General features: G+C 41.7%; 2 protein-coding genes across 6 annotated transcripts; both read right to left on the bottom strand.

Moving 5' to 3' along the window:
• Window positions 1–43270: 43270 nt before the first annotated feature.
• Window positions 43271–128510, bottom strand: NOD1 (nucleotide binding oligomerization domain containing 1). Of its 4 annotated transcripts, none has more exons than XM_061165434.1 (13): window positions 128269–128510; window positions 83309–83406; window positions 80801–81106; window positions 79366–79540; window positions 74746–76573; window positions 68870–68953; window positions 67531–67614; window positions 66132–66215; window positions 60250–60333; window positions 59070–59153; window positions 56370–56453; window positions 51452–51535; window positions 43271–44399 (listed from the first exon to the last, which is right to left on the bottom strand). In XM_061165434.1, the coding sequence occupies exons 3-13, from the start codon at window positions 80999–81001 to the stop codon at window positions 44327–44329; spliced, it is 2865 nt and encodes a 954-aa protein (XP_061021417.1). In that variant the 5' UTR covers window positions 81002–81106; window positions 83309–83406; window positions 128269–128510; the 3' UTR covers window positions 43271–44326. The 4 variants fall into 4 exon arrangements, with proteins under 4 accessions (XP_061021417.1, XP_061021416.1, XP_061021418.1 ...); XM_061165433.1 differs by lacking the exon at window positions 128269–128510 and adding an exon at window positions 127893–128109; XM_061165435.1 differs by lacking the exons at window positions 83309–83406; window positions 128269–128510 and adding an exon at window positions 127893–128109.
• Window positions 128511–133940: 5430 nt separating this feature from the next.
• Window positions 133941–143771, bottom strand: GGCT (gamma-glutamylcyclotransferase). 2 transcript variants are annotated; one of them, XM_061165431.1, is made up of 4 exons: window positions 143489–143767; window positions 137251–137396; window positions 136224–136359; window positions 133941–135154 (listed from the first exon to the last, which is right to left on the bottom strand). In XM_061165431.1, the coding sequence occupies exons 1-4, from the start codon at window positions 143627–143629 to the stop codon at window positions 135011–135013; spliced, it is 567 nt and encodes a 188-aa protein (XP_061021414.1). In that variant the 5' UTR covers window positions 143630–143767; the 3' UTR covers window positions 133941–135010. The 2 variants fall into 2 exon arrangements, with proteins under 2 accessions (XP_061021414.1, XP_061021415.1); XM_061165432.1 differs by lacking the exon at window positions 136224–136359 and having other exon boundaries at window positions 135097–135154; window positions 143489–143771.
• Window positions 143772–144179: the final 408 nt, after the last annotated feature.

The following is a 144179-nucleotide window of genomic DNA, read 5'->3' as shown; positions in this document are numbered from 1 at the left end:
TTCCATTGTATATATGTACTGCAGCTTCTTTATCCATTTATCTGTCGATGGACATCTAGGTTGCTTCCATGTTCTAGCTATTGTAAATAGTGCTGCAGTGAATATTGGGGTACATGTATCTTTTTCAGTTTTGGTTTTCTTGAGATATATGCCTAGTAGTGGGATGGCTGGGTCATATGATGGTTTTATTCATAGTTTTCTAAGGAATCTCCATACCATCTTCCATGGTGTCACTGACTTTTGTTGTGATTAGTGTTTTGGTGAGTACACACAGGCTCTGAATAACTGGTCCAATTGATAGTTTGGCTGGTGTTTTAGCCAAATGACCAATAGGAATTGTGAGCAGCGCTGATGAATAGCATTTGTCTGAGTTTTCCCCTCTGTCGAGCTCTGTGGGGACAGTTTTGTGTTTCAGGCCTTCTTAGTCGGTGGTTGACTTTTTACCACATCCATGCTTAAACTTCTAAGCTTGTTCACCTGATTCTCATTCACAAAACTGAGTCTTCAAAACCCAGCTTGAGAGTCACCAATAGTTAATTCTAAACTCTCTTCGATAAGATATTCTCCAGTTGGTGTGGGGAGTCTGTGCTCTTAGTGAGCTGATGTGCTTCCTCGGTGGCTCAGCAGTAAAGAATCTGCCTGCAGTACAGGAGACATGGGTTCGATCCCTGGGTCAGGAAGATCCCCTGGAGAAAGGGCATGGCAACCCACTCCAGAATTCTTGCCTGGAAAATCCCATGAACAGAGGAGCCTGGCTGGCTACAGCCCGTAGGGTCACAAAGAGTCGTTCAGGACTGAAGTGACTTAGCACACATAGGACAGCATAGTGAGCTGTTGAAAGCAGTCAGAGGGTGGGATTGTGAGGGAGCTTGTCTACAAGGATGGACCACATCCAGGGAAGACAGGTATTACGCTCTTCTGCTTCAAGATCCCCATAAGCCAGTGATTCTCAACACTTGACTAAACATGAGATCAACTCAGAAGGTAGGAAGGGAAGGCAGAGGCAGCTCTTTAAATATTCCACTGCAAAGATTCTTGAGTTGACTGTTCTGGTGTGATACTGTTGTGTAGCCAGTGTACACCCCTTATCTAGGGTTTCCTCACACCCCCCAAATAAGGGGTCAGCCCTTGAGGAGGAGAATGCCTAGCATATTGCAGACCTCTGCAGCTAAGCTGTAGCTTCATCCCCTCCAATTCTCTTTCCTGCTTGATTGAACTCTTGACTCTTTAAACTAGAAAGCTACTCCTTTGTCATGCATTCTTCCCAACTCTGTGGTTCATAGAATAAGCTACCTTTTTCAATGAGGCTCACATCCTTGATTTGCACAGCAGTTTCTGGATTCTTGAAAGCCCTTTCTGCCTCCAGGACATGGCTGTGACAGATCAAAACAGGCTCTTGCCCTTTCTTTTGGCTCTTAAGAAGTCGACTTTGACATTGGAAATTGAGCAACAATGTCTTTGTCTTAATCCTTATTGTCTCTCCCTACTGAAGCAGCAGCTGCCAGTGAGTCACTGAGTTGCCATAAGCAACCAGGAATGCAAGGAATGAAAAATGTAGCAGTTAATAATTCTGAAAAAGCATTTTATTACACTCACGTCAATCACTGGAAAGCCACTGTGGTAACTGTGTGGGCATGTGAGTAGCTATAGTCTTGTATAGTCTTCGTTCTTAATGTTGGTAATCTTCCGTCTTTTCACCATGAAGAAGAATGTGTGGGAGTAAATTGAATGCAGGGTAAATTGAAGTGGTTCATTCATTTAGCACATAATTAGTGAATATTTGATAGATACAAGATACTATGCATATATTGAAATAGTTCCTGCCCTTAGGCAGCTATATGGTACTGTATTCCTGTTAGAAGTTGGTAATCAGCCATAACATGGATGCTTAAAACCTAGTTCTTTTTCTTTCTAGTTTTATGAAGCACCTGTAAGTTTAAGGTGTATGGCATGATAATTTGACTTATATGTATCACAAAATGACTACCACAGTAAGCTCATTAAGTATTTATCATCTCATACAGATACAAAATAAAAAGGAAAAAAAAAAACTGTGATGAGAACTCTTAGGATTTACTCTTAACTTTCCTATATAATACATGAATACTAATTATATTTTTCATGTTGTATATAACACCTATTAACACCTATTAATCTTACGACTGGAAGTTTCTAACCTGGTTCTTGAATAAGCATTTTTGTTAGATCTTTCAAAGCATAAGATTATTAAAGTTATGAGAAAACATTTGTGCATCTGGCTGCAGTTTTGTACCTTGTGCCTGACCCGGGTGTGTGCTAGTGCTGCTGAAACAAGTGAAAACAAATGAAAGTGCTATAAACTCTATGTTTGCAGTAAAGACAGCCAGATAGATTTGTTAACTTATTTCCGTGTTTAGAGATCTGTTTCCTCAATGAGGACAGTGTTATATTTCTAATCCATTTTTTTTCTTCTCACCTTATTAAAGCAACTAATGTAATGTTACATAGTAAGATGTTTTGTACAATCTGATGAGTTTGGATACACATACACCCGTGAAACCATCACTACAACCAACATGAGTATATTTCCATCCCCCTCAAGAGTCTCCCTCCTCAAGCCCCTTTACAGTCAGTTTCCCCCATCCACACTTGGGCCTGGACAGCCGTTAATCTACTTTATGCTGCTATAGATAAGACAGAAACGTCCAGCATGTGCTTTATTTGTGTCAGGCTTGCTTGGCTTAGCATATTTGTGAGAGGCATCAGTGTTTTACTTGAATCAGTTCTTTCTTATTGCTGAGTAGTATTCTATTATAGGAATATGACTGTCTTAGTGGTGTGTGATCCATTCTCCTATTGGTGAGAGCTATTTCTAGTTTGGGGCTATTATGAATAAAGTGGCTATGAACATTTATATGTAAATCTTTATGTGGACATGTGATTTAATTTCTCTTTAATAAATACCTAGGAGTGGATTTACTGAGTTGTATGGTAAATATTTATCTTCATAAGATACCACCAAACCATTTCCAGAGTCGGCTGTACCATTTTACATTTCCTCCAGTAACACGTGAGGGTTTGTCATGTCATTGTCAGCACATGTATTCGTCAGTCTTTTAAATTTAGACCATTCTAGTGGATATGTTATGGTATCTTGTAGTTTAGTTTGAACTGACCCAACCACTAGTAATGTTAAGCATCTTTTTATGTGCTCATTTGCCCTTCTTATATATTTTTGGTGAAAGATCTGTTCAAATATTTATCCTGTTTGAATAGTTTTGTTGAAGTATAATTTACAGAACCATAAAAATCTTAACCATTTGAAGAGTATGAGTCCATGGCTTTTTAGTATATTTACAAAGTTGTACAATCCTCATCGTATCTAATTCTGTAATATTTTCATCACCCTAAAGAAAACTTTATACCGATTAGCAATCACTCCTCATTTCTCCCTCCTCCAGCAGTTAAGCAACCACTAATATATTCTGTCTCCATCATTTCCCTTTTCTAGATATTTCATATAAAAGGGGAATCATACAGAATACAGTCTTTTGCACCTAGCTTCTTTCACCTAACATGTTTCTGGGATTCACTCACGTTTAGAAGGTGTGAGTAACTCTGCCTAATTTTACTGAATAGTATTCTATTGTATGTATATACCACAATTGTTCATTTACTAATTTATAAAATTTAGATTGCTCCCACTCCTTTGGCTGTTATGAATAATGCTGTTAGAAACATCCGCCTTCAGGTCTTGTGTGAACATACACTTTTCATTTATTTTAGGTAAGTACTTAGAAGTAAAATTGCTGGATTAGATGCATGCATGCAGCCTTCTATCCCATGCCAGCCTGAGATATGTTGGAGGCTTACTATTATCTCATCCCCATACCACCATGTTAAGTTTCTGCTGTTGTGTTCACCTGTTGCTTGCCACAGCCAGCATCTCATCATCAGGCTAGCTGTAATGGTGGCCTTCTCTGGTTGCCCCCAAGATGATACTGTTTCAGCAGTTCTCCTGAGCATGAGTTTGCTCAGCATGACCTTGCCCCAGATCAGTTCAGTGCCCTCCAGCAGATTCAGCCTGCTCCACCCTGGTAGAACCGCAGTGCCACCGACGTGGGAGATTTCTGGGGGCAGGTGGTGCTCCTGCAGGCCGAAGTGTTGGGCTCCAGCTGATTTTGCCAAGATTCAATAGGTTTTCTTAAGTAAATGTCGCTGTTTGTTGCATACCTTGGGTCAGTTCCCAATTTTGAAATGACTCTCTTGATAGTTTTGTCAAATTTTATTTTATGGAGAGAAAGTGTGCCATACTCTTTACCCACTTATTCCTGAGGTCTTACAGGGCTGCTTATTTTTATATTGTGAAAGTGTTGCTCTGTCGTGTCTGACTCTGCGATCCCCTGGACTATAACCCCCCGGCTCCTCTGTCCATGGGATTTTCCAGGCAAGAATTCTGTAGTGGGTTGCCATTCCCTTCTCCAGGGGATCTTCCCAACCCAGGGTTCGAACCTGGGTCTCCTGCATTGCCGGCAGATTCTTTATCATCTGAGCCACGAAGAGATTATTTTTAAATTGGGTCATGCATAATCTTATTGAGTTGTCAAAGTTCTTTATGTATTCTGCATACAAGACTTTAATCAGATATATGATTTGCAAATACTTTCAGTCTGTGACTTGTCTTATTATTGTCTTTTTTTTTCTTTTTTTTAATTAGTTGGAGGCTAATTACTTCACAACATTTCAGTGGGTTTTGTCATACATTGATATGAATCAGCCATAGATTTACACGTATTCCCCATCCCGATCCCCCATCCCACCTCCCACCTCCCTCTCTACCCGATTCCTCTGGGTCTTCCCAGTGCACCAGGCCGGAGCACTTGTCTCATGCATCCCACCTGGGCTGGTGATCTGTTTCACCATAGATAGTATACATGCTGTTCTTTTGAAATATCCCACCCTCACATTCTCCCACAGAGTTCAAAAGTCTGTTCTGTATTTCTGTGTCTCTTTTTCTGTTTTACATATAGGGTTATCGTTACCATCTTTCTAAATTCCATATATATGTGTTAGTATGCTGTAATGTTCTTTATCTTTCTGGCTTACTTCACTCTGTATAAGGGGCTCCAGTTTCATCCATCTCATTAGGACTGGTTCAAATGAATTCTTTTTAATGGCTGAGTAATATTCCATGGTGTATATGTACCACAGCTTCCTTATCCATTCATCTGCTGATGGGCATCTAGGTTGCTTCCATGTCCTGGCTATTATAAACAGTGCTGCGATGAACATTGGGGTGCACGTGTCTCTTTCAGATCTGGTTTCCTCAGTGTGTATGCCCAGAAGTGGGATTGTTGGGTCATATGGCAGTTCTATTTCCAGTTTTTTAAGAAATCTCCACACTGTTCTCCATAGCGGCTGTACTAGTTTGCATTCCCACCAACAGTGTAAGAGGGTTCCCTTTTCTCCACACCCTCTCCAGCATTTATTGCTTGTAGACTTTTGGATAGCAGCCATCCTGACTGGCGTGTAATGGTACCTCATTGTGGTTTTGATTTGCATTTCTCTCTAATAATGAGTGATGTTGAGCATCTTTTCGTGTGTTTGTTAGCCATCTGTATGTCTTCTTTGGAGAAATGTCTGTTTAGTTCTTTGGCCCATTTTTTGATTGGGTCATTTATTTTTCTGGAATTGAGCTGCAGGAGTTGCTTGTATATTTTTGAGATTAATCCTTTGTCTGTTTCTTCATTTGCTGTTATTTTCTCCCAATCTGAGGGCTGTCTTTTCACCTTACTTATAGTTTCCTTTGTAGTGCAAAAGCTTTTAAGTTTCATTAGGTCCCATTTGTTTAGTTTTGCTTTTATATCCAATATTCTGGGAGGTGGGTCATAGAGGATCTTGCTGTGATTTATGTCAGAGAGTGTTTTGCCTATGTTCTCCTCTAGGAGTTTTATAGTTTCTGGTCTTACATTTAGATCTTTAATCCATTTTAAGTTTATTTTTGTGTATGGTGTTAGAAAGTGTTCTAGTTTCATTCTTTTACAAGTGGTTGACCAGTTTTCCCAGCACCACTTGTTAAAGAGGTTGTCTTTTTTCCATTGTATATCCTTGCCTCCTTTGTCAAAGATAAGGTGTCCATAGGTTCGTGGATTTATCTCTGGGCTTTCTATTCTGTTCCATTGATCTATATTTCTGTCTTTGTGCCAGTACCATACTGTCTTGATGACTGTGGCTTTGTAGTAGAGTCTGAAGTCAGGCAGGTTGATTCCTCCAGTTCCATTCTTCTTTCTCAAGATTACTTTGGCTATTCGAGGTTTTTTGTATTTCCATACAAATTGTGAAATTCTTTGGTCTAGTTCTGTGAAAAATACCGTTGGTAGCTTGATAGGGATTGCATTGAATCTATAGATTGCTTTGGGTAGAATAGCCATTTTGACAATATTAATTCTTCCAATCCATGAACACGGTATGTTTCTCCATCTGTTTGTGTCCTCTTTGATTTCTTTCATCAGTGTTTTATAGTTTTCTATGTATAGGTCCTTTGTTTCTTTAGGTAGATATACTCCTAAGTATTTTATTCTTTTTGTTGCAATGGTGAATGGTATTGTTTCCTTAATTTCTCTTTCTGTTTTTTCATTGTTAGTATATAGGAATGCAAGGGATTTCTGTGTGTTAATTTTATATCCTGCAACTTTACTATATTCATTGATTAGCTCTAGTAATTTTCTGGTAGAGTCTTTAGGGTTTTCTATGTAGAGGATCATGTCATCTGCAAACAGTGAGAGTTTTACTTCTTCTTTTCCTATCTGGATTCCTTTTACTTCTTTTTCTGCTCTGATTGCTGTGGCCAAAACTTCCAACACTATGTTGAATAGTAGTGGTGAGAGTGGGCACCCTTGTCTTGTTCCTGATTTCAGGGGAAATGCTTTCAATTTTTCACCATTGAGGGTGATGCTTGCTGTGGGTTTGTCATATATAGCTTTTATTATGTTGAGGTATGTTCCTTCTATTCCTGCTTTTTGGAGAGTTTTAATCATAAATGAGTGTTGAATTTTGTCAAAGGCTTTCTCTGCATCTATTGAGATAATCATATGGTTTTTATCTTTCAATTTGTTAATGTGGTGTATTACATTGATTGATTTGAGGATATTAAAGAATCCTTGCATTCCTGGGATAAAGCCCACTTGGTCATGGTGTATGATTTTTTTAATATGTTGTTGGATTCTGTTTGCTAGAATTTTGTTAAGGATTTTTGCATCTATGTTCATCAGTGATATTGGCCTGTAGTTTTCTTTTTTTGTGGCATCTTTGTCTGGTTTTGAAATTAGGGTGATGGTGGCCTCATAGAATGAGTTTGGAAGCTTACCTTCATCTGCAATTTTCTGGAAGAGTTTGAGTAAGATAGGTGTTAGCTCTTCTCTAAATTTTTGGTAGAATTCAACTGTGAAGCCATCTGGTCCTGGGCTTTTGTTTGCTGGAAGATTTTTGATGACAGTTTCAATTTCCTTGCTTGTGATGGGTCTGTTAAGATCTTCTATTTCTTCCTGGTTCAGTTTTGGAAAGTTATACTTTTCTAAGAATTTGTCCATTTCATCCAAGTTGTCCATTTTATTGGCATAGAGCTGCTGGTAGTAGTCTCTTATGATCCTTTGTATTTGAGTGTTGTCTGTTGTGATCTCTCCATTTTCATTTCTAATTTTGTTAATTTGGTTCTTCTCTCTTTGTTTCTTAGTGAGTCTTGCTAATGGTTTGTCAATTTTGTTTATTTTTTCAAAAAAACCAGCTTTTAGCTTTGTTGATTTTTGCTATGGTCTCTTTAGTTTCTTTTGCATTTATTTCTGCCCTGATTTTTAAGATTTCTTTCCTTCTGCTAACCCTGGGGTTCTTCATTTCTTCCTTCTCTAATTGCGTTAGGTGTAGAGTTAGGTTATTTATTTGGTTTTTTTCTTGTTTCTTGATGTAAGCCTGTAATGCTATGAACCTTCCCCTTAGCACTGCTTTTACAGTGTCCCGTAGGTTTTGGGTTGTTGTGTTTTCATTTTCATTCATTTCTATACATAGTTTGATTTCTTTTTTGATTTCATCTATGATTTGTTGGTTATTCAGAAGCGTATTATTTAGCCTCCATATGTTTGAATTTTTAACAATTTTTTTCCTGTAATTGAGATCTAATCTTACTGCACTGTGGTCAGAAAAGATGACTGGAATGATTTCAATTTTTTTGAATTTTCCAAGACCAGATTTATGGCCCAGGATGTGATCTATTCTGGAGAAGGTTCCGTGTGCACTTGAGAAAAAGGTGAAGTTGGTTGTTTTGGGGTGAAATGTCCTATAGATATCAATTAGGTCTAGCTGGTCCATTGTGTCATTTAAGGTTTGTATTGTCTTAACAGTATCTTTGAAAGAGCAAGTTTTCAATTTTAATTGAAGTTCAATTTATTTTCCTGTTCATGCTTTTTGTGTCCTAAGAAATCCTTGCTTAATACAAAGCCACAGAAGTTTTCCGTTTTGATCTATGATACAGTTTGAAATGCTTTTTGTATATGTTGTGAAGGTAAGTATTGAGGTTTATATTTACCCAGATGACTCTCCAGCTTATTTTTGTTGATTCTGTTTTCCCTGTGAAATTAACTTGCCATTTTGTTGAAAATCAAATGGTATGTGTGGATCTATTTCTGGAGTCTGTTCTGTTGCACTGAACTATGTGTCTTTACTTATGCCATTATTGCACTGTCTTGATTATTGTAGATTTATATTAAGTCTTATATCACTGCCTTCAGCTTTGAAAAAAAATTTGCTGGTCATAGAATTATACATTGTCCCTTTTTGTTTTGTTTTGTTTTCCTTCAGTACTTGAAGATACTGCTTCATTACCTTCTGTCTTAACATAGCTCAGGCAAGAAGTTTGCATATTCTTTTTAAAAAAATATTTTAATTGAGACATAATTTGTGTTCCATAAAATTCACCATTTTGAAGTATACTATTGCATGTTTTTGGTATATTCACAAGGCTGTGCTACCACACGACTATCTAATTTCAGAACATTTGCATGACTCCAAAAGGAAAGCCCATGCACATTAGTAGTCATGCCTTGTTGTTCCCTTACCCCTGGCCCCTGATAACTGCTAAACTACTTTTTCTCTCTGTGGATCTGCCTGTTCTGGACATTTCATTAAATGGAATCACAGAATGTGTGTTCCTTGGTATTTGGTGTTTTTCACTTAGCATGGTGTTCATTCTGCTGTAACACATGGTAGTACTTCCTTTCTTTTTATGGTGGAATACTATTCTCTTGTATGAATATACCACATTTTTTTGGTGGACATTGGATTGTTTCCATTTTTCACTATCTTGAATAGTGTCACTGTAAGCATTCATGTACTAGTCTTTTTGTAAAAGTCTGTTTTTAATTATCTTTGGTATGTACCTTGTAGAATTGCTGGGTTGTGTGTCAACATATGGCAACTCTGTGATTAACTTTCTGTCAACTACCAAACTTTTTCCAAAATGGCTGTGTCGTTTTACATTTCCACCAAAAATGTATAAAGTTCCCAATTTCTCCACATCCTCACCAACACCTGTTATTGCTCACCTGTATTAATATAGCCATCCTAATGACTTTGTGAAGTGGTATTTCACTGTGGCTTTGATTTGCATTTCCGTATCTGTGTTCATCATCTTTCCATGTGCTTATTGGCCGTTTGTATTAATATATCTTCTCTGGAGAAATGTCTCCAGGTCCTTTCCCCGTCTTTAAATTATTTGTCTTTTTATTGTTGAGTTTCAAGAATTCTTTTTAATATGTTCTGGATTTCTAGACCCTCATCAGATATATGATTTGTAAAGTTTTAAATATTTTCTCCTGTTATTTGAGTTGTCTTTTCACTTTTTTGGTAGTGACTTTTGTAGCACAAAAATTTTTAATTTTGATGAAGTTCAGTTTTATCTTTTTCTTTGGCTTCTTGTGCGTAGGTGTCATCTGTGAAACTATTACCTAATCTAAAGTTAGAAAGATTTACACCTCTGTTTTCTTCTAAGAATTTTACAATTTTAGCCCCTATATTTAGGTCTTTGATCCATTTGGAGTTAACTTTTATGTATACTAGGAGGTGTCAGGGTCCATGTTCATTCTTCTGTGTGTATGTATCCAGTTGTTCCAGCACTATTTGTTGAAAAGACTGTGCTTTCCTCTGTCTTTCTTTTTTTGAAAAATCAGTTGACTGTCAATATATGGATTAATTTCTGTTTTATTCCACTGATCTATGTCTATCCTTGCACCAGTATCACACAGTCCTGATAACTATATGTTTATAATATGTTTTGAAACTGGGAATTGTTCTTGGTTAAGAAATGTTGGAAGTTTTCCCTGGCACTTGACCTAAAGATAAGGTGATACCAGTTTGTAAGTATTCGCATAGCTTTACATTTTTGCACACAGTAAATGATGCTGTAATCTGAATGATAGGAAGATCTTTAATTTTCTGGGCATTCTTCCACTAGTAAAATTGACAAATCTTCACTTGATAGTATTTTCATAAATATTGTACTGTACCTTGTCTAGCAAGGTGAGACCTCAAACCATGTTGAGAATTGCTAGTGTTTGAATTGTTAGCTGACAGTCAAGTCAGAACAGCTTCTAAAAAATCTTCCTTTGGAGCTTTCCTGGGAGTTCCACATTTGTAGAGTCTGTAGCCACTGTAGAAGTGGAGTTTCCCTGAATGTAGCCGCCTTCCTCTCTCCTGGGTTCCATCTCTTGTGGGTCATAGAGGCCCTGGAGGAGTCAAAGGGCCTCAAGGGTCCAGGCCCACTCGAGAGGAAGGTGAGGCCAGGCTGGAGGGCCTTTGAAGAGAAGACTAACCCAGCTCCCTGCTCCTCCCAGGCCCTAAAGTAACCCAACATGACCTCCACATGAGGGAACATGGAGCATTGGCTTGGGACACTTCCTGGAGTCCCCAGGGTGTTGTCTCCTAACTTACTGACCCAGGGGTGCTTGCTGCCATTCTGGGAAACCAGCTTGCCGACATTGCTCCCTCCCAGATCCTTTGTGTGGAGGAGTATTTCTCAGACATCCACGACTTTCATTATAAAAGTCTGGGGAGTAGGCACTTCTTTAAAGTTGCTGGGGTGAAATACCAAGAAGGCCTTGTGGTTGTGAAGGTCTTTGTAGTTCAGGATCCCATGTTGCCTCTAACCAACTCTTAACAAGAGCTTGAGGGACTGAAAATCTGGCTTCATTCTGCACAGAACTGTCTGTCTTTCTAGAAAACAGCAGAAAAAGCATCTGAGAAGGCAGCCATGTTCTTCAAGCAGTATGTGCAAGACAACCTCTATGATCGCATCAACACTCGTCTGTTCTTAAATAACATTGAGAACAGGCGGGTGCTGATGCCATCACAGAGGTTGTCTCGATCCTCACAGCTGTGGACGAAGCACACAAATCTGGAGTCGGTCATGGGGACATTCAAGACTGAGAACGTGATGGGTCCTTCTCACTGGTTTTGCCAGTTTAAAAATCCACTTATCTTTCAGAGGACAACCCAGCAGATGTCAACAATTGTTTTGATACTTTACAGAGGAGAACTTGTTACATTGCTTAACCGGCTACATTGCTTAACTGGCTGTGATGCTACTATTGTTAGACTCGCCTGTGCTAGCTCAAGCCTGTGTGTGTGCTCAGTAGCTTTAGTTGTGTCCCGCTCTTGGCAATCCTATGGACTGTAACCCACCAGACTCCTCTGTCCATGGAATTCTCCAGGCAAGAATACTAGAGTGGGTTGCCATGCCCTCCTCCAGAGGATCTTCCCGACCCAGGAATTGAACCCATGTCTCTTGCATTGCAGGCAGATTCTTTACCCACCTTATTGTCCATGTGATAACAGTGCATATTTTTGATGAGTGACTATAATATCCCTTATTTCTCTGATATCTTCGAGAATCTCAACGGCGAACTTTATTCCTTGAACTATTTGTGTACATTTTAATAATATTTATAGCTGGAACTCAAGCTTTGTGGGTATCCTTATTCTTGAAGTGATCAGAAGTAAAGGGAAAGTATGTAATACAGAATCTGTGGTTTTACTGAGTGTTTAATTTGGAGTAAGACATGTTTACAAGTATGTATTTCTGTTTCTCTGAACAAATAACTACATTTCTGTGAATATCAGTGTATAAGTCTATTGCTGTTGACAAAAATAATATTGCTGGTAGTTTGATGTTGAAAGAAACTAGACTCTTACATTACTGAATTTTAGGTTCCTTTCCACTACTATGATGCTTAGGATATGTGGCTTCTTTGTGATGAGGTAGGTGTGTTATATGACACACCCACCTGTTTTATTTGTAATTCTCACTCAAAATCAGTTGATACAGATTCATATTTTTAGCTTCCCAAATTAATTTGAATGCTTAATTCTGCATGGAAAGTTTTATTGAAATATTTATATTATTTCTAAAATGTAATTTGTTGGGAATCACAGATTCTGAAGTCTGTAAATAGTGCATATATGTGGTGATGATATTGTCAGCTTTTTTGAAAGATACTGGCTTATTCATTATTGTATGATTTACTTGTCATTTTAATGGAGTATGAAGAATGCTCTTTGAACTGTGTCTTTGTGGCTAGGCACATCCACAGAGTGATTGATGGTTGACTTTCTTAAAAATACATATTTTTTAATATTTAAAAAAACTTTCTTTGAAGATATCCCATGCTCTTGGATTGGAAACATTATATTGTTAAAATGGCCATACTGCCCAAAGCAATCTCAGATATAATGTAATCTCTATCAAATCACCCATGTCATTTTTCACAGAAGTGGGACAAGTAATCCTTATATGGAACCAAAGACCCAGAATTACCAAAGAAATCCTGAGGAAAAAGAACAAAGCTGAGGGCATATCCTTCTCAGACTTAAGAAAATACTACACAGTTACAGTAATCAAAATAGCATGGTGTAAAAACAGACATATGGATTAATAGAGTAGAATAGAGAACCCAGAAATAAACCCACACACCCATGGTCAATTAATTTATGACAAAGGCAAGAATATACAGTGGTGAAAAGACAGTCTCATCAGCAAGTGGTGCTGGGAAAGCTGGAGAGCCACATGTAAATCAATGAAGCTAGAAGACTCCCTCACACCCTCAAAAATAATCTCAAAATGACTTAAAGATTAAATGTAATTCACAGCATTATAAAGCTCCTAGAAGAGAACATAAGCAAAACATTCTCTGGAATAAATAGTAGCAATGTTTTCTTTGGTCAGTCTCGGAAGACAATAGAAATAAAAGCAAGCAAGAAAAAGAAGTGGGGAGGGGCTAATCAAACCTACCGTCTTCTCTGCATAGCAAAAGAAATCATAAAACGAAAGGACAACCTATAGACTGAGACAATTGCCAAAGTAAATATGTAAAACCACTGTTAATATCTGGTGAATACATCACTTACTGTCCACTATTGTTCTGTATCCTCTTCTCTGTTTAATTTTCTTTGTTAAGATGTTGTGTGAAAGTCGTTGACTTATCCACCAGTATCTATTGAGATTATAAATTGAAAAGAAGGTAACTGAAGAATATAATTTAGTATATAGTGTAACTGTGGCGTCATCTCATGCCAGGGCATAGGTTAGCCACACATGATGATGGTAAAAATAAGACTGTTAATTAAGCTATTGACATCAGCCTTTTGATAGTTCTTTTATCAGGCTTTTGTGTAATGAGCTTATGCTAATAAAAGCCATATCTTGTATTATATTTTATAGCACTCACTGCCCCCCATCATGCTAAGTACAGATATCTCATTTAATCTGTACAACAGCCTTTCAGAAAGGAATTTTCAACCTCATCTTCACTGACAGGAAACTTGCGGAAGCTAAGTGATTTGACCAAGGGAAAACCACTGGTAGTTGACTGAACCAAAATTGTGAGTATGAATATCAGGGTTCCTGGCTCCAGAAATTTGATAGTGTACCATCAGAAGTTTATAGAGAGGATGTAAAAGCAGAGCTTGGTAAGATGATAGTCTAGGATTTCCTAGTATCAGAAATAGCAAACCCTTTTTGTCTCATGCAGCTGATCACTGAAGCTATCTTATGGTAAGTAGGTTGCTTGGTTAGTCATGGAATGCCTCAGTAGAGGTTAAAACAGAGAGGTCAGATGTGTAAAGACCTTGGGGATCCTCTGTCTGTAAAGGCAGATTGAATGGAAACCTCAAAGTCCAGATAAGGGGGAGTAGGACTTAAGTTGTAGGGCTAAATGTTGACACATTTATTTAGACTCTTAATTTGTAGTTGAGCATAAGCCCCCCTCTTAAACCTCACCTGAGTGTGCCTGGGAGCTTTTAACACCTCATACTTGAAACACAGTGCTTTAACTCTGTAACCAAATTCTACCTTTTCAACCACATATACTGTTTTTTGCCATGTACCTTAGTTCAGTTCAGTTGCTCAGTCATGTCCGACTCTTTGCTACCCCATGAACCGCAGCACCCCAGACCTCCCTGTCCATCACCAACTCCCGGAGTCCACCCAAACTCATGACCATTGAGTCAGTGATGCCATCCAACCATTTTATCCTCTGTCATCCCCTTCTCCTCCTGCCCTCAAGCTTTCCCAGCATCAGGGTCTTTTCAAATGAGTCAGCTCTTCACATCAGGTGGCCAAAGTATTGGAGTTTCAGCTTCAACATCAGTCCTTCCAATGAACACCCAGGACTGATCTCCTTTAGGATGGACTGGTTGGATCTCCTTGCAGTCCAAGGGACTTTCAAGAGTCTTCTCCAACACCACAGTTCAAAGGCATCAATTCTTCGGTGTTCAGCTTTCTTTATAGTCCAACTCTCACATCCATACATGACCACTGGAAAAACCATAGCCTTTTGATTAGATGGACCTTTGTTGGCAAAGTAATGTCTCTGCTTTTTAATATGCTGTCTAGGTTGGTCATAACTTTCCTTCCAAGGAGTAAGTGTCTTTTAATTTCATGGCTGCAGTCACCATCTGCAGTGATTTTGGAGCCCCCCAAAATAAAGTCAGCCACTGTTTCCACTGTTTCCCCATCTATTTGCCATGAAATGATGGGATCAGATGCCATGATCTTAAGTTTTCTGAATGTTGAGCTTTAAGCCAACTTTTCCACTCTCCTCTTTCACTTTCATCAAGAGGCTCTTTAGTTCCCCTTCACTTTCTGCCAAAAGGGTGGTGTCATCTGCATATCTGAGGTTATTGATATTTCTCCTGGTGATCTTAATTCCAGCTTGTGCTTCTTCCAGCCCAGTGTTTCTCATGATGTACTCTGCATATAAGTTAAATAAGCAGGGTGACAATATACAGCCTTGACATACTCCTTTTCCTATTTGGAACCAGTCTTGTTCCATGTCCAGTTCTACCTGTTGCTTCCTGACCTGCATACAGATTTCTCAAGAGGCAGGTCAGGTTGTCTGGTATTCCCATCTCTATGAGAATTTTCCACAGTTTATTGTGATCCACAGTCAAAGGCTTTGGCATAGCCAATAACGCAGAAATAGATGTTTTTCTGGAACTCTTGCTTTTTTGATGATCCAGGGGATGTTGGCAATTTGATCTCTGGTTCCTTTGCCTTTTCTAAAACCAACTTGAACATCGGGAAGTCCATGGTTCACATATTCCTTAAGCCCCAGTTAAAATCATTTGCTGCATCTTCACTAGACCTCTGTGGCAATCCAAAGGAATGGATGTCTAGGTTATTTTTTCTTACATCCTTGCTTATAAATATTCTACCATTCTATAAGACCTTTCAAAATGCCCTTTCTTAGAGAAAGCTGCCTCTGATTGTGCTAACCTATTACAAACCACATCTTGTAATTTGTAAATACTTCATCACACTTAGCCTAATGCCTTTTATCGGTTATTTATTTTCTTATCTGATTCCATCTAGTATACTTTAGGCCAAAGGGTAGACTTAGTTTTAAACCATGTCCACAGATTTTTTTGGTGTTTCCCCAATCAAGAGGTAAAAATCAACTTCATTTGTCTTGAGTGTGGGCTGGCCCTACTAATTCTAACTAAAACAGCAGGAGTGATGTTGAATGCCTTCTGAGTCTTGGTTAGAAAAGGGAATACCACTTCTCTCTGGGACTCTCAGGAAGTTTCCATGCTCTGAGGAAGCCCAGGTCACATCAGTTGCCAGATATGTGAGGAAGCCTTTGAGTTGACCCCAGCCCTAGTTACTATCAGACTACAACTACAGGAGAGACCCTGGGTGAGAACAACCTAGCTGAGTTCTTTCAACACTCAGAATTGTAAGAGGTGATAATACACGACAGTTTTGTTTTATGCCACTAAATTTGGGACAGATTTTTACACAGCAGTCACTAACTAGAACAGGAACCTAGGAACTAGAGAGTCAAGGACCATCCCGATAGGTGGGATGGCGACTTCTCTCAAGCCATGCCATGGCATGTGTTTGCTCTAAGTCTTCTGCTGACCAGGGCTTCTTACCAAAGCTTTTCTTGGTCTCAGCATCCTGATGCTTTGGAAATCCTTGCAGTTATGAGAAATGTACAGACAGCTTTCCAAAAATTGGCAAGTGAAGTTAATAAAGTCACTACTAAATTTAAGCAAGATGGAAAGTAGTCTGAGTTAAGAGAGTTGTTCAAGACCGTTAACTGTATTCTCTTTAAGCCCTTCCTGAATGCAGCTGACATTTGTTAGCCATATACATGCTGGTTAGTTAATGTTTGTTTTTGCTTATCATCATAGTTGAAATGGACTGTGTATGTTTATTTTGAGCTTAACGTAAAGCAAAGAAAAAGGTCACTTTAGTTGATGGTTCTAATAATTCCTCCTTTAGATGTTTTAAAATAAAAAATTTCAAGAAAATAATGGATATTTGTTGTAGAAATTTTCAAAAATCCAAGTGTAACACACAGGAGAAAAACATCATGTTTTTCATTTTCCCAGGAATTTTGACCCCCTTAATTTGTTGGTATATGTCATTCCAGACTCTTATTCTATATTTGTGTATTCATAAGATGCCATAGTATATCAGATCATATTATTCCTCTGTTTAAAATCCTCCATGGATTCCATCTTACTCAGACACAGCTGGAGTCTTTACCATGACCTCAGAGACCCTACAACATCTGGGGTGTGTGTGTGCATGCACACACAGGTGTGTACATTCCAGTGTCTCTTTCTAAGTCATTCTCCCCCCCGTTCCTCGTGTTCCCTTGTAGCCACATTGGTCGTTTGATATTCCTGAAATACAGAAGGCAAGCCCCTGCACCAGGGCCTTTGCACTTGATCTTCCCTCTGCCTGTGACCTTTCAGGTCTCAAGTATTTTCTTTCACTCTTTTGTTGCTTTGGCTCAGCTGTTGTCTTGCCTATCAGAGATACCTTCCTTAACCATGCAGTACAAAATGGGGATACCTTATGAGCCCACTAATCTCCCCTCACCCTCACATATTCTGTTTTCCTTACCCCAACTTGTTCTTTTCTGTATCACATATTTGGCAAACTTGGCCCATGAACCTCAGATTGCTGAGTCATGTTCTAGAAGATTTAGTGTTATGTTTATTCTGTGATCCTTTTCCAATTTTTTTTTTTCCTACTATGGTTCAAAGTACGGATTGAGGCTGTTTGTGTGTTTTGTTTTGTTTTGCATATGAATGTCCAGTTATTCTAGCACCACTTGTTAAAAAGACTGTTTTTACTTTGATTATATTGTGTCAAAATCAACTATCTCATCATGTGTGGGTTTGTTTCTGGATTCTGTATTCTGCCTTTATTTCTACCCTTCCCCAGTACTACACTATCTTGATTGCTGTAGCTTTGTGCTTTGTAGTAAGTCTTAAAATGAGGTAGTGTGAGTCCTCCAACTTCTTTTTTTCCCCGCAAGTATTTTAGTTTTTATATTTTCTTCCCCTCTTCCTCCCTCCCTCCAGCCTCTTATTACACAGGCTCAGATCTCGGTGTGATGTGAATAGGAGTGCTAAAAACTGAGAACCTTGCTTGTTCTTGAACATAAAGGGAAAGCCTTCAATCTCATATTACTAAGTTTATGTTAGCTCTAGTGTTTAGTAGATGACCTTTATAAAATTGAGGAAATTGCACTTTGTTATTGTGTCCTAAGATAGTTTATCATGAATGGATATTGAACTTTGTAAAAAGCTTTTTTCTCCTTTTCTTTTGAGATGATTATAAGGTTTTTCTTCTTTGATCTGCTAAGATGAGTTTCACTGATTTTTGAATGTTGAGCCAACCTTTTATATATTTCTGGATTCCACTTGCTAATATTAGTTAAGTTTTTTTTAACACCTATGTCTGTGAGAGATGTTGGTATATAGTTTTCTTATATTGACAGTATCTTTGGTTTTGGTATCAGGGTAATGGAGGGCTCATTAAAAGAGGTGGGAAGTGTTCCTTCGTCTCTTGTTTTCTGAGTTTGTATAGAATGTTGTAAATTTCCCTTTTTGTTCTACTTTAGCTGTATCCCATGAAACTGTGATGTATTGGTTGAAAACAAGGATGGGGGGTGGTAGACTGTATTGGGAGCTGACTCACATTAGACTTGAGTCAACTTTTGTCCCTTGAGGCAGGCAGATTTCCTGAGTTAAAGAATTCTTTCAAATCAGGCTGAAGAGTCTCTGAGGAGAATAGATAGGGACATTTGTTTCCACTCCTAATGAGCTTGTAATGTTGGTACAATAATGATTTCAGCAGAAGTATTCTGTTGACTTGAGGTTAGGTTCCAGTTTTTATAAGACTGAAGGGTTGGGGTTAATAAATGTGAGGGAGATTCAAATATCATAAAAGACCTATTGTCTGAAGTATATAAAATAACAGTTGTCACTTTAAACTTTTGTCAGTGAGGTCAGGTTGTGGGTGAAAATAATATAGCAGTCAATTATATTTAGAGCAGTAACTGGATTGAGAAGAACACACAAGAGGTTTCGCCTTTTCTTGTATCACAGAGAAGGTGGAAGAATGAAAGACGAAGGTGGGAGAATGAAAGTCAAAGGTGGGAATTGTGAAAGTGTTTCATTAAGCCATTAGGTGATGGCTGGAGGGCACCAGAGTGTGGTAACAAATAGGGTTAGCAGTAAAGAAGAAACCCTGAGACATCAGGAAATTCATCTGATTCCACTGTATTGGGTAGAAGCTGTCTGCTTTGTTATCATCTGTTCGATCCGAGGGTCTTTAGTCTTCATCTGAAGATCATCTTCTCTGAGATCATTGAGACTCCAGGGCGTAAGGTCTCCTGGAAAGGTCTATTTCATCCGGACTCAAAGGTAATTTTTCTCTGATATTAAAACACTTTTTAAAATTTCTCTTATGATTTGTCAGTTTTTGTTCTCCTAGCCCAAGTTTTGAAAATGAAAATAATCTCTCAAAATAGATTTTAGTTAAAATGCAAATCACCAGACAAATTCAGTTTTTTCTGTTTTTCTTCCCTTTGTATGGTGAAGAAGAATCACAAATTACCTAGTGGCTGCTGCTGCTGCTGCTAAGTCGCGTCAGTCGTGTCCTACTCTTTGTGACCCCATGGACTGCAGCCCACCAGGCTCCTCTGTTCATGGGATTTTCCAGTTAAGAGTACTGGAGTAGGGTGCCATTGCCTTCTCCGACCTAGTAGGCATTGCACAATACCCCAAAAACATTGCATTGTAAAAGACACATTGGAAGTTTTAGCATTCTCAAATTGGGAGAGGCAAAAATAAAGAAGAGTTGACAAGGAGACAAGACAGAAACATAGAAGTATCTAACTGCAAAACATTTTTCCATTTACATTCACATTTTTAATGTAAAAATAGTAGCAGTTGCTATTCAAGTCACTCAGTTGTGTCCGACTCTTTGTGACCCCATAGACTGCAGCATGCCAGGCTTCCCTGTCCTTCACTAACTCCCGGCGGTTGCTCAAACTCATGTCCATTGAGTTGGTGATGCCATCCAACCATCTTGTTCTCTATCATCCCCTTCTCTTGCCTTCAGTCTTTCCCAGCATGACAATCTTTTCCAATGAGTTAGCTCTAAGTGACAATTATACGAAATTTAATTTTTGCAAAAAAGGGAAACTTCGTTAAAATAATTTGAGTGTGCCAAAGATATATAGATTTCACAATATTTTTATTTTTTAGGAAGAAACTACTGTCTGAGCACAGAGTAAATTGGATCATTTTATGGCAAGAAAACCCTAATTTTAATTTGACTTTATTGTACATCACCCAAATGGTGATTGACAGTGACAGCTCTGTGTGCCTTTCATTAACACAACTTTCTAAAGCCTTCCTAAATATTTGTTAAGACATACGTAAACATGTAATTTTAAATTTTAATCCTAAAAAAAGTTTTAATCCTGCTTTAAAATAGGATTATCTATTACACTGAATTTCCCTTCTTAGTAAAATCATTTCCTTGATAAATAGTTAAACCCTATGCTATGCTGAGTCACTCAGTCCATCAAGGGTCACTGCTTTGCACTCGGACCACTTTATTAAATAAATGCTCCTCGGTGTGTGTGGTCTGTGCTTAATCTCTCAGTCATGTCCGACTCTTTGCGACCCCATGGACTGTAGCCTGCCAGGCTTCTCTGTTCATGGGGATTCTCCAGGCAAGAATACTGGAGTGGGTTGCCATGCCCTCCTTCAGGGGATCTTCCCAACACAAGGATCAAACCCAGGTCTCCCACATTGCAGGTGGACCCTATTCATTATCTAATTATATGTGAGATATTATTTTGTAACTATATTATAGTTGCAACCATTTTATTAGTTACAACCTTAACCAAGATAACCCATTTTATTTCCTCCAAACAGAACTAGAATACATGAAACCAAAAACTTAAATTTTTTTTCTCCATGGGTTGGCTGTATATTTTGTATCTTTTATTGACCTAAAGATTATAAAAATAAATATTTTCCAAGGTGTTTACCTTTAATTTTTAGTCATTCTGTAATTTTAAAAATAGGAAACAAAGATAAATTAAAACTAGGTAAGTGACTGGCATTTTGTATCTTTTCTGTCAAAGTGTCCAAAGATAGTTTAACTCAATTTAATATTAAGCTCTTAACAAAGTTAACAATGGATTGTGAAACTGCAGTTTGTTTACACATGAAGTCCCTATAGTTCGTAGCATAATAAGTATTACATATGACTAAATGAACTTGCCCTAAAATGCAAGAGATGTAGAAAAGTTCAAATCGTAAAAACAGTAAATCCAAGTCTGTATAAGCTAGTACTTTGCACTAGTATTATTTTTATGTGATGGTAAATCTGTGAGAAGATTGAAGGCTGGTTTCATCTCCGTCCATAAGCCAAAAATGTATGTTATGTCAAAAGTTTTTTTTTAATTTGATAAGCTAATATGCAAGGCCATTATTTAATCTGACAGTTAACTTTTTCTCCTATATTAGTTTTAGCAAGCAGAATTTGAAGAGGCAATGTGTGTAAAGCTTGAGACTTAAAAAAAATTATTTGCATTTTATCTGGACTGGAAGAATATGTGAATAACAACAGATAACTTTTTGATTAATTTTTACTCTTTAAAATTAACTTCTAGTTTAACTAAGAGGAAGGGAATGGGGGGCAGGAAGCCAGGTCTAGGCAGGTGAGATCAGGAAAGTTAACCTACCATCCGGTAATTGTATAATTCTGTAAAGTAAAATTTAATATTTATAGAGAGAGTTGTAGGATGTATAGTACAACCCATGTCAGTCTGAAAGTTTTGTTTCTGTCCTTCCATCAGAGAGAATCATCTTGGGCTAAGGGAGATCATTGGTATTTGGCCACTACAGTTTCCTTTCGATCTCCTTTATGATCTTCTAGAGGCTTCAAGTTCTTCCTGTTTTCCGCTAGAATGAGAAATTATTCCAGTGACCTTTTGGTTTACAGTGTCAAGTTTTTGCATCTCCTGGACCCATCTAAGGAAAGAACTGCTTGAATGCTTGGATGAGGTCAAGAATGTTTGGGCCAGCACAGAATTGGGAAGTCCTTAACAATGGCACAAAGATCTGAATGTAAACAGGATTACAAGTTGACATATTAGGGGCATCTTCATATAGAGATTGCAATTTTAAGCTACTTGGAGTCACCACGGATCATTCCAAAGATAGAAAAGGAGAGAAGAGAAAGGAAAGACAAGAAGAAAGTGTGGAACAGGGTTAAGATGAATCTACAAGTGAGGCAGACTTTAAATTTTGTATATTTTTTGTTCTAGGGAGTCTTTTAGGGAAGTTTTGGAGTCTGGACTATGTTTAAAAGGGTCTCCTAATTTTTAACTGTATTTTAAAATAACTTTACACTCACAAGGAATTGCAAAAAAATAGGACTGAGAACTAATACTTCCACCCAGAATTCCCCAGATGCCCTGGTGATAAGACCTTATATAACCAGAGTTCACTATCAAAAATAAGAAGTTGACAGTGGTACAATAATTTTAACTAAACTACAGATCTTTTTCAAATTTTACCAAGTTTTACATGTGTCCATTTTTTAAATGTGTAGTTCTATGACATTTTATCACATATATAAATTCCTACAACTACCACAACAATCAGGATACAAAACTTTCCCATGCTAACCTTTTTATAATCATACCTTCTCCATAGTTGTAACCACTGGCCACCACTGATCTGTTCTCTATCATCGTAACTTTGTCATTTCAAGATGGAAATGTATATGTAATTTTTATAAGTGGGATCATACAGTATATAACCTTTTGAAATTGGCTTTTTTTACTTAGGTTAATAGCCTTGAGATCCTTTCAACCTATTGCATGTATCAGTAGTCCTTTTATTGATGAGTAGTAGTCCATTGTATGGACATTCCACAGTTTATCCAGTCACTTTTTATAGGACATTTTGATTGTTTCCAGATTTCATCTATTAAAAGTAAATCTGTAAACATTCATGTACATTCATGTACAGATTTCTATGTGGACATGTGTTTTCATTTCTCTAGGATAAATACCCAGGAGTATGATTGCTAATTCCTATGGTAAGTTTATGTTTAACTTAAACTGCCAAAAATTTTTCTGGAGTAGATGTATCATTTTATATTCCCACCAGCAAAGTATGAGAGACCCATTCGCTCTATATCCTCACCAGCAGTTGGTATTGTGAACTTTTTCTTGCCATTCTTAAAGGTTTCTAATTGAATTTTTTGCTTTCTCATTCTTGCATTTAGAGAATATATATTCTGAAAATAGGACTTGTGAGAATTGTGGATTGCAAATGTATCTCCTAGTTCATATATTTTCACCCTTTTAACAGGGTCATTCTCATAGCAAAAAGACTTAGTATTGATAAAATTCAATTTGTTGTTATTTTTCTTTTATGATCATGATTTTGGTGTCATAACTAAGAACTGTGCCTAACCGGTAAGATTCTCTCTTATGTTGTCTTGTAAAAGATTCATGATTTCACTTTTCACATAGATATTTATGATCCATCTTGAGTTAATTTTGTGTCAGGTGTGATGATGTTTATGTTAAAGCCCATTTTTATAAAAGTCTAAAAAGGTACAGTTGTTATAATACTGTTTATTGAAAAGCCATTGTTTCTCCTTTGACTTGTTTTGCCCTTTTGTCAAAATCTGTACTTGGTGTGTTATTTCTGGCACTATTTTCTTCTGTGCTGTCCCTCCCACCAATACTACATTGTTGAAATTACCATATCCATGTGTAGTAGCTATTAGAAAATTGGGTAGTGTGATTCTACCAACTTCTCTTTCTTCCTGAAATTTTTGTTTTTATATTTCCATATAAATTTAGAAAGCTGCTTTATGTCTACCAACAAAAAAAGCCTTCTAAGATTTCAAAAAAAATTGCATTAAGCCTGTAGATCAGTTGGATGATAATTGTCACCTTTAGTATGTTGAATCATTTTTAATCCATAAATACAGTAGGTTTCTCTATTTATTTAAGTCTTTAAAAGTATTTTCATCAGTCTTATACTTTTCTTCATACCAATCCTGTACATATTTTGTTGAATTTAGACTGTAGCATTTCCCTCTCTCTCTCTCTTGTGTGTGTGTGTGTGTGTGTGAAGCAGTTGCAAGTGTGTGTGTAATTTTTATGTGGATCATTTTTTAAAGTGTTCATTGGCTTTCTTGCAGTATTGTTTCTGTTTTATTTATCTTTGACAGCAAGACATGTGGAATCTTAGTTCCCTGAGCAGGCATCAAACTCACACACCCATGCAGGGTGTGAAGGTGAAGTCTTAACCACTGGGCTACCAGGGAAGTCCCATGGTTTTGTGTTTTTAATTTCATTTTTTATGTATTTATTGCGAGTATGTAGACGTCCAGTTGATTTTTGTGTGTGGATCTTTTATCTTGCAACCCTGCAAAACGCAATTGCAAGTGGTGCTCTCTGTTCTATTTCCTGGAAGAAATGGTATAAAATTGCTGTTATTTTTTCAGTGTTTGATACTATTAAGCAATGAAACCATCTGACCTAGAGATTTCTTTATCAAAAAGTTTTAAACTGTGGATTCAATTTCTTTAGTATTTACACAACTTCAGGTTGCCTATTTTATTTGGGCAAATTTTGACAGTTTGAAGCTCTAGAGGAATTGGTTGATTTTATCTAAGTTGTCGAATTTATGGACATACAGTTGTTTATTCTTAGTATCTTTTTAATGTTTGCTGAGTCTACAGTACTTTTCCTTCTTTCATTCATGATGTTGGTAATTTCTTGTAGACAGGAAAATGCATCTTTATTGTGTCAAAGTCTTTTAAATCATGTATAGACTATTTACATGTAAGGTAATTTTGGTCAGTCAGTCAGTTCAGTCACTCAGTCATGTCCGACTCTTTGCGACCCCATGAACCGCAGCACGCCAGGCCTCCCTGTCCATTACCAACTCCTGGAGTCCACCCAAACCCATGTCCATCGAGTCAGTGATGCCATCCAGCCATCTCATCCTGTCATCCCCTTCTCCTCCTGCCCTCAATCTTTCACAGTATCAGGGTCTTTTCAAATGAGTCAACTCTTCGCATCTGGTGGCCAAAGTATTGGGAGTTTCAGCTTCAACATCAGCCCTTCCAATGAACATCCTGGACTGATCTCCCTTAAGATGGACTGGTTGGATCTCCTTGCAGTCCAAGGGACTCTCAAGAGTCTTCTCCAACACCATAGTTTAAAAGCATCAATTCTTCAGTGCTCAGCTTTCTTTATAGTCCAGTTCTCGCATCCATACATGATTACTGGAAAAAACCATAGCCCTGACTAGACAGACCTTTATTGACAAAGTAATGTCTCTGCTTTTGAATATACTGTCTAGGTTGGTCCTAACTTTCCTCCCAAGGAATAAGTGTCTTTTAATTTCATGGCTGCAGTCACCATCTGCAGTGATTTTGAAGCCCCCAAAAATAAAGTCAGCCACTGTTTCCACTGTTTCCCCATCTATTTGACATGAAGTGATGGAACTGGATGCCATGATCTTAGTTTTCTGAATGTTGAGCTTTAAGCCAAGCTTTTCACTCTCCTCTTTCACTTTCATCAAGAGGCTCTTTAGTTCCCCTTCACTTTCTGCCATAAGGGTGGTGTCATCTGCATATCTGAGGTTATTGATATTTCTCCCAGCAATCTTGATTCCAGCTTGTGTTTCATCCAGGCCAGTGTTTCTCATAATGTACTCTGCATATAAGTTAAATAAGCAGGGTGACAATATACAGCCTTGACGTACTCCTTTTCCTATTTGGAACCAGTCTGTTGTTCCATGTCCAGGTCTAACTGTTGCTTCCTGACCTGCATACAGATTTCTCAAGAGGCAGGTCAGGTGGTCTGGTATTCCCATCTCTTTCAGAATTCTCCACAGTTTATTGTGATCCACACAGTCAAAGGCTTTGGCATAGTCAATAAAGCAGAAATAGATGTTTTTCTGGAACTCTCTTGCTTTTTCTATGATCCAGCGGATGTTGACAGTAATGTGTTAAGATTTAAGTCTACTATTTTATTTTCTCTTTGTCCCTTCTGTTTTTTCATTGATCTTTCCTATCTTGTGAGTTACTTGAACTTTTTTTTTAGTATTCCATTTAAATTTATTTACAGCATTGATAAGTTTATCTCTTTGTACAATTTTAAGTGGTTATCCTGCATTTGCATATATAATATACATAACAGTTTACCAGCATCAGCATTATGTCACTTCAAATGGAATGTACAAACTGATCGTTGGTTAGTTGGAATTTTGTTCCCTTTTTGTGCTAAAGTGCCTGTCAGATGAACAGCATTGCTCATGTCAGATTTCTCCAAAGTGACTACTGCAGTACCTAATTGTCTTTGATAAAATTATGCACCTTGAAGAGATGTGTGCATGATTTAGCAATATAACAGGTATCATGAAGAAAAGGTATTTGGCCTTATGAGGGAGTACAAACTTAGACTAAAAAATTCTCATGAGGATTATTGCATTGATAATATGTTTTTGTAACTGTGTCTCCAGTTTGGTCAAAGACCAGATTGCAGATGAGGACTCTTTGAAAAAAGAAAAAGCAGCTCTAAGAAAACACAACTATAGAAAGTATGTCTTTAAATACCTTGAAAGGTGACTGTTGTGGGTTGAAGTCTGAACTCCAGGTACCTGTGAATGTGAGATTATTTGGAAATAGGGTGAAGTTACAATGAGGTCATACTGAATTAGGGTGGGCCCTGAATCCAGTGACTGGTGTTATAAGGAGAGGGAGGTCTAGAGATACACGAAGAGGGAAGTAGGCCATGTAATAACAGAGGCAGAGACCGGAGAGCTGAAACTATAAGGTAAGGAAAACCAAAGATTGCAACAACTACCAGAAACTAGAAAGGACTCAAGTAGTACAGTGACCCAAGGCAGAGTTTATTCCAAGGATTCAGGGCTGATGAGATGAGACTTTCTGAACTTAGAGGCTATCAGAACCAGCCTCATTGGCAATCCATCTGGTCTGTCTCTCTCACTATAGGCTTTCCTTTTATAAAGGAGTGATTGTCAAGAAAGTGGACAACTGGGCAGATAATAGGAATGCTGAGTTAAATGCTTAGCAGCCAAATTTTACCAAAGAGCAGTATAAGATCAGAATTCAGAAGTCCTAGGAACCGAGTATAAACCTAATGTTGAAGGGCTCAGCAAATTATTTGGAGCTCACATTTCAACAGCAGTCCTCTTGTAAAAGACAACCTGGAGACTATGGAGATACAAGGAGCTTGAGATTCGTTCCTGATTTACAAGTCCAGCATGGTTTGTGACAGAAAAGGGTCTAAGCTGGATTCAGGAAGCTCCATTCTTGTCATAACTGACCAATCACAGACTACTGTGACCACAACTGAGATCAAAGTGAGGTTTCTTTAGCTAGGTGAGGACCTGAGGGGCATCCTTGTAAGAGCGTTGGAACAAACTTAATAGGTTTGGACTTGTGCCGGGTGATTCAGAGAAGGGTTAACAAAATGGAGGCTGGTAGTGATTTGGGTGCTGTCAGGAGCTTGGGGCTACTCAGTAATTGTATACCTTGGTAATTTTATCTAGGAGGCGATACATTTTAAAGCAGAGCTAGAGTTGTTGACAAAAAGAAAAGTCATGTCAGTCAGAAACAGGAGGTGCATAATTACTTGATGCAGAATGGAGTTGCAGGATGTCTTGTCTCTTGTTTGAGACATGCTTGCTGGGAGGTTATGCCCTGTCTGGGTCCACTGTCTTCACCGAGCTGCCTTGTCTGATCCTTGATATACTATTGTTGGTCTATTGTGGCCATTGTTTATGTTTAGATGGGGCTGTCGCAGCCTTTCTACTACTTGCCAAGACTTTTTCCTTTTCTAGGAGTCTGGTCTGGAGACCGCATTTATCACTTCTGCCTACGTTCCATTGGTTAGGACACAGTCAGGTGGCTACAGCTAAGAGGATGGGAAGTAGGTTTTAGCTGTGTGCCCAAAGGAAATGTGAAATAAGTTTAGTAATTATGTGACACTCTCTTTTCATTGTTGTTGTTCTTTTTTTTCTTTATCCCCATTTCCACTCCCATAAGACATACACCATAGTATTTAATATATGTCCTTCTGGGGTACCTTCTATATATTTAATTAATTTACATGAATCTTTGAAAGATACATAGGATTGCTTTGAGTGCATTCTTAAAGTGTAAGTAAATGTTCATTGTATATCCTTGTGATAATTTTTACTGTATTTTTGAGATCCACTTATGCTGCTACATATAGATCAAATTCATACCTCCTGATTGCTTCAAAATATTATGTTTTATTTATATTCATTTGACATTTTACTTACCATTTCACCACGTACAAAAAGTCAAAAACCTTACTAATTTGTCATATTTATTCTTCCAGTTATTTTTGCTGAGTGGAGTACCCCTTAGTGGCTTACGATAATGATTTTATTTTATTCACATGTCTGTGGTTGGACTGGGATTGGCAGAGACAGCTCATCTGTGCTCCATGCAGTATTAGCTAGTGCTGGCAAGTTCTCAGCTGACTGGGGCTGGAGTCAACTGAATGCTCTGTCACCTCTGGTGGATGATGTTGGCTGTTGGTTGGGGCCTCAACTGGGGTTATTTGCCAGAGCACCTACACACAACGTGTCCATGTAGCTGCCCGGCTTCCTCACAGTGTGGTGGCTTGGTTAATCTAATCCTGTAAGAGGTTTCAGTCTAGCAGATCTGTCTTTCTATTCTTCTAAACAAACCCTTCTTTTTGTGATAAGACTGCTTAGGGAAAAAAAAAAAAAAAGACTGCTTAGTTAGACTTTCATGACTTACTCTTGGAACTGTCGCTGACAATCCTACTGCTATCTGAATAGCTTGATGTTACTCTCTATTTCTTTCCATGCTCTCTGATTTCTCACACCACTCAGTTTAGTTATAATAATAATGCCATCAGCTCACCTTTATTGAATGCCTATCATGCACCAGACACTCTACCCTGTACTTGGCATTTAAGCCTCGCAACAACCCACTGAAGATGATAATTTCGCTATTTTTTGGAGGAAGAAATGACAATTTACATGGATTAGGTCATTTGCTCAGGTTATACATAATTGATAAGTATGGAACCCAAACGCTACTCAGATCTTTCTAATTTTCAGTCTGTTTTCAGTCTGCCATGCTGGACCTGACAGGTATGATTTTTATTTCCTAAAAAGCCAACACAGTTCTGTAGCATCGAGCTGTGAGTTGTTCATCAAACCACTTCCTCCTGTTGCTAGGCACACGACTAGACTCCTTCATTGCAGCCACACGGTTGGGTTCTACCTGCAACATGTGAACAGAAGAGAGAGACCCTATTTCATGGCCAGGCCCAATAAAATGTCCCATTTCCTGTCCTTTATGCTCTGCTTCTGCCATCTATTAATAGTTTATGGTGCCTAAGATGACCTTGGAAACCACATATTGATGATGGCAAAAACTGACAGCCCGGGTCCCTGACAGAGGTCCCTGCCACTAATCTCAAACCTCTTTAAACTGTTTATATGAGAAGGAGATAAATTTCTACTTATTTAAGCCATTATGTATTTAGGGGTCTGCTTATTACAGCAGTTAGCCTTTCTTATGCTTATTATAGCAGTTAGCCTTTCTTAATTTTTATGGACTGTTTCAATTATGCTTTTCTGGGTAACAAACCACTTCAAAATTTTAGTGGCTTAAAACCACAGTCTTCACTCATGATTCTGTGAATTAGAAACTTAGGCTCTTGCCTATACTTGTTCACGCAGCCACAGCCAGCAGGTGGGTGGGTCAGCTGGGGGCTGACTGGTCTAGCATGGCCTGACTCATGTGTCCTGAGATAAGAGCTAGAGCTGGCTGCTAGCTGGACCACGTGTCTCCAGCAGGTTCACCTGGGGTAATTCGCATGGCAGTGGAAGCATTCTCAGCAGCAAGAGGGGGCAAGCCCCAATCTGCAAGTGCTTTTAAGGCTTCTGCTTGCATGTGTTTGCCCATTTACCAGTATCCAATGCAAGTCACATAGGTAGAGGGAAATGGGATTTTATGGGGGAGTGCTCAGTGCAAGCACTCTCCAGACATGCTACAATACTCATGTACAAAGTAGGCAAATCATTCACATGTGTACAACAGCTCAGCTGCACGTTGGATAAGAGATTCCAGCTTTAAGCTGTATTCATAACCTCTGAGTCAAGTTGTAATAGCAGGGTTGATTTTAATAAAAATTATAATGATTTTGTTTTAAAATTACATTTCAGATCTATATGAGAAAATGAAATATTTGCCAATACGTGATACATTCAGGTTACTAGCACTGGCACTATAACAATGATGTAGTTTATGGCCTAAATTTACCTGATGTTTTATGAATTCAGTTTATCAAGAGCCTATGGATTTGAAACCAAATCCATACTGTGAATCTTTAATTGCTAGATTTTTAATCTAGATCTTTAACTCTTTAATCTCTAGATTCACCCTTATTTAGGGTCATTTGTAAATAAATAAGTTATAAGTTCAGTACTTCCTCACTTTCTTTTTTTTTGTTTTGTTTTTTTTTTTTTTTTTTTTTTTTATTTTTTTTTTTTTTTCCAGTGGGTTTTGTCATACATTGATATGAATCAGCCATGGATTTACACGTATTCCCCATCCCGATCCCCCCTCCCACCTCCCTCTCCACCCGATTCCTCTGGGTCTTCCCAGTGCACCAGGCCGGAGCACTTGTCTCGTGCATCCCACCTGGGCTGGTGATCTGTTTCACCATAGATAGTATACATGCTGTTCTTTTGAAATATCCCACCCTCACATTCTCCCACAGAGTTCAAAAGTCTGTTCTGTATTTCTGTGTCTCTTTTTCTGTTCTGCATATAGGGTTATCGTTATCACCTTTCTAAATTCCATATACATGTGTCAGTATGCTGTAATGTTCTTTATCTTTCTGGCTTACTTCACTCTGTATAAGGGGCTCCAGTTTCATCCATCTCATTAGGACTGGTTCAAATGAATTCTTTTTAATGGCTGAGTAATATTCCATGGTGTATATGTACCACAGCTTCCTTATCCATTCATCTGCTGATGGGCATCTAGGTTGCTTCCATGTCCTGGCTATTATAAACAGTGCTGCGATGAACATTGGGGTGCACGTGTCTCTTTCAGATCTGGTTTCCTCAGTGTGTATGCCCAGAAGTGGGATTGCTGGGTCATATGGCAGTTCTATTTCCAGTTTTTTAAGAAATCTCCACACTGTTCTCCATAGCGGCTGTACTAGTTTGCATTCCCACCAACAGTGTAAGAGGGTTCCCTTTTCTCCACACCCTCTCCAGCATTTATTGCTTGTAGACTTTTGGATAGCAGCCATCCTGACTGGCGTGTAATGGTACCTCATTGTGGTTTTGATTTGCATTTCTCTCTAATAATGAGTGATGTTGAGCATCTTTTCGTGTGTTTGTTAGCCATCTGTATGTCTTCTTTGGAGAAATGTCTGTTTAGTTCTTTGGCCCATTTTTTGATTGGGTCATTTATTTTTCTGGAATTGAGCTGCAGGAGTTGCTTGTATATTTTTGAGATTAATCCTTTGTCTGTTTCTTCATTTGCTATTATTTTCTCCCAATCTGAGGGCTGTCTTTTCACCTTACTTATAGTTTCCTTTGTAGTGCAAAAGCTTTTAAGTTTCATTAGGTCCCATTGTTTAGTTTTGCTTTTATTTCCAATATTCTGGGAGGTGGGTCATAGAGGATCTTGCTTTGATTTATGTCGGAGAGTGTTTTGCCTATGTTCTCCTCTAGGAGTTTTATAGTTTCTGGTCTTACATTTAGATCTTTAATCCATTTTGAGTTTATTTTTGTGTATGGTGTTAGAAAGTGTTCTAGTTTCATTCTTTTACAAGTGGTTGACCAGTTTTCCCAGCACCACTTGTTAAAGAGGTTGTCTTTTTTCCATTGTATATCCTTGCCTCCTTTGTCAAAGATAAGGTGTCCATAGGTTCGTGGATTTATCTCTGGGCTTTCTATTCTGTTCCACTGATCTATATTTCTGTCTTTGTGCCAGTACCATACTGTCTTGATGACTGTGGCTTTGTAGTAGAGTCTGAAGTCAGGCAGGTTGATTCCTCCAGTTCCATTCTTCTTTCTCAAGATTACTTTGGCTATTCGAGGTTTTTTGTATTTCCATACAAATTGTGAAATTCTTTGGTCTAGTTCTAACAAAGAGAGAAAAACCAAATTAACAAAATTAGAAATGAAAATGGAGAGATCACAACAGACAACACTGAAATACAAAGGATCATAAGAGACTACTACCAGCAGCTCTATGCCAATAAAATGGACAACTTGGATGAAATGGACAAATTCTTAGAAAAGTATAACTTTCCAAAACTGAACCAGGAAGAAATAGAAGATCTTAACAGACCCATCACAAGCAAGGAAATCGAAACTGTCATCAAAAATCTTCCAGCAAACAAAAGCCCAGGACCAGATGGCTTCACAGCTGAATTCTACCAAAAATTTAGAGAAGAGCTAACACCTATCTTACTCAAACTCTTCCAGAAAATTGCAGAAGAAGGTAAGCTTCCAAACTCATTCTATGAGGCCACCATCACCCTAATTCCAAAACCAGACAAAGATGCCACAAAAAAAGAAAACTACAGGCCAATATCACTGATGAACATAGATGCAAAAATCCTTAACAAAATTCTAGCAAACAGAATCCAACAACATATTAAAAAAATCATACACCATGACCAAGTGGGCTTTATCCCAGGAATGCAAGGATTCTTTAATATCCTCAAATCAATCAATGTAATACACCACATTAACAAATTGAAAGATAAAAACCATATGATTATCTCAATAGATGCAGAGAAAGCCTTTGACAAAATTCAACACTCATTTATGATTAAAACTCTCCAAAAAGCAGGAATAGAAGGAACATACCTCAACATAATAAAAGCTATATATGACAAACCCACAGCAAGCATCACCCTCAATGGTGAAAAATTGAAAGCATTTCCCCTGAAATCAGGAACAAGACAAGGGTGCCCACTCTCACCACTACTATTCAACATAGTGTTGGAAGTTTTGGCCACAGCAATCAGAGCAGAAAAAGAAGTAAAAGGAATCCAGATAGGAAAAGAAGAAGTAAAACTCTCACTGTTTGCAGATGACATGATCCTCTACATAGAAAACCCTAAAGACTCTACCAGAAAATTACTAGAGCTAATCAATGAATATAGTAAAGTTGCAGGATATAAAATTAACACACAGAAATCCCTTGCATTCCTATATACTAACAATGAAAAAACAGAAAGAGAAATTAAGGAAACAATACCATTCACCATTGCAACAAAAAGAATAAAATACTTAGGAGTATATCTACCTAAAGAAACAAAGGACCTATACATAGAAAACTATAAAACACTGATGAAAGAAATCAAAGAGGACACAAACAGATGGAGAAACATACCGTGTTCATGGATTGGAAGAATTAATATTGTCAAAATGGCTATTCTACCTAAAGCAGTCTATAGATTCAATGCAATCCCTATCAAGCTACCAACGGTATTTTTCACAGAACTCACTTTCTTTTAACTTGTGCTTTATTAGGCCGCACTGAGCCACCTGCAAGAACAGAATGTTTTCCTCTCTGCTCAGGGTAAAGTACTCTGCGTGCTTTACCTCCGTGATGATATCAATACAGTGGTTAAGGCCCTCAGTTCTGGAGCCAGAATGTCCAGGGTCATATCCTATCATTTCAGCTGGTTGTGTGACCCTGGGCAATTTAACTACACAGTGCCTCAGTTTTTGCACCTTTAAAATGGGGATAATTACCATAAAGTAACTCATAGGATTGTTATGAGATTAAATGAGATAAAGTATAAAAAAAACCAAAACCCTTAGTTTGGTGCCTAGCCAGTTAGAAGAAGTCATAATGATTTTTTTTTAATTTTAGGTTTCTTGAGTATAATTGATAATTTAATATTTTTAATTACTCTTCAGACCTATATATGAGAATGAAATATTTACCAATACATCAGAAACTCAGGTTTGTAGGAGACTGCCAATTAGGAGATGCTTGCTGAAGCCTCAACATATAAGTTTCATGATGTATATAAGTTACTTTCAAATGCTATAGCAAATAGAAAAATTATATTGAAAATATATTAAGGTAAAACCAATATGATAAAATGTTGATACTTGTAAATATATGTAGGATAAGAATGCTCATTTATTATTTCAAGTTTTCTATAGGTTTGAGACCTTTCCTGATAAAATATGGATGGAGGATGGAAATTCTCTCCCCAGTTCTCTCAACATCCCTTTTTTGTTTTCATTTCTCCTTCCTTTCTCTCATCTTCCCCAGATTCTCTCCCAGTCTCTCCCATGAGGGCCTCTTGTCTCTGCTCATCTACAGGCCATCTCCTTGTTATGTACTTACTCCTAGCAGCAGTATATTACTGGTATGAGGAATTAAACACACAGCTCTGGAGCCAGACTGTCTGTGTTGGAATATCTGCCATCTCTTACTGTGTGATCTTGGGCAAATTACTTTTAAACTCTCTATGGTTCCTCCAAATGGTTGTGAGGAGTGAAGAAACAATGAGTATCTATAAATAATTAGAAGAGGGTCTAGTGTCTTGAGAGCTTTTATCCTCATGGTGTCCCTCACTTCTTTTCTGTTCAGCAATAATGGGCCCTGCAGTGTTCCTCCTGAGGACATGTATTTGAGGGAAGATTGCAAATGCTTCTTACTTAATACCTTTTTTTTTTTTCCCAACACAAAAGGAATTGCAATGGGCAAAAATCCTCCTGAAAGATGTTTCCACATTTAGAAGAAATATATTCTACTCCGTTTTTGCTTTCTTATTACCCTCTGAAGAGGTAATTGTTTAACAGTAAAATCTTGCATTAACCTGGATGTGGACAGTGGCGTCAACACCTTACCCCTAACCTCACAAGCCCAGCTTGTCTGCACTGTCTTCTTAACTTACTCTTGAAATGGCACAGCCCTTCTTCCCATGTGAGGTTAGTCTGTCACCTATGCTGGAGATCCCAGCCTCCTTGCCTTCTCAGGAGCCATGCATTCTCATTTATTCCTTCTCTCTCTAGTACTCACCTCTCCCTCCCAGTCCGTCTTTTCCATGAACATTTAGCGCCTTCTCTTCTTAAGTTGGGCTTCCCTGGTGACTCAGATGGTAAAGAATCTGCCTGCAATATGGGAAACACGGGTTTGATCCCTGGATCAGGAAGATCCCCTGGAGAAGGAAATAGCAACATACTCCAGTATCCTTGCCCGGAGAATTCTATGGACAGGAGCCTGGCAGGCTACAGTCCATGGGGTCACAAAGAGTTAGACATGACTGAGTGACTAACACTTTCATCTGAAGTCAAGACAAGGGAACCCTCCCTAGACTCCACATCCCCTTTGAGCCACTCTTCTGTCTTTCTGCTTCACATGATATTTCTTGAAAGATATTTTCCTCTTCCAATTATTTCTCAGCCCACTCCAGTGGCTTCCCTGCTGCGAGTTTAACAAAACGGCTATTACTGAGGTGACCCATAACCTCTGTGTCACTAAATCCATGGGCATTTACTTTGATTTACAAAAACATTCAGCAGTGTAATCTCCTTATTGAGACCTCTTTATTCATCATTGACTGTATGTTGTTCTGTCAATAATAAAGTACTGTATCTTTGACCCAGGAGTCTCGGGCCTTATGCTAGCATCCATGATACAGCGTCTAACTTATAACTTGTGAGTAGGCTAAAATCCAGGCCCAGACAGGACACTGACCATTATATTCCTAGCAGTTCCATAGTGCTTGGCATGAAGTAGGTATTCAATATTTGTGAGATGGATGGATGGACAGACAGACGGACGGACTTTCTCAGTTCTGTCAAGATACTGCAGGGATCAGACCCGAAGAGCCACCTGTGTTCTGGATTCATTCTGGGATCATGGGGGAGACAGCTGAGAGAACATGAAGGTTAATTTGATCTGAAGTTTCTCTGGGCTTAAGTGTCTCATTGGAGAGTATTTTGAACACCCAGCTTCTCTTCTGAAATGTAAACCGTCTGACAGAGGTAATCCTATTAGTTCCATTTTATTCTGAATTACTTGAATCTGTGTAATGTTCTAACATTTAGCTGAGTTTAGCAGTAGTGTGTGGGGAGGGTTGATGTGGGAGGTCTGCAGCCTGGGATGGGCAGAGGCCTGGGTTCTCTTTCAAAGGGGGAATTTTGGATATTCCTGGGTTTCTTGGAGAGGATATGAGGGTGGGGGAACCAGGAAGTGAGAATGAGAAGTGGGTAACAGCAAAGGCACATTAGGTCGGCCTCAAGATCTACCCAGAGCCTGCCAGCAGTCACTGGGGACACACCATAGAAGTTCATCTCTGAAGCTGCTGGTGCCAGAAAGCTTGAGACCGTAATTGTCCCTGTTGGGATGGATTGTTACCCTTTTACACAGTAAGCATAGTTTTTGCACATAGAATAAAATTATTTTCAGGACAGATAAAAGAGTGAAAAGAATGAATGAGAAAATTAAATTTATACCTATTAAGATTTCTTGAATTAGACACTGAATAATGTGTAGAAAGGCCCAACAGCCTTTAGGTTGACAGAGGGGTTCTTGGAGTAGACAAAGGTGACAAGAATTATCTAGCGTTTGACTATCAACAGGAGGGATATCACCCCTAAAGGGGGTAAAAATTGGTTCTTGGGGGGAAAAAAGAGTTTAGCTCTTCAATGGCCTGCAGGGTTGGGGTACCTAAACAGAAATACAGTATATTTGTGGTATTAAGAGTTTTATGGTGGAAGAGGGGATTAGGTTAAAATGTCTTAAAATTCTCTTTACAGGGGTGATAATGAAAAAAAGTTGAGAAAACTGGACTAGAAGATTCAGATGGAAGCATAATGTTGACCACCAATAGTCCCTCCTCATGGGAATATCTGTTGACTCAGCAGAAGGAAAAAGATCTCACACATTGTCTGGTGAGTACCCACTGGGAGATCTAAAAGCAGCGGTAGGCAGCTGAGCTGTTCCCTGGAGCTGCTCAGAAGGTGATGAGCTGCTGGCTCCGTACAAATGCAGTGCCCAAGATGCCAGGCTGATGGGTCCTGACACATGTGGCCAGCTCCTGGACAAGACACAGCAATAGGAGGGTATGAATCAGGATGGGAGTCAGGATTCCAGTAGCTAACCCACCCACCTTCCACCCTCCTTCTATTCTGTTCTGACCTCCCTCCGTCACTACTTTTGTCTCCTGCTGGCTCTCAAGACTGCCATTATTCATTTCTGCTGGAGGCTGGGGGATCAGTAGCAATGTCAACCAAGTGGATGAAAAGAATGCTAGAAACACAGAACCACATGCTGACATCAAAGACAGAAATGACCTTCAGCCACATGATTTTAGTGTAGAATGCCAGATAATTCACTCTAACATCTGTGACATCAAATTAAAATGCAAACAGACTTTTAGCTTTCTTAATCCCTGCTTCTAAATAGGACCTGAACAGGCAGCTCCTTAACAAGATGGAGACAGTGTCAGGTATGTCAAGAATGCTTAGTTCTTGCGTGCATGCTAAGTCACTTCAGTCATGTCCAACTCTGTGTGATCCTATGGACCAGAGCCCACCAGGCTCCTCTGTCCATGGGGTTCTCCAGACAAGAAGAGTGGGTTGCTGTGCCCTCCTCCAGGGGATCTTCCTAACCCAGGGGTCAGACTGGCATCTCTTAGGTCTGCCTGCATTGGCAGGAGGGTTCTTTATCGCTCGTGCCACCTGGGAAGCTTAGTCCTTATCCCATAGGTATTTGGCCTTCGGCTTCTGGTTTCTGAGCTGCTTACAAGTCTAGGCTCTGCTGTCAGTTCGAAAATGGCAGTGTTGTTTCAGAGGGGCTCTCAAGGTGCAGAAGGAAGGCTTAGCACTGCCGCCTCTTTTGCCCTGTCTCTGATGCTCATTAAAGTCGTGCTAGAGGGGAAAGGTCTGATTAGTTAGATAACAAATGTTGCTACTTCTAGAGCCCTACTACATGTCAGGCACTGTTTTAAGTGCTTTATAAAAATATTTATTAATTTACTCCTCGTTACCAAACAGCCCTGCAAAGGGAGCAGTACTATTACAGATGGAATGCTCAAGTGCAGAAAAGCTAAGTCATTGCCCAAGGTCACCCAAGTTCTGGGAGCACTGGAATTTGAACCCAGACCCTCAGTACCCACAGAACTGGCTGTAACTCTGCTGTTTCTCTCCCTAAGTTACCAGTGTCTTTGAAGTCATGGATGAATGCACTGACAATGAAATTGCTCTTAACACCATGTACTTTGGATTTTTATGTAAGGAGAACATTGGATCAGTATCAGCACCCCCTACACAGTTGAGTCCTCAGGCCACTTATATAATGGACTAATCGCTGGATACGTGCTGCCCTCTTGTGATGGAAATAATCCCAGCATGACCTTCTCCAGCTCTCTGGAATACATCTACTTCCTTTGGTCCAGTCCCATGGTTGTGGCTGGCAGAGGATGTGTGGGCTTTGAAGAGTCAGACTCGGGTCACCCGACATTCTCCAGGGTGTTCCTCGCCTTGAGACTGTCAGTCAATGAGACTTGAAAGCAGGACTCCCGAGTCTTGGAGCTTTTTGCATCATTAGTATATGAAAATAAGACCAGGCTTCCCAGAGGGACACTAAAGACACCCCACCTAAGTCCTTGGGGAGCAGAGTTCATTTTGTTTAACTTGCCGTAGTGGATTGGGATCAGGTTTAATAGGCTTGGCAAAAAAAAAAAAAGGGAAAAACAGAGGGAAAATAAAGTCAGCCAGAAGGCCTGTGTTCTAGTTCTTGCTCTACAGATAATGTGTGTGACCTTGGGCAACTCACTTTTGCTCTCTGAGGCCAGTGTCCTCACTGGCATGGTAAGAAGGCTGAACTAAGTGAGCTCAAAATCTTAGCTATTACCAAGTCCAACCTTCTATATTTGCCAAAATCCCTTTCCTGAAGGGAAATTCCTCCCCAGCCCCCCGTTTTTATACACATTCTCATTAGTAAGATAAGATACATATTCACACTCACTAGTTCTCATTTTCTTCACTCAGGAAGTAATCCCTACTCCATAGGGTTGTTGGGAAGAATTAGTTACCACTTGACCCAGTGCTAATGGAATCCGTCGGACTGGGTTTGTTTAGATAAAGCAGAGACACATGCACACATACACATATTTAAAATCAAAGAAAACTGATTTTGAAGATACACTGACTCAGTTATAAGTGACTGTCTTAGTGCCACTTGAGAACAGATGCCAATGTAAAGACCACTCATTAGTCCCTGCAGGTGCAGTTATTACCAGGGCCTGTCTGTGGCGGTAACATTACTGTGTGTACGGGCAGGGCCTGGATGCCATGTAGGGGACAGGTCCAGGGCAGGGAGTCTCATTCCTATTCAAAGGAGAGAGTACATTGTTCTCTAACTTCCACCCACTTCCAAACCATTTATTAGACTCCTAAACCTGATGGATTCATGTAGATTGAAAAAAATAATAAAAATTCACAGCAAGAAACTTTGATGTGCCTATCCCACTCCGAAGAAATAATCCTAAAGAAACTTCTTTACTTCCGTAGAAATGTCTATAATAATCATCCCTACAGCTAGTCTGGACACCTGAATGTCTAACACTTGGGACATAATTAAGCAAATTAACATACCAATAGAATACAAATGGTAATTATAAAGATTAATAACTGTGGGAAAATTAAATTATAAATGTTCACTGTGATTATAACTATATAAAAAGATGTCAAAATACTCAACCCTAAAAAAGGAAATTCTGACATGGATGAACTTTGAGGACATCATGCTAAGTGAAATAAAGAGTCACAGAAAGACACTGTATGGCTTCACTTATGTGAGGGAACTAGAGTCGTCAAAATCATAGAGAAAGAAAGTAGTAGGTGGTTGCTAGAAGTGGGGGCAAGGGGAATTATTGTTTCATGAGCATAGAGTTTCAGTTTTACAAGAGGAGTAATTCTGGAGATGGGCACTGGTGATGATTAACAACATACGAATGTGTTTATACCACTGAAATGTATAAAAATGATTAAGATGATAAATTGTATATTACATGTATTTTGCCATAATAAAAGTCTCCTTGTAGGCAAAATATGGAAAAATGACATGCAAAAATTAAGTTGCTATTAGCACTATTCTAAGCATTATTTAAAAAATGTTAATATTGTGATACTGCTTTTGTAATATGAATGTGACAGAGAGGAAACTGTCAAGGGAAAAAAAATCAAGTTATTTTGATATTTGTTATTTGCCCCAAAAAGCACCTATGTAGGCATAGGGAAAATCAGAAACTTGCTTAGCATCCTTGAACTTATTTTATAATTTACTGTGGTTTAGAATCTTTTTTTTTTAATTCATTCATTCATTTCGTTACAGATCACTGGGGGCCTACAATCTTTTTAGTGCTTAGTGCTTCCGGGAGAGTTTTAAGCTGGTCTGGGTGCAGTTAATTCAGCTGTAAGTCTGTGAGAATCCCGCTGGGATGGCCCCTGGGCCCTGTAGCTCTGCGGCCAGCCCATCTGTGCGGCAACATGAGCTTTGGCCTCCTTACCAGCTAATTCCACTTTTCATTAGAATTCCTCTCTATGGACCTGAGATGATGGTCATGCTTTTGCCTTTCAGCTCCAGAGCACGGATTTTTATTCCTGTAAGTGAGCAATTAGTTACTGGAAATAGACGTGTGTCACCCCTGGAAGTGGACCAAAACACCAACGAGCCAAATGTGCCTTCCCAGTTGGGGAGCTGAAAGGGACGCCTGGCAAAGGCTGGCGGGCCTGGCTTCATGCGGTGGTGCCAGCTTCACTCTGCTCTTACTGTGCAGTGAAGACACGGATGCGCCTCCCTCTGTTCAGTGAGTGACACGTAAATGCTAAGAATGATGACAACTCATGGCTGTGCTTTGCACTGAAGGAGTTCAGGATACTGCAGGAAGCTCAATGTTGAATGCTTCTAGCCTTGAATTTGAGAACTTCTAGTCCTATATTTGACCTTGTTGGGAAGTTTCCTAAGCCTAAGAGTGTCAAGGGGATACCGGGGGAATGCCACTGTGAGCAGAAATGAGAAACATTAGCTTTGTAATTGTTGTTGTTTAGTTGCTAAGTCATGTCCGATACTTTGGGACCCCATGGACTATAGCCCTCCAGGATCCTCTGTCCATGCGATTTCCCAGGCAAGAATACTGGAGTGGGTTACCATTCCTTCTCTAGGGGATCTTCCCGATCTAGGGATTGAACCCGAGTTATCATACTGTTGCATACTGAAGCACCGGGGGCTTCCCTGATAGCTCAGTTGGTAAAGAATCCACCTTTAGTGCAGCAGACCCCAGTTCGATTCCTGGGTCAGGAAGATCCACTGGAGAAGGGATAGGCTACCCACTCCAATATTCTTGCGCTTCCCTTGTGGCTCAGCTGGTAGACAATCCATCTGCAATGCGGGAGACCTGGGTTTGATCCCTGGGTTGGGAAGATGCCCTGGAGAAGGGAAAAGGCTACCCGTTCCAGTATTCTGGCGTGGAGTCCAAAGAGTTGGACGCGACTTTCACTTTCATTGAGCATTGACCCTGCACCAGCATTGTACTGATCTCCATGCGGCAGCTCATTTAATCCTCACAACAACTTTGTAAGTCAGTACTCTGGGATTTCCGTTCTCAAGGTAGAAATTGAAATTTTGACAGTCTTAAGATGTGGCCCAAAGCCCCACAGTGATTTGACATGGCTTATTTTATAAGTTCTAAGTCAACATGGATATGTAGGTCTGAAACATGGAAGCTGTGGTTTCTTCCCTGAAATCAACTAACATGTCCTGTGGAAATAGTCATATCCTAAGTTTGTGGAATTCCCTTTCCCCCCCAATTTCCTATTATCTTTTTCTTGATTAGGACAAGTCTCCATTTCTCTGCAGAGAAGTTCACAAACGGGTAATGGAGAACCCTTCCAACAAATTAGGAGTCTAATTTCACTTTTGTAAGAAAATCCATCATTCGCCATCTGGAAAACCAAAGTATTTCCAGGTTAGAATTTAACTCAATATCACACAAATTCAGTTTCCCTTAGAGGCAACAGTTTTAATTTTCATAGTCTCTAAAAGTAGTAATATTTGGTAGTTTCTGGGTTCATTTTAGACTCTCAAAGTTTAGTTTTAGCAGTTTATAATAAAATATGCATCTGTCAGCTGGGAAGTGTGGTTCTCTGACTCGGCAAGTCTGAAGTCTGTTCTAAGCACCCTTGGCCTTCAGCTCACCAACCGCTCATTCCTTTATGTGATCTGGGCATATCTGCTGCTCAGATATTCTGAAGGACTCTCAAAGTTTAGTTTTAGCAGTTTATAATAAAATATGCATCTGTCAGCTGGGAAGTGTGGTTCTCTGACTCGGCAAGTCTGAAGTCTGTTCTAAGCACCCTTGGCCTTCAGCTCACCAACCGCTCATTCCTTTATGTGATCTGGGCATATCTGCTGCTCAGATATTCTGAAGAGAGGTCCTCCCTTGGGTGGGGGTGGTGACTGTTAGGCAGATACCCAAATCTGGGGTGGCCAGGACCTTAGAGGAATAGCTCCAATGTGACTGTACAGGATTTTCCCCCTACCTTTCAGGGCTAACTTGTTGAATTATACCCTTCTTAACCGGGGCTGCAGTATAAAGCCAGCCTGGACTTCTGACAACTCCAAGGTACTGTTGAACGGCCCCCGATTTACCCGTCAGCTCAGTGCCTCTTGCCACAGTCGGTACAAGCCCACCCTGGTCCTCCACTTGGCAGTGAACAGCTGGGGAGGGTAGGGGACGGCCCATCAGGAAACAGTGGTGAGGGCCATGAAACCTAGCCATACCGGCATACCCTGGCCCCAGCTACCAGGGACTCAAGGTATTCCCTCTGAGAAGCCGCAGATGCTTTCTACACCTTTCCCTGCCTTGGTAGGTGGAGGGACTTGTGAAGGATCACACTGAGGATGCCTCCGAGTGGCCCTCGTAAGTTCTCCTCACAGCACGTCGCCCCAGGGCCCCACCCAATGCAGTAAGTGCCTCTGAAGGGGTCACAGCGTGCTTGCCAGGCCGACTTCCTTTTTAAAACCCCTGACTCAGACAGCTGGAAGGACTGATGTTGAAGCTGAAACTCCAATACTTTAGCCACCTGATACAAAGAGCTGACTCATTTGAAAAGATTGCTGGGAAAGATTGAGGGCAGGAGGAGGAGGAGACGACAGGAGATGGTTGGATGGCATCACCGACTCAATGGACATGAGTTTGGGTAAATTCCGGGAGTTGGTGATGGACAGGGAGGCCTGGCGGTTCATGGGGTTGCAAAGAGTCAGACACGACTGAGCGACTGAACTGAACTGAACTCAATTAGAAATAATGAGTGTTTCAGTATTTTACTAACAAATGAATTGGCAAACGAATGAGTTATCTGGGAAAACCTCCTCCTTCCCCCCATTTAGCATCCACCGCATGCCTGCCATGGTGGCAGGGATCTATCATGCTCTCCCAGCCGAGTTCTCAGTGACTCTGAGCCTTGCCTCCAACACAGCCATCCTCACAACTGCTCAGGGGCAGGAGGAGACTTCCCTTTCTCCACAGGGCAAGAGAGAAGCTCCAGTTTGGATGCCTCGGCCACAAGGGCACACCAGGCCTTTATTCCTTTTGGAGAATGGTACTGATTCGTCTTCCTGGGGCAGAGCCCATAGCATCAGCCTTCTGGAGGTCGGTTCCATCCCACAAAAGCCCTGAGTGGAGCCTCAGTATTGTGAAGACGTTGTCCTGTCCCTCAGACTGGTGAAGAGGGCATCCTGCCATCTTTGTCAGCAGACAGTGAAACTCCAGGACTAAGACAAAAGTCCATGGTGGGGCCTTCCTTTGGCACCAACTCCCTACAGAGCCTTGGAGGAGTCAAACCCCCACACTGCACCCCCTCAGTGGCTACAGTTTGAGGTGGGAATAGTCTCAACACTTGGGGAGGTACTGAGGAGGAAGACAGTATTTCAGGTAAAACACTTTCCTTTGTTGAGCACCTTTGCCCCCCAAGAAACATGGTGCCAACTTTGCACCATGTCTCCACTCTTCAGTGAACATGGAAGTGACTGACTTGCTCCCCCTGGCCTCTGGGCAGGCATTTGTATGAGCTCCAAGTCTCCTTCCTCTAGTTGCAGATTTAAATAATCATGGCTATGCATTAACATCTCTTCATAGAATGTTTACAGCCACTAAAATGGCTCATGCTTTTCCTGCAGAATTGTCACAGCTACTCAGGGACTCTGCCAGTCAGAGGGCCCACCTGATCTGCACCATGAAGGCAGGATTTTTAGCAGTCCCACCTCAGCAGACCCTGGATGCTGCCATCCAAGCTAGGCAACTGCAGAGTCGCCCCCAGGGCCAAAACCCACCCACAGGAAAACATCCCCTCAGAAACAGACAATCCGCTTCTCATCTTCAAAGACCTTGGCCTCCTCTGGTTTTATCAAGTTTCCATTTAAGCTGTTGGAGAAAAAGAACACAAGTAAGTGAGGGGCTACTGTATACACCTTCCCAACATGTGTTGCTAACACCCTCTCATACTTCACACAACCCTGAAATTAAAGAACATGATCTGTCAAACACTTTTTTCTTTTTTAAAACTGAAGTATAGTTGATTTACAGTATTGTGTTAATTTTAGGTGTACACCATGGTGATTCAGTATTTCTGCACATTATTTTTCATTACAGGTTATTACAAGATAATGGGTATAACTTCCTGTGCTACACAGTATATTCTTATTATAATACAGTAATTTGTATATATGTTACTCTCATACCCCTGATTTGTTCCTCACCCTTTTGGTAACCACAAGGTCATTTTCTATATCTGTGAGTCTGTTTTTGTTTTGCATATATACAGGCATGTATATTGTTTTTTAGATTCCATATCTGCCTGATATAATAGTCTTTCTTTCTGTGACTTATTTCTTTTAGCATAATATTCTCTAGGTCCATCCACTTTGTAAATAGCAGTATTTCATTCTTTTTTATGGCCGAGTAATATTCCATTGTGCATATGTGTGTGTACATATACGTGTGTGTTTATCACATATTAATCCAGTCATCTGTTGATGAGCACTTGGGTTGCTTCCATGTCCTGGCTATTGTAAATAGTGCTGCTGTGAACACTGGGGTACATATTTCTTTTCAAATTAGTGTTTTATCTTTTTCTGGATCATATGGTAGTTCTACTGTTAGTTTAAGAATCCTCCACATTGTTTTCCATAGTGGCTGCACCAACAGTGTAGGAGGGTTCCCATTTCTCTATATCCTCTCTATTATTTGTAGACTTTGATGGTGGCCATTCTGACAGGTGTGAAGTGATACCTCATTGGGTTTAGATTTGCATTTCCTAATAATTAGTAATGTTGAGCACCTTTTCATGTGCCTGTTGGGAATCTGTAAATTGTCTTTGGAAAAACATCTCTTCAGGTCTTCTACCCATTTTTTAATTGAGCTGTTCGTATATTTTGGACATTAACCCCTTGTCAATTTCATCATTTGTAAATATTTTATCCCATTCTGCAGGCTGTCTTTTCATTTTTCATTTTTAATCCATGTACTGGTTTAAGCGATCTTCAATCCTCAATATGTATTTGCCTTTCCTATTGGTATTTTCCCTTTCCTATAGATTCTTTTCCATTTAGAGAAGATTCTTCAACATTTCTCTTAGGGTAGGTTTTGTAATGGTGAATTCTTTGCTTTTTGCTTCTCTGAGAAATTCTTATATTATATATATATATATATATATATATATATATATATATATATATTCTATATATATGATAATCTTCCTGGGATTAAGTATCCTAGGTTGATATTTTCCCTTTCAGGACTGTGAATATATCATGCTATTAATACTTTTTCTGGCATGCAAGGTTTCTGCAGAGAAATCAGCTGATAGCCTGATGGGGATTTCCTTGTAAAGGACTATTTTTTATGGTATGTCTTGGTGTGGTTCTGCTTGGGTTCATCTTATTTGGGACCTTCTGTGCTTCCTGTTCCTGGATATTTGTTCCCTTCTTTAGGTTTGGGAAGTTTTCAGCCATACTTTCTTCAAATATATGTTTTATTGTCTTCTCTTTTCTCCTTCTGGAATCCTTACAAAGCAGATATTGGCACATTTTATATTATTCCATAGATCTCTTATGTTGCTTTCATTTTTTTCACGTTCTTTCTGTCTGCTATATTGATTAATTTCCATTATTTTATCTTTCATATCATTTGCATTTGTGTCATTTAGTCTGCTATTGCTTTTAGAGTGAGTTTTATCTCAGACATTGAATTACCTATTTTTGATTAGATCTTTTTATAGTTTTTGTTAAAATGATCTGTGCTTAGATCAGTTTTCTTTTTTCATTCAGTTAGCATTTTTATTACCAGCTTTTCTGTTTCATTACTTTTTCCAGGGGGTTTCTCTTGCTCTTTCAATTGGGAGTAGTTCCTCTGCTTTTTCCTTTTACTTAACTGTTTCACCTAAATTCACTGAAAAAGAGAAAAGCAATCTATTGTGGTCATGAAGAGGTGTTTTTATGTGAGTGTCCCTCTGGTGTCTTTGGTGTGAGGACTGGATTTGATTGTGGATGCCAGCCCTGTCTTCTTCAGGGTGTGCTGGCCACCATCACCTTGATGGGGTATGGCTAGAACCTGCAGAGGCTGTGATGTGGGATCTCCTCTCTGCTCAGTGACCATCACACAGGGCAGGTGCTGCTCCAGAGTTGCTGGGGCAAATGCCCTGAGCGTTGGGCTTTTGAGTTGGCTCTGTTCCCTGGAGGTGTATGTCTTCCCTTCTCCCTGCACTGGGGCTTGTGCATTTACAGAGGTCTGATGCAGCCCAAGGTCATGCTTCTTCCCACTGTGGTCATGCCACGTCTGGCACAAGGTTGTGGCATTGAAGAGACTGGAGCATGTGCTTGGCTAGCAGTGGGGGGTCATGGCATTACGGCCGAAGCGGCTGTGTTGCCATCAGACATTGGGGCTGTTTTGTTAGCGCTGTTGTAGCAACCACCCAGCAGGCGCCTGGGGGCCACGTCTGTGTCCCTCGATCAGGTCTTCTGCCAGGACTTGGCTTCCCTAGATCTAGTGCCAGTCTGTGGTGTGAAGTGGGCGGGCCTGGGGTGTTTGCTCAGCTTGGCTTCAGGGGCACAGTGAGGTGGCAGCCAAGGGGGCTTGTCTCTTCTGCACAGGAGCCCAGGACTGGGACACCCAGTCTGATTCAACCCGCTCACTTCCCAGGGCAAGTATCCACGTGATGGTCTTCCTTTTCCTCTTAGTCCCTGCCCAGGGGTGCCATCCTCACCTGATTCTTTTTCCCATCCTACCTGATTACATGGGAATCTTTCTTGTAGCCTTGGTTGTATAGGACTTCTCTTGCCAGTTTCCAGTTTTCCATGAGACTTGTTCTACACTTGGATGTAATTTTGATGTGTTTGTGGGAGAAGATGACCTCCATATCCTTTTACTTTGCCATCTTGATGACTTGTTAATCATTTCCAGATGGCAAAAAAACACATGAAAAGATGCTCAACATCACTCATTATTAAAGAAATGCAAACCAAAACTTCAATGAGGTATCACCTCACACCAGTCAGAATGGCCATCATCAAAACAAATCTACAAATAATAAATGCTGGAGAGGATGAGGAGAAAAGGGAACCCTCCTGCACTACTGGTGGGAATGTAAATTAATACAACTACTATGGAGAACAGTATTGAGGTTCCTTAAAAAACTAAAAACTATCATAGGACCCAGTAATCCTACACCTAGGCATATACTCTGAGAAAACAATAATTCAGAAAGATACATGTGCTCCAGTATTCACTGCAACACTACTTAAAATAGCCTAAATGGACAGACAAATGGATAAAGAAGATGTGGTATATATATACAATGAAATATTACTCAAACACAAAAAGGAACAAAATTGGGTCATTTCTAACAACGTGGATGAACCTAGAGTCTGTCATACAGAGTAAAGTCAAGTCAGAAAAATATATTAATGTATATATATACACACACACAGAATCTAGAAAAATTTAGTACTGGTGAACCTATTTGCAGGGCAGGAATAGAGATGCAGACATAGAGAACTGACTTGTGGACACAGTGAGGGAAGGAGAGGGTGGGACAAATTGAGAGAGTAGCATTGAGATATATGCACTACCATGTAAAACAGACAGCTATGGGAAGCTGCTATATAGCACAGGGAGCTCATCTCAATGCTGTGTGAGGACCTAGAGGGATGCTCAAGAGGGAGGAGATACATGTATACACATAGCTGAGTCAGGCTGTGGTACAGCAGAAACTCTCAACGCTGTAAAGCAATTATAATCCAGTTTTTAAAAAATCCCTTCATGGAGATACCATCACTCCATGGAATGGATCTGAGGTCACCAATAGCCTCAATAAAACTGAATTTAAATGACATTTTTCAGGCCTTATCTTTCTTGCCCTTCATAGGCATGTCTTCCTCTTCTTTGAAACACTACCATCCATTTCTTGGCTTGATATTTACACTCTCTGGTTTCTTTCCTACATCTGACCACTCCATCTCCTTTATTTCTATAGTCTCCTCCACATGACCTCTAAATAATGGATTTCCTCCAGGCTTGGGGCCTGGCCCTTTTCCCCAGAAGAACCTCATCTATCCCTGGCCTCATCTGTATGTCAGTGACCTGGGCGAGACCTCTCTACTCCGGCGCCTCTTACCTGCTTGACATCTTCATCTGGATGCCTCCCAGGTACCTCAAAGTGGGCACCTCTCCCCAGGGTTCCTGAGCTCCGTATATGGCACACCACCCTTCCTCCAGTTGTGCAAGTTAGTAACCTGGAGGTTAACCTTGACACCTTCCCCACCTTCATATTCTGTCACAAAGTTTTGTTTCCTAAGTATCCCTAGCATGGCTCCCTGGAACCTCCCCATATGTTCCCCACCACCGTCCTGATCTGCCTTTCTATCACCTCTTCTCTGGCCTTTCCCAGTCCACTTTCCCACAGGAGCCAGGGTGGTGTTTTTTGTTTGTTTGTTTGTTTTACAGTGCGGCTCTGAGCACATCCATCTTTGCTTGAAACCCTTCAATGACTTTCTACTGCTTTTAGGATAAACACCAAAAATATGCAAAAGGACCCATAGATCTTTCATGGTCTAGTCTCTGCCCATCACCTCCACCTCCTGTGGCCCTTCTCCTACCCTGTTCTTCAAGGGTACCACGTTCCCTCCTGCCTCAGAACTTTTGCACATGATGTCCTCTTTCCTAGAACACTTTCTTCCCACTTCAGCTGATGATCTATTTATCCTTCATGGCTTAGTTTAAATGCCACTTCCTTCAGGAGGCCTTCCCTGAAACCTTCTTTGTATTAGGTTCCCTTCTCAGCTTTCCCCTCTCTAGCACTCATCATGACTGTCATTAAATAATTACTTGAATAATTTTTTCCTTTACTATATCTTCCTCACCACTGGATTCTCGGAATCGGCACAGCACCTGGCACTCAAGCACTCATTTGTTATTCAACAAATTAAGATGCAGTGCTTTCCCTGGGGACTCTGCAGTGACCTTGACAGAGGCCCTACCCTCAAGGAGTCTGGAGGAGAGAGCCTCACAGAAAGCTCTTACAATGGAGTGTGGGTAAGTGCTATAATTTATTACACCGGGTCATTGAACTCTGCTAATTTCTGTCTTTGAAGGCATAACTCACCGAGGGACTTCAGATCTCAAGTTCTTTTTGAACGGGGATGAGGCAGACATAAATGGCATTACAGATAAAGAGTCCAAGGAGATGGCCAAAGGTAATCTCTGCCAGTGGTGACCCTGGGCAGAGCCTGACCCCAGCCCTGGCAGCCCATGATGTGAGACTTCTCGGATGAACCAGGGGCTGGAGTGAAGATAACGCCTGGGCCAGCGCCCAAGGCTTCCTCCTTGTCCTCTTTTCTAATCCTTCCTGACACCAATGCCTTGTTCAGGTTCTACACAGCATGCCTTAAAGACTGATACTTGGTCCTATACAAATATTTCTTTGTGTAGGAACAATGGTCTTTGGTAGGCCATTTCAAGCCAGTCAAAATTAAAGCAGCTGCATGTGCTTAAACCATCCTAACCAGTCACTGAGCAGAGTGGAAGCCAGCTGTGGTCCACAGACTGTCCAGCCTAGTCTCCTGTCCTCTCCCCACCTCTGTCTGCCATCTTCAAACAACAGAGTCAGCAGCAAATGGGGTACTTCTAGGAAAGGATTCCTGACTGAGGAGCAGGCTTGGCTTTGAAGACGACTTGCCACAGCGCCTCGATCAATCTGTTTGGAGCCTGGGCTCTCTTCTCAAGCATAATGTTTTCAAATGATTTTTTGGCTTTGCCTCCAAATAAGAACATTTTACATTGTGAACCAGCGTCTATGCTGGTACACATATATACATACACACCCACATCTGAAATTAGATTATGAAATATCTCATAGTGTGCACACAGCATTCTGGTGTTCTACTCCATTTCATTCTTTAAATAATGCTAGTTATAACCTACCAAACCAATTTATGATCCTCTAAGGAGTTCTAAAGTAAAAAACACTGTTCTAGCAGCTAAGATCAGGGAGCAAGCTGTACCTTGACTTATATTTTTCAGGCTATGAAATTCTTCTCCCCAGTATGAAAAAAGTACTATAGTTAATGAGTAACTACCCCCTGAACTGAGGGTTTGGGTCATGGCAAGGCTGCTCCATGGATCTCAGGACCCTAGATGGAGCATGAACTCCTGTGGTCTCTGGCCCCTGCCAGGCTTTCCATGTAGGTCTGAGCCTCACACTCTGCTGGGCTGTCTCAGGCCAGGCCTGGGGCAGAGAGCAAATTCCAGGGCTCTTGGGGGGTCTGGGTTCAAGGACACAGGGCCCCTCTGTTCTCAACTTGGTTATATCAGTACTGAGGCAGTCAGGGCCCTTTCTGTTACTAGTGGGACACACACATTCCCTCACCCTGCTGAATATACTCCAGGCCCAGTCCTACCTGTGAGGGAAGTGGGGGGGGTGCATGTGTCCCGTGGGAGGCACGAGAAATGGAATGGGGCGCAACATTGCAATAAGGCAGGCCATGGGCTTTCCTTCTGCTGGCATAAGCAAGTCCTCAGAAGAGAAACAGGAAGTTGGAAAAGAGTACAGTCAGCTCAAATACAGCCTGGAAGCCCAGACAGGAAAAGAACATGCTTCAGACTCCAGGCCATCTCTCAGTGGGAATCATTTCTCAGTCTGTCTGCCCCTGTACAATCCAGGACAGGGGGACTGCAGAAGAGTGTCCTGACTATGAAGTCACAGCCTTCGCTGAATTTCAGCTTCTCCTCTTAGGTGTGACCTGGGTCTGGGCCTCAGTTTCTACATCTATGAAATGGAAACAGTACTACCTACTTTACAGATTGTTGGAAAGATGAGAAATAAATGCACATTGCCTTACATTGTGCATAGCACATAGTCAATGGTGCTAAGTAAATAATCACTGTTGTTATTACTATAAAAAGGAGTAGATCAGTCTTACCAAATCTCCATTATGCCAGTGTTCTTCTGTAATGCCTCTGCCAACTGGGCAATCCCCTTGGCTGTAATCTGGTTCTGGATAAGCCTGAAAGAAAAACATGCCTTTTGTATCAAGGCATACTGGATGAACTCTGTCCATGTCATTAGGGGGTTGGAAGGGTATGATGGAATGAGAGACAGGATCAGGAAGAACTGAGTCCATTTAACTTTCAGTCTAGCAAAGATTGTCTAGATCAGACTCATGAGAATAAATGACGTGTTTTAAAATGTTTGTTTTCTGATGGGCAGAAGACCTAAGTAGGCATTTCTCCAAAGAAGACATACATGAAAAGATGCTGTGTCACTAATTATTGGAGAGGTGAAAATCAAAACCACAATAAGGTACCACTTCATACCAGTCAGAATGGCCATGTTTAAAAAGTCTAAAAATAATAAATACTGGAGGGGATTTGAAGAAAAGGGAATCCTCCTACACTGTTGGTGGGAATGTAAATTGGTGCAGCCACTATTGAAAATGGTATGGAGGTTCCTTAAAAGAAACTAAAAAATAGAGTTGCCATAAGATCCAACAATCCTACTCCTGGGCATATATCCAGATAAAACTAATTTAAAAAGATACACAATAGCCCACACATGGAAACAACCTAAATAGCCATCAGATGAATGGATACAGAAGATGTGTGTGGGGGGGGGGGTTGTGTGTGTGTGTATATATATACACACACACTATGAACTGTTACTCAGCCATTAAGAATATCATACTAAGCAGAGAAGGACAAATACCGTATGATAGCACTTATATGTGGAATCTAAAATATTACACAAATGAACCTATCTACAAAATAAAAATAGACTGCAAAACAAATATAGAAAACAGACTTTGTGGCTGGCAATAAGGAGGAAGGGTTGGGAATTTGGGATTCATAGATGCAATTTATTATATACAGGATGGATAAACAACAAGATCCTACTATATAACACAGGAAACTATAGTCAAAGTCCTGTGATAAACCATAATGGAAAAGAAAATGAAAAACAATACACAGGGGACTTCCCTGGCAGTCCACTGATTTAAGACTTTGTCTTCCAGTGAAGGGGATGCAGATTCGATCCCTGGTTGGGGAGCTAAAAATGCCTTATGGCCAAAAAACCAGAACAAGAGAATCAATATCATAACGAATTCAGTAAAGACTTAAAAAATATTTTTAAATATATAACTGAGTTACTGTGCGGTACAGCAGAAATTAAACATTGTATTAAGTTTTACAACAATAAATTTTTTTAATGTTTAACTTTTCTGTATATTTTTAGCATGAGCATAATCTGTATATTCACATGTAGGTACTTTATTACATGAACATATACATGCATGTGTGCTTGACACTTTTGTTTGGAGACTACCAATCTGAACAACAAATTCTAAAGAATGTACCTGGGAACACGCAGTCTGATATCTCCCTTCCAGGTGGCTGGAAAAAGGCAAGGCAGCTTTTAAAGTTAAGTATGTTTAAAGAGCTAGGCATTCTCTTCTTTGCCAGGGAGGGGGAAGAGGCTTCCAAAATGGTGCCATGTCCTATCCACCATCTGAGAGGCAGGGAGGGGGAACTATTCCTGAGTCCCAGTGGAAAAGCATCCATACTGGGGCCTCTAGGACTATACCCCATTATGTTGGGTAACAGTGACTCAATGAAAGGAAGGTTTCAGATAGACCTGAGAAGCCTGAACAAGTCCTGAATTGCTCCCCTGGGAGGCTGTGCTTCTAGCCCACCCAGGAAAAAAGTGCAGCACAAGTCAGTGATATGTCTACTTTTTTTTTTTTCTCTCTTTTTTATCACAGGTTCACTCCTCTCCTCTGGCTTTTTGAAGATAAAGGCTGCAAATGCACTTGACCTATCCAAGAAGGCAGCTGTATGAGGAAGATGAAGGCCTGAATTACCATGACTGATGAGATTTCAGAAATTAAGCCAGTCCCTTAGAAGGAAGCAGTATAGCATGGTTAAAAGCTCTCCTCACATACAATTACACCTACTCCCCACCTTCCAGCTATAGATCCTTGAAGAAGCTCTCTGTTCTTCGGTTGCCTGACCTATAACATGAGAATAATAACTGTAAGAGAGCCCACAAGCCTGAGTGTGTGAGTTTCAATAGGAGGATGGGTATGAAGTAGTTCTCAGTCTCTACCACGGTGCCAAGTACAAGTTCTTGTCACCATTCCTGCCCAAGCACACAGGACTAGGCAACCATGCTGTAGCCAGGAGCCAGTGATCGCTGCCATATCTCCCACAGACTGGGGCCCCTGGTCTTGATGCAGAGGTGGTACGCATGACCACAGTGTGACTTCGACTTTTTTTGCAAAAGGAGCAAAAATAGAACCTGGAAGCGGGCACAGAGTTCTGCATTCAGTTAAATTCTGCTATTTCCTAATGACCCCTTCCATGGTTGCGACCAGTGGCACCACCTACGCCTTGCTGGAGGTAGGCTGAGCTGCCTGCAGCCTAGACCTGGCAAGAGGCTGGGTAGGAGGAGAGGTTAAAAGGCTGGCAGTGCTCAGGCCCACTGGCTACCTTCACCCTGGCCAGTGTGGTCTGTGCTCACACAAAGAGCAAAGACTCACTCTCTAGCCCTCTTCTTGCTGTGTTCTCCCTGGAGAGGCTGGCCTGACACCTAGGGAAAGGCATAAAAGTAAGAAAGGGTCAGAAAGAAAAGGGAAAAAAACAGATGTAAAAGTAACACACTGGGTTTATATATATATATATATATATATATAGAAACTGACATGGTGATCTAAAATTCACGTGGAAAGGCAAGGGACCCAGAATAGTCAAAACAATATTAAGAAAGAAGAACAAAGTTGGAAACACACACTTCCTGGTGTCAAAAACTTATTACAGAGTTACAATAAGCAGGACAGTATGGTCCTGGCATAAGGATAAACATATGGCTCAACCAGAATAGAAAATTCAGAAATAAACTCACACATTTATGGTCAACTGATTTGACAAAAGTGTCAGGGCCATTCAAAAGAGAAGAGTCTTTTCAACATGTGGTGCTGGGACAACTGATTATCTAGATGCAATAAAATAAAGTTGGACCCCAAACCTCATACCATACACAGAAATGAACTCCAAATGGATCAAAGACCTAAATGTAAGAGCAAAACTGTAACACTTAGGAAATCTTTGTGACCTTGGATCAGGCAATGATTTCTTAGACAACCTAAAGCACAAGCAACTAAAGAAAAAATAAATTGGACTTCATCAAAACTAAAAACTGGTGCTTCAAAGGGCACTGTGAAGAAACTGAAAAGAAATAATTTGCAAATCATCTATCTAGTAAATGTCTAGCACCTAGAATATTTAAAGAATCCTAACAACTCAGCAATTAAAAGGCACATAACCCAATTTAGGGCTTCCCAGGCGTTACCAGTGGTAAAGAACCCACCTGGCAATGCAGGACAAGAGTTTGATCCCTGGGTGAGGAAGATCCCCTGGAGGAGGGCTCAGCAACCCATTCCAGTATTCTTGCCTGGAGAATCCCCATGGACAGAGGAGCCTGGTGGGCTACAGTTCAAAGGGTTGCAGAGAGTCGGACACAACTAAAGTGACTTACCAGAGCCAAACCCAATTTACAAATGAACAAAAAATGTGGAGCCAGTTCTCCAAAGAAGATATACAAATGGCCAATATGCACATGAAAAGACACCCAACATTGTTAGTGTCAGGGAAATGCAAATCAAAACCATGATGAGACAGCACTTCATATCCCATAGGATGGTATGACCCCAAAAGACCAATAACCTGTGTTGGTGAGGACGTGGAGAAATGGTGACCCTCATACCTGACTGGTGAGAATGTAAATAGCATAATCACCTTGGAAAACAGTTTAGCAGTTAACAAAATAACCATATAACCCTGAAATTCTATTCCTAAGTATATACCCAAAAGAAATGAAAACATATGGTTACACAAACATGCACGAATGTTCACAGTAGCATTATTCATAACAGTCATAAAGTAGAAACAATCCAAATGTCCATCAACTGATGAATGGACAAACAAAACGTGGACTATCCATACAATGGAATATTCAGCCATAAAAAGCAATGGAGTACTGATACATGCTACAGTGTAGGTGAAGTTTGAAAACTTATGCTACTGAAATAACATGGAAACCAAAGGTCCCATATCGTATGACTGCATCTCTATGAAAGGCCCAGAAAAGGCAAATCCAGAGAGACAGAAAATAAGATTCAGTGCAGTCAGTCAGTTCAGTCATTCAGTCATGTCCAACTCTTTGCGACCCCATGAATTGCAGCACACCAGGCCTCCCTGTCCATCACCAACTTCCGGAGTTTACTCAAACTCATGTCCATCGAGTTGGTGATGCCATCCAGCCATCTCATCCTCTGTCGTCCTCTTCTCCTCCTGCCCCCAATCCCTCCCAGCATCAGGGTCTTTTCCAATGAGTCAACTCTTCGCATGAGGTGGCCAAAGTACTGGAGTTTCAGCTTCAGCATCAGTCCTTCCAATGAACACCCAGGATTGATCTCCTCTAGGATGGACTGCTTGGATCTCCTTGCAGTCCAAGGGACTCTCAATGCTAAATCCCAGGGACAAAGGAGCCTGTTGGGCTACGACGGTCCTTAGAGTCACAAAGTCGGATACAAGGTGACTTAGCACACATGCAGGAACCAAGGGGGAAGAAGGATGGGGAGTGATTGCTTAATGCATACAGGTTTTTGGGGAGTAGGGCAGGTGGTTAGGTAAAATGCTCTAGAGTTAAGAGAGTAGTGTTGACTGTACAACCTATAAATATGCTAAAAATCACTGAACTGTACACTTCAAAAGAGTGACTTTTATGGTATGTCAATTTTATGTTAAAGTTTTTTTTAAAAAGCACAGTGTTGAAATCTGAATTACCATAAATGTTTCAATGTCTGGTTGACTTTCAACATCTCTGCAAAGCTCTCTGCCACTTCATCATCAAGTTCATTTTTGGTAAGCCTGTAAGAAAAAGGAAGAATGGATTCAGAAAGTCAGTCCTGCCTGGTACCCTTTCTTCATTGAGTTCCTGGCCCAGGCGTCTCCAGCTTATGCTGCTAATCACTTGCTGAGAACTCAGCAAACAGCCAGGCTCCAAACCCAGCCTCTTAGCCCCAATGACAATAAATGGAGCTTCATTTCTAGTGCAAATCCTTCACCCAAGCTCCTACTTCTTAGCCCTGCTGTTGTTGGGGAGCCCACACTCCCCTTCCATCCTTGCTGAGCTCTTGGATTTCACAGAAGACAGGGGCCCACAGAAAGCAAGGGACCAATGCTTGCTTCTCTGATCTCCTGCAGCCTTTAAGATCCCTTGAACACCAAAGACAGTCTGTTACTAAATTCAGTCTGATGAAGACCTCGAAAAGCCTGCCAAATGCACATTAATATGTGATCATCACTTTGCCAGTTATGAAGGACCCAAGTTCTGTGACTGAAAGTTCCAGGAGTGTCTCAGTTGTTCTTAAAAGCAGAAAGTGACCTGGGTAAAGCAGAGAGGGTGAGAAGCTCCTGGTTGTAAAGAGGATTAAACCCTGTTGTGCCAGTGGATGAAAGAATAAATAAAGGAAGGAGAATAGAAAAAAATTAAAAAATCATTCCTTGAAGGGCAATTTCGTAGTGTCTATCTAAATTTTAAATGTGTTTCACTTTGGACCAATGATTAGACTTCTAGAAATTGACCTTATGGTGTGCAAAGACATTACACACAGGTTTCTATACATGCAGTACTGATTGCAGTCTTTTTTGGTCATAATGTAAGATGTGAACAAATTTCAGTATCAATAGAGGCAATTGGAAAAATAAAGTTGTGAGTGTGCAGCCTTTAGAGAGACTGAGGTAGGATCAAGAAAGAGGCTAAAGAGCATTTAAGACGCTCTGAGTCAGATAGACCAGCTGGGAATCGCTTCCTAGCAGGGTGACCGCAGCAGGTGGTTGAACTCTGGGCCTGAGTTTTCCCATCAGTAAATGTTAACAGTAATGGTACAACCCTCCTTGCATGGTTGTGAGAATGAGTTCCTGTACAAAAAAGACTGAGAACAATGCATGATGTATGTATGGTCAGTACTCAAGAGATTCTGGGGATTGACATTATTATCCACCTAGAGCTGTGAGTCTCAACCGGGGTTAGTTTCCATCCAGAGACACTTGCCAATGTCTGGAGACAATTTTGATTGTCACAATTAGGGGTCACTACAGAGTATCTAATGGGCAAAGACCAGGGGTTCTGCTGAATATCTTATAATGCACAGGACAGCCTCTCAACAAAAAAGAAATATTTGGACCAAAATGTCAAAACAGTGCTGAGGCTGAGAGACCCTGACATAAAAGGACATATAAAATATGTACAATATATGTCTGAGATGTTTTTTAAGCCCCTTGCTAAATTCTATTTTGTAAGAAAAGGGATATTTATTTGAATATACATTCAAATGCTAGAAATAGAAGATTATATTTAGGAAATATGAAAGGAGAGGCACTTTCACTTCCTACTTTCCAGACTTCAGTATATTTTTTTTTTTTCAAAAAGTATGTTTCTCACTTTTCAAAATTTTTTGAGAGATTTTTTGAAGAGAAAAGGGAAGTGAACTTACTCGGCAGCAGGTGTAGTGTCAGAATTCTCACAATGATGATATTTACATTAACTAATTTAGCCAATATCTCATGAGGAGGATATGGAGACATGTAATATAACTTCCTCACGTGGAAGCAATTTATGATACAGGCAAGTAAGTAAAATACTTACTTGCAAGTAAGTTAAGTAAGGCAAGTAAGTAAAATTAAAATATGGTAAATGACCAAAAAAAAGAACCCCCAAAAAAGGAGCACTTTCAGAAGGTAACATCCACTTAATGAGTGGCCCTGGAATGCAGAGAGGAGTGAGGACTGTGGACTTCCCGTGACAGGTGAGCAGGAGCATGAAGGTCAACTCCTGATGTGACTACCTGGGGAAGGAGGAGGCTGCATGGAAGAAAGGCCGTGTAAGAGGAAGAAGGGAGAACATTCAAACAAGTATGCGAAAGTTGGACCCTTCAAGGCATATCTGGGGGTGTTCCAGAGATATCCTGACAGGAAGAATAGCTAGCTTCTGATTTACCTGAGGCCTGCAGTGGCCAAGAAGGCTACGGTTTCAAACTCAGGCTCCTAGGGCCCATTCCACTCATTCTGTACTTGGCTGTGCTTCTGGGAATGACTATCATCTTCTCCAGGAGGAAATTAAATGATAAACCTTCCTTTGAGGAAAGGCCTAGAGCCTTTTCAATTTTCAGGCTTCCCTGGTGACTCAGATGGTAAAGAATCTGCCTGCCATGCGGGAGACGTGGGTTTGATCCTGGGTTGGGAAGATGCCCTGGGGGAGGGCACGGCAACCCACTCCAGTATTCTTGTCTGGAGAATCCCATAGACAGAGGAGCCTGGTGGACTACAGCCCATGGGGTCACAAAGAGTTGGACATGACTGAGCGACTAAGCACAGCACAGAGCCTTCTCAATTCAGAGGCAGCCTTTCAGTTAAGAATCTAGGCTGTGCACAGCCTTTGGAAAAATCCCCAAGCCCCAACCTTTCAAAATGACTCGTTATTACCAGAATATTCTCAGAGATGCATTCTGCTGCAGGGCCCATGCGAGGCTCTTTCCTCCTTCTGTAGAGATGCCATTGAATGCAAGACTAGGAAGGAAAAACATTTGGAGAAGGTTATTAAAAACACACTACATTTGCCTTTGGCCTGGTAGCTCAGATGGTAAAGAATTTGCCTGAAATGTGGGAGACCCACGTTCGATACCTGGGTGGGGAATATTCCCCCAGAGGAAGGCATGGCAACCCACTCCAATTTTCTTGCCTGGAGAATTCCATGGACAGAGGAGCCTGGCAGGCTACAGTCCATGGGGTCACAAAGAGCCGGACACAACTGAGAGACTAACACACTCAGCAACTAAAGCAGCTGGAAAGACTCGCCAGGAGGTGGCCCCTGCCCGGGTTGACTCAAAGCAAGAAGCAGAAGGGCTCAGCTGTGCCAGCAGCCGCTCGAGCTTTGTTGCTCCAGAGCCCATGTTCAGACCATGAGGACAGGCCAGAAGGGAAATGAAACAGGGGCCAGATCTGGTCACAGTGCCCACAGCAGGCTGAAGAGGCTTGGCAAGCTTTGCTTTGCATGCTGACACCTTACAGGCACACATCAGTGAGGCCTAGAGAAATCTCTGTTCTCATAAGGAAGGAATTCTGCTACTGCTCCTACCATAGAAGGAGGCTCTCTGTAAGTAACAGCAAGAACGCAGGCAATCAAGAGACACCCAGGTCTCAGGGATTCAGCCGGAGGTCTAAAGGAGGGCCGGGAAGGACCCAGTCTGTTTACAGAGAGGAAAGGTCCCCTCTTGTCCCAGCACCATCCTGAGAATGAAGATGGGGCAGAAATAAGCTGCCCAGTGTCCTTTCCAGTTTTATTTGGACTGAAGAATTCCTTCCCAACCCCCACTGGGCACATGCAGACTGCCAAGGAGCTGGCAGTGTCCCATGTCTGATATGATGGGTGTGTGCACATGTCACATTCCAGAGCTGAAAACTTAACCATGATGTACTTTACTGTATGCCTATCTTCTGTGTCAATAAAAATGTTCTGAAAAAGTAAAACCACACACACAAATACCTTCGCTGTTAGGAATGTCGGCCACCCTCTTCCCCTTGGTTCCTCCCCTGGTAAAACACGAGGTGCACCGAGTGACCAGGTTGGCCCTGAAGACAGTGGGTCTCAGAAAGCAGCAGTTACCTCAGGTTGGTCAAGCTGGGGTGGTTCCTCAGAGCCTCTGCGAAGGCCTTTGCTCCTTCATCACCGATTTGATTGCCCCACATCCTGTGGGCAGAGGCAAGACAGTAGAAGTTACCTCAAGCTCATCCCCTTATTTTCTGCTCGTGGCCACAGGAGATGCCATGAAATCTCAACAGGCAGATGTCTCTGCTCCATCTCTGGAGCTGTGGCCTGGAGATGAATCCCTCCACCAGCCCCTTAGTGAGCTGCTCTGGAGGAACAAAACCAGTAAAAGCCTTGTGAACATAAAGTCAGATACAATTAGAAACCAAGTCTGACCCCTGAGTTTTTGGAGAGCTGTCAGAACCTAAGCTCACTACCATCCCTGAAATGTCACCCTCAGGATATACAGGTTGACAAGAGCTTGAAAGGAAGCTTGACCAATATCCATTAGATCCTGAGCAGGGGTGACACATGTTCCTGAAAGCAAAGTCAGTCGTGCATAAAGCAAATATCAATAAACACACTGAGAAACTTAATCAGCAATTTTCCTGGTGTGTAAAGAGGACATGACCAAACCATGCTGTTCAGGTGTTGTAGTCTGGGTGGGGAGTTGCAATGACAAACCGTATTCCCTTCCCCACAGCAGAAAACCTTAAGAGGATCTGGCTAAATCAAGGGTCTGTATGGTAAGACACTGGGTTCCCAACCTGAACCTGTCCCCTACCACCTATGCGCGCTTGGATGGGGTGTAGTCTCTTAGGTCTTAGACTCCTCGTCTGAAAGCAGGAATAAGAAGAGCATTTCCTCAGAGTTGTGTGGATGAAGTGAGTTAACATATGCAAAGCACTCACAACAGTGCTGAGCATATAAGAGTCAGCTACTTCTAAAAGGCTGAGGGTCACTGTCTACAGAAAGCAAGTCTGCTGGGCCCACCACAATACAACCAAAGCTGCCTCAGCCACACACTCTCTCCAGGCAAGTGGCCTGCTGATGTCTCTGGCAGTATGGCTTGTAAAACCCCGGTATGAGAGTTTGCAGCATTTTGCATAAAAAGTGTGTGAATATAACTGCAAAGTATCAAACTTTTAATAAAGTGGAAAACTACTCATGACATGAGATTAAGCAAAGAAAAGCAGAGTAAAATTCTGTACAGATGGTTTGATGTCTACAATATTAAAATAAAACAGTTAGGGCACACATTGCATGAGGGAGATCAAGAAAACTTAACTGACATCTAGGGTTGATAACTATTTTTGAGAAGAGGATCTCTATTATACTTTTCTTATTTTCCACAGGTTATAAATAAAATTATCTATGTTTCTTTCAAAATCAGGGGAAAACTAACTATGAAAAGCTTTAGTCTCCTGAATCAAAACCATAATGAGGTATCACCTCACACCCATATGAATGGTTACTATCAAAACACCAGGAAATAACAAGTGTTTGTGAGGATGTGGAGAAATTGGAACCCTTATGCACTGTTAGTAGGAATGTAAAATGCTACAGGTGCTATAGAAAACAATGTGGTGGTTCCTCAAAAAAGTAAAAATAGAATTGCCATGTGATCTAGCAATTCCACTTCTGGGTATATACCCAGAAGAATTGAAATCAGGGCTTCAAAGAGATATATGTACACCCATGTCAACAGCAGCATTATTCACAAGAGCTAAAAGGTAGAAATAACCCAAGTGTTCACAGGTAGATTAATGGATAAACAAAATGTGGTATGAACATAGAATGGACTATTATACAGCCTTATAAAAGAAGTAAAGTCTGATACATGCTACAACATGGATAAACCTTGAGAACCTAACGCTAAGTAAAAGAAGCCAGTCGCAAAAGGACAAATACTATATGACTCAACTTACATGACTACCTACTGTAGTTGATTGCACAGGGGACAGACAGTAGAAAGGTGGTTGCCAAGCGCTGAGGGGAGGGGAGCATGGGGAATTACTGTTTCATGGGTATAGGGTTTCTGTTGTACAAGATAAAGAGAGTTCTGGAAATGGATAATGACAATGGTTGCATGACTGTATGAATATACTTAATTTTTAAGTGTATCAAACTGTACACTTAAAATGGTTAAGATGGTAAATTTTATATTACATGTATTTTCAATAAAAAATTGAATCAAAAAAGCCTCCAGAGAGGGGAGGCAGAGACAAGATGGTGGACTAGAAGGATGTGAACTCACCTCTTCTTATGAAAACACCAAAATCACAATTAAGTGCTGAACAACTATCAGCAAAAAATGGTGGAACCTACCAAAAAAGATATCCTACATCCAAAGAAGCACAACAAGACAGTATGACGGGCATAATAATGATAAAATCAAATTCCAAACCTCCCAAGTGAGTGACCCACAAACTGGAAAATTTTATCACAGAAGTTCTCCCACAAAAGTGAAAGTTCTGAGCCCCATATCAGGCTCCCCAGCCCGGGAGTCTGGCAATGGGAGGAGGAGGTCCCAGAGAATCTGCCTTTGAAAGCCAGTGGGGTTTGATCACAAGAATTCCACAGAACTGGGGGAAACAGAAACTCCACTCTTGGAGGGCACACAACGTCTTATGTGCACCAACCCAGGGGAAAAGCAGTGACCTCAGAAGAGCCTAGGCCAGACCTACCTGCTCGTATTAGAGAGTCTCCTGCAAAGGCAGGGTGGCTGTGGCTTGCTGTGGGGACAAAGACACTGATGATGGTAGTTCTTGGGAGTACTCAATGTACCTTCCTGGAAGCCACCATTTTTTCACCAAAATCTGGCCCCACACAATAACCTGTAGGCTCTAGTGCTGGGTCACCCTGGGTCCACCAACCAACAAGGTGGGAACACAGCCCCACCCTTAGCAGACAGGCTACCTAAAGTCTTCCTGACCATACAACTGCCCACTCAGCAAACCCCCTGACACAGCTCTGCCTATCACAGGGACAAGACCCAGCTCTACCCACCAGTGCATGGGAACTGGTCTCACCCTCCAGGAAGCCTGCACAAGCCTCTCAGACAGCTTCATCCATGAGGGGACAGACAGCAGAAGCAAAAGGAACTATAACCCTGCAGCCTGTGGAATAGAAACTGCAGTCACAGAAAGTTAGACAAAATGAAGACTGCCACAAAACAGAATAAAGAAAAAAGAATGAAAAGAAATGAGGACAGTCCAAGAGACCTCTGGGATAACATAAAATGCAACAACATTTGCACTGTGGGGGTCCCAGAAGGAGGAGAGACAGAGAAAGGACCTGAGAACATATTTGAAGAGATAATAGCTGAAAATTTCCCTAATACAGGGAAGGAAATAGTCACCCAAGTCCAGGAAGCACAAAGTCCCAGGCTGGATAAATTTAAGGAGGAACACACCGAAACACACAGTAATCAAACTGACAAATATTAAAGACAAAAAAAATGTTAAAAGCAACAAGAGAAAAACAACATACAAGGGAACTCTCATAAGGTTATCAGCCAATTTCTCAGCAGAATCTCTGCAGGCCAGAAGGGATTGGCATGATATATTTAAGGTGATGAGTGGGAAGAACCTACAACCAAGAATACTCTATGCAGCAAAGCTCTCGTTCAGATTTGATGGAGAAATCAAAAGCTTTACAGACAAGCAGAAGCTAAGAGAATTCATCATCACTAAAGCAGCTCTACGAGAAATGCTAAAGGAACTTCTCCAGGTGAAAAGAAAAGGCCACACTAGAAACAAGAAAATCATGAATGGAAATGCTTACCAGTATAATCAAACATACATAAAGGTAGGATATCATCCACACACAAATACGATATCAAAACCAGCAACCATGAGGAGAATATAAATGCAGAATACTGGAAATGCACTTGAAATTAAGAGATCAGAAACTTAAAACAATCTTGTTTATATACAGACTGCTGTATCAAAACCTCACGGTAATAACAAACTGAAAATCTACACTTGATCCATACACAAAAAAGAAAGAGGAAGCCAAACACAACACTACACTTAGTCACCAAGTCACAAGAGAACAAAAGAGGAAGTAAAGAAAAAAGACCTACAAAGACAAATTCCAAAAAATTAACAAAATGGCAATAAAAAATATATATTGATAATTACCTTAAATGTGAATGGATTAAATGCCTCCAACCAAAAGACACAGACTGGCTAAGTGGGGTACAAGACATACATACACACCACCCCCCACACACAGTCTACAATGGACCCATTTTAGATCTAGGACACATACAGACTGAAAGTGAGGGGATGGAAAAAGGTATTCCATGCAAATACAAATCAAAGGAAAGCTGGAGTAGCAATACTCCTATCAGACAAAATAGACTTTAAAGACTGTTACAAGAAGCAAAGAAGGACACTGCATAATGATCAAGGGATCAATTCAAGAAAATATAACAACTGTAAATATATATGTACCCAAAATAAAATATAGGAGCACCACAATATATAAGGCAAGTACTAACAGCCAGAAAAGGAGAAATCAACAGTACCACAATAATGGTAGGGGACTTTAATACCCCACTTACATTGATGGACAGGTTATCCAGAAAGAAAATAAGGAAACACAGGCCTTAAATGACATATTAGACCAGATGGACTTAATTTATAGAGCATTCCATCCAAAAGCAGCAGGATACACATTCTTACCAAGTGCACATGGAACATTCTCCAGGATTGATCACATGCTGGGCCATAAAGCAAGCCTCGGTAAATTTAAGAAAACTGAAATCTTGTCAAGCATCTTTTCCAACCACAATGCCATGAGATTAGAAATGACCTAAATAAAATGATTGTTAAAAAAAAAAAAATGTGGAGGCTAAACAATATGCTGGGCTTTGCAGGTGGCTCAGTGATAAAGAATCTGCCTGCCAATGCAAGAGACATGGGTTTGATCCCTGGGTTGGGAAGATCCCCTGAAGAAGTAAATGACAACCCACTCCAGTATTCTTGCCTGTGAAATCCTAGACAGAGAAGCCTGGTGGGCTACAGTCCACGGAGAAGCAAAAGAGCTGGACACAACTTAGAGACTAAACAACAACAAACAATATGCTACTAAAAAAACAGTGGATCACTGAAGAAATCAAAGAGGAAATTAAAAAAATACCTAGAGACAAATGAAAACCAAAAGCACAAGAGTCAAAAACCTATGGAATGCAGCAAAAGTCGTTCTAAGAAGGAAGTTTATAGCAATATCATCTTACCTCAGGAAATTAGAAAAATCTCAAATAAACAACCTAAACTTACACCTAAAGCAATCAGAGAAAGAACAAACAAAGCCCAAAGTTAGTAGACAGGAAAAAATCATAAACATCAGAGCAGAAATAAACAAAGACAAAACAATAGCAAAGGTCAATGAAACGAAAAGCTAGTTCTTTGAAAAGATAAACAAAATTGATAAACCTTTAGCCAGAGTCATCAAGAAATAAACGGAGAGGGCCCAAATCAATAAAATTAGAAATGAAAAAGAAGATACAATGAACAGTACAGAAATACTGTACTGGATCATAAGAGACTACTACGAGTAACTATATGCCAATAAAATGGAGAATCTAGAAGAAATGGACAAATTCTTAGAAAGGTACAAGCTCCCAAGACTAAACCAGGAAGAAATAGAAGATATGAACAGGCCAGTTGCAAGCACAGAAACACTCTAAGCAGACCAAAGGCTGGGACCTGATAGCTTCATAGGCAAATTACACCAAACATTCAGAGAACAGTAAACACCTATCCTTCTGAAACTGTTCCAAAATATTGAAGAGGAAGGAAAACTCCCAAACTCACTCTGTGAAGCCACCATCACCTTGATACCATAACCAGACAAAAATACCACAAAAAAGGAAAATTACAGGCCAGTAAGCACTCCCGTACACAGAGCAGGTCGTATACAAACACCCACGTGCATTCGCCTCTACTCACCCAACTTCAAAGATGGATTTGCTGTTCTTCACAGCCAGAGCGAGACACTTTCCTCCTTCGCTTGTTATTTTGTTTTTTCCCAATCTGCAGAGACAGTCATGCACACATCAGCTCCAGCTGTGAGGGATCTCCAGCATCAGCCACCCTCATCCTTGGCACAGAGCCCCCTGGGGCCCTCTTAGGATGGATGGTCTATCTCCTGGGACCCACAGCAGCCTTCCCTGGGCTTCCCCTCAGGAAGGGGCCTGAAGCTCTGAAGAAAGTGAGTCAGCATTCCTCTTCAGAAGACGCAATCTCTGCAGAAGCTAAGGGACCCCAGTTCTCCCTCAGATTCTTTAAATGACCTCCAAGCATCACTCCTTTCCATCAGCAGACCAGATGGTTCCCACTTCAACTGCAAATGGTCAAGGGGTAGGGTCCCGTCACCGGAGCAGCACCAGGGGCTCCTCCAAGCCTGGTGCCCTGACATCTTTAGCAGGACTTTTCCAAATGTTGCCTGCAACTAGATAGCTGTGGCCTGAATGTTTGTCTCCCTCACCCCACCAGAATCTATATGTTGAAATTCTAACCCCTAGATATTAGGATACTAGGAGATAGGGCCTTTGGGAAGCGATAAGGTCATGCATCACAGCCCTCACAAATGGGATGACTTATAAGTGAAGTCCAAGAATGCTCCCTCTCCCCCTTTTCCACCACCATGTGAGGACGCAGCAAGAGGCACTATCTAAGAACCAGGAATCGGGCCCTCACCAGGCATCTAATCTTCTGGCACATTAATCTTAGACTCTCCAGCCCCCAGAACTGTGAGAAAGAAATCCCCGGTGTTTATGCATGTATGCTAAGTTGCCTCAATTGTGTCTGACTCTTTGAGACCCTATGGTCTGTAGCCCACCAGGCTCCCCTGTCCATGAGATTCTCCAGGCAAGAATACTGGAGTGGGTTGCCATGCCCTCTTGCAAGGGATCTTTCCAACCCAGGGATCAAACCTGAGTCTTTTTTGTCTCCTGCATTGGGCAGGCAGGTTCTTTACCACTAGTGCCACTTGGGAATGTTATTTTGTTACAAAAGCTAGATAGACTAAGATAATGAGGAACTTCCTCAGGGGAAAAAGACCTCCAGAAAGGGTGGCATTTGTGGCCTTTCTCCCATCAGGAGTTAATGAAACCAAAATGCCAGGCTCTCCCCCCAACCCACGGTAGGGCTTTTCCCCTCAGGATCCCCCCACACCCTTCCAAACTCTGAGCCTCACCCACAGTTCACCACACAGATGTCCTGATCTGAACTATATGGCCCTGGGGCAAGCAGAAGGCAGCTCTAGGGTGACATTTATTCTTTGCTTGAACAACAACAGGTGACCAAGAGAAGCTGCTGAAGACCCCGTTGCATCCACCCCACTTACTTCAGGTGTGTGAGGCCTTTGCATTCATCCAGGATTCTGGCGATGTACCTGGCTCCGACATCGGTGATTTGGTTGTTGTATAAGCTTCGAGAGAAAGCACGGCCATGAGAATTTATGACTCCATTGTTTTAAAGTGAGTAAGTGCTGCCTGCTGATGTCCAGAGTCTGGGTCAAAAGGAGAAAGGAAGGGCACGTGGAGACCAGAGTTTGGGGCTCAGGGGTCTCACAGGCCGGGGTCAAGGCCAACACTGCCACTTTCCCCAGTTTTATGACCTGGGACAATGCACCCAGCCTCTCTGTGCATTAGTTTCTCCATCTGTAATACAGGAGTAAGATTTACAGCTCCTCACAGGATAGTTATGAGGATCATATGAGATCATTCCAAGCTCTTGCATGTAAGTGCTCAATAAATGGTAGGCAGGGGGGCACTTTGAGATTAAGGGATAATCTTGAGGGATAACATTTTCTGACCAATAGAACCACCTCAGTGTCTACCTTTTAGTCAGTTTACCACTTGATACCAATTCAACAATGAGGTTGAAAGCGGTAAGCAGACAGGTTTCCAGTGTTCCATGGTCACCCAGAACTCCAGAGCCAAAAGGCAACCTGGGATTGAGTGCTTCAGTGTCCTCACGTGATGGCTGAGAAAACTGAGGCCCCAAGAAGCTGACAGGCTGGTTCCAGCTCACAGAGTCCACAGCCACCATGGGGCTGGCCAGGCTAACCCACAACCCCTCATCTCAAACTCCAAGATCCCAAAGGCTCCCCAAACCCAAACTTCTCCATAATTATTTTGGCAACCAATGTGGTGCTATTCATGGTCTTTATCTCAACTGGTTTGACTGTTTCTACATTTTGCTGCAGAAATTAAAGTATCTGAAAATGGGGTATTGCCCTAGAGCCCACTGGTCATGACACTGCTAGGTAGTAGGAACACTGATTTCTGATTCGTGTCATGCTCCAAGGACAACAGATCATGGACCCACAGTAGTGAAATCTACCATATAAACAGTATTCTCATGTTCATAAGACATATCCCCAGGTATGCAGCCATTACATATCTCAACCACCACCTGTAAAACTATATGCCTATATTAGGATCCCAATTACACAAGGGGGATGAGAGGGCTGGGTTCAGTGAGATTTCCTGACTTTCTCAAAGACTGCACTGCTAGCTGAACCAAAACCAGGACCCAGGATTCCTGGCTCCCAGTTCAGTGCTTTTCCTGGTGTCTGGGGTCATCAGTCTCAACCATCCAGTGATCCATAGGAAGGGCAATTTCCTGCCACTCTCTATTCTTACTACATAGCTGTCCCAGTGTTCTTAAGAAATACATACCCTAAAAATGTCAGAATTTTGTATTTGGTCAGCTCTTCATATAGCACCTTCACCCCACTGTCAGTGATCTGGTTCACACTGAGTCTGAAAAAAACAGTAAAGACATTTAAGAATCAGAGCAGCTTCTCACTGTGAAAGAACATTAATTCCACAAGGTTCTGAAGCTTATAGGTCCTGCAGTTTTCCCAGCTATAAATGCCCCCAGAGAGAATGGCCATAGTAGCCAGTCAAATGGCCCCTATAGGACCTGGTCTTCATGGGGGCTAAGAGACCCACCAGAATCAACCCACTGACAAGGCTACAGCACAGCTCTGATGCAACCAAGGGCTACGAGGGACATCCGAAGGACACATGTGGCCAGCCCCCTCTGATATCCTGCAGTTGTCAGGGGCCTCTGTGTCAGTGTGGCTCTCACTGTTCATAAGGGGCTATGGGATTTGGAAGCATGTGGAGCTGCATTTAGTGGTTATGAGGCTGGGGGCAACGATGTTCCATTATCTTGCAAGTGGGGCCAGAGATGTTAGGGGTCCTGAAAAAGGCAAGACAGTCCCCACGTGGACAGTTCCACCCAAAATACCAAGAGCCTTTGCATCTGGAAATGCACGTGCTACACCTGCCTTGCCACCTGAAAAGGCGAGTCAAGGGAGACAGCTCCTGTGGTGTGGTTCTGTGTGGGAAGTTCAATGGCAAGGGAGAAACAGTCAAACAAGGCAGGCCTTGGCAGCCACACTCTCCCATTCCTCTTTAATGCCAGTGCTGCTAGGAGCAGGCCAAGCTTTGAGAGGGGGCAGGAAAAGAGGGCCTTGAGATGATGGATAACTCTTGGACAAGGGCCAGCTGCATACTGAAATTGCTCTTCAAAAGCACTATACTAGCTGGATATTATGATTTGGCCAAAATGCAGAATTTTTTGTTTTACTACCAAGGAATCTCTATAACAAACTGCCCTGATCTTCTCAATCCTCCACCCCTTCATTTAGATGAGTCCAAGAGATGGAATGTAGAAAAGGAGAAAAGGAAAGATAAACCCATTTGAATGCAGAGTTCCGAAGAATAGCAAGGAGAGATAAGAAAGCCCTCCTCAGCGATCAGTGCAAAGAAATAGAGGAAAACAATAGAAAGGGAAAGACTAGAGATCACTTCAAGAAAATCAGAGATACTAAGGGAACATTTCATGCAAAGATGGGCTCAATAAAGGACAGAAATGGTATGGACCTAACAGAAGTAGAAGATATTAAGAAGAGGCGGCAAGAATACACAGAAGAACTGAACGAAAAATATCTTCATGACCCAGATAATCACGATGGTGTGATCACTCACCTAGAGCCAGACATCCTGGAATGTGAAGTCAAGTAGGTCTTAGGAAGCATCACTATGAACAAAGCTAGTGGAGGTGATGGAATTCCAGTTGAGCTATTTCAAATCCTAAAAGATGATTCTGTGAAAGTGCTGCACTCAATATGTCAGCAAATTTGGAAAACTCAGCAGTGGCTGCAGAGCTGGAAAAGGTCAGTTTTCATTCCAGTCCCAAAGAAAGGCAGTGCAGAAGAATGCTCAAACTACCGCACAATTGAACTCATCTCACACGCTAGTAAAGTAATGCTCAAAATTCTCCAGGCCAGGCTTCAATAGCACATGAACTGTGAACTTCCAAATGTTCAAGCTGGTTCTAGAAAAGGCAGAGGAATCGGAGATCAAATTGCCAACATCTGCTGGATCATCGAAAAAGCAAGAGAGTTCCAGAAAAACATCTATTTCTGCTTTATTGACTATGCCAAAGCCTTTGACTGTGTGGATCACAATAAACTGTGGAAAATTCTTCAAGAAATGGGAATACCAGACCACCTGACCTGCGTCTTGAGAAATCTATATGCAACAGGTTAAGCAACAGGTAAGCAACAGTTAGAACTGGACCTGGAACAACAGGCTGGTTCCAAATAGGAAAAGGAGTACATCAAGGCTGTATATTGTCACCCTGTTTATTTACCTTATATGCAGAGTACATCATGAGAAACACTGGGCTGGAAGAAGCACAAGTTGGAATCAAGATTGCTGGGAGATATATCAATAACCTCAAATATGCAGACGATACCACCCTTATGGCAGAAAGTGAAGAAGAACTAAAGAGTCTCATAATGAAAGTGCAAGAGGAGAGTAAAAAAGTTGGCTTAAAGCTCAACATTCAGAAAACTAAGATCATGGCATCCGGCCCCATCAATTCATGGCAAATAGATGGGGAAAGAGTGTCGGACTTTATTTTTTGGGGCTTCAAAATCACTGTAGATGGTGATTGCTACCATGAAATTAAAAGACGCTTACTCCTTGGAAGGAAAGTTATGATCAACCTAGATAGCATATTCAAAAGCAGAGACGTTACTTTGTCAACAAAGGTCCATCTAGTCAAGCTATGGTTTTTCCAGTAGTCATGTATGGATGTGAGAGTTGGACTGTAAAGAAAGCTGAGCGTCAAGGAATTGATCCTTTTGGACTGTGATGTTGGAGAAGACTCTTCAGAGTCTCTTGGACTACAAGGAGATCCAACCAGTCCATCCTAAGGGAGATCAGTCCTGGGTGTTCATTGAAAGAACTGATGCTGAAGCTGAAACTCCAATCCTTTAGCCACCTGATGTGAAGAGCTGACTCATTTGAAAAGATCCCAATGCTGGGAAAGATTGAAGGCAGGAGGAGAAGGGGACAACAGAGGATGAGATGGTTTGATGGCATCACCAACTCAATGGACATGAGTTTGGGTAAACTCCAGGAGTTGGTGAGGGACAGGGAGGCTTGGTGTGCTGTGGTTCATGGGGTTGCAAAGAGTTGGACATGACTGAGCAACTGAACTGAACTGAGGGATGGAATAAAGCTCAGAGATGGAGGAGTGTGAGGGACAAGGTAAGGGTCAAGAGTGGGTGAGATAACAGACCAGAGCTCAGCAATTTTTTTCTATAAAGGGTCAGATAGAAAATTTTAGGCTCTGAGAGCCATCTGATCTCTATTGTAACCACTCAGCTCTGCAGAATGAAGCAGTCAATACATAAATAAATGAGTGTGACTCTGTTCCAGTAAGACTTTATCTAAAACACAAGCCTTGGGCCAAAGCTACAAGCTGTCCTCTGTAATCAACAAGAGGCTAAAGCGGTAAAACTTGATTTTTAGGCCAATCAGAATGATCATGTCAGACACTCTGGATCCTTCCCACTCATGTTACTCACCTTGGTGATGGGGCACAGTGTGTACAAACACTGGACTATCCCAGAGCCCACTAGTCACTCCCAATATTCATGCTTACTTAGAAACAGAATCTCCCATGTTTTAGCTGGCCACACATAATTAACTTCTGCCCAGTGAAATCTAAGCAGAATTCTCATTAGCAGTGGCTGAGAAGTTTTCTTAAAAGAATGGGATGTGTCCTAAACTATAATTAAAGATATGCCCCTATGTTCAGACCAGCACTATTCACAATAGTCAGGACGTGGAAACAACCTAAATGTCCATCAACAGATAAATGAATAAAGAAGATGTGGTACACATATATGATGGACTACTACTCAGCCATAAAAAAGAATGAAATAATGCCATTTGCAGCAACATGATGCAACTAGAGATTATCACACTAAATGAAATGTCAGAAAGAGACAAATACCATATGATATCACTTATGTGTGGGATCTAAAATATGACACAAATGAACTTATCTGTGAAACAGACTCACAGACATAGAGAAGGGACTTATGGTTGCCAAGGGAAAGGGTGGGATGGGGTAGGGATGGATTGGGAATTTGGGATTAGCAGATACCACTATTAATATACATAATGGATAAACAGTAAGGTTCTATTGTATAGCACAGGGAACTATATTCAATATCCTGTGATAAACCATAATGGAAAAAAGAATATGAAAAAATATATATAACTGAATCACTTTGCTATACAGCAGAAATGAATACAACATTGTAAATCAACTATACTGCAATAAAATAAATTTACCAAAAGAAGAATGGGGTTTGTCCTTTGCCTTTTATTCCTTTTGGTGACTAGAATGTCAACTGAATGGCTGGAGCTTAAGCAGCCATTTTGGGCCAGGAGTTGGCAGTCAGATAGGGAAGACAACAGAGCAGTAAGGCAAAAGACAGCCAAGGCTGGTGGTCATGGAGACATCATAGCATCCCTAAACTGCCCGCCTTTAAATTTTGTCATGAGAAACAAACAAGCTTGTAACTTATCTAAGCCATCAGCATTTTGGTGGTGCTTGGTGCTCAGTCATACTCGACTTTCTGCAGGCCCAAGGACTATAGTCTGCCAGACTCCTCTGTCCATGGGACTTTCCAGCCATGAATACTGGAGTGGGTTGCCATTTCCTACTCCAAGGGATCTTCCCAACCCAGGGATGGAAACTGTGTCTCTTGTGTCTCCTGCATTGACAGGAGCATTCTTCACCACTAGCACCACCTGGAAAGTCCACCAGTATTGTGAGTTTTCTCTAACTCTCAGCCAAAACTAATCCTCACTGGTGCCCTCAGGGAGCTCAAAATGCTTCCTTAGGGTGGTCCATTTCTTCCTGTTTTGTCTTTTGCTGTCTGGAGGCAAACTATGGGACCATCATCCTGGTGCAGCATTTCCATCTTATGAAATGGGCACGGGGAGGCACTGAATGTGACATTGCCTGAGGTTGCATACAGAGAGTTGCTGGCTGAGAGCTCAGAGAACAGATTCCAGACTTTCCAATTCCCAGGCCAGCACAGGCTTGGGCTCCCTACATCCACCCATCCCTGCACAATCTACACTCTGGTGCTGGTGTACCTGGTACCTGGAATCAGTTCCAAATCCCTTCTGCTCTTCAGGAATGCATGAGCCAAGTAGTAGAGAACTGAAACCCCCGTGGAGATTTACAAGGTGTATTTAATACAAGATGCTAATAGAAGAAAGAAGACTGACTGGCTTTTCTTTCCTCTAAACCATCAAACAGGAAAGTAAGAGTCAGCATTCTTTACTGAGATCCTTTGCTGCTCAGGGCTGCCAGCTTTTTTGGTAGAAATTAACGCTAATAAGCACAAAGTCTTTTTTTGCCTTTATAAAATTTTTCACGTGTAAAACTTTTCACAGGTTATCTCTGAGCCTCACATAAATCTCAAAAGGCAGGTTTTTTATGATGCTGGCTCCACAATGGCCCCCATGTGTGACCTTGAACAATTTCTCTGTGCCTCTGCTTCCCCATTTGCCAAAATAGAGATCTAGTGTGCTGCAGTCCATGGGGTCACAGAGTTGGACACAACTGAGCAACTCAACAACAACTCTTACAGAGATGTTGAGAGGATTAAGCCAGGTAATACTTGTAAAGCCCTTTACTCATTCTCAATAAATGCTGATTGTTATTACTGTAATTGCTAGCATATAACAAACTCCTTTTTCCGAATGAGGACACTGAAACTTCAAAGAAGTTAAGCAACTTGCTCAAGGACACCCAGTTAGGGCCAATTCACATCCATCTAACTTGGAAGCTTTGCTCATTACCCTCTGCCACTCTGAGAGAGTGGGTTTCCCTTGTGGCTTAGTTGGTAAAGAATCTGCCTGCAATGCGGGAGAACTTGGGTTCAATCCCTGGGTTGGGAAGATCCCCTGGAGAAGGGAAAGGCTACCCACTTCAGTATTCTGGCCTGGAGAATACCATGGACTATACAGTCCATGGCATCCCAAAGAGCTGGACAGGACTGAACGACTTTCACTTTCACCCTGAGACAGAGAAGGTCCGGATGCTCCGAGATCTGTGGTCATGAGTCCCAGGATAATCCAGGAAATCCAGCCCCAGGATCCTAGTCCTGGGGTCTGTCACCTGAGCCCCGGCCCTGCCAACCGCTCCCTGAACCTGGTGGCATCACCTGATGACAGTGAGGCGACTGAAGCATGGCTGCAGTTCCCGCACGCCGAAGTCATTGAGGTTGTTGTTGTCCAGGTCGAGCGCCAGCTGCTTGCGAAAGTGGTGCAGGACGAAGGAGAGGGCACTGCAGTCAGCCGGGCAGGCATTGCAGAAGGTCAGTTTGAGGTAGTTGGCGCAGATGCCCCTGGCCGCCAGCTGCCCTACCTTCTCACTCTGCGTCTCGTAGATGCAGCGCAACATCCAGATGAAGGTAGGCAGGGCCTGCACCTGGTTGAAGCCCCCAGACTGAACCCGGGGCAGGTTCTTCAGGTGGGAGCGCAGGCTGGCGAACAGGTGAGTCCACAGGGCCTTGCGTTTTCGCCGCAGGGCAGCGGCGGGCACCAGATGCCGCAGGAGTTTCTGTTTGCCTTTGGACAACAGCCCGCACAGGAAGAGGTTGGTGAAATGAAAGTGATCCTTGTTCTTGAAGGGGTCTTCCCCATGCAGGCTGTGGCCCCCCAGGCACTGGATGGGGAGAAAAGGAGGATAGCAGGTCGATGTGGCCACAGCCTCCCCGGGAGGAGTCCACTCCTGGAAGAACCTTAGCAGCTCCCGAGTGCCCACCTTGTCGTCCACCACTAGAAAGAGGGCAGCGAAGAAGGCCTGGAGGGTCAGGTGGAAGAACTCATAGGACTCCTGTTCCCCTCCGAGGTCCAGCTCCGGCACGGCCCGAAGGAAGCCCAGTTGCAGGTCCCCCTCCCGCACCGCGGACGCCTGCACCTCGTCCTGGTTGAAGACAAAGAGGCTCTTCTCCATGCCCCTGTGAGCCACCCGGCCGAGCGAGCACAGGGTGTCCCGGCCGGCGCGGAAGGTCTCCGTCTGGCTCCGCGTGTTCTGCTGCACCAGGCTGGTGGGCTGCGTCCTGTTCAGGTGGACCTCGGTGACCAACAGGAAGACGTCCGTCAGCGTTACCGTGAGATCAGGCAGCTGCGGGGAGCTCTCAAAGGCGTCGTGGAAGTGCTGGAAGCACCGGAAGATGATCCAGCAGAAGAGGGGCACCGCGCACAGGCTGCAGAGGTTGGGATTGGCCTCCAGTTGATCCAGCAGGCGCTGGCGCGTGGCGCGCTCGGGGAACATCCTCCCCGTGTAGGCGCGCAGGTGGCTGGGGGAGAAGCCGCGCAGGAGCACCTTCTTCCAGAGGAGATGTCGCGGGACCTCGACGCCCGTGCGCGCCGTGAGCAGCTTGCGCGCCCCTTTGAGCAGCTTCCCACTGAGCAGACTGGCCAGCAGGGCCAGCGGGTGGGCGGGCTCCCAAGGGGAGGAGGTGTCGGGCTCGCTGCTCAGGTCGAAGTCTGAGTGCAGCTCGTCCAGGCCGTCGAAGGTGAAGAGGGCCGCATGGGGGAAGCGCAGCAGGAAGGCGAAAACCTCCCCGGGGTCCTGCTCTGGGTAGCAGTAATGCTTGAAAAGCAGGTCCTGCAGACACAGTGCCGCGCTCTCCTTGAAGCAGCTGAGGGTGCGGCAGCGGAAGTGGAAGAAGAACTTGATCCCTGGGTCCAGCTGGCCCGCTGCCCAGAGGCTCTGCAGCCGCTGCAGCAGCATGGACTTGCCCATGCCTGCATCGCCAAACACGAAGATGGTCTCACCCTCCTCGTTGAGGACGCCCGTGGATGCGTCCAGCAGGCAGGCCAGGCTGTCCAGGCTGCCCAGGCTCTCGTTGTTGAAGTTGACCAGCTCCACCACCGTGTCCGTGTACATCTGCTCCAACAACAGCTCCTCCTTCTGCGCATAGCACAGAATGAACTTGGAGTCCCGGCCCAGTTGCTGCCGCAGCTTCTGAGTATATCTGCTCACTGCAGGGAGAGCGGGTGGGTGAGAGGTGGAAGAGGGTTGAAAGAGAGACACAGGTGGAAAGGGTATCCAATAGGGAGGTCTCTGATGAAGAAGCAAAGGCACAGACAGACAAACCCACAGCCTGGACACTGAGTCCAGGTGCAAGGACTCCTCAAATACAAAGAGCTAGCATTACAGAATCCCCTGGTCCTCTGGCCTCCATCCCTCTGCCTGACCTCAAATTTAGCCAGCCAGCAGGGACAGAATCCAACTGGGATCAGTGTCTGAATCAGGTTCCCTACTCCTCTGCACAAGTTGTCATTGAACACCAGCTAAAAGCTGAAGCCCTTTCAAAATAGAGGGCTAGGCTACAGGGGTCTGCTGCTCCAGCCCACCCCAAGTGTTCCACTCCAACAGCTCAGGCCTGTCTGCACCGAAACTTGTACTGTGAGGAAGAAACTGTCCTGAAACTTCTTGTGCTTATGACACTGCTCTTAAACTGTCTCATAAAACCTAATGCCAAACTTTTTGTGATGATACGTTTGATATTAATATGGACTACAAGGGGGCTGTGCCTCACTGTAACTGAGTAATAATAGGACTCCATAGAGCACAGAAGTCCTGGTTCCAAAGCTGAGGCCTGGGGAATCACTGATGCTTAGGCACATGCCCTAGGGGGAGCCCTGGGATTGCCCATAGGCGGGTAGGTACATGGCTTAACATGCAGACATGGGTGCCACACTCTGCAGAACGAAGCTACGAAATGACCTGACTCCAGGCAGAAAAAGGGTATTCCAGAAATTCCTTTAAAATCCTTTTTGGGTTTTAATGATAACATTAAAACTGGACACGTGCATATTTCCAGATTCATCTACAACCCTCTCCTATCAACTTGGTTCTCTGCTTAACATTTGTGAAGTAAATTCTATTTTTCTAAGTTTTAGTAAGGAAATATGTACAGACTAGAAATTCATCTATTTTACAACAGGTTTACAGTGATTTTTAGTAAATTTTCAGATTTATGCAAACATCACTATAATCCAGGGGTACAATATCCATCATAAGTGCATTTGCCGACTATCTGTGTCTCACCCTGGCCCTGGGAAACTGTTGGTCTGCTTTCTGTCTCCATGAATTTGCCTTTTCTGGACATTTCCTATAAATGGATTCATACAATATGCAGCCTTTCGCATTTGGCTTCTTATAGAGTGAATTATACTTTAAAATCTGTTACGTAGCTAGGTAAAGGGCCCAATGGAGAAGTCCTTTTAGAGAACTCTTCACCAAAGGAATATTTTCCTTTTTTCATAGGGGAAGATAACAAACCTAGACAGCATATTAAAAAGCAGACATCACTTTGCTGAAAAAGGTTTGTATAGTCAAAGCTATGGTTTTTTCAGTAGTCATGTACAGATTCAACTGGATGTGAGAGTTGGACCATACAGAAGGCTGAGCGCCAAAGAATTGACACTTTTGAACTGTGGTATTGGAGAAGACTCTTGAGAGTCCCTTGGAGAGCAAGGAAATCAAACCAGTAAATCTAAAGGAAATCAACCCTGAATATTCATTGAAAGGACTGATGCTGAAGCTTCAATCCTTTGGCCACCTGATGTGAAGATCTGACTCAGTGGAAAAGATCCTGATGCTGGGGAAGATTGAAGGCAGGAGGAGAAGGAGACGACAGAGGATGAGATGATTGGATGCCATCACTGACACAATGGACATGAATGTGAGCAAACTATGGGAGAGAATGGAGGACAGAGGAGCCTGGTGTGCTGCAGTCCATGGGGTCACAGAGTCGGACACGACTTAGCAACTGAACAACAAAAATAATGAAGTGAGGTAAGCAGGAGCAGTGAGAGTGAGAAGCTAGCAATGGCCAGTGAGTTAAGTGTTGGGACCTCAGAAGCAACAGCTTGGCCCTAACACTCTGTCTCTGGGTCTAGTTTCTCCCAAATACACACCTGACAGTCTGGAACATGATCCTTTGTCTCTGTTTTCAAGGTCAAACTGGACTCTTTGAGGCTCAGAGTTTGGAAGCTCCGTGCTGGTATGTTGCCAACAGCTGTCTTAAAGTGGAGCGACCACAGGCATGGAAAGAAGATTCCCTGGTCCTCAGAGCAGACTGTGGCCCCAATTATGTGCTCTCTCAGCATCTCGGACTGCTGTGCTCCTTATCACTATCTGCAACTATACATTTGTGTTACTACCAGTTTCCTGCATTAACCTCTGAGCTTCCTAAAGGCAGGAACCATATCTGGGTCTGTTCCCCATTGTACCCCTGGCATCCAGCACACCCAGCCTTAGCGCATGGTGAACACATCATAAATACCTACTGAACTAATCATTTAACTAAAGGGCAAGTTGGGGGGGGGGCGTGGGTATGATGCTTTGGAAATAAGGACTGCCAGTCAGGAGTGATAGAAGAATTCTTCCCCTAGAATCAAATTTGGAAAGATTTTTAAGAAGGAAAAAAATACAACCTTGAATTTGTACAAGCACTAAAATGTCTAGATGTGTTAGAATAGGAAGCCAGCAAGGGGTTCAAAGAGAAGTCATCCCAATACCTCCATAGGCCCTTACATAAACCAGACCAGCTACATGCAGGCAGTTCAATCACAGTCTCCTGGGCTGCACAAGGGTGACAGGGATCCAGCTCTCTGTTTCTAAAAGGAACACAACAGCAGAGCCTGCTGCCTGGGGTGGAAGGCAGGGCTGGCCAAAATGGACCCCACCTTTATCCCCTGCTGGGCCTGCACAGAGAGCATTTCGAAGCCCTGGGGGCCTTGCCTCCTGGGTGGCTCCCTCGTACCTGGGTCAGTGTTGACAACAGCTTTGCTCTGAATGAGCGGGGAAGGGGAGAAGCCGACCTCTGACAGCCAAGGCCTGAGATCCACATACGCATCTGCGAGCTGCTGGAGCACGTAGAGGAAGAACTCCGACACCTCCTCGCCCTTGCTCTGTACCAGGTCCAGAATTCTGCGGACCTAGTGGGGTGCAAGCAGGAGGGTGAGGGCCAGTGCTAGGGTTGTCCACCCCCAGAGGGGCCCACATGCAGGGCTCTGAGCTCTTCAGCCTCGAGCTTGACTGTCCACCCAGCCACTGTGAGATGCTATAGCCTGAAGGCCCAGGATCTGTGAAATGGACCTCCTGAGCAAGAAACCAACTGCACGGCTCTAGGAAAACAGAGGCTTCCACGAGCCTAAAAATAAAAAGGTCAGACTCACAACTGGGGTCAGGCCCACCCCTGGAATTTCTTTTTCCCACCTCTTCTTTTCCCTCTTAAACTATTACTGCTCTCGGGGAATGAGAGCTAAGGGCAGAAAATCATCCATTAGGCATAATGAGGTGGGTGGTGGGCCACAGAGCAAACCGACAGCAGACTCCTGTGTACCTTAAGAAAGTTTTCTGTCGTATTAAAAATTCAAGGGAAGAAAATCACAACAGTGTTCTTTTGTGCTTTTCTCAGAAACCTTTCTGGTCTTTTCTGAGCCCAGCAGGTGCTGCCGATGGTTTATTCACTAAGCCGTGTTTAACTCTTGCGACCCCATGGACTACAGCCCACCAGGCTCCTCTGTCCTCTGTCCATGGGATTTCCCAGGCAAGAATACTGGAGAGGGTTGCCATTTCCTTCTCCAGGGGATCTTCTTGACCCAGGGATGAAACCAGGATCGCCTGCATTGCAGGAAGATTCTTTACCAACTGAGCCACCAGGGGCTTCATTCACCCAGAATTCATTACAAATGAATTCTGTCACTCCTCTCCCCATGAAGGAGGTTTTGGTCCCTCCATTCTATTTTTCTGAACGTGACACAAAGTTAAAGTGAAACCAAGGGCTGTGAAGACTCCCCACAGTGAAGTGTAAGAAATTCTTTACTGTGGATCTGGGTTACAATGCAGCTATTCTTCAATCAGAACTGAGGGCCATTCTCAGAGCCATACCCAGCAGTGAGCAGCTCTCCAGGGTTTAACAGGCATGGAAGGGGGTAGCATGGCTAGCGTTTCATGCTCACTTTCTTTCCAAAGAATTCACTAATTTAAAGTGAATTGGTGTCTGAGAACCAGTACACACAGCAAGGAGAATGGAGGGGATCAGAGGAGTTTGCTGTGACATGATCACAGAAACGACATATGTAATTTCTGTTCTGTAAATAACCACCCAACGTACTGAACTCAAAGCTCTTCACCCACGTCAATGGGAAGAAGCCCCGTCTGGCCACCAGAGCTGGCATCCCTGTCACCAGCACCTTGTCGGGCTGAGTGGGGCAGGCACACACGATCTCTGCATCCTCGGTGGAGAAGTAGTCATTCTGCAGCAAGTTGTCCAGCAGACACTGAGTGTTTCGGATGTGAGTGACCAGATGCTCCCGGTTGACTTTCAACAACTTGATGAAGGAGTGAGACTCTGATGAGACTATTTCCATCTCACTGCAGCCCTGCTTTTCCATGGTTCAAGAAGCAAGTGGCTGCTTTCCCCAAATTCATCTTTGGCTGCATGTGTCTCTCTGGCAGAAGGGCAATCAGGATCCAGGGCCAGCCTCTCAGTGCAGCCCCTGAAGAGACAAATGAAATCACCAACAAAGCCAAAGCCATGGGAAAGATTTCCCCACCACACCATTCCTCACCTTTCTTTGGTCCTGGAATTTCTCTATTTAGAGCAGGAAGAGAGTATTAAAAAACAGAGACCTTACTTTGTCAACAAAGGTCCGTCTAGTCAAAGCTATGGTTTTTCCAGTAGTCATGTATGGATGTGAGAGTTGGACCATAAAGAAGGTTGAGCACTGAAGAATTGATGCTTTTGAACTGTGGTATTGGAGAAGACTCTTGAGTCCTTTGGACTGCAAGGAGATCAAGCCAGTCAATCCTAAAGGAAATCAGTCCTGAATATTCACTGGAAAGACTGATGCTGAAGCTCCAATACTTTGGCCCACCTGATGCAAAGAGCCGATTCATTGTGAAAGACCCTAATGCTGGGAATTATTGAGGGCCAGAGGAGAAGGGGATGACAGAGATGAGATGGTTGGATGGCATCATTGACTCAATGGATATGAGTTTGAGCAAACTCTGGGAGATAGTGAAAGACAGGGAAGCCCTGTGTGCTGTAGGCCATGGTGTCGCAAAGAGATGGACATGACTGAACAACTGAACAACAAAAGCAGGACGGAGTCATGCTTAAGATATTGATCTGAGATGTATTACAGTAAAAAAAAATCATAATTTAGTTGTGCCCGCTTGTGGGTTACATCACTGGGGTAGATGCCCAGAGATAGACAATGCTTTTGTTTAGCAAAACTTCTTAATTATTATTACTTTTTAAAAAGTATGCCTCCATGGAACTCTATTCAATGTTATATGCCAACCTGGACAGGAGCAGGGTTTGGGGGAGAACGGATACATATGTATATGTATGGCTGAATCCCTTCACTGTTCCACTGAAACTACCACAACATTGTTAATCAGCTATACCCCAATACAAAATAAAAAGTTTAAAGTTTAGGGGGGAAAATGTATGTCTCAACCCTAGATTGGAATAAGGATGCAAATGTATGTTTTCCAAATTAGCTGACAGGGATTAGAAGTTTCTACATGCCCTGTGAGGGGACAGGGCCCAGAATTTGGAGCCGAGGAGTTGTGGGAATTGATGGGAGAGAGCAAAATGCCCTGAGGAGAGAGCGAGCTGGGATGAGGCATTCATGGTAGTCATGAATCTCCTGTGATAGTCAGAGCCCAGGAACCTGGGAACAGCAGCCTGTCCGTCCTCACTGCCCGATCTGGGCTGTGCTGTGGTCCTCTCCACAGCCCCGCCCCAGCTCTCCTTACAACTCCAGCCAAACCGGTTACATATAAGCACCTGAGGGAATGAAGGAGTGGCAATGGCCATGCTGGAGTGAAGTGGGACAGAAGGAGGGCGAGGAGGAGAGGTAATGTGGAATTCCAAGCAGTGGATGACCAGAAGACACCATCTCCCTGGAAATCCTCAAAAACCTCATATAGGTGCTGAACTTCCTGTCTTGGTAGGGCCCAAGCTCTTTTATTTGGGTATTAAGAAAATACTTTGGGTTTATCTGTGCAACCCCAGAATTGTACTGATTGCTTTTCCACCCCCAGAATAAGATCTCACAGCCACTTAATTTTCCAATCATCCTGTGGATATAAAATGGATCACACTCTTGAAAGTGGAAAGGCCTTGAACTAGTCTTTCATCTAAACCCCACATATCCCAGAGAGATAGCTTTAAATATTTTTTGTTGATCTTAAAAAAAAAAAAAATTCATAGGAGTTCCAAACATGTTTGTTTCATAAGCCCACCTATGTTAACATTCAGGTCCCATGGTTCTCACAATTTTTCCCCACAACTAGTCTCCTGCTCTTTGACACATTTTTTCTCCCTGCATTTTTGCATTTTATCATCTTTTACCTTTAAGTTGTGAAATGCAAGCCTTCCAGAGATTCTCAACGGGATCCCACACAATACCCTTCCCTTTTATAACCTGACTGATAATAATTTTTAATACATTCTAACATTCTAAACAAGAAAGGCAAGAGATTCTGATCAAAAGGAATTTGAAGGAATAAAAATGAGTGATTAGCTAGTATTCCACTGAAAGTATGCTGATTGATTAGACTAATTCAGCTTTTTCTACTGTTGTCAATTCCATGACTCACTTAAGAATCCAAAGTTTTAGAAAATTAGTTCCCTTAAGGATACCAGTTGATGATGTTAAATGTATATTTAAACTAGTGGTTAGTAATACCTTTTTAAGTTTCTGGCATGTGTTCTTTGAAGTGAGTGAGAATACTATAAAACAACATTCTATCCTTAAATCTTCAATTTCCAATTTCTTTCTGGAATCTGCAAAGTCAAAAAAAAAAGAGAGAAAGAAAGGTTTCTTGAAAACACTCTTGTGCTGCATGGTGAACAAATGAATAAATGGATAAAACTGGAGAAAGTAATTTTTAATACAGAACTGTAGGATCTCAGAGTACTCTTCGTTACCTTCTTCCTTTGGGACTCTGTTTTCCAAATCTTAGTCATTCAGGCACAACACTCACATTTTTTGGCCATAATTGAGTCTCAAAACCAAAGTTATGTGCTTACCTTTTTCCTTTAAATCGACTTTATTTTACTACTCTAACAGACTAATTTTAAAGGGAATTTTATATTACCATTATAACCAAAACACTCACTTGCAATAAATAAAAAAGTAACACAAAAATAAATTCACTAAAGAATAAAACCGTGCTATTGAATTCCAGCTTATTCCAGCTATTGAATTGCCCATAAAGGCTCTTGGTCTGAGGCCTGTTTTCTCTTAGAAGCATTTGAGAGCTGTTAAAGACAGTAGCACAAGAATGATACTTTCTCTTTGAGCTCATGGTAAATCGGAGAGCTGGAAAGGGAACTAACTGCCTTGTCACTTGGTGAATCGGGGTGTTTTCACACCCTGATGCTGGGAAAGATTGAAGGCAGGAGGAGAAGGGGGCGGCAGAGGATGAGATAGCTGGATGGCATCAACCGACTCAATGGACATGAGTTTGAGTAAACTCCAGGAGCTGGCGATGGACAGGGAGGCCTGGTGTGCTGCAGTCCATGGGGTCACAAAGAGTCGGACACAATTGAGCAACTGAACTGAACTCCATTCTTATCAGGGCTTGGAATGGGTGTTACACAAGGGCCTTCATTCCTCCACTCCCAATCCTCATACATCTTCACTGTGGGTCTCATTTCATTCCTGGCTTCTAACTCTTCCAAGCCTGTGATTCCTATAAAACTACTGACATGCCTTCCCAGCCCTTCCCCAGAGTATCACCCATAGCCATCACTACCTCTTACTGCCTGAGGCAGAAATGTAAGGAAAACCTGATTTATGGCCACCTAAGCAAAGGAACAAATTACACATCAGCCAGCTGGCAAGGAGACTAGTTTGAAATTTAATCAGATTTGCAAAGATCTCTCAACTCAGCAGGAACTTAACAAGGTGTGGATGGTGAAAGAGGAAACAAAGAAAGCTGATCCTGCCCTGTTAAACAGAATCCAAGGGTAGACCAAATCTAAATCATGGAACACTCCAGAGAAATGCAGTTCATGGACATTTGGTTACCAAAAGTACTGATGCCAGAAAAGATTGTGAACTGGCTTTTCAGATTAGAGTTTCTCAGAAAGTCAGTGAGATGGGCGTTAAAGAAGTAAGGTCACTCTAACCCTATAAACTCAGACAAAGTAACTACAGGACCTAGTGGTTTAGAGTGAATTCCTTTCAACAATTAGACTCAATTTTCAAGCTTGAAAAGATCAGAAAATAAGACACAAAAATGGTTTCGATAGTATGGTGAGGCAAGAACTCTCATACCAGGAATGTACATTGATGGAAACCTTCTGGAAACACATTTGAAATACATATCAAGAGCCTGTGATAAGTATCAGTTTAGCAACTTCTCATTCTAGATCTTGGCCTTATGAAAAGGTTCAGAGGTTCTGACAGTTTCGTGGGTTTTTTTTTTTTTTTTTTTTTTAAATAAGGGGCTTCCACTGCCAGTTCTGATAGCATAGCTTGCTGTTCCCACAAAGGTCAACTACAGGTGAGTGGATGAGTAGACTGGGGTGCTACATATAGTATGTATGTAGCACATATAAATGTAGCAAATATGAATGAAATACTAATATGACATGAATAAGTCAAAGATGTTATGCTGAGAGAAACAAAACTCAAAAGAGTATGGAGTGTATGATTCCATTCATATGATTCTAGAAATCTGAACTAGAAATCAGACCAGTGGTTTCCTGGGTAGGGGGAATAGGAGTAAGGGAGAAATTGAATGCAAAGAGGAATAAGAGAAATTCCTGGGGTGATAGAAGTGTCCTTTACCTTGCAGTGCCACAAATACATGTATATCTCACCGACAGGTGTCAATCATTTTGCCTTTTCATACTGTTCATGGGGTTCTCAAGGCAAGAATAATGAAGTGATTTGCTATTCCGTTCTCCAGTGGACCATGTTTTGTTGGGCCCTGACTAGCAGGGACATGCCCTTCAGCTGCTCCACGTAGCTGGAGGGCATGCCTGGTGCCCTGGTTGTCCCACTGCTGGTCCTCGTTGAGGGTGAAAACCATCATTGGCCATGGGGTGTCAGTCAATGTGCCACCTGGGGGCTGAGACAAAGGCCCTGCTAGAGAAGTAAAATGGATGAGAATGGGCGAATTTAACTCAGATGACCACTATATCTACTACTGTGGGCAAGAATCCCTTAGAAGGAATGGAATAGCCCTCATAGTCAACAGAAGAGTCTAAAATGCAGTACTTGGATGCAATCTCAAAAATGACAGAATGATCTCAGTTCATTTCCAAGGCAAACCATTCGGTATCACAGTAATTCAAGTCTATGCCCCAACCACTGATGCCAAGAAGCTAAAGTTGAATGGTTCTATGAAGACCTACAAGACCTTTTAGAATTAACACCAAAGATGATGTCCTTTCATCATAGGAGACTGGAATGCAAAGGCAGGAAGTCAAGAGATACCTGGAGTAATAGGCAAGTTTGGCCTTGGAGTACAAAATGAACAGGGCAAAGGCTAACAGAGTTATGCCAAGAGAACGCACTGGTCACAGCAAACACCCTCTTCTGACAACACAAGAGATGACTCTACACATGGACAACACCAGATGGTCAATACTGAAATCAGATTGATTACATTCTTTGTAGCTGAAGATGAAGAAGCTCTATACAGTCAGCACAAACAAGTCCAGGAGCTGACTGTGGCTCAGATCATCAGGTCCTTATTGCAAAATTCAGGCTCAAATTGAAGAAATTTGGGCAAACCACCAGACCATTCAGGTATGACCTAAATCAAATCCCTTATGATTATAAAGTAGAGGTGGTGAACAGATTCAAGGGACTAGATCTGGTAGACAGAGTGCCTAGAAAACTATGGATGGAGGTTTGTAACACTGTACAGGAGGTGGTGACCAAAACCATACCGAAGAAAAAGAAATGCAAGAAGGCAAAAGTGGTTGTCTGAGGAGCCCGTACAAATAGCTGCGAAAAGAAGAGAAGCAAAAGGCAAAGGAGAAAAGGAAAGATATACCCAAATGAATGCAGAGTTCCAGAAAACAGCAAGGAGAGACAGGAAAGCCTTCTTAAGTGAACGATGCAAAGAAATAGATGAAAACAATAGAATGGGAAAGACTAGAAATCTCTTCAAGACAATCAGAGATACCAAGGGAACATTTCATGCAAAGATGGGCTCCATAAAGGACAGAAACAGCAACAACGTAACAGAAGCAGAAGATGTTAAGAAGAAGTGGCAAGAATACACAGTTCAGTTCAGTCTCTCAGTCGTGTCCGACTCTTTGCTACTCCATGGACCGCAGCACACCAGGCCTCCCTGTCCATCACCAACTCCTGGAGTTTACCCAAACTCATGTCCTTTGAGTCGGTGATGCCCTCCAACCATCTCATCCTCTGTCATCCCCTTCTCCTCCTGCCGTCAATCTTTCCCAGCATCAGGGTCTTTTCAAACGAGTTGGTTCTTTCCAACAGGTGGCCAAAGTACTGGAGTTTCAGCTTCAACATCAGTCCTCCCAATGGACACTCAGGACTGATCTCCTTTAGGATGGACTGGTTGGATCTCCTTGCAGTCCAAGAGACTCTCAAGAGTCTTCTTCAACACCACACTTCAAAACCATCAATTCTTCAGTGCTCAGCTTTCTTTACAGTCTGACTCTCACATCTATACATGACTACTGGAAAAACCATAGCCTTGACTAGATGGACCTTTGTTGACAAAGTAATGTCTCTGCTTTTGAAAATGCTGTCTAGGTTGGTCCTAACTTTCCTTCCAAGGAGTAAGCATCTTTTAATTTCATGGCTACAGTCACCATCCGCAGTGATTTTGTAGCCCCCCAAAATAAACTGAATACTATTTCCACTGTTTCCCCATCTATTTGCCATGAAGTGAATACATTCTATTTGCCAGAATATACAGAAGAACTGAAAAAAAAAAAAAGTCTTAATGACCCAGATAACCATGATGGTGTGGTGAATCACCTACAGCCAGACATCCTGAAATGTGAAGTCAAGCGGGCCTTAGGAAGCATTACTACGAACAAAGCTAGTGGAGGTGATGAAATTCTAGCTAAGCTATTTCAAATCCTGAAAGATGATGTTGTCAAAGTGCTGCACTTACTATCTCATCAAATTTGGAAAACTCAGCAGTGGCCACAGAATTGGAAAAGATCAGTTTTCATTCCAATCCCAAAGAAAAGCAATCCCAAAGAATTGTGCAGAAACTGCAGCACAATTGCATTCATTTCACATGCTAGTAAGATTAGGCTCAAAATCCTTCAAGCTAGGTTTCCGCAGTAAATAAACTGAAAACTCCCAGATGTACAACCTGGATTTATAAAGGCAGGGGAACTAGAGATCAAACTGCCAACATCCACTGGATCATAGAAAAATCAAGGTATGCCCCCTAAAAAATCTACTTCTGCTTCATTGACTACATTAACGCCTTTGACTGTGTAGGTCACAACAAACTGTGGAACATTCTTCGATAGATGGGAATACCAGACCACCTTATCTGCCTCCTGAGAAATATGTATGTAGGTCAAGAAGCAACAATTAGAACCGGACATGAAACAAAAGATTGGTTCAAAATTGGGAAAGGCGTACGTCAAGGGTGTATATTGTCACTCTGCTTATTTAACGCATGTGCAGAGTACACCTAGAGAAGGAAATGGCAACCCACTCCAGTATTCTTGCCTGGAGAATCCCATGGACGGAGGAGCCTGGCGGGCCGTGGTCTATGGGGCCACAGAGAGTCGGACACAAGTGAAGTGACTGAGCACGCATGCACGCAGAGTACATCATGCGAAACACTGGGCTGGATGAGGCTCAAGCTGCAATCAAGATTGCCAGAAGAAATATCAATAACCTCAGATATGCAGATGACACTACCCTAATGGCAGAAAGTGAAGAGGAACGCAAGAGCCTCTTGATGAAGGTAAAAGAGAAGAGTGAAAAAGCTGCCTTAAAACTCAACATTCAAAAAACTAAGATCATGGCATCTAGCCCCATCACTTCATGGCAAATAGATTGGGGGAAAAAATGGAAACAGTGACAGATTTCATTTTCTTGGGCTCCAAAATCACTGTGGACGGTCACTGCAGCCATGAAATTAAAAGACGCTTGCTCCTTGGAAGAAAAGCTATGACAAACCTAGACAGAGTATTAAAAAGCCAAGATGTCACTTTGCCAACAAAGGTTCATATAGTCAAAGCTATGGTGTTTCCAGTAGTCATATACGGATGTGAGAGTTGGATCATAAAGAAGGCTGAGCGCTGAAGAACTGAACTTTGAACTGTGCTTTTGAACTGTGGTGTAAGAGAAGACTCCTGAGAGTCTTTTGGACTGCAAGATCAAACCAGTCAATCCTAAAGGAAATCAGTCCTGAATGTTCATTGGAAGGACTGATACTGAAGCTGAAACTCCAATACTTTGGCCACCTGATGCGAAGAACTGACTCAATGGAAAAGACCCTGATACTGGGAAAGATTGAAGGCAGGAGAAGGGGACAACAGAGGATGAGATGGTTGGATGGCAACACCGACTCAATGGACTTGAGTTTGAGTAAACTCTGGGTGCTAGTGAAGGACAGGAGAGCCTGTGGTGCTGCAGTCCCTGGGGTTGCAAAAAGTCAGACATGACTTAGCAACTGAACAACAGCACATATATATGAATGCATGTATCACTATGCATAGATATGTATTTATATGCATATATCACATATGTGTTGGAGTAGAAAATGGCAACCCACTCCAGTGTGTAGGTTGGAAAATTCCATGGACAGAAGAGCCTGGCAGGCTACAGTCCGTGGGATTGCAAAGAGTCAGACATGACTGAACATGCACACACATCACATGTGTATCCATATGCAACATGTGTATATGTATATTATGCATGCACACATATATACACATGCTGCTGCTAAGTCGCTTCAGTTGTGTCTGACTCTGTGAGACCCCATAGACGGCAGCCCACCAGGCTTTGCCGTCCCTGGGATTCTCCAGGCAAGAACACTGGAGTGGGTGGCCATTTCCTTCTCCAATGCATGAAAGTGAAAAGTGAAAGTGAAGTTACTCAGTCGTGTCCGACTCTTAGCAAGTCCATGGACTGCAGCCTACCAGGCTCCTCCATCCATGGGATTTTCCAGGCTAGAGTCCTGGAGTGGGGTGCCATTGCCTTCTCCGATATATACACACATATATACACATACACCATTAATATCATTAGTGTTAGTTGCTCAGTCATGTCCAACTCTTTGTGACCCCATGGGCTGTAGCCTGTCAGGCCCCTGTGTCCATGGATTTCTCCAGGCAAGAATACTGGAGTGGGTTGCCATTCCCTTCTCCAGGGGATAGTCCCAACCCAGGGATTATATATACACACATGATTTGTCAAAAGTCTACCTATACACTTAAAATCTGTGAATACTACTGTATGAAATAATACTTCACTGAAGTTTATTTCTTTAAAGTCAAAATATATTTCCAGATAAATAAAAACTGAAAGATCTTGTGGCCAATGTAGTTGCACTAAAATAAGTACTGAACAGCTTTTTTAGGTAGAAGAAAAGTGATTTTAAACCCAAACAAAATGAGAACAGAAAATTTTAATACGTGGTTAAATATAAATGTGTATTGACTGAACAAAACAATACTTACCTTGTGGAGTTTAAAATATATGTAGAATTAACATTTAAACAAGGGAAACACTGCAAGATGGCAGAGTGGAAAGACCCTGAGCTTACCTCCTCTTACAGGCACACCAAAATCACAGCTATGTGCAGAACCACCATTGTTGAAAACGACTAAAACCTACCAGAAAATTTCTTCTACAACTAGAGATATAAAGATGGAAGCACAGAGAGGCAGGCAGGAGGTGCAGAGTTGCTATACAGTCAACTCCCACATCCCCCAGTGGGCGATCCACAAACAGGAGAATAATTAGGACTGCATGGTTCTCCCAAAGGGGTGAGAGATCCGAGCTCCATGTCAGGCTCTGCAACCTGGGAGTCCTACACAGGAAGATGAGCCCTCAGAACATCTGGCTTTGAAGGCCAGTGGGGCTTATTTCTGAGAGTCCCACAGGACTGGGAGAAATAGAGACCTCACTTTTAAAGGGCACATACAAAATCTCACATGCTCCAGAACCCAGGGCAGAAGCAGTAACCTGATAGGCACCCGGGTCAAACCTACCTGCTATTCCTGGAGAGTCTCCCGGAGTGGCAGAAGGCAATTGTAGCTCGCCCTGGGAACACAGACACTGGCAACAGCCATTCTGGGGGGCTCTTTTACCCCATGAACACTGGTGCTGGCAAGTGTCATTCTGGAATCCTCCCTTGAGCTTATCTGCCCCAGGCCCCAGCCCCACATGGGGCTACAGGCACTGAGCAGTCTGCAGGGACAGTGCCGGGACAGCTCAGGCCAAGCAACTAACTGGGCATGGACACAGCCCCAGCTAGCAGCAGAGAGGCTGCTCTAACACCCCTAGATCCACAGCTGTCTCTGGACACAGCTCTGCCCAGTACAGGGTCCAGAATCCAGCTCCATGCATCAGTACACAGGCAGTAGAACCAAGACCATCAGGGCCCTCCAGCCAGAGACCCTGGGACCCAGCTCTACCCAGAGCAGTCTGGAACCAGCCCCAGAATCCCCAAGGCACCAGCCCGGCCCACCGGTGAGCCTGCTCTAGCCTCTCAACCAGCTTCACCCACCAGTAGGCAGACATGAGTCATAAGAAAACTACAGTCCTGCCATCTCCAGACCTGGCACACTCACTAGCTGTCCAGATCCTGCCCTGGGCCAGCTGGGCCCAGGACCTGCCCACTAGCAGGCAAACACAAGATTCAAGACACCCTAGACCCTGCAGTCAATCATGCCAGGAAGTGGCCCCACCCACCAGTGATCCGACACCTGCTCTGGGACCCTTCAACCCTGAAACCAGACTCCAGGGCGCAGCTCTGTTCACTAGTGGATGAGCAATGGCCCGTGAGGTCTCCTGGATCCTGTCTCCACCCATCAGGACCCCAGCACAAGTATAGATCCCTGGGGGTTCTGCAGCCAGCTGCCTCATGAACCAGTCCCACCAATGAGTGGCTAGCAGCCTCTGCACAAGGCACGAACTGGCAACCAAAGAAACCAGGGGTTAACCAAGCTCACTAGACTACTCACACAGTCAGCACACCACAACAGAAAGACCCATGCATCCCTCACGGGGGAACCCCTAGAGCACACAACTCTGGTGGTGAAAGGGAAGTATCCCGGGACACATAGGATGCCTATGAAAAGCATCTCCTTCAAGGTTGGGAAATGTAAACAACCCATCAGACACATAAAAAGAAAAAAAGCAACTTAGACAAAATGAGGCAACATTAGAACATGTTTCAAATTAAGAAACAAGATAAAACCCCAGAAAAAGAATTAAGTAGACACAGACAATCTACCTGAGAAAGAGTTCAATGTAGTGATTATAAAGATGATCATAGAACTTGGAAGAATCAATGCACAGAACAAGAATTTAGGAGTTTTTAACAAACAGAAAATATAAAAAATAACCAAAATGGCATGAAGAATGCAATAATTAAAATGAAATATACACTAGAAGAACCAACAATAGACTAAATGATACAGAGGACTGGATCAACGAGCCAGAAGATAGTAGCAGAAATCACTGATGCTTAATATAAAAAAGAAAAAAGTATGAAAAGAATGAAGACCTCTGGGAAAACATCAAGCACACTAATATTTGCATTATTATAGGGGTCCCAGAAGGAGAAGAAAGAGAAAATAAGGCTGAAAACAGAATTGAAGGCATACTGACTGAAAACTTTCCTAACTTGGGAAAGGAAACAGACATCCAGGTCCAGGAAGTGCAAAGAATCCCAAACAGAATCAACCCAAAGGAAACACAACACACCTTATAATTAAAATGGCAAACCCTGATGATAAAGAGAGAATATTAAGAGCAGCAATGGAAAAGCAACACATTATGTATATGGGAATTCACATAAGGCTATCAGCTGACTTTTTAGCAGAAACTCTGCTCCAACAGACTGGTTCCAAATAGGAAAAGGAGTATGTCAAGGCTGTATATTGTCACCCTGGACAATATTTATATGCAGAGTACATCATGAGAAACATGGCGCTGGAAGAAGCACAAGCTGGAATCAAGATTGCCGGGAGAAATATCAATAACTTCAGATATGCAGATGACACCACCCTTATGGCAGAAAGTGAAGAGGAACTAAAAAGCCTCTTGATGAAAGTGAAAGAGGAGAGTGAAAAAGTTGGCTTAAAGCTCAACATTCAGAAAACTAAGATAACGGCATCCGGTCCCATCACTTCATGTCAAATAGATGGGGAAACAGGGGAAACAGTGGCTCACTTTATTTGGCTCCAAAATCACTGCAGATGGTGTTTGCAGCCATGAAATTAAAAGACGCTTACTCCTTGGAAGGAAAGTTAGGACCAACCTAGATAGCATATTAAAAAGCAGAGACATTACTTTGCCAAGAAAGGTCCATCTAGTTAAGGCTATGGTTTTCCCAGTGGTCATGTATGGATGTGAGAGTTGGACTATAAAGAAAGCTGAGCACCGAAAAATTGATGCTTTTGAACTCTGGTGTTGGAGAAGACTGTCGAGAGTCCCTTGGACTGCAAGGAGATCCAACCAGCCCATCCTAAAGGAGATCAGTCCTGGGTGTTCATTGGAAGGACTAATGTTGAAGCTGAAACTCCAATACTTTGGCCATCTCATGCAAGGAGCTGACTCATTGGAAAAGACCCTGATGCTGGGAGGGGTTGGGGGTAGGAAGAGAAGGGGACGACAGAGGATGAGATGGCTGGATGGCATCACTGACTCGATGGACATGAGTTTGAGTAAACTCTGGGAGTTGGTGATGGACAGGGAGACCTGGCATGCTGCGATTCATGGGGTCGCAAAGAGTCAGACACGACTGAGCGACTGAACTGAACTGCAGGTCAGAAGAGAATGGCACAACATATTTAAAATGATGAGAGGGAAAAACCTATAACTAAGAATACTCTATCCAGAAAGTAGTCAGGACAAGCCCTATGCTGCTGGAAGGAAGCTGTGAAAGAGGAAAGTTTCCTGCACCGTGGGAAGACCCCTCCCTGGTGGGGAGATCTACAGGGACAGAAAGGGAGCTTCGGAGCCTTAGAGGAGAGTGCAGCAGCCGGAGGCAGAGGGAGAACTGCACAGGTGGTCAGGGTCTCTGCCCCGTGTTCCCCAGTTTGAGACATGCGTCTGCTGGGGTGGGTGGGAGCTGGCTGCATTCCCCAGTCTGAGACATGTGTCTATCAGGGTGGGTGGGAGCTGGGTGCTGGAACTTGGGCTTTGGAGATCAGAACCAGGGAGAGGATTGGGGTAGGCTCTGTGGAAACAGCCTGGGCTGGGGTTGGAATCCACTGAGCCTATGGCTAGGGGTGTACACAGGGGAAGCCTCGGCCACCTTAAAAGCCAGTTGCCACTGTCTGGGAAGTGTGCAGTGGGAGGGGAGGGACCTGAATTTCAGCATTTATTCCTGTGCATGAGCTCAGAGGCGACAGGGTGGCGCCTGCCCAGGCTCTAGCAGCAGTCATGAGCTATGACCACTACAGGAGTGGTCAGGAACCACTGTTGCCGCCTGCCCGGACACCAGGCATGGTTGCAAGTTACTACCACCCACCTTCACAGATTCCAGGAGTTGTCAAGAATAGCCACTGCTCCCATCACATTCTCTGGGGGCACACCTGAGCCACCACTGCTGCCAAGAACCCCAAAACCAAGCACTAGACACCACATCTGCACACCCTCTATCAAGGGGATAGCAACACATATACACTAAGAAAATAGAGGACAGGCACCCATACTAAAATACAAACTTTGTACCGAATATATTAAATGCACACAAGTCACACAAGGATGTCTCCACATAGAAATAGCCCTCCCAGACCACAGTAGATAATTGTTTCTCCTAAACTCACAGAGTAAGAGAAATATAAGCAAAATGAAGAAGCAAAGGAATCCAGGTAGAAAACCAAGAGCATTCCCCCAAAAGGACAAACAATAAAGTAGACCTCTTCAGTCTAATAGACACTGATTTCAAAAAGGAGATAATGAAAATATGAAGGAATTAAGAAAGGCTATCAACAAAAATACAGAGTACTGTAACAAGGAACTAGTAACTATAAAGAGGAAGCAAGAAAAATTACATAAACCAACTGCAGGGAATCCCCTGGTGGTCCAGTGGTTAGGGTTTGATGGGGCCTGGTTCAGTTCCTGGTTGGGGAACTGAGATCCCACAAGCCACATAGTGTGATCAAAAAAGAAAAAGGAAAACTCATTTGCAGAGATGAGAGCTGCATAAAGGCAATGAAAAGCACAATGACTAATGCAGAAAAATAAGTAAGTGACCTGGAAGATAGAATAATGGAAATCATCCAATCAGGACAGCAGACAGAAAGCCAAATGAAAAAAAACAAAAACAAAAATCTATATAAAAGACTATGGGATAATATAAAGCATGTCAATCTATGCATGATAGGGATTCCAGAAGCGAAAGAGAAAAGGGGGTCCAAAATGTATTTGAAAAATTATGGCTGAAAACTCCCCAGTCCTAAAGAAGGAAACAGATAACCACGTCCAGAAAGCACAAAGGGTCCCCAACAAGATAAACAGGCTTACACCAAGACATCTAAAAAGGGACAAAGTTAAAGAGAGGATTCTAAAGGCAGCAAAAGAAAGACAAAGTTAATTACAAGAGAACCCCCAATAAGGCTAACAGATGATTTTTCTACAGAAGCATTGCAAGCCAGAAAGGAGTGGCAAAATACACTCCAAGTTCTAAAGGGGAAAAATCTGCAACCTAGGATACTCTACCCAGCAAGGTTATCATTTAGAATATAAGGAAAGATAAAGAGCTTCTCAAACAAAAGCAAAAACTAGAAGAGTACAGCAATACTAAACCTATCCTAAAGGAAACATTGAAAGATATTCTCTGAATAGAAAAGAAGAATCTATAATAGAAAAGAAAAAAATCACAAATGGAAACTAAATCACATAAACCAGATTAATACATTTTCTGTGAAAGTGATGATAACCACAATGAACAGCAAAAGGATGAACACGAAGATGTAAAAGAGGACCTCAAAATCATAAAATATGCGGGCAGAAAGTCAGAAAATGTAGATTTCCTCCCCCTCCCAAGAATGTGTTTGAGCCTATATGACTACCAATCTAAGGCAAGTAGATATAGGAAGTGGTATAACACATTTAAAAAACAGGTTAATCACATATCAAAAACACACAATTGATTCACAAAAACCAAAAAGAAGAGAACATAATACAAGAGAAAATCAAATGACAAAAGGATACAAAAGGATAAACAAAAACAGAAAGGGACAAAGAAAAAATATAAAATCAATGGGAAAATAAGGTTTAAAATGGAAATAAATACGTATCTGTCAATAATTACCTTAAATGTCAGTGGACTAAATGTTCCAATCAAAAGACATTTAGAGTGGTAGACTGGAAATAAAAGAAAAACAAGAGTCTACAATGTGTTACCTACAAGAGATCCACTTTAGGGCAAAGGATACACATAGACTGAAACTGAAGGGGTGGGAAAAGATAATCTGTGAAAAAGAAAATGACAACAAAGTAGGGATTGCAATATTAGTCAGACAAAATAGACCTTAAAACAAAGACTATAAAGAAAGATAAGGGATATTATAAAATGATAAAAGATAAATACAAGAATTTTGTACTCATCAACATATATGCACCCAAATACATAAACATAGGAGTATTAAATGAGAAATTGACAGGAATACAGTAATAATAGGAGGCTCACATCGATGGACAGATCTTCCAGACAGATAATCAATAAGGAAACAGAGGTCCTAAATGATACAACAGAACAATTAGACCTAATTGATATTTTAGAAAATAGAATACACATTCTTTTCAAGTGCACACAGAACATTCTCTAGGACTGACCACATACAAGGGCCTGAAACAAACCTCAAAAAATTTAAGAGTACAGAAATTATTTCAAACATCTTTTCTGACCACAATGAAACTAAAAATTAACCACAGAAAAAGAAATGAGAAAAAATTACATGGAGACTAAACAACATGGTACTAAAAAAGATCAATGAGTCAACAATGAAATCAAAGTGGTAACTAAAATATACCTTGAGACAAATGACAATGAAAACACAACCACGCAAAATCTATGGGATGCAGCATACGTAGTTCTTAGAGGGAAGTTCATGGTGATACAGGCCTTTCTCAAAAAAACAAGGAAAATCTCAAATAAACCACCTCAGCCACCACATAAAAGATTTAGGAAAAGAAGAGCAAACAAAACCTAAAGTCAGCAGAAAGAAGGAAATAATAGGATCAGAGAGGAAACAAAAATAGAGATTAAAAAAACCAAGACCTGGTTCTTTGAAAGGATAAGCAAAATTGACAAACTTCTGGCAAAGCTTACCAGGAAGAAAAGAGAGAGAACTGGAATAAACAAATCAAGAAATAAAGAAGACATAATAACTGATACCACAGAAATACAAAAAACCATAAAGGAATACTATGAGCAATTATATGCCAACAAATCCGACAACTTAGAAGAAATGGACAAGTTTCTAGAAACATGCAGCCCACCAAAACTGAATTGAGAAGACATAGATAATTTGAAGAAACCAATTACCAGAAGTGAAATAGAAACTGTAATTTAAAAATTCCCTATGAAGTCCAGGACCAAATGGCTTTACAGATAAATTCTACCAAACAAAAGAAGAACTTGTACCAATCTTTCTCAAATTCTTCCAAAAAACTGAAGAGAAGGGACACTCCTAAGGACACTCAGTGAAGCCACTATCACTCTGATACCAAAACCAGACAAAGAACCCAGAAAAACAGAAAATTACAGGCCAATATCTTTGAAGAATACAGATGCAAAAATTTTCAATAAAATATTGGAAAACAAAATCCAACAACACATAAAAAGGATCATACTCCATGACCAAGTGGGATTCAGTCCAGGTTCACAGAGATGGTTCAATATATGCAAATTAATCAATATGATACACCACATAAACAAAAGCAAAGACAAAAAACACATGCTTATCTCAATAGATGCCAAAAAAGCATTTGATGAAATCTACTATCCATTCATGATAAAAACTCATCAAAGTGGGTATCAGTTCAGTTCAATCGCTCAGTCGTGTCCAACTCTTTGCAACCCCATGGACTGCAGCATGCCAGGCCTCCCTGGACATCACCAACTCCCAGAGCTTGTTCAAACTCATGTCCATTGAGTTGGTGATGCCATCCAACCATCTCATCCTCTGTCGTCCCCAAAGTGGGTATAGAGAGAACCTATCTCAAAAGTTAGTAAAAGTTATTTATGACAAACCCACAGCCAATATAATACTCAATGGTGAAGAGCTGAAAACTTTCCTGCTAAAATCTGGAACGAGACAGTTCACTTCAGTCACTCAGTTGTGTCCAACTCTTCCTGACCCCATGAACCGCAGCACACCAGGCCTCCCTGGCCAACACCAACTCCCAGAGTTTACCAAAACTCATGTCCATTGAGTCGGTGATGCCATCCAACCATTTCATCCTCTGTTATCCCCTTCTCCTCCGGCCCTCAATCTTTCCCAGTATCAGGGTATTTTCAAATGAATCGGTTCTTCACAACAGGTGGCCAAAGTTTCAGCTTCAACATCAGTCCTTCCAATGAACATTCAGGACTGATTTCCCTTAGGATGGACTGGTTGGATCTCCTTGCAGTCCAAGGGACTCTCAAAAGTCTTCTCCAACACCACAATTCAAAAGCATCAATTCTTCGGTGGTCAATTTTCTTTACAGTCCAACTCTCACATCCATACATGACCACTGGGAAAACCATAGCCTTGACTAGACAGACCTTTGTTGACAAAGTAATATCTCGGCTTTTGAATATGCTGTCTAGGTTGGTCATAACTTTCCTTCCAAGGAGTAAGTGTCTTTTAATTTCATGGCTGCAGTCACCATCTGCAGTTATTTTAGAGCCCAAAAACATAAAGTCTGCCACTGTTTCCCCATCTAATTGCCACGAAGTGACGGGACCGGATGCCATGATCTTAGTTTTCTGAATGTTGAGCTTTAAGCCAACTTTTTCACTCTCCTCTTGCACTTTCATCAAGAGGCTCTTTAGTTCTTCTTCACTTTCTGCCATAAGGGTGGTGTCATCTGCATATCTGAGGTTATTGATATTTCTCCTGGCAATCTTGATTCCAGCTTGTGCTTCTTCCAGCCCAGCATTTCTCATGATGTACTCTGCATAAGTTAAATAAGTAGGGTGACAATATACAGCCTTGATGTACTCCTTTTCCTATTTGGAACCAGTCTGTTGTTCTGTGTCCAGTTCTAACTGTTGCTTCCTGATCTGCACACAGGTTTCTCAAGAGGCAGGTCAGGTGGTCTGGTATTCCCATCTCTTTCAGAATTTTCCAGTTTATTGTGATCCACACAGTCAAAGGCTTTGGCGTAGTCAATACAGCAGAAATAGATGTTTTTCTGGAATTCTCTTGCTTTTTTGATGATCCAGCAGATGTTGGCAACTTGATCTCTGGTTCCTCTGCCTTTTCTAGAACCAGCTTGAACATCTGGAAGTTCACAGTTCATGTGCTTTTGAAGCCTGGCTTGGAGAATTTTGAGCATTACTTCACTAGCGTGTGAGATGAGTGCAATTGTGCAGTAGCTTGAGCATTCTTTGGCATTGCCTTTCTTTGGGATTGGAATGAAAACTGACCTTTTCCAGCTCTGTGGCCACTGCTGAGTTTTCCAAATTTGCTGACATATTGAGTGCAGCACTTTCACAGCATCATCTCTCAGGATTTGAAATAGCTCAGCTAGAATCCCATCACTTCCACTAGCTTTGTTCGTAGTGATGCTTCCTAAGGCCCACTTGACTTCACATTCCAGGATGTCTGGCTCTAGGTGAGTGATCACACCATCATGATTATCCAGGTCGTGAAGTTTTTTTTGTTCAGTTCTTCTGTGTATTTTTGCTACCTCTTCGTAATATCTTCTGCTTCTGTTAAGTTCATACCATTTCTGTCCTTTATTGAACCCATCTTTGCATGAAATGTTCCCCTGGTATCTCTAATTTTCTTGAAGAGATCTCTAGTCTTTCCCTTTCTATTGTTTTCCTCTATTTCTTTGCACTGATCGCTGAGGAAGGCTTTCTTATCTCTCCTTGCTATTCTCTGGAACTCTGCATTCAAATGGGTATATCTTTCCTTTTCTCCTTAGCTTTTCACTTCTCTTCTTTTCACAGCTATTTGTAAGGCCTCCTCAGACAGCCATTTTGCTTTTTTGCATTTCTTTTTCTTGGAGATGGTGTTGATCCCTGTCTCCTGTACAATGTCATAAACCTCCATCTATAGTTCATCAGGTACTCTATCAGATCTAGTCCCTTAAATCTATTTCTCACTTCCACTGTATAATCATAAAGGATTTGATTTAGGTCATACCTGAATGGTCTAGTGGTTTTCCCCACTTTCTTCAATTTAAGTCTAAATTTGGCAATAAGTTCATGATCTGACCCACAGTCAGCTCCCGGTCTTGTTTTTGCTGACTATATAGAGCTTCTCCATCTTTGGCTGCAAAGAATACAATCAATCTCATTTCAGTGTTGGCCATCTGGTGATGTCCATAGATGCCTATTATCACTTCTATTCAACATAGTATTGGAAGACCTAGCCACAGCAATCACACAAGAAAAAGAAATAAAAGGTATCCAAACTGGAAGGAAGAGATAAAATCACCATTATCTGTAAATGATATGATACTATATATAGAAAACTCTAGAGACTCCACACAAAAACTACTCCAACTGATAAATTCAGCAAAGTATCAAGATAACAAGATTAGCATGTAGAAATCAGTTGCACTTCTTTACACCAACAATGAAATATCAGAAAGACAATGTAAAAAAAAAAGTATCTTTAAAACTGAAATCCCCAAAATAAAATATTTAGGAACAAACCTAATCAAGAAGGTGGAAGAGTTACATGCTGAGAACCAAAAAACATTAATAAAGGAAATTCAAGAAGATTCAAAGAAAAGACATCCCATGTTCTCGGAAGAATATTGTTAAAATGGCTACACCACCCAAAACAATCTACAGATTTAATGTGATCCATATCAAATTACCCACAACATTTTCCACAGAACTAGAATAATGCTTAAATTTTATATGGAACCATAAAAGACCCAGAATTACAAGAGCGATCATAAAGAAAAAGAAAAAAAGCAGGAAGCATAACCATTCCAGAATTAAGACAATACTACAAAGCTACAGTAATCAAAACAGCATGGTATTAGCACAAAAACAGACATATGGATAAATGGGACAGAATAGAAAGCCAGAAATAAACCTGAACACCAATAGTCAATTAATCTTCAACAACGGAGGCAAGACTATACAATGGGAAAAAGAGAATCTCTTCAGCAAGTGGTGTTGGGAAAGTTAGACAGCTGCATGTAAATTAGTGAAGGTAACAACATACACTCTCACCATACACAAAAAGAAACACAAAATGGCTTAAACACAAGACATGATACCATAAAACTCCTAGCAGAGAACACAGGCAAAACATTCTGATACAGATCATACCAATGTTTTCTTAGATCTGTCTCCCAAGGCAATAAAAATAAAAACAAAAAGAAACAAATGGGACCTAATCAAACTTACAAGCTTTTGCACAGCAAAGGAAACCATAAATGAAAAGACAATGTACAGAATGGGAGAAAATACTTGCAAATGATGGGACAGACAAGGGTTTAGTTTTCAAAATATACAAATAGCTTATGCAACTCAATAGCTAAAGCAAACAACCCAAGTGAAAAATGTGCAGAAGACCTAAATAGACATTTCTCTGAAGAAGAAACACAGATGGTCAACAGACACATGAAAAGATGCTCAACATTGCTAATTATTAGAGAAATGCAAATCAAAGCTACAATGACGTACCACCTCACACCAGTCAGAATGGCCATCATTAAAAAGTCTACAAATAACAAAATAATGGAGAGAGTATGGAGAAAAGGGAACCCTCCTATACTGTTGGTGGGAATGTAAGTTGGTGCAGCCACTGTGGAGAACAATATGGAGGCTCCTCAGAAAACTAAAAATAGAATTACTATATGATCCAGCAATGCCACTCCTAGGCATATAACCAGACAGTACTATAATTCAAAAAGATATATACACCCCCATGTTCATACCAGCACTACTCACAATAGTCAAAACATGGAAGCAACCTAAATGTCCATCAACAGATAGATGGATAAAGAAAATGTGGTACATATACACAATGGAATACTAGTCAGCCATAAAAGAGTAAAATAATGCCGTCTGCAGCAACATGGATGCAACTAGAGATTATCATACAAGGTAAGTCAGACAGACAAATATTATATGGTATTACTTATATGTGGAATCTAAAATATGACACAAATGAATCTATGAAACACAAAAGAATCATGGACATAGAGAACAGACTGGTGGCTGCCAAGGAGGAGAGGGAGTAGGGTAAGGATGGATTGAGAATTTGGAATCAGCAGATGTTAAGCTTTTATATACAGAATGGATAAACAACAACGCCCTACTGTATAGCACAGACAACTATGTTTGATATCCTATGATAAACCATAATGGAAAATATAAAAAATAATGCATATATATGTACAAATAAATCACTTTGCTATATAATAGTGATCAATACAATATTGTGAATCCATTATGTTTCCATTTTTCTTAAAAAAAAGGAAAAATACTGATGTCATTCTTCATAGAAATAGAACACATACTTCTTATATTTGTATGGAAAAACAAAACACCCTGAATAGCCAAAACAATCTTGAAAAAGAACAGAACTGAAGGAATCCCACTCCCTGACTTCAGACAACAAGGCTACAGTAATCAAAAATAATCAAAAGAGCGTGGTACTGGCACATAAATATATAGATCAATGGAACAGAATAGACAGCCTAGAAATAAACCCATACACTTACAATTATTTTATGACAAAGGAGGCAAGAATACACAATGGATAAAAGACAAGTCTCTTCAGTAACTGGTGCTGGGAAAACTGGACAGCTACACACACAAAAATGAAATTTAAAACATTCTGTAACACCGTATGGGACTTTCCAGGTGGCTCTGTGATAAAGAATTCATCTGCCATGTAGGAGGCCACAGGAGATGCAGGTTCCATCCCTGGGTCAGGAAGATCCCTGGAGGAGAAAATGACACTCCAGCATTCTTGCCAGGATAATTGCATGGACAGAGGAGCTTGGCAGGCTACAGTCCATGGGGTTGCAAAGAGTCAGACACAACTGGGTGCCTGAGCACACACACACCATGGCCATATAGAAATACAAATTTTAAATGAAGTAAAGACCTAAATATAAGACCAGAAACCATACAACTCCTAGGAGAAAACATAGATGGAATACTCTTTGACATAAATCACAGCAATATTTTTTTTGGATCTGTCTCCTAAAGCAAAGGAAATAAAAACAGAAATAAACAAATGTGATACACTTAAACTTAAGAGCTTTTGCATAGCAAAGGAAACCATCAACAAAACAAAAAGACAATCTACTGAATTGGGGGGAAAACATTTACAAATAATAATGGGCTGGCCAAAAAGTTCATCTGGGTTCTACAAGATGTTATAGAAAAATCTGAACAGGCTTCTTGGCCAACCCAATCTAACTCATGAGGTGTTAATATACAAAATGTACAAACAGCTCATGAAAGTCTACATCAAAAACCAAACGAGTCAGACTTCCCTGGCAGTACAGTGGCTAAGACCCCATGCTTCCACTGCAGGGGATACAGGTTCTACCCCTGGTTGGGGAACTAGGATCCCAAAAGCTGCATGGCATGGCCAAAATAACAAAGAACACCAAAACAATCCATATTTAAAATGAACAGAATAGTTGAACAGACATTTTTTTCCAAAGAAGACATGGATGGCCCACAGGCATATGAAAAGATGCTCAACATCATTAATCAGAGAAATGTATATTAAAACCACAAAGAGATATCACCTCCTACCTGGCAGAATGGTTACCATCACACAGAACACAAATAACAAATGCTGGCAAGGATGTGGTGAAAGAGAACCCTTGTACAAGCTACACCTTAAAGAAAATGACAGGGTTTAATTCACCCAAGTAAGAAATGATATACTAGATACAAACTAATCAAACAAGATTTGGTAGAGCTATATTAAAATTAAGGTAGAATTTAAGGGAAGAAATGTAGAGGTAAAGGAACATTTCATAATGGTAAAATAATTAATTCTAAAAATGTCACAGAAACTTGATTTTGTGTACACATGGTAGCTTATTTTCAAAATATATAAAGCAAAAATTGACAAACGTAAAGAGGAAGGATACACAAATCCACAATCAATGAGGGTTTTCAAACAGTGAAAGTCACTATGTCTTGTCTGACTCTATGTAGTCCGTGGAATTCTCCAGGCCAGAATACTGGAGTGGGTAGGGTAGCCTTTCCCTTCTCCAGGGGATCTTCCCAACCCAGGGATTGAACCCAGGTCTCCTGCATTGCAGGCAGATTTTTTACCAGCTGAGCCACAAGGGAAGCCCTTTCAAACAGTGAAGGACTTCAACACATTTCTCAGAATAACTGAAAGAATAGACCAAAAATGAAACAGTAAGAATATGGAGAATATGAACAAAACGTTCAACAAATCTGTCTAGACTGATATCTACAGAACACCACAGCCAATAGCAACAGAATGTCCAGCATTTAGAATGCATGTTGAGTGTTCAAAGTTGACCAATATACAGGACCATAAAGCATGTTCTGAACAAATTTTAAAGAACTGAAATCATTCAGAACATGTTCTCTGATCACAGTGGAATAAAGCTAGAAATAAAAAATATTAGAAAATTTCCAAAATCATAAGTCAAGGAAGAAATAAGAGCAGAAATTAGAAAATACTTTGAATTGCACAATAATGAAAATACAACTTATCAAAATTTGTGGGATATGATTTAAAAAGTCATAGAAATGTATAGCCTTATATGCATATATTAGAAAAGAAAAACAAAAAACTGTCATATTATTTATACTGTGCTTTTATTATTCTACCAGGCATATTTACTCTTGTTTATAAATATTCTTTGCAAAGAGTTTTAAAAAATAAGTGAAATTTCATCAGAAGGATGGTATTCTAATTTGTTCAGGCAACTTCTTATATATATGTATGTATACATTACACATATTATAAATAGCCATATACACTGAGAAGAAAACTCAGAAATCTATCAAAACATTATCATTATTTTTGGGTGACAAGATTACAGGTGATTTTTATTACTTAGATTTTGGGAGGCATATTCCAAATTATCTTTGATAGGGAGCATCTCATTTTTAAAATGAGAAAAAAATAAATATTTAGCCTATCCCAAGTACTTAGGTTTACCTCTCAGGAACATTGCTGCAGACTTTTGAAAGGTTTTTGAGCTTGCTGTCGACCAGTACGCCCCACCAGTTCTGTGTCCTAGTAACTTGTCTATTTAGAACAGCAAGCAGGTAAGGACAAGCCCACAGCCAAGGCAGGGGCCTGTGCTCTCTGGCTGCCACCATGTTCTCCTTTGCTGGCCAGTCACCAGGAGAAACTGGAGGGGAAGGGGTCTGAAGGGGTAGAAAGCCACACCTCCCAGGAGAGAGTGATCCCAAGGCAGTCTTAGCACAGAAGGGTCGGCTGTGATGCCTTCCCAGCTGAAGAAGTAGACTGTGAGGGTGAGCAGGCCTCCCAGAGAGGGAGCAGCTCGGGTTCATTCCTTTCTCCATTTTCACTCATCATGTACTTACAGAACATATAGGACACATATGTGAATAAAATCAACTACCCCTGCCCTCAGGGGGCTTACAGAGAAGATAGTATAACTAACACAAACCAACCAGACCACCAAATGCAAAGAAAACAGATTAACAGCTGAAACAGCTGATCAGAGGCTGAAAACAGGGGAAACAAAGAGTTTGGAATGTGGTGGACATGGATCCCCAGAATCAAAGGAGGGCTGTGTCAGCCGAAAATCTGGGAAGCAGGTGAGGCCCAGGGTTTAGAGGGCACCTGGGCTAACGCACCATCAAGTCACCAGGACGCTTCCCAGAAAGAACTCGCTTAAAAAGGAGTCCCACATCTGGAGAACAACCAGGACTCATGGGTAGAGACTGACTTCTATTCCAGTTGGTCCTGGCATCACAGGGAGCCCCCAGAGAAACCACAAACATAGGCATATGCATAATACACACTCACACATATGCACACACATTCAGTTTAGCTTTCCAAAGAGGGATTTATCCTAGGCCTGCTCCTTTCTGCCCCTTCTACTACCCAGGGGATCTAGAAGGAAATGTGCATTCTCTGGTAACTGAGATGCTAAGATAAAAAACATTTCATAAAAATGCTCATCCATCTCTGATGTTTCATTCTATGTTTTAATAATTTTCCCCAAATATAAAAAGCAATGCCTGCTCACTGTGGAAAATTTGGAAATAAAAAAAATTTAGAGAAACAAAGTTGCCCATCACCCACTGTTAACATTTTGTAGTATTTCCCCTTTCTGCTTTCCTCTATATTCACTTATACTGATCTTTCTGCATATTTGGCACCACACTATATGTAGTTGTTGAACCTCTGCCAAGGCCCCTTTTGAGTTGCAGAAGCTCATTTCTGACAGTTGCTTTGCTTTCCCTGGCTTTTATTTTATAAAGAGTAAGAACCACCTGCCACTCTTTGCTGTTTTCAAGCCTTGCACCTGAGAAATTCCATGTGCCAAACTGAGGATCAAAATTGACCACAAATGGGAGCCCCTTCCTAGGCTCAGCCCTGCCTGCCTGAGCTGCCAGGGCAAATCTGGATGCTGTACCTGGCAGCCTCCACCAGCTGCCAGTCACACGATGACAAGCTATCCATTACAGGCCTGCAGAAGGGCTGCAGAGGGCAGGCGGTAGCGGGGGACGGTGGATGCTGGGCAGACTCTGTGATGCTGCATCCTCAGGCATCCTTCTCGGGAAACCCAATGTCAAACCTGTGCTGCTCAGAGGTCCCAGCAGGGCACTGACAGTCATCACTAACACTGCAGAAGCACTTCGCTATGGGCCCAGTATTGATTGAACACTTCCACTCACTGCAGGAAGCTGGATAATGTAAGGATTCAAGTGGTCTCTGGAGCCAGAGGGCTGAGTTCAGATGTGCGTCCACTGCTCATGAGCAAGTCAGCCATCCTCTTGTGTCTCGGATTCCTCCAAGTCTCTGACAGTTCTACCTCCAAGTGTTGCCGTAGGATTGAGTTCATGGTCACTAAGTGCCCAGACCTCATTTAACCCCCTCTGTTCTATAACTCGATCCTCAGAACAGCCAGAGGCAGCAGAAGTCATCATTACCCCTGATTTACAATGAGGACACTGAGGCATGCGGAGGGTAAGCAGCTCCCCTCTTCACAGAGGTTACAACACGGTTGGGCAGATGGACACAGAACAAGGGACTACAGGAATGACTGAGAAATGACCAGAGAGTCAAGTCTGTCTGTAGCTCTCCTGAAGGCTTCCTTGGCCCTACTGGAGCCCTCTATAGTGGAAGGTGATGGAGAGAAGTGGCAAGAGCCTCTGTCTAGTAGGCAGTTTGGATCCAAGACACTAGAGAGATGCCGAGCCCTGAAAACTCACAGCACCCAAGCAGCAGGGGAAGAACTGCCCAGTTGCTGAGGGTCACCCAGGTGTGCCACCCCACTCCATTCATCCTTAGAATAAGGCCCAGAGATCATTTCAGCATTCCCTGGAGATACTGGCAAACGCGTCCACTCAGCAGCAGCTTCGTTCTGTGCACAATCATCTGGCAGAGCCCGAGTGCAGAGGTCACCCTGCCCACAGTGTAGTGTGAATACTGACTCCCAGGAGGAGCAGACACTTTGGCCCCCATCCCAACTGATGAGGGTGTGGGGGCTAGAGTGAGCACAGAAACCGTGAGGAAATCATTTCCCAGTATCCACATGATTTCATTCTTTTCTTACACACCCAAGGGTTGGGAGTCATCATTCACATATATATGTATTTCAAAATAAATGGCACAGCTTTCTGAAAGTTGGTATTTTTTGTAATACCAGCAGATAAGATTCCCAACAGCAGATAAGATCCCTAGGCCTTAAAACATTCTTTAGCAGTGTGGAAGATGCTAACATAGAGTCAGGCCACCCTGCAACTATTTCTGCTGCTGACTTTTTCTACTTTTTCTGCGTTCAGGCTGGAAACAAATACAAACATAAGCAAAATCAAGGCCAGCCTTGCTGGCATCCAGGTGCTGTGGCATTCGGCTCAGGGCCATCCGCTCTGCTCCTGTTCTGACTGCCACCTCCCTAAGCTCTAGTCATTTCTGGAAATGTGAGTCCTCACACAGACTGCTGTTCGCTACGCTCTGGAACCTTGGAGGCCACAGTGAAACGTCGATGATTAACTTTCAGGATATAACTTTATTGACCACAGGACAGTTTCACAAACTCTCCTACCCACTCCTTGACAAAGAATACTGCGAGGGAAGAGTGTTGCTCATCACGGAGTTTGGATTCTCCTCCCAGGTACCAAGTAGGATTACACATTATTGAAGTCAGCAGACTCACAATACATGAGCAGAAGTGGAACGAGTTACTCAGCATGGTTGCAAAATTTGTCAGCATACAACTCTCTTTTTCCTCTGGCACTAGGACCAGCGACATTCCAGCCAGTGGTTGCTCCACCCACCTGGCCCAGAGGTAACCACAGTAAGGAGAGCCTCTGCCAACTTGTGATGGGCATAGAGTGTGAACAAGAAACAAACCTTTGTTTTTTTTGAGCTGCTGAGATTTTGGAATTACCCGTTACTGCAGCACAACCTAGCCAGGCCTGAAGATACCATTATTTTGGGTAAGAAAAGCACTTAGCACATTAAGAATCTGAGGCCCAGAGCGGTGAAGTGAGTTATCAAGGGCCAGACAGCTGGCTGGAGGCAGAACAGAAGGCTTGGAATACTCTCTGCAGCCCTCTGCCTGCCTTCACACCACACCAGTTTCTACAGGACAGAGAGCCAGGACATTAAAGAACCACTCGCAATAAAGATAAAGCCACGGGTTTCCCTGGTGGTCCAGCGGTTAAGGATCTGCCTGCCAATGCCGGGGACACAGGTCTGATCCCTGGCTGGGAAAGATCCCACATGCCGTGGGGTGGCTGGGCCTGTGCTCCACAACTACTGAACCTAAGGGCCACAACTCTGGAAGCCCACTCGCCTGGAGCCCGTGCTCTGCAACAGAGGCCACTGCAATGAGAAGCCTGCACAGCACAACTAGAGAATATCCCCTGCTTGCCTCAACTAGAGAAAGCCTGTGTGCAGCCACAAAGCCCCAGCATAGCCAGAAATAAATATTGTTAAAACAAAAAAAAGAAAGATAAAACCACTACAACTTCTTTCTTCAGATGCCATAAAACCGACTTAGAATTAAATTAAAATTCAGCATTATTTCCCACCTACCTTAGACTTAAAAGTAATCAATACAAGAAAATATTAATTTATTTAAAGTGGGGGGAAGGCATACAGTAAGCCACACATTCTCTTTTGTACTGGACTGGCTGTGTCTGCTTGTTGGGGTCCTGCATCCACCTCACTCCACACAGCTACTTGCCCCACATCAGAAAAACCTCAGCCACTCAACCCGGTTCACCACCACCACTTCTGTCAGAGTCATTGGCTAGGAACCATAAAAGATAAAAAGACATGATTAGTGATTTAAAAAAAAAAAAAAAAAAGAATGTGGTGGAGCTCCATGTATTGAAAGAAAGACCTTCAAGACATACTGTCATCTGAAAAATGCAAGCTGCAGAAAGAGTACAATAACATAATTTGCCCATATCATTTGCCCTATAGACATGCAAAACATTATATATTTTCTACAAGTATACATCTGTGAACATAAATGCAAAGAAAAACACCTGGAAAGAGACGTACTTTATGAGAAGAGACAGTACTTCCTGACAGGCAAGGGCATAAAGGATTGGTATAGTACTTTTATTCATAACATTTTACTTTTTTATAAGAATATATACTTGCATAATTTAAAGTTATTTAAACTTTAAATAAGTCTTTTTAATCATCAGGGCATCTTAGGAAACCTTGAGGCAGGTTAATGAAACACTCCCAGCAATCACCATCTTTTAATGAACTTTTGAGTTTCAGCTCACCCTCTTAGGGAAAAATGCTCAGTCTCCATTAAACTAAATGACAATCCACTCAAATCAAACACACTCAGATGGAAGAGTATGACTCCTTCTGTGCACCTGTCAATAAACAGAATGCTCCTCTTGGTTTGGTGAAATATCATAGTCAGACTTGATGGGTTTGTGGATGGGAACATTTTTGTTATCAATTTAGTAGGAGCCTGTCAATTTACGTTATTACTACTGGACCTGGTTTGAGACAAGGCATGTAAGATGAAAAATCAAGCCCTACAAAAACAAAATGAAGCAAAAGAGTCAACAGAACTGACTTTCAAGTAGATACTTTTAAACCTTAAAACTGTTTAACCTTAAGCAACACACTGGAAAACAATGATCCATAATTACCACAAGTCTCTTCATTTCCTTTGTCTTATTTTTCCTTTCATGTAATCCAAGCCACTGAACACTTTAAAATAACATGGACTCAGATTTCTTCTGTGTAACATTCTGACCCTGAGTGATGTTTTCATCTCATGGATGATGTCAAAGGTACCTTATACTTTCCATCAATATCTCCTCCCCACCTAAATGGCTATCATTACTAACGAAACCTCTTTAGATTTTTCCTTTCTTTCTAAAAAAAAAAAAATCCTATTGCTAGGATCTATCTAGAAAATGCCATCTCTGGCAAAGCCACATTAGCCATGCATGATGTGGACATATAAAACATTCTGTCTACACATTCCTGGACAATAGGAATTGAGCATTGCTGTTTATTTACTGAACTCAGATTTAAGATAATGTAAAATAAAGCCATCCTTCTCTGCTTACCTCAAATAGATACCTGTCTACTTCAGAGATGACATTCCCCAGATTACAAAAAGGCAACAAAAATAGGCTCTGCTGGGGCTTCCCTGGTGGCTCAGTGGTAAAGAATCCAGCAGCCAACACAGGAGATACGGTTCAATCCCTGATCTTGCAAGATCCCACATGCCGCGGAGCAACGAGGCCTGTGAACCACAACTACTGAGCCTGTGCTCTAGAGTCTGGGGGCCACAACTACTGAAGCCCAAGGGCCACAGAGCCTGAGCTCCACAGCAGGAGAAGCCACTGCAACGCGGCAACTAGAGAAGAGCCCACCCACACTCTCCTCAACTAGAGAAAAGCCCGCGCTGCAGCAAAGACCCAGCACAGCCAAAAATAAAATAAAATAATTTTTTAAAAAAGGTTCTACTAGGAGGCCACACCTGAGGCAAAGGATGGGGTCAGTGTTCTCAAGGTTGGCCCAGAGGAGGACTTCTTGTGAGGGGTCTGCCTTGTTCAATCAGTAATGTGACACTGAGTGCCATTGAGTGCAAGCTCCTGAAGAGATCAAGCCCTGAGCCTTTGAAGCAGGAGCACTGACTCCAAGACCCTAGACTACCAGAAAAGTAACCCTAGGGAGTATCAAATAGTGAGAACTCACACAAAAGAAACCACTTGAATACAAGACCCTGCATCACCCAACTACCAGTTGCACCCTGTGCACGATGCCTCATCTGAACAACTAACAAAACAAAAATACAAACCAAATCATCAGCAGACAGGATAACCACCTCACCCAGCCTTGTCCACCAGAGGAAAAACAAACAAACAAAAACTCAGCACAAATCTCACCCTATATGAAGCTCACACAAACCACTGGACCAACCTTAGGAGGGCAGAAACCAAAAGCAAGATAGAATTCAACCTTCTTCAAGGAAAGAAATCAACTTTCCTTGAAGCCTGGGAAAAGGAGACCTCAAACACAATAAGTTAAAAAAAAAATAATGAAAAGGCAGAGACATACTGCACAAATGAAGGAACAAACTAGAAACACAGAAGTCCAAATAAATCAAGAGGAAATAGACAAACCACCTGAAAAAGAATTCAGAATAATGGTAATAAAGATGATAAAAAACCTTGAAAACAAAATGGAGAAAATACAAGAATCAGTTAACAACGACCTAGAAGAATTAAAGAATAAACATATGGACACAAATGACAGAATTACTGAAATTAAGAATACTCGAGAAGGAATCAATAGCAGAATATCTGAAGGAGAACAAATCAGTAAGCTGGAAGATAAAGTGGTGGAAATAAACTTCTCAAGAGCAGAATAAAGTAAAAAGAATGAAAAGAACTGAAAACAGTCTCAGAGACCTCTGGGCCATATCAAACACACCAACATTCAAATTATAGGGGTCCCAGAAGAAGAAGAGAAAAAGAAAGGGTATGAGAAAATTTTTGAAGAGATTATAGTTGAAAATTTCCCCAACATGGAAAAAGAAACAGTCACTCAAGTACAAGAGGCATGAAGAGTCCCATACAGGATAAACCCAAGGAGAAACACACCAAGACACATACGAATCAAACTAAGAAAGACTAAACACAAAGGAAGAATATTAAAAGCAGCAAGGGAGAAGCAACAAGTAACATACAAGGGAAACCCCATACGCTTAACAGTTGATCTTTCAGCAGAAACTCTGCAGGCCAGAAGGGAATGGCAGGATATATTTAAGTACTGAGAGGAAAACATCTACAACCAAGATTACTGTACCCAACAAGGATCTCATTCAAAATTGATGGAGAAACAAATAGCTTTCAGACAAGCAAAAGTTAAAAGAATTCATTACCACCAAACCGACTTTACAACAAATGTTAAAGGGACTTATATAGCTAAGAAATACAAGAGAAGAAAAAGAGCCACAAAATCAACCCCAAACAATTAAGAAAATGGCAATAGGAACATATACATCAATAATTACTTTAAATGTAAACGGATTAAATGCTCCAACCAAAAGACACAGACTGGCAGAATGGATACAAAAACAAGACCCATATATATGTTGTCTATAAGAAACCTGCTTCAGACCTCAAGACACATATAGACTGAAAGTGAGAGGATCGAAAAATATATTCCATGCAAATGGGAAGCAAAAGAAAACTGGAGTAACAATCCTCATATCAGAAAAAACAGACCTTAAAGAAAATTACAAGAGATAAGGAAGGACACTACATAATGATCAAGGGATCAATCCAAGAGGAAGACATAACAATTGTAAATATCTATGCACCCAACGTAGGAGCACCTCAATATATAAGACAAACACTAACAGACATAAAAGAAGAAGTTGACATAACACAATAATAGCAGGAGACTTTAACACCCCACTCACACCAATGGACAGATCATCAAATCAGAAAAATAATAAGGAAACACAAGTCTTAAATGATACATTAGATAGATGGATCTCACTGATATCTTCAGGACATTCCATCCAAATGCAGAAGAATATACCTTCTTCTCAAGTGCACATGGAACATTCTCCAGGATAGCCCACATCTTGGGTCCCAAATCAAGCCTCAGTAAATTTAAGAAAATTGAAATTGTATCAAGCATCTTCTCCAATCACAATGCTATCAAACTAGATATCAATTACAAGAAAAAAACTGTAACAAACACAAACACATGGAGATTAAACAACACAGTTCTAAGTAACCAACAGATTACTGAATAAATTAAAAGGGAAATCAAAAGATTTCTAGAAACAAATGACAATGAAAACATGACAACTATAAACCTATGGGATGCAGCAAAAGCAGTTCTAAGAGGGAAGTTTATAGTAATACAATCCTACCTCAAGAAACAAGAAAAACATTGAATAGACAACCTAACTTTATACCTAAAACAACTGGAAAAAGAAGAACAAAAAACACCCAAAATTAGTAGAAGGAAATAAGTCACAAAGATCTGAGCAGAAATAAATGAAAAAGAAATGAAAGAAACAATAGTAAAGATTAATAAAACTAAAAGCTGGTTCTTTGAGAAGACAAACAAAATTGACAAACCATTAGCCAGACTCATCAAAAAAAAAGAGAAGAATCAAATCAACAAAATTAAAAAGGAGAGGTTACAACAAACAATGCAGAAATACAAAGGATTATAAGAGACTATCATGAACTATTATGAACTATTATTATCCAATAAAATGGATAACCTGGAAGAGATGGACTGATTCCTAGAAAAGTTCAATCTTCCAAGAATGAACCAGAAAGAAATAGAAATTATGAATAACCCAATTACAAGCACTGAAATTGAAGCTGTGGTCAAACATCTCCCAAAAAACAAAAGCCCAGGACTGGATGGCTTCACAGGAGAATTCTATCAAACATTTAGAGAAGAGCTAATGCCTATCCTTCTAAAACACTTTCAAAAAATTGCAGAGGAAGGAACACTTTCAAACCCATTCTACAAGGCCACCATCACTGTGATACCAAAACCAAAGAAAACACACACACCAAAAAACTACTGGCCAATATCTGATAAACATAGATGCAAAAATCCTCAACAAAATTTTAGCAAACAGAATTCAGCAACACCTCAAAAAGCTCATACACCATAATCAAGTTGGGTTTATTCCAGGGATGCAAGGACTCTTCAATATACACAAATCAATCAATGTGATACACCATATTAACAAATTGAAAGATAAAAACCATATGATAATCTCCATAGATGCAGAAGAAGCCTTTTACAAAATTCAACACCCATTTATGATTAAAACTCTTCAAAAAATGGGCATAGAAGGAACCTGTCTCAACATAGTAAAGGCTATATATGATAAGTCTACAGCAAACATTCTCAATGGTGAAAAACTAAAAGCATTCCCCCTAAGGTCAGGAACAAGACAAGGGGTGTCCACTTCCACCACTATTATTCAACATAGTTCTGGAAGTTCTAGCTATAGCAGAGAAGGAAAAGAAATAAAAGGAATCCAGATCAGAAAAGAAGAAATAAAGCTCTCACTGTTTGCAGATGATATGATACTGCACATAGAAAACCCTAAAGATAGTATCAGAAAATTACTAGAGCTAATCAGTGAGTTTGGCAAAGTTTCAGGATACAAAATCAATACACATAAATCACCTGTGTTTCTATATACAAACAATTAAAAATCACAAAGAGAAATTAAGGAATCAATACCACTCACCATTGCAACAAAAAGAATTAAATATCTAGGAATAAACTTTCCTAAGGATAAAAAAGAACTGTACACAAAAAATTTTAAGACACTAGTAAAAGAAATCAAAGATGACATAAACCGATGGAGAGATATTCCATGTTCCTAGGTAGGAAGAATCAATATTGTGAAAATGACTATACTACCAAATGCAATCTACAGATTCAATGCAATCCCTACCAAATTACCAATGGCATTTTTCACAGACCTAGAACAAAAAATTTCACAATTCATATGGAAACACAAAAGAACCCAAATAGCCAAAGCAGTCTTGAGAAAGAAGAATGGAGCTGGAGGAATCAACCTTCCTGACTTCAGATTATACTACAAAGCTACAATCAGCAAGATAGTATGGTACTGGCACAAAAACAGAAATATAGACCAATGGAACAAGATAGAAAGCCCAGAAATAAACCCATGCACCTATGGGTACCTTATTTTTGACAAAGGAGGCAAGAATATACAATGGGGCAAAGACAGCCTCTTTAATAAATGGCACTGGGAAAACAGGACAGCTACATGTAAAAGAATGAAATTAGAACACCTCCTAACACCATACACATAGATAAACTCAAAATGGATTAAAGACCTAAATGTAAGACCAGAAACTATAAAACTCTTAGAGGAAAACAGGCAGAACACTCAAAGACATAAATCAAAGAAAGATCCTCTATGACCCACCTCCTAGAGTAATGGAAATAAAAACAAAAGTAAACAAGTGGGATCTGATTAAACTTAAAAATTTTTGCATATCAAAGGAAACTATAAGCAAGGTGAAAAGACAACCCTCAGAATGGGAGAAAATAATAGCAAATGAAACAACTGACAAAGGATTAATTTCCCAAATATACAAGCAGCCCATACAACAATACCAGAAAAAAACAAACAACCCAATCAAAAAGTGGGGAAAAGACCTAAACAGACATTTCGTCAAAGAAGACATACAGATGGCTAACAAACACATGAAAAGATGCTCAACATCGCTCATTATTAAAGAAATGCAAATCAAAACTACAATGAAATACATCTCACACCAGTCAGAATGAGCCATCATCAAAAAGTCTACAAACAATAAATGCTGGAGAGGATGTGGAGAAAAGGGAATGCTCTTGCACTGTTGGTGGGAATGTAAACTGATACAGCCACTATGGAAGACAGTATGGAGATTCCTTAAAACACAAGAATAAAACCACCATATGACCCAGTAATCTCACTCCTACACATATACCCTGAAGAAACCAAAATTGAAAGAGACACATGTATCCCATTGTTCATTGCAACACTACTTACAATAGCTAGAACATGGAAGCAACCTAGATGTCCATTGACAGATGAATCGATAAAGAAGTTGTGGTACATATACACAATGGAATATTAGCCATAAAAAGGAATGCATTTGAGTCAGTTCTAATGAGGTGGATGAACCTAGAACCTATTATACAGAGTGAAGTGAGTCATAAAGAGAAAGATAAATACTGTATTCTAATGCATATATACAGAATCTAGAAAAATGGTACTGAAGAACTTATTTACAGGGCAACAATGGAGAAACAGACATAGAGAATAGACTTACAGACAAGGGGAGACGGGAGGAGAGTGTGAGATGATGTACAGAAAGAGTAACATGGAAACTTACATTACCATATGTAAAATAGAGAGCCAACGGGAATCTGCTATACGGCTCAGGAAACTCAAACAGGGGCTCTGTATCAATCTAGGAGGGTGGGATGGGGAGGGAGATGGGAGGGAGGTTCAAAAGGGAGAGGATATATGTATACCTATGGCTGATTCATGTTGAGGTTCGACAGAAAACAGCAAAATTCTATAAAGCAATTATCTTTCAATTAAAAAAAAAAAAAGGTTCTGCCAACTTGATCATAAACCCCCGCACAACCTGAAGACACATAACCATAAACACTGAGGATCAAGCTCGATTCTCCTCAAGGAAACAACTTCTCTCTGGAGTGTGGTTCATTTGAACAGGACCCAGGGCCTCCTCAGCCCAGTCTCACAGTGCAGAAGACAATTATACCCTGTGTGCTGACATAGATGCTATGGACAGTAAGGCTCCATCATACTTCAAGCTGCCCAACAGGGAGGTGGGTGGACCAACACCTTCCATCAGCAATTGAACAGCAAGCTAAGACCAAGCACAATTTTATACAGTACTGATACAACTGCACAGAGAACACACAATATGGGTCAAACAGAGTCCTACTTTCTCTGCTGCATAAGCCACAGAAACATCAGCTCAATTATGCTTCCAGAAACTAGATAAACTCAAGCTGCCATTCTTCACTGGGTCTACACGGAACTCTATTTCTCATGAGCATGGGGTTTCCAGGGGGTTATTCATTTTTCTTGTTTTGTTTCCAATTTATTAACCTGGAAAACCAGCCTAGTACTTCATGCCTCTGCCATACCTGAAAACTACTAACAGCCCCCTCCAGAGAAAATTTAGCAGACAGATGAGGCTACAGTCATTATTTGAAGCTTTTAAGTTCCATTAACATTCATTTACTTTAAGTATATGAATGCATGTAATCTCTCAGAACTTCACAGATAGAAAAAGTCAGTCTCACTCAGTCGTTTGTCTCGTTCTCCGTCTCTCCTTCCATCTCTCAGTCTCCCGTTCTCTCTCTCGCTTGTGAAAGCACCACTTAGACTGAACTCTAGGCACAGATACTGCCACCCTGCCACCACAAAGGCAGGAATGCCGACACAGCGCACATGAGCACTTGGGGGTGGATACTCATGGGATACCAACCACCTTTCACAGCTATCTGGGCCTGCAGGGAACTCGAATGTCTGACTCAACATTCCCGAGCCAAGCGTCTCCTTCTGGTCAAGAAACCGTGCTCAGAGTGCAGAGTCAGCCTCTTCCTTCCCTCCTGGAACCGTGGACTTCTGGAGTGGAACAGAACACTGTCCAACACCCCTATTTTAGAGATGAGGAAACTGAAGCTCTAGGCAAGGCCAAGACCAGAACTGGAACCCTGGCACTGAGGTCTCCAGGCACTGAGGCTAATGCTCTTTTATTTATTTCTGGTTAGAGTAACCCCCTCAGCAGCCAAGAGTTTCACCCTACCCCACCCCCAGCAGGGACTGGTGTCCATCAAATGTGGAAAGCACAGGCGCCCCACCTCACCATGTCCTCCCCTAAGCTCCTCTCTCCCCTCACTGGGAATTCCCATGGTATTTTATCCCCACCTGTGTTGCAGGATGGGGTACATCACTTTTTTCTTCTCCTGAATTCTTTCTCCATATCAATTGATGGTGGCAGTGAAGGGGCAAGACTAAAACCAGGCTGAAAGTGAAAGTGGCTTAGTCGTGTCCGACTCTTTGCGACCCCATGAACTATGCAGTCCATGGAATTCTCCAGGCCAGAGTACTGGAGTGGGTAGCCTTTCCCTTCTCCAGGGGATCTTCCCAGCCCAAGGATTGAACCCAGGTCTCCCACATTGCAGGCAGATTCTTTACCAGCTGAGCCACAAGGGAAGCCCAGAACCAGACTACCTGGTTCCAATCACTAACTGTGTGATTTGGACAAATACATAGCATTCTGTGTTTCAATGTTCTAATGTTCTTGTCTACAAAATGCAGACTATAACACCTACTTTCTAGGACTGGTGTGAGGATTCAGTGAGTGAATACTTAGACGGCATTTAGCACAACACTGGTCACATTACAAGCATTTATCATGACCAAGGAGACGGTGGTGTAAGTTGGAGCTTTGGATTGATTCATCTTTGAGGCCCAGCATTTGACTATGAGGGATGGTGTCCATATGGTTAGTCCCTATATCTCCAGCACAGAGAGGATGCTAGGTTAAAAAAAAAGTTGAATGAATGAATCTAGCACAGTATACTGCTTATAACAGATGCTCCATTAACGATCACTGAACAAATATGTAGATTTCCAGAATTCACAGACTCACTTAGGAGTGTCACCGGGAAAGTTAATTAGTAGATAAATTCAGATCTGCAGGCACCAAAATTTTCTATTGCTCTAAGACTTTTCCCTGAGCAGCTGCCTTAAAAAGTGTAACCGAAGTACAGCTCTCAATTTCCAAGCACTCTCTTGGTACACAATCACCCACTGTTTTGTGACAATGTCCTCCATTGTGCCTTATGGGTGTGCTGTGCCAAGTCGCTTCAGTCTTATCTGACTCTCTGTGACCACCATGGACTGGAACCCACCAGGCTCCTCTGTCCATGGGATTCTCCAGGCAAGAATACTGGAGTGGGTTGCCATGCCCTCTTCCAGGGGATCTTGCCAATCAAGGGACTGAACCCATTTCTCTTATGTCTCCTGCATTGGCAGGTGGGTTCTTTACCACTAGCGCCACCTGGGAAGCTCATGCCTTATGGGCTTGATATACAATTGTTAGTGGACATTTTCCTGTTTTTATCTAGGCTTTGAAAAACAAAGTTCCCAAAACCCTCTGCTGGTACGTATCTCTGAGGGCCCACTGAATTAAAATATCTTAATAAAGGAAGCCAACAAAAGATAACAGTCTTGAATCAGAAACCCAGATCTGGAACCCTATAAGTGGGTTTAGGTGCTTATACCAGAGAAAGTTCTACAGAAGGGGTGGGTCTGGAAGCCAGAGAACATTAGGAGATGGCATTGGGGATGACACAGAACGTATCTGGAGCTTCTCAAATAAAAGGCACTTTGTAAGAACAAAATATGTTAGTCACCTTGGAAGCTTGAAGTGAAACCTGGTCTTGAACAAACAAACACTCAGTTGACTGTTGGCCAAAATGCTTAGCTGGAGACTTTTACTGTCTGGGACGCAAATCTACCTGAAGCTTAGCCAGACAGTACCTGGGATGTATGGGAGGGGACCCCAAGGGCCATCGAGAGGCCGAGGAGATGCCGGGTTCTTCTGAGAGGTGGCACGCCCTGGGCCCCTGCCCAGCGAGGGCCTATCTCAGGAAGCAGGTCCTCCTTGCCAGCCCAGATACACCTGACCTGCTGTGACCTCTCACTCCATGACCTCACGACAGCCACACAGGGGTGAGGAGAAAGGGGGTAACGCAGATGCCCCAAAACAAGAAAGTACCTGGAAGCTCCACGGAAAGAATTTGTTTTTCTAAACACTCCAGTTTTTTAAGTATATGCAAATTCTCTGGTAGATGAACAGAGTGAAGAAAGTACCTCTTTCAGGGCTTTGGGGCTAAAGCCAGAGAGAAACAGACTAGCATGAACTACCACTCAAAACTTCTCCCCTGAGCCAGGGGGTTCCCAGAATTTTTACCCACAGACTCTGACACTCTGGCACCCACACTGCCATCCTGCCTCCCCTTTTGGGAACCTTTTGTTCCTGTTCCTAAGGAGCTAGGGGGTACTAGCTAGCTCCACCCATGTGCATCCACAGAGGCTCCTGCTGAAGGGTGCTGGTACCTGGCTGGCTGGCATGCATTTACACACATCTGCTCCTGAAAACCATGGAGCAGGTGCTGTGGGCCAGGCAGACCAGTCTCTGAGTCCTGGTTCTGCCATCTTTTCTCTGTTCTGAGACTCAGTTCCTTCATTAGAAACTGAAAACCATAGTGACTTCCCTGGTGGTCCAGGGGTTAAGAAGCTGCCTTGCAATGAACACGGGTTTGATCCCTGGTCAGGGAACTATTATCCACATGCCAAGGAGCAGCTAAGTCCGCACACCACAACGAGAGAGTCTGGCACTGCAACAAAGAGATCCTGCATGATGCAATGAAGATTCCATGTGCCACAGGTAAGACCCAATGCACCCAAATAAAGATTTAAAAAAAGTAATTGAAAACTGTAATTTGTCTCCATAGTTGTCTCGCACATCAAGACAAGATTTACTTAATTTACTTGTTTAGTTGCCTAGTCGTGTCCGATTCTTTGTGACCCTATGGACTGTAGCCTGCCAGGTTCTCTGTCTGTGGGATTTCCCAGGCAAAAATACTGGAGCGGGTTGCCCTTTCCTTCTCTAGATCACCTTCCTGACCCAGGGGTTGAACTCACGTCTCCTGTATTGGCAGGTGGCTTCTTTACCACTGAGCCACCAGGGAAACCCAAGACAACGTTTATAAAGCTTAACAAGTAAAGGTCATTAATCATCTTTTTCTTATAGATTACTAACATTGAGAAAAGGTGTGGGTGGGAACTCCTCAAAGCCTCCTACTGCCCTCTGCAATAAACTTCCAAATCCTTCCCAGCCCAGGAGGCTCTGCTTGGCCTTCCTCACTGCACTCTCTTCAATACACTCCATTCTTTCCACCTCTGAGCCTTCAAGCATGCTCTTGCTTGCATCTGGTGTGGCCTTACTCTCTTCAACCCCAAGAACTAGCTGAAAAGGCTCACTCTTGGAGGGGCAGATCCCAGACTCCCTTAATCCCAGTACATGTGTCATGACATTCTACTGTTCTCACTTACAGCACTTAGCCCATTTATAACTATGTACTTCTGTTTACCACCCCTTCCTCTCCCAATAAGCTGGCAAATTCCCTTTGGCCAGGTGCTGGGCCCTGGGATTCATTCACTGCTGTATCCCCAAAACTTGGTAGATGCCTGGCACCAGCAAGGTCTTCTCATAATATCTGTTGAATCAATGGGTTGCAGAATTGAAACGTGAAGAGCCAGGAGGAGCCAGGAGCTGTAAGTAGTTCTCTGACAGCCCTCAACACCAGGCTGGGAAGCCAGCAAGTTTCTTTTTTATTCAGAAATCCAGAAAAACAAGTGCCAGCTCATTATCAGAAATGTTAAATCATCCCCAAGTCACTCAATGGAGAACTCCCTTTTCTAGGCTCCGAGTTCCACTGACCCAGGCCTCTTGGAAGGCTGCCAGAGCTCCAAACAATGCAAATGCCAGTAGGGTGTAGAAGGGTGATAAGTAAGGAATTTCTTAAAAGGTAGTGGGCCTGGCACAGGCCACTGTCTTTTTGATGGAATGCCCTTTAAACACTGTCATGTCCACCTGGGTCCCCATCCTGGGAAATTCCAGGCCTGGTTTCTGTTTTCTCAAATACTCAGCACACCTGTCTGGGTGAATGTTTTAGAATATGTTTAGAAACACAGAATGTCTGTGTTTTATTACAGCTAGGTTAACAATCTCAGTACTCTGAGATGATCGACACTTATTCCAAAATAAACATCGTAATTCATTCTAATAACGTGAGTCAATACCAGTATCACCACCCCCAGTGAGTATTAGATCATCCAGTGAAAGCAATGGTTGAGGTTTAAAGGTTATAAACGGAGGCGGAGGGGGGTTCCCATGTTCACTCCATCAGCAGGCAGAGACAGGCAGTTCTTTGCAAGGGCCTTGTATCCAGGAGCACCACGCTACAGAGAGCACAAGCATATGTGTGGGTCTATTCCAGGAGGCAGGCGTGGGGGTGGGGAGGTGGGCAGAGAGGGAGGGGCACTCACTGAGTTCTGAGTGGTTAGAACCTGGATTTCTGTTCTAAATCCTGAGTGCAGCACTAACAATCTGTTGACTTTGGGCTGGTTATTTAATCTCACTGAGCCTTAGCTGTCTCCTCTGTAAAATAGGAGAAACAATAACTACAATATGAGGTTGTTGGGAAGATTAAATGAGCTAAAAAAAAAAAAAAACAAAAAAACCTAAAGTCCTTCAACTAGTGTTGCAGAGAGTAAACCTATGTAAGCGTTTGCTATCATTATTTAAGGTTTAGGAGATCAGACACATCTTTATTTCACTTCATTTCATCAAAGCCTCAAGCCAATCCTTCCAGATTGATAGAGTTATCCCCTTCTCACAGATGTAAAAACTGAGGCTCCTGAGGATTAAGTAGCTAATTCAAAGCCAGACAACTAGGAGATGGCAAGACCAGCACTTGAACCAAATCATCATACTCGTTATCATCATCTTAACCACCATTTCCTGGAAGCCAGGTGGGACACTGAGCACTTCACAGCAACTATCTTAGCAAATACTCAAAACCACTCTCTAAGGAAAGAACTATAACTATTTCATACAGATGAGGACATAAGGTTGGAAGAATTAAATCTTGGGCGAGGTCACATTGTTAGTTAATGAATGAAGTGAGAGCTTGATCCTAGTTCTGACACCAAAACTCACAGTCTCTTCAAATCCTGACTGTCTAGTATTTGTCATAGATCTTGTAACTTCACTTGAAATCATCCACATGCTTGAATTCATATTAAATGTAAACGACACTAGCCTTGTTAAGTGAAGTCCAGGAATGGCTCACTCCATGAAGGGGCCTGCTGTCCTGAATAACAAGGAGTTAGGATATGCCCAAAGAAAAGCCTAGCTTTCCACCTGGTTCCTTCTAGAAGGCGTGGTTTGGGGTCACTGATAGCAATTGGGGAATGTGTTAAAATGAAGCATGAGGAGCTCTTAGTCATTAGAGTTTATCTTTTGGGAATTAGAACACAAATATTTTCTCATGTAAATCATCATCTGCTCCCTGCTCTTCTACCATGGAAAGGTTTTCCTTTCCTCAGCAGTATGTGACTGCCCTACTCAGCTAAGCGTGACTCTGAAAGTATCTACCAAGTCGCTCCATCCCCGCAACTATTTTCTGTCCCTAACCTGTATCATGGAGATGACATAGAGAAGGGCCAATAGCAACAAAGATATAGTGAGATATACAAAGATGTAGTGACGGTGACTTTTCATGTTTTATTAAAATAGTAACCAACCAACAGCTGGTGCTCACTTTGCAAATTACCTAGACCCTCATGTTGACCCATTCATTAGTTTGATAGGAAACTATGTTGTTGCTTGCTTTATTGATTATGCCAAAGCCTTTGATCACAACAAACTGGAAAATTCTTCAATAGATGGGCATACCAGACCACCTTACCTGCCTTCTGAGAAATCTGTATGCAGATCAAGAAGCAACAGTTAGAACTGGACATGGAACAACAGACTGGTTCCAAATTGAGAAAGGAGTACATCAAGGCTGTGTATTGTCACCCTGCTTATTTAACTTATATGCAGAGTACATCATGCAAAATGCCCGGCTGGATAAAGCATAAGCTAGAATCAAGATCGCCGGGAGAAATATCAATAACCTCAGATATGCAGATGACACCACCCTTATGGCAGAAAGTGATGAAAAACTAAAGAGCCTCTTGATGAAAATACAAGAGGAGAGTGAAAAAGTTGGCTTAAAACTCAACATTAAAAAACTAAGATCATGGCATCCGATCCCATCACTTCATGGCAAATAGATGAGGAAACAATAGCAACAGTGAGAGGCTTTATTTTTTTGGGCTACAAAATCACTGCAGATGGTGACTGAAGCCATGAAATTAAAAGAACGCTTGCTCCTTGGAAGAAAAACTATGACAGACCTAGACAGTATTTTAAAAAGCAGAGACATTACTTGGCCGACAAAGATCTGTCTAGTCAAAGCTACGGTTTTTCCAGTAGTCATGTATGGATGTGAGAGCTGGACCATAAAGAAAGCTGAGCACCGAAGAATTGATGCTTTTGAACTGTGGTGTTGGAGAAGACTCTTGAGAGTCCCTTGGACTGCAAGGAGATCATACCAGTCAATCCTAAAGGAAATCAGTCCTGAATATTCATTGGAAGGACTGATGTTGAAGCTGAAACTCCAATACTTTGGCCACCTGATGTGAGGAACTGACTCACTGGAAAAGACCTGATGCTGGGTAAGACTGAAGGCAGGAGAAGGGGACAACAGAGAATGAGATGGTTGGATGGCATCACTGAGTCAATGGACATGAGTTTGAGCAAGCTCTGGGAGTTGGTGATGGATAGGGAAGCCTGGTGTGCTGCAGTCCATGAGGGAAGCCTGGTGTGCTGCAGTCCATGAGGTCACAAAGAGTTGGTCATGACTGAGCAACTGAACTGAACTAATGTTGTTGCTGATGAACTGAACTGATGATGTTGATGGATGTAAAATACATCCACCTCTTTATGACCCCATGGACTGCAGCACACCAGGCTTTCCTGTCCTCCACTGTCTCCTGGAGTTTGCTCAAACTCATGCCCATTGAGTTGGTGATTCTATCTAACCATTTCATCTTCTGCCGCCCTGTTCTTCCTTTGCCTTCGATCTTTCCCAGCATCAGGGTCTTTTTCAGTGAGTCGGCTGGGCCAGTGGAACTCAGAGCCGCTGAAATTGAAACCCCAAAATATAGTTTAAAGGAAAATGACTACTCAGCAAAACAAATAACAAAGCAACAGATTACTAGACAGCACTCTAAGTGAAGTATAACACAAAATTGCCTTGCTGGTTCTATAGAAGCAGATCCCTTGTTAGGGCATCATGCCCCTTCAGAGGGCCAAGGAAAGATCGCCACAGAGTAACAGCATCCCAGACTCAACAGCTCCAGAGGCAGGGAGGATGACTAAGGGGAGGAGAGAGGGTGGCAAGCTTGTCCCGGCCAACTCAGTGTTAAAATCTCTGCCCACAGTTTGGTCTGTGGTGGGTTTTAGATAAAACACAATGAGAAGAATTCAACCCATAAAGTCTTGTTTTGACAAACTTTCCAGCACTGGGTAAAATACATCGATTAATTGAAATGGCAGTGATTACTCACCTTTTACTACAAGACTCAAGTTTGGGGGGCAGGGGAAAACACTTGTCACTGAGTATTTGACGCACCACAGAGTTTTCCTTGAAACAACCTTCCTTCCTTCCAACTTTGGACTCTCTAGATGGATGAAAGGAAGCCCTTTGTATGAGACTCAACTGACTCTGCCCAAAGATAAAAGAAAATAGGACTTTCAGAAACCTGCAGTAGACCTAAAAGCTTCTACATGACAAAAATTTAGCAAAAGTATAAACCTTATCTTTTTAAATTTCATCTTGCCTCAAACCCCCAAAAAAGAAGAATCATAGAAGGAGCTGGTGATTCAAACTTCAAATCCTAAATTTAAGTCTTAGATACTGAATAAATATTGAACTTTTTTTTAATAAAAGGAGACAAGAATTTAAGAGTCTCATTAGGCAAGTATCAGGGATAGTGCTGTAAAAGCACTTGATTTTTATATCAACATTAAATCACTATTTATAGTATTTCTACTGTTTAATCTAAAATAAACAGTGTTGCTGCTACTGTCAAGAGGATAGCCAGTGACACACACAGTGGAACCAACGTGAAAGATTCAGGATGCCCCCACTGACAGCTGCAGGATGTAGGTTTTCCCTTCCCCAAATGCCTGACTTCTTGGTCATCTAAGAAGGATTCATTGTCCCTAGGCCAAGAGTCAGTAGCAAAACAGGTACAACAGGAGCACAGCCCAAGGATGCTGACAGCACGAAAGTCACGTGTATGTGCCCATGTCAATTCTGAAACCCTGTAAACAGCCCAGCTACAGGGGAGCTCATATGTATATATGTGTATACACATATGCATGTGTGTGTGTATATATATATTGCAGTGGAATAGAGGAAGTCTCAAATTTAAGGACCGCTTTATTTTGTCATTCCTATCACGTGCAGTAAAACTGTATTCCAGAGCCATTAATAAACCCTACTGAGCCGCAGGCTGGTGGCCTGAAATTCCAGACCTCAAAATACACAGTGACCGAGGAGGAGGAGTACAAGCCCCTCTCCTGGGCAGGAAAAGAAAAAGGGAACAGAGTTGCAAGGGAGACAACTGCTGGACACTCTCTTCACTGTGGCTGTACTAAATCAACAACTGTTGAACACAGATCACCACTGCAGTGGCTAATAACTGCTACCAATGGAGCAGCAACCTGGCCTGCCAGGCATTTGATATACATTATCTCATTCAGGACAGAGCTACTACTTTCCCTCATTTCACAAGAAAGAAAACAGGGGTTCAGGGAGATCATGCAAGTATCACAGAAGGGACAGAATCTGAATTTGGGCCCAGGTTTGATGGGCTCCAAAGCTTGAACTTAAATTTCTTCATTATGCAAAACCACAATTCACTCTTCTTGGACCCTCTGGAAGCCCTCTCTTCTCCTAGGCTGTCGTTTGTTTCAAATCCACCTTTCTTATCTGCCCCACACATGCAGTAGAAATCTGTGCCTTGTCCAGGGGGCCTGGTTGCTGAGATTAGAGCTATCTGCCCCCAGCATATACCCTAGGTTGAGAAGAGGGTAAATTCTGTGCACTCCTAATATCCAAGGTAGAGTTACTCTTCCTTGGATATGGGAAATCTCAGATAGGGGGCTTTTAGCAGGAACAAACCCGACCCTGCAGCAAGCACACCTAGCTTCACCCTTAAAGCAGCAATCCCAGGAGTTGTCAATGGGTTTACTGGATTCCCTTCACTTAACTTTCAATGACAGTAACAGAGGCATTTCCCAGAAAGCAGAACCAACAAGGCATCATGACCTGGCAAAGCTTCTGTGTTTCACAATGTGCCAAAAGACTGTGTGCACAGCTGAGGCAGTATTCCGGTGACGCTGCCAAGTCCTGTCTCATTTCCCTTCTCTGCGTCTCGGGAAACCGGAGGGAGGGCCCCTGCCCCTTCCCCAGGGCCACGCGGGGCACTGGGTACAGCCGGATCTGTCTGCAGGCTGGACTCTTATCAAAGCCCCTGCCCGCCTTTCCACCCTCTCTTGGCAACCACTCTTTGGTCGTTGGTGCTCAACCCTGCCCACACAGTGGAATCAGTTGAGAAGTGTAAACGATACAGACCCCCGCCCCCTCCACTCCCCCACGGGTTCTGATGGATCCAGCCTGGGCATCTGAACTTTACAAGCACCCCAGCTGATTCTACGGTGCAGGCAAGGCTAAGACGCTCTGTCCGGAGCACCGTGGGATAAACGATTCCCCTATCGCTGAAGTTCACCCCCCTGAAGTTTCGTGGCGTTCCACAAACCCCGGGTTTCTCCCCCTTGCTCCACCCGGAGCTCTTCCAGCGCAGCTTTGAATTCTGCCCGCTCGCAGGACGCCGCCTCTCTGCGCCTCCTCCGCCGCGGCCCCCAGGACCCCCAGAAAACGTGTGCCCCGCGCGACCCTTCCCTGCCGCTAGGACTTACTTGGCCGCCCGGTGTGCAGACCTCGCGGTATTGGGGGGCCAGAGCTGGAGTCCGGTGCGCCGGGAGCGCGCGGGCGGGAACTCGGAGGTTGTGGGGCGCCGGGCCCGGAGCGCGCGGCGCCCGCAACTTCACCCGCTGCAGGGAAGGTACAGCCGCCGCGCGGGCCGGGAACGCGAACTGTCCCGATCGTAGCGACGGCCGCGCCCAGAACCTCCGCGGCCTGCGCGAAAAGGCCGAGGCGCGGCCCGGGCGAGCGAGGCGGGCGCGGGCGGCCGGCAGAGGCTGCGCGCAGAAAGTGGCCCTGGGCAGTCGGGAAGGGCAGTCCCTGCCTCCGCAGAGTGGCCAAGCCACCGCGCGGGCAGGCCTGAGAGCTCACCTAGAGGTGACGCATTGCCTGCTGGTGCTGCCAGCTCGGTCCCGGCCGCTGCGAGCTCAGGCCTGTCCCGCTAGAAGTGCTAGCCCAGCGTCTGCAACCAGAGGCAGCTGCTTCAAAACACGACGATGGAAACGCCTGTTGGAACACGTGCTCCCCCACGAAACTCCTGTTAAACACGTGACACGTGCTCCCGGATGAAAAGCAGCTCAAAACAATCAAACCTTTTACAACAGAGCATATACTTCGATATGGGCTTTTAAAAAATCTAAGGTTTTCTTCCTGCCCTTAAATCTCTTCTTGGCGGTGTACATGGTACACTGTTAACGCTGTGATGACCTGTCAGGGAATTTATAACTTGCTAGCTAATACATTTCCCAGTAAAATGTTTTTTTAACGCTTTAAATGGAAGTCTACATAAGGCATAACGATGCTATAAATAAGTTTCACAGTGAATAAAGTGCATTCAATCATGTGACCCCATGTGCTCATGAATATTTAGATTCCCAACAGAAGCCTTCTCAGAAGGCTGCCTTCTGAGAAGTTTGTTCATAACTCAAAAGTGAAATTTGCAAACGTTAACACTGGTGGGAGACGTGCAAACTTGTCAAACCTAATATAGAGACGCTAAAGATACCAATTCTCCTTCATGTAAGTTTATCCTTACATGAACTTCTGGTAGAAAAATTGCAAAAATTTGTCCTTTCTTCTAGGATTCTGGATTTTATATTCCATATCTTTTAAATACTCACATTTTCTGTATCCTGCTTCTCTGGCTGCACTTTCAGTTAACTTCTTCAGTTCTTTCCATTAATCAGTTATTTTGGTGGTTATTTGAATCTGCTGTGTTACTGGTCTTTGCTAGGCGGGATAGTCCCTTCAGGCCCCCTATAATGTTCAAGTCCTACACCTGGAACCTGTGAATATGGCAAAGGAGAATTAAAGTGGCAAATGGAATTAAGGGTGCAAATCAGCTGACCTTGAGATGGAAAGATTAATCATGGTCTATTGATGTGGGCTGGGTGCAGTCACAAGGGCCCTTATAAATGGGAGAGGGAGGCAGAAGAAGGAGAGCTACAAGAGATAGCAACTTGAGAAGGACTGGGCCTGATGTTGCTGGTTTTAAAGAGGAGTGAATGGAGCTATGAGCCAAGAAATTGGGGGTGGCTTCTAGAAGCTGCAGAGAACAAGGAAATGCTAGTAGAGCTCTAGAAGGAATACAGTCCTGCTAACACTGATTTCAGCCCAGTGAGACCCATTTTAGACTATTGAACTCCAGAACCATAATAAAAACTGTGTTGCTTTAGGCCACTAAATTTGCGGTGACTCATTACAACAGCAATAGGCAACCAATGCACCATCCACTTAAGTTCTTAATTTCAACAATAATATATTTATTTTCTAAGAGTATTTTGGTCTTATTTCTAATTTTATTGGGTGTGTTTAATAGTCTCCTGTTCTCTGCTGATTCCACTGCTTCAAAAATTCATATATAGTTATTTTTACTTTTAATTAAACTTTTTATTTTGGGATAGTTGTAAATTCGCTAGAGTGAAAAAGTTGGCTTAAAACTCAACATTCAGAAAACTAAGATCATGGCATCCGGTCCCATCTCTTCATGGCAAATAGATGGGGAAACAGAGACTTTATTTTGGGGGGGGCTCCAAAATCACTGCAGATGGTGACTGCAGCCATGAAATTAATAGACACTTGCTCCTTGGAAGAAAATCTATGACCAATCTGGACAGCATATTAAAAAGCAGAGACATTACTTTGTCAACAAAGGTCCGTCTAGTCAAGTGAAAGTGAAGTCACTCAGTCATGTCCGACTCTTTGCGACCCCATGGACTATGTAGCCTGCCAGGTTCCTCTGTCCATGGAATTTTCCAGGCAAGAATACTGGAGTGGGTTGCCAATTCCTTCTCCAGATCTTCCTGACCCAGGGATTGAATCTGGGTCTCCCACATGGTAGGCAGACACTTTACCGTCTGAGCCACCAGTTAAGTCCTAGTCAAAGCTATGGTTTTTCCAGTAGTCATATATGGATGTGAGGGTTGGACCATAAAGAAAGCTGAGTGCTGAAGAATTGATGCTTCTGAACTGTGGTGTTGGAGAAGACACTTGAGAGTCCCTTGGACTGCAAGGAGATCCAACCAGTCAATCCTAAAGGAAATCAGTCCTGAATACTCATTGAAAGGACTGATGCTGAAGCTGAAGCTCCAATACTTTGACCACCTGATGCGAAGAACTGACTCACTGGAAAAGACCCTGATGCTGGGAAAGATTGAAGGCAAGCAAAGGGGACGACAGAGGATGAGATGATTGGATGGCATCACCGAGTTGATGGACATGAGTTTGAGCAAGCTCCGGGAGTTGGATCTTTAATATGTTGAGCCTTCCAAACTATGAACATAGTATACCTCTCCATTTATTTAGATCTTTGATATCTTTCATTAGCATTTTGTTGTTTTCAGTATAAGTCTTAACACTTTTGGTTAAATTTGCACTTAAGTATTTCCCTTAAAAAGTTATATACATTGTTGGTAAGAATGTAAAAGTGACAGGAAGGCCTGGCATGCTGCAGTCCACGGGGTTGCAGAGTCAGACACGACTAAGCAACTGAACTGAACTGTAAATTCACAAGCAACTGTAAGAGATAATGCAGAGACCCTTACACCTTTAACCCAATTTCCCTTCATGGTAACATCTTGCAGACTCTGAATGATACAGTCAAGATACAGAACATTTCCACCACTGCAATGAGCCCCCACGTTGCCATTACACCACACCATCCCCTCTTTAACCCCTGACAACCGCTAACCTGTTCCCCATTTCTGTACTATGTCATTTTAAGAATGTTACATAAATGGAAGCACACAGTATGTATTGAAATTTTGTTCAGGGACTGGTTTTGTTCACTCAGCCTAAGTCTCTGGAGCTTCACCTAGGGCATCCCATGTATCAATGGTCCTCTTTATTACTGAGTAGTATTTCATGGTATTACCACAAAGATACCACAACTTAATCATTCACATGTAGAAAGACATTTGGATCATTTCCAGTCTTTAGCTGTTATGAATAAAATCACTACAGACATTAATCTACAGGTTTATATGTGAACATAAGTTTTCATTTCCCTGGGATAAATGCCCAGGAGTGCAACTGTTGGGTCATACGATAGTTGTATGGTTAGTTTACTAAGAAACTGCTAAACTGTTTTCCACAGTGGCTGGACCATTTTGCAGTCCCACCAGCAATGTGTAAGTCATCTAGTTTCATAACATCCTCATAGCATTTGACTCTGTCATGTTTTCTTTTAGCCGTTCTACATGTGTGTAGATTTTAATGATCTATCATTATGGTTTTAATTTGCTAATGATGGTATACATGTTTTCATGTGCTTATTTGCCATCTATGTCTCCTCTTGCATGAAATGTCTTTTCATGTCTCATTCATTTATTAGTTGAATTATTTGCTTTTATTGTTGAGTTTCAAAAGTTCTTTATATATTGTAGATACTAACCCTTTGTTATATATGCACTTTGCAAATATTTTCTCTCACTTCAAGCTTGTATATTCATTCTCTTAATAGGATCTTTCACTGAGTAAACATTTTAAATTTTGATGTACACTAGTTTTATTTATTTTTCCTTGTATGGATCATGCTTTTGGTATTGTCTAAAAACTCTGTTTACATATTCCTAGATGTCAAAGAAAATTTCCCCCCAAAAGTTTATAGTTTTATGTCAGGCATTTCAGTTAATTTTTGAATGAGACTTGTTAACTTTATTGGAATTATTATCTTTGCTTATTATTTTTGCTCCAGCATCATTGTTGGTGGTGGTGGTGGATTAGTCACTAAGTTGTGTCCGACTCCTGTGACCCCATGGAGCCTCCTCTGTCCATGGAATTCTCCAGGCAGGAATACTGGAGTGGGTTACCATTTCCTTCTCCAAGCAAGAAGGGCTATCTTTGTTAAAGGACAAAGGTATCTTTGTTGAAGGGCTTAATTGTTGAAGGGCTATCTTTCCTCCGCTAAATTACTTGTGCACCTTGTATGTGTATATTTCTGGATTCTCCATTCTGTTTCATTGATCTGTATGTTCATCCCTCTGCCAGTACCATACAATCTTGAAATTGGGTCAGTTGAGTCCTCCCATTTTATTCTGCTTTTTCAAAGTTGCTTCACGTATTCTGATTCCTTTGCCTTTCCATATAAATTTTAGAAAAAAAATCTTGAAGGGATTTTGATAGAAATTGTAGTAAACCTACATTGGAGAAAACCGAGATCTTTATTATATTGAGCCTTCCAAACTATGAACATATCTTTCGTCAGTGTTTTGTAGTGTTCAGTATACACGTCTTAAAACGTTTGGTTAAATTTTCACTTAAGTATTTTCTTTAAAAAACTATATACAAAAAAAAAATTATATACATTGTTGGTAAGAATGTAAAATTGTTCAGCCAGTGTGAGAAACAGGTTGGTCATTCCTCAAAAACTTAAACCTAGAATTACCATATGACCCCATCAATTCTATTCCTAGGTACTTAAAAATATATATGTATGCACATGTTCATAGCAGCACTATTCACAATAGTCAAAAGGTGAAAACAGTCCAAATGTCCATCAATGGATGGATGGATAAACAAGTTGTTGTAAACATATAGAAGAGTATTATATGCTTTTAATCCACTCCACCAATTTTTAATTGTTGTCTTGAGATAATTTCATTGAATATACTTATTGATATGTTAGGGTATAAATGTGCCATTTTATTATTTGTTTTTTGTTCTTTCATTTCCCAGTTCTGTTCTATTTTCTGTTCTTTCATTTCCCATTCTCTTTTTCCTATCGGTTACCTGAACATTTTTTAGAATTCTGTTTTTATTTACCTGTGGTGTTTGTAAGTATAGCTCTTTGTATACTTTTTAAGTAGGTAAGATGAAAATGAAAGTGAAGTTGCTCAGTCCTGTCTGACTGATCCCATGGACTGTAGCCTACCAGGTACCACCGTCCATGGGATTTTCCAGGCAAGAATACTGGAGTATGTTGCCATTTCCTTCTCCAGGACATCTTCCTGACCCAGGGATTGAATCCAGGTCTCCTGCACTGTAGACAGACACTTTACCGTCTGAGCCACCAGGGAAGCCCCATAGGTAACATACTCCTATATAATACATATTATACATACATAATTTTTTAGTCTACCGGTGTCATTTTACCTGTTCAAATGAAGTGTAAAAACCTTACTTCACTTTACTTTTCACCTTTTATAGTTGTTAGTAACATTACCTCTACATGTTATACTTTTCATTACTGTCTAGCCTTTCAGCTCATTTTATCTTTCTAGTTGTTTTCAAGGTAGTACTGGCAAATGTCATATGTAAGGAATTTCCATCAGTGATTTTGGCCCTCTCAAAATACAACCAGCTCCTGGTGACACTATCACCAACATAGTCTTTGAACAGCATTTCTGGGCTTGAAAGAAAATAAGGAAAATCTTCAATTTGTTCTCCACTCTGGGAGATAGAGAAGCCTCACTACAGAATTGCAGCTATAGCTGAAAAGTTCTTTGGGCCTTCTTCCCAAGAGTAAAAACCAAAGCTAATAACCTATTTCATTCTAATAACCTATTTTGAAGGTCCAGCTCACTGGATTCCACAGACATGAGAGATTGCTTGATAACCAGTGTTGTTTTATTCATGACTCTCTTCCATTTATTCAGTAAATAAATTTAAGAAGGTGACCATTTTTTAATAAGCCAAGAAATCAAATTTTAACTTCCAAGAAATACTTTTCCCTCATGATCTTGACTCTTCTACTTTAAAATCCTGTTCCAAAGATGGCTCAGTACAAACTTAATCCTTCAATAAGAACAATAATGATTACTAATACTTATTCTATGCCAGGCTGTGTTCCAAGCTTATACATATACCCCTCAAAATGATCCTAACACATAGATATTTGGGCTCTCCTCAGTCTGCAGGCGAGGAAGCTGAGGAAGTTGAGTCAAATAACCCAAAGTTTCCCAAGTAGAAAGTGGTGACAGCCTTTCCCAGCCTTTCTACCTGACAGCCTATCCCTAATATACTGGTTCCAGAGTCTGTGCAATAATCCTTTAGTATAGACTGGATAGTAGTAGTATAGACTAGTATAGACTGGCCAAGACCAGACCCAGTATGTGTGATGATGTGAGTCTTTCTCATAGAATGAAATGTAGTATTTTCGCAGAGAATACAGGTTAAACCACAAATACATTTATTCCTCTAAGAACATTATGCCATCTTTTAAATTTTAAAATAATTTAAAAAATTTTAAATAGTTTTAAAATAATTAAAAAATTTTATAATCAATTGTCTCTTCAGTTTGCTTGCTCTTATTAAGCTGATTTTAAAAAATCCCAGAGCTGAGCAATTTACCAGCACCATCATTAAGTTGCAAATTTATCTTCAGTCACAGAGCAAAAATACACTTCAGATAAACTCAGTAAAATAACTTTAAGGGTTCACAGGAGTACTCACACCTAACTGTCATGCATTCCAACACCTCTCACAGCCCCCCTTTCAATTGTCTAACTCCTGCCTTGGTCTTTTTACAGTCAAAACAAGGAATCACCCAAGTGAGATAACCCTCCAGAACACTGCTGAGACATATTAAACAGAGATACATCCCAGATCCCTGTTCTAAATGTTAAAAAGGTATTAGCATATAGAGAAAATATATGTAGATATATTCCATTAAGTTCTAATGAGTCTTTGCTTCCCCCTTTTTGATAATGTCTTCAATTTCTTCTGAGACCTTTCCTTTGTAGTCATTTGGTTCTATTGCATTTAACTTCTTTTGGTACTCCAGTGGCAAACCGTTCTCTTTTGCACCCATGCAAATGACCTAGAAAATGGTTAAACAACAACAACAAAACCCTCTTTTAGTTAGGAACATAATTTAGTTTAGTATACCACAGCTTTATTTGTAGTATCAAATAAATTAGCTTTCAGATAACTCTAGAACAAACAACTGTAGAACAAAATAAAGCGTCATTCCTCCCAGGATGAGTATGAATATACAGGGAGTTTTCATAGCCCCATAGGGATGGATAGCAACTGTACTCAATACTGTGGTTTAAAATATTTTTAATAAAAAACTTATTGTATAGAACTTGCATGAAACGAACAAAATCTTTTAAGAAACAAACACCATTCTTCAAAGAAATTTAAAGTTTATAGGGAGCAGTTGTTAGTTGAATCCTGGAGTCTACTCTACCTCTGAATTACACATGGGGGAATAAACAGCAAGTGTTTATTCAATGGTACCCCCCAGATCCACACCAGGCTAATTCCTCTAGGCTCCATTCTAGAAAATTCCAGATTAGGCCCAGGAACTGGGTCACCTTCTCCAAGTATCATGTCCTGATTGAACCTGCCAATAAGTACCTAAGTTTGGGTTTCTGAAGAGGGATGTCAGCCTCTCTATCCTTAATTCTTTTCCTGTGCGTGCATGCTGGATTTTGGAAAGGGCATGACTTATCCCTCCATCTAGAAATGGAAAACATTTTAGCAGTAGGAAATATATTTTTGCCCTATAAAAATGAATCTTGGGGTTTATGAAATACTATTTTGTGGAGAAGAAAAAATAATTAAAAAAAGCATAAGTATAGAATAATTACAAAAAATACACTCATACATGTTTTTAAAGAAAAATATGTCTAGGATTACGACTCAAGTACATTTCTGAGAGTTTTTTTTAATAAAGTTTTAGGGACATAGTTCTATCATTACAAATAAATTGGAATGTTTATTCAGTAAATAACTATCATTTTTGTATTAAAAACATTTTGATTGAAATAAATTGTTCATATAGAATTTAAAACACAAAGCCTTTTAAAAATAAGATATTCTGTCATTCAACTGTGAAAATTAACAAGGAATCACCAAAAGTCTTTGTAAGTTAAAAAGGATACCTTTTTATACTGGGGTGATGGGGGAACACGCTCATAATTTGTCATCTGATAACTTCGACAGGTTATTTCTTTTCCTTCTTGAGTTGAAACAGTAACTTCTATTGGGACATACATTCCACTTTTAACCCCTTCTTGCCTGGAATCAGAACAGCCACATTTTAATCATATGTTGACTCAGCCAAGTTAATTTACTGGATTAAAAATTTTAACTATTTATGGATGTATGTGTTCTCTATGTATTTGGGGATAGAGTAGAACATACTATAAATACCACCACATCAAAAGTAAGCTTAGCATTTCAATTAGAAAGCTGGAGACTTACTATTACTGGGTATACTTCTAACAGATCTTTATATTAGTTATTGCAAGCTTTATAACCCTGAAACATCGCTCTTTATCTACGAAAACTGGACTGAGTTCTGACAAGAGAATATCCATCCTGCAAAAGTAGACAGGACAGCTCATTCCTGTTTGCAAGTGAAGTAAAGTGGTAAGCATGTCAGATGTTTGCTCCTCTCAAATCCTACTCTTTTCTGTCAACTTTCTTTGTATTAAATGCTCTGCCACACAACTCTTGAGTTCTAAAAAGCATCAAAACATTTCTAATATGTTTTGAAGTTTTACAAATTATTATCACTTTTTTACTGATTGAACTGCTACCTTAAAGAATTATTTTTTAAAAATCTGACTCTTATAAAAACTGAGTTGTTTTTGAAATCGGTAAAAGTATGTAATAATTACAAAAATCTTCATGCTTTCTCACAATATGAAACTACAAAGATATTTTTTATTAAAAAAACAAATAGAAAATAAGGACTTCCATCAATTATAGAAGAGATTACAAAAGTCTCCCCAAATCTTAGAGTGTGTAACCCTTCCAGGTTTTTCTTTTTAGGAAATGAACATTATACCTTTTAGGTTAACTCTCAAGTGTAAAGAATATGTCCATATATATACACACACATTCGTGCATATGATCCACCTTCTAAATTAGTAATGATTTAACTTATAATTAGAAGCCACCTACTTATCCAGAGAACTTAAATTGCTTTTGTTCATTTTCCATACTACTCCCCATACTTCATCGCCAGGACTTTCAAAAATGGTGGCTATACCTCCATGCCAAGTTTCACTTGTTTTGCCTTGGGGATTGCCAAAGTCAAGTTTAAAATCCTACAAAGGAAACCAAAGTGATATGATCAATATTCACATGAACCAAAATTTCCCTTCTCAAAATAAAAACAGATTTACCTTCAACACCATGTAATTAAAACATATGTTTTGAGTTCCTTCTATAAAAAACACAAAGATAAACAACCAAGGACCCAGATTTCAAGGACTACATTTTTCTTAAAAATAAACTGTATACTGAATATGCACATGTATCTTACCATAAATAAGAGGTTAAGGGGGACAATAAATCCCATAATCCTGATGCCTTAACACAGCTATCTTTATTTTTGAAAACTGCTTCCCAATCAATCCACTTACTTACACATACATTTTAACTTAGAGGCAATCAGAGTGTGGGCTTCCCTGGTGGCTCAGTGGTAAAGAATCTGCCTGCAATGCAGGAGACGAGGGTTTGATCCCTGGGTCTCAGGAAGATCCCCTGGAAAAGGAAATGGCAACCCATTCCCGTATTCTTGCCTGGGAAATCCCATGGACAGAGGAGTCTGGTGGTTGCAAAAGAATCAGACACAACTCAGCAACTAAACAACAATAATTATACTGCACATAATTGTTGAAGCTGGGTGATGGCTGCCTAAGGTTTATAACATTATTTCTACTTTCATATATGTTAAGAGTATCCTATTAGCATTTATTTTTTGCCCGAAGGGAGCTGTCATTTGAGCGTGATTTGTATACTTATAAATTTTAATATTCATGAATTATATTAACATATCTATAATAATCATAAAAGCAGTTAACAATTACTGGGTTCTGTACACTGCTATGGACTTTTCAAAATCCTGTCAACAACTTTTTATACACATTTAACAGAAAGAAAAATGGTGGCTCAAAAAGATTAAGCAACTTGCCTAAGGTCTCACAACTAAAGTAACAAAGTCAAGGTTTCAAGTTGTTAGTTTCTTCCCTCAGAGATGAGTAATCAAAGGAGAGAATGAGGGAGATTAAGAATCCTTACTCAGCTGTTTGGTCTAGGAAGATTTCTTTTCATTTTTTCAGAGTTTAATTTCCTAATGATAAAAAAAAAAAAAGTTGGATTAGATAATAAATCTAAAGTTTATATTTTATCTCTGTTACCTTTATTTTCTTAAAAAACCTTTAGAATTTCATTAAAAAGGTTCATTTCAGTGACCAGTACCTTTGATTGGTATATTAGATGTTCTAGGACCAGGTATCCTTGGCAAGACATCGGGCGATCTGATAAAAGATACAACCACACTAGGACCTGTCTATACAAAAAAGATCTTCATGACACAGATAATCACGATGGTGTGATCACTCACCTAGAGCCAGACATCCTGGAATGTGAAGTCAAGTGGGCCTTAAGAAGCATCACTATGAACAAAGCTAGTGGAGGTAATGGAATTCCAGTTGAGCTATTTTAAATCCTGAAAGATGATGCTGTGTAAGTGCTGCATTCAATATGCCAGCAAATTTGGAAAACTCAGCAGTGGCCACAAAACTGGAAAAGGTCAGTTTTCATTCCAATCTCAAAGAAAGGCAGTGCAGAAGAATGCTCAAACTATCGCACAATTGCACTCATCTCACACGCTAGTAAAGTAATGCTCAAAATTCTCCAAGCCAGGCTTCAAAAGCACGTGAACCGTGAACTTCCAGATGTTCAAGCTGGTTTTAGAAAAGTCAGAGGAACCAGAGACCAAATTGCCAACATCTACTGGATTATCAAAAAAGCAAGAGAGTTCCAGAAAAACATCTATTTCTGCTTTATTGATTATGCCAAAGTCTTTGACTGTGTGAATCACCACAAACTGTGGAAAATTCTTAAAGAGATGGGAATATCAAACCACCTGACCTGCCTCTTGAGAAATCTGTATGCAAGTCAGAAAGCAACAGTTAGAACTGGACACAGAACAACAGACTGGTTCCAAATCGGGAAAGGAGTATGTCAAGGCTGTATACTGTCACCCTGCTTATTTAACTCATATGCAGAGTACATCATGAGAAACACTGGACTGGATGAAGCACAAGCTAGAATCAAGATTGCCGGGAGAAATGTCAATAACCTCAGATATACAGATAACACAACCCTTATGGCAGAAAGTGAAGAAGAACTAAAAAGCCTCTTGATGAAAGTGAAAGAGGAGAGTGAAAAAGTTGGCTTAAAGCTCAACATTCAGAAAACTAAGATCATGGCATCTGGTCCCATCACTACATGGCAAATAGATGGGGAAACAGTGGGAACAGTGGCTGACTTTATTTTGGGGGGCTCCAAAATTACTGCAGATGGTGACTGCAGCCATGAAATTAAAAGACACTTACTCCTTGGAAGAAAAGTTATGACCAACCTAGACAACATATTAAAAAGCAGAGACATTACTTTGCCAACAAAGGTCTGTCTAGTCAAGGCTATGGTTTCTCCAGTAGTCATGTATGGATGTGAGAGTTGGACTAGAAGAAAGCTGAGTGCCAAAGAATTGATGTTTTTGAACTGTGGTGTTGGAGAAGATTCTTAAGAGTCCCTTGGACAGCAAGGAGACCCAACCAGTCCATCCTAATGGAAATCAGTGCTGAATATTCATTGGAAGGACTGATGTTGAAGCTGAAACTTCAATACTTTAGCCACCTGATGCAAAGAACTGACTCATTTGAAAAGACCCTGATGCTGGGAAAGATTAAAGGTGGGAGGAGAAGGTGACGACAGAGGATGAGATGGTTGGATGGTATCACTCACTCGATTGGGCAGGAGTTTGAGTAAGCTCCGGAAGTTGGTGATGGGCAGGGAGGCCTGGCGTGCTGCAGTCCATGGGGTCGAAAAGAGTCGGACACGACTGAGTGACTGAACTGAACTGATATACTGTTAAATCACACAGACAATTTTCATTCCTCATCTTGCTCTACTTCTCAAATGTTTCTGACATAGTTATCCACACTGTCTTGATCTGCCTCCTTTCTTTTCAGCTGTTCCTTGATCTCAATTCCCTTTACCAACGCCTCCTCCACTACTTGGTTTTTAAATGTTGGAGTTTCTAAAAGTCTCAGTTTAGGCCCTTTTCTCAGCAGTTTGCTCAAGACAAAATCATACCTTCCAATGGCTTCAAATACCATCCAATATTCCAACTGTCTTTTATCTAGCTCAGGTCTCTCTTTTGACTTTGAAAGTACTTAGACCATAGTAAGTACTTCACGTGCTGTGTTGTGCTTAGTTGCTCAGTTGTGTCTGACTCTTTGTGACCCCATGGATTGTAGCCCACTAGGCTCCTCTGTCCATGAGGATTCTCCAGGCAAGAATTCTAGAGTGGTTTGCCATGTCCTCCTCCAGGGGATCTTCCCAACCCAGGGATCGAACCCAGGTCTCCTGCACTGCAGAGGGATTCTTTACTGACTGAGCCACCAGGGAAGCCCAAGAATACTGGAGTGGATAGCCTAATCTGTCTCAAGGGGATCTTCCCCACCCAGGAATCGAACCTCGGTCCCCTGCATTGCAGGCAGATTCTTTACCAGCTGAGCTACCAGGGAAGCCCAAGTACTTCAGTATGTTCACTAATATTTTTCTGCTCACTTGGGTATACAACAAGCATCTCAAACTCAGTACAGCTGACCCTTGAACAACAAAGGGTTTGAACTGCACAGGTCTACTTATCTGTGAATTTTTTTCAATTTTCAGATCATCAAAGTAACTAAGTATAGGGGAAAGTTTGTGTTCGATTAGAGACTGAAATAGAGAATATGTGTCAAAGGAACTAGGGTCCGAGTCCTGATTCTATCCAAACCTCTTCAGCTTCCTGCCCTTGGGTGAGTCATTTATCAATTCCTCTGTTTTTAAGGCAGAGGTGGCAGTTCTCTGATTTTCAGCTCAGCAAAGGGTGGGAACCACTAACCCTGGCATTGTTCAAGGGCCAACTGTATGTCCAAACTGAGCTTGATGTTCCCTCCTAAACTAATCCTCTTTTTTTTCTTTTTAACAAATATCACTATCATACACTCTGTTGCATCAAAAACCATTATCTACTCTTCATTTCACAATCAATCACCAAAGCCTAACAGTATTCTCTCCTCAACACCCCAAAAAACCATCTACCTGCCCTGGTTACCACTCCAAGGTACCATTAGCTTCAGTAGTGACCGCTACAAAAGCTTTCTAACTGCGCTCCCACATCCACTTCCAAAAGCCCTTTTCGTAGGCTGCCCCTACCCTTCCAGAGCACTTTCCACAGCAACCAGAACAAGCTTTCAAAGAGTAAACTTGATATTTCATTTGCTTAAATTTGGCAGAGATCTTCTCACTGTTGTTCTCAAGATAAAGATCCAAGTCTTCATTGGCCTCTGGGGTCCTGTAACATGTGGCCCTTCCCTACCTCTCTACGCTTCATGCTACATCCTCCTTACACATTAAATTCTAGCCACACTAGCTAGAAGACCCAGCTTTTTTCTCTCCTGAAATCTTTTATCCCTGCTGTTCCGTTTGCATCTCCCCTTGCCAGTCATTCAGATCTCAGCTTAAGTCACATCTTCAGGTATGGCTTTACTGAACACCCCAGTTAGGTCAGATCTCTAAGTCATGTACTCCCATAGCACCTTCAATGCTTCCTTAAAATAATTTTTTTCCACTCTTTTCAGAGCAGTTTTAGGTTCAGAGCAAAACTGAGAGCAAGGTACGATTCATCTCCTTTTAAGACTGACCATACCTGTGACTGAATAATCACTTGTTAGATAGTTCTTTGCTGCATCCCAGCTATAAACATCTAAGCTTCTTTACCATGTTTGGGGAATTCCCTATCTTATGAGTTTGATGGGTACATAGAGCTCAGAGCCCAACTCCCATTTTTGAAGTTTCAAATGCCAGAGACTGGTTCTCCTAGCTTTGCTTGAAGTCAGGGCATGGGCATATGGCAAGATTTAGTCTAGGACACCCACCTAGGATTTTGAATTAGAAGTCAGTGACACAGGGGAGCAGCAACTCCACTCTGGGGGTGGGAACTGTACTTGAGTTTCAGGAGCTTCCAGATACAGTGACAATAAAGGGAGGGTCCAGAACGGGTGATGCATGATGCAACGTCCATGTTTACCAGAGGTGAGTCAAAAGTGGCCTCCCGGGCTGTTACCAGAGGTGAGTCAAAAGTGGCCTCCCGGGCTGTTTCCATCTGCGATACTGGCTATTTTATAGCTTCCCTTCTATGACTGCCTGTTTTGTCAGTTCTGTGGTCCTACCTTCCTGGACATTCTGTGAGCTGTTCAACAGCCTTTCAACACATTCTTTTTCTGCTTAAATCAGCTACTTCTGTTGCTTGCAACTATGAACCCGACCAATGATAGCAGAGACCATGTCTGTCTGGTCCAACGATGTAAAAAGGCTCTATAGGTAATTTGTTTGCCTGTCTCTCCTACAGATGGGGAGGTCCTGAAAACAGCTAGCTTTACTCAGTCATCTTTGTATCTCCAGGTAAGTGCTGAAAGAATATGAACTAAATGAATAAATGTACTGTACTAAGAGCTATGATTCTTACCAAGGCAAGTGAAGGTTCATCCAGCCATTAGACTTAAGTGAGCACAGCCCTTACTATGAATGAGACACAGCTGCAGCGAAATGTCAGGACCCCTCAGGTCGAGAGCAAAAGGTTGGTAGACGGATTTTTACAAAACTAGGTGACAAGTCCTGGAGCAAAGGTAGAACAGAAAGCAACCGATTCCTTGGCTTGGGTCAGAGAAGACTTCTCAGAGGAACCAACTGAGTGGATTCTGTGATGATGGCCAGTGTCAGTGGCCAAGGGAGAGGCATCAGGAGCTGGGCAGAATGAGCAGCTGGTGGGAACGTCAGGAGGGCGAGCTCAAGGCAGCCTGGGAGGCACAGGAACCAGAGTAGCACAGCTCAGCCGGGGTCAAGCAGAGGGCTGAGAGAGGGCGAGAGGGCTGAGAGAGGGCGAGAGGGACCCGTGGGGGAAGGGGCTGGCGGAGGGTCGTGCAGGGAACCGTGATGCACTTTGAGCAGAGAGAGCTGCATTCCCAGACCAATGCTGACAACGAGCAGCCCTGAGAAAGTGAGTTTTCAAAATCCTTCCCCCTTTGTCTGCAGGGAGGGCAGAGGACATCTCGGGGGCCAGGCGGAGAGCACTGACCTGCAAGCGGGCCACGCTGTAGATCACGGCGGAGGGGTTTCGGAGGTGGATCCGCTCCGTCAGCAGGTTGCTGCCATAGGCGAAGTAGAGAAAACTCTCCCCATCCTGACTCCGAAGGGCCTCGCAGGCCAAGTTCGCCATGTCCCACTAGACGCCTGCACAGGCCTGGGATCGGTAGTACAAGCGTAAAGAGAGGACGAGAAATACAGCTCCGTGGCGGAAGAACTTAACCCAGGAACCTCCGGGGCCCCAGATTTAGAGGTTAGGGGAAAGGCGGGAAGCTGGGGCCGGGCGAGTCACCTGCGAGCTCTCTTCTGACTGGCTGCCGGTACCCAACGCTGTGAGTTACTCGCTCTGATTGGCCAACCCATCGCCTCCTCTAGGCTAGCAGCTTGGACTTTGTAATATTAGGTCCTGAGGCGACAGGGGGGCTGATTTCTCATTGGACCGGCTCCTCTTTTGTCCTGCCCCCCTGTTCAAGGCTCCCTCTGATTGGCGGGTGGGCGGAGCTCTATGCAGGGGCGGGTCAGGTCCTCTGCTGAGCTGTAGTCTCTCACAGGTCCCAGCCGGATTTTCTCCAGTGTGGGAGATGCGTGCGTGGTTCCCTGACAGTGTGTACTCTTTAGGGAGCTTTGGGATCCATTTAAAGTTAAACAGCGTCTCAGACCATGCACCCGACGGTCCCTCGGGC

This window comes from Dama dama, chromosome 18 (genome assembly GCF_033118175.1).
Source record: "Dama dama isolate Ldn47 chromosome 18, ASM3311817v1, whole genome shotgun sequence".
In the NCBI taxonomy this organism is placed as follows: domain Eukaryota; kingdom Metazoa; phylum Chordata; class Mammalia; order Artiodactyla; family Cervidae; genus Dama; species Dama dama.
This window is presented reverse-complemented; position numbering and strand designations above follow the sequence as displayed.

What these genes read in the sequence shown, in the direction of transcription:
- NOD1 (XM_061165434.1), bottom strand. Translation starts at nt 81,001, where the DNA reads ATGGAAAAGCAGGGCTGCAGTGAGATGGAAATAGTCTCATCAGAGTCT. An exon ending in GCCCCACTCAGCCCGACAAG is followed by an intron (nt 79,541 to 80,800) that starts GTGCTGGTGACA and finishes GCACCCCACTAG; the next exon opens with GTCCGCAGAATTCTGGACCT. An exon ending in ACTGGCATAATGGAGATTTG is followed by an intron (nt 44,400 to 51,451) that starts GTAAGACTGATC and finishes TTTCTCCAACAG; the next exon opens with CTTAAATGGAAACTTGATAA.
- GGCT (XM_061165431.1), bottom strand. Translation starts at nt 143,629, where the DNA reads ATGGCGAACTTGGCCTGCGAGGCCCTTCGGAGTCAGGATGGGGAGAGT. An exon ending in ACAGCGTGGCCCGCTTGCAG is followed by an intron (nt 137,397 to 143,488) that starts GTCAGTGCTCTC and finishes TTTCCTTTGTAG; the next exon opens with GATTTTAAACTTGACTTTGG. An exon ending in AATTTAAGTTCTCTGGATAA is followed by an intron (nt 136,360 to 137,250) that starts GTAGGTGGCTTC and finishes TTCTGATTCCAG; the next exon opens with GCAAGAAGGGGTTAAAAGTG.